This window comes from Myxocyprinus asiaticus, chromosome 17 (genome assembly GCF_019703515.2).
Source record: "Myxocyprinus asiaticus isolate MX2 ecotype Aquarium Trade chromosome 17, UBuf_Myxa_2, whole genome shotgun sequence".
NCBI lineage: Eukaryota > Metazoa > Chordata > Actinopteri > Cypriniformes > Catostomidae > Myxocyprinus > Myxocyprinus asiaticus.
In genome coordinates this window covers 32,554,731-32,657,500 of record NC_059360.1, presented here as the reverse complement: position 1 = coordinate 32,657,500, position 102,770 = coordinate 32,554,731, and the positions used below count along the sequence as shown (strand labels likewise).

The following is a 102,770-nucleotide window of genomic DNA, read 5'->3' as shown; positions in this document are numbered from 1 at the left end:
TTTTTTTTTTTTTATCTAAAAAGAATCGAAAATATGAGTCTGGAATCGACTCCAAAAACCAGGAATCGGAGTCGATTCCCAAATTTCTGGAATCGAACAGCCCTAGCTGACTGACAACACGACAAAGAGCGCGAGCGCCAAGCGCATGACCTCATCGCCATGGTAACCACCAGATATATTTAAGCTGATTTGTTGACTTTAATAAAGTATCGTCAAATCAAAGTGTGACCCAACGAAATCGCTTCTCTTCTCTGCAAACGATACCAGAGACAACTGACCTATTTCACACTCGGGGTTTTGGAACGCGGAAGTAAACATTTGCAGGGTAAACTTCGACAGCGGTCAGTGGGAGATCACAGCAAATATTATTTTCACTTACCCATTTGCTCCAAGATCAAAAGAAAAAATACACTGTTACGTTTGAATGACTTTCCAAAAGTGGAAAAAAATAGAGAGCGGTGGATTAAAATAGTCGGACGGGAGAGGATGTCAAATTTACTGTCACTCTCTCAACAGCTGTAATAGAAACCCCCTGGCAGCTGTGGTAATTCTTTTTTTTTTTTTTTTTTTTTTACTAATTCCAGGGTAATATAGCAATAAGCATAATGTTATAAATTTACACTTAATATTAAAAAAAAATTATAATATAATTATTTGCGAGATTTACGCTGCTAAATAAGGCGGAAACTTGTCATCACAGTCTGTAAAAAAGGGTCGTGTCTAGAAGGGATCCCTCTTTCGTCAGTCTCGCGAGATTCTACAGATTATACGCGACCTTTGAAGTCACACAGCAACGATGAGCGCTGGTAAAAGATTATTTTAAATTGTCTGTTTTGATAAATAGTCATTCTTGATTATCAATTCAAGCTCTAAAATAAATATTTCACATAATACATTTGATAACTTCATCTCTATGTATGTTACTGTCGGTCATGAGATATTGTAAGTGAGAAGTACATCAGTCAGCACGGGTAGTAAGAGTCTAGTGGTAACTAATTTGGCCCATGCATAAAAGGATTAGGGTTTTAATCCACTCTAATATAACTTTGTATTTTAATTAACAAAGATTGCATCCGCACCTCAGTGGATGTGTATCTTGAGTGGGGACACATTTGTTTGCATTTTTTCTATGGGATTCGACTGGAAAAGAGTGCAAACTGCAGAACTCCCAGCAACGAGGAGTGCTTGCCGCACATTCTCGATTCCTCAAGTACATCAGTGCAGCACCTATGCTGTTATCTTCTTAATACTGTATAATTAACGCTTATGTTGTTTAAAATTAAAAGCAGCTCATGAGCATGTCCTTGTTATTTTGCTAGCCATCTTGAACGGATCTTTAACTTTATATGTTGTTCTTTTGATAAACGTGGTTAAATGATGAACGTAGTTACGCATACTTTGACTAAACATAACAGACTGCGCATGTGCGAGAAGTTGTCGAAAGAGGGATTCCTTCTAGACACGACTGTGACTAAGGTCTATAGCGAGAATGACAGTGAGGATCAGTGGCGTCTCAGGGTCATTATTTAGTATTAGGCAGAAACAATCACTTAATCAATTATTTGACCAATCTTTGAAACATTGACAAATAATTCCAAATTCTGTCTGTCATTTTGTCAGCTAAAAAAGAAACAAGAAAAACATTTTAACCTAGTGCATCAGTTTTGACATCACTCTTTGTCCCTCACATTCCCGTTGTGCACGTGCCCTGTTTATTCCCTGGTATTAATATGCGTATTAGATGCGTATTAACTGGCACCATCATCATTTACACCTGGTATTGTGTGTCTCTTTTATGTTTAGATTTTGAGTAGAGGGTATCTGATTTCATGACTGCATACATCAATCATTACTTAAGTGTGTTGATGTATGATAATAAAGTGCAAACTGCAGTGCATAACAAAAAAGAAAACAAAAAAAGCAGTGCATCATTTCAGCCAATTATGCATGCATTTAATATAAGCACAAACATCATGTTTAGAGGACAATTGGCTGTTATTTTAGTGGAGTAACTGTGTTAACTGAGCTTCACAGATGTGCTTCTCATGTTACACATTATGTTCACATCAGGGACTATGAAGTTCTGTGAACTTGTGCATGTGTGTATGCGCTTTAATCAGCAAAGTTTAAAAACCTAGTTTTAGTGCAGCGGTTGATTGACAGGTAGAAGTTTCACACTAGAACTCATTGGTTTCACTAGACTCAAACAAGGGGAGTCAAAAAATCTGTCATAAAAGCCTATCTACTGTCATGTATGTGCCATTATAATAGATGCTACATCAATGTCCTAGTACTTATAAAATGAAAACAGATATGACTGATAAAAATAGACCATGACAGAAATTTTACAGAGAGTGACGAATAAAGAATTTTTTTGGCAACCTCTGAACATGATGCCACACAAACATCCTTAATAATTTAATCTCAGCACAAAACACCACTAAGAAGTGCACATCCATGTCAAAAAGATCAAGTGACTGTGAAAGTAAACCACAAATAGGCAAATCGTCAAAGGGTGTGCATATTATCGCACCAACTCAACAGCATAACAAAACTAATCAAAATGACATCATTGATATCAAAATTGATATCTAATACAAACCAATGCATCAGCAACACAACACCTCAAAGCAATGGCATACAATTCAATGAAATGATGAACGGTGCTTAACTAATCCAACCAACAGCACATAAGAAAAAAATTGCTTTTAAAACTTACCAATGAAGTTCACTATGCAGATCTGCAGTCAAAAGTGGTAACTTCCGATGCTCATGTCAGCAGCTTGACATAAATATGGTCAACGCTTTTGATTTGCCCCTGAGCCAAGGAAAACTAGTCACTCAGGCCATCGTTGAATGCTTGTTGCACATGCGCATGATGTTCTCCAGATCTCCGTTGATTAACACCGAGGATGAAGGGGCTAGCCCCACGCATAACAAGTGAGCATGATTAAATGGCTTTTATGCAACATACCTTAATAATAGAATTTCTCAAAAGAATATATACTTTTTTCTTGTGTAATGGACATAAAACACTTTTAAGTTGTGGAAAATATATTATTTCTTAAAACAAATTTATGATGGTGCCATGCAATTTGCACAACAGCGCCACCTCTGGTGGGGCTTAGCCCCACTTGCCCACTAATGTAGAGACGTGGCTGATGTCGATGAGGATATTTAATTTCATGAAGAACAACCTGTGAGCCTACCAGATGAAACCGGGACATAATTGACTTTTTAGAGAACTGTCGGGACACACCTCTTAAAATCGGGACTGTCCCGTGTAATCCGGGACATCTGGTCACCCTACCACAGACCTTATTTAACTCAGAAGTTGAAAACCCCCATTATAAAAACCCATAGGAAAATCCTGAGGGAACCCATGGTGAATTAGACTTCTGGGTTCGCCTACAAATTGATGTCACGGCTGAACAGCTCTGTTCATCTTATTCAGCCCTGCCCCTTTTCAGCACTCCGTCTCTTAACTTCCGATTTACATTAAAGCTACTGAGAAGAGTCGATCAAAAAGGATTGTGTGTGGGAACACAGAAAGTATTTTTCAGCAAGAGTTGATGGTATGGGTCTACACCACCCCTTTACTACGTGAAAATGCTATTGAGGTGTTTTACGGTCACTGTTCGTTTTTCTGTTTTATGGTAAATATTTTCTGAGAACCTCGGACCAGCTGGCAAATCACATTCAGACAGCTTTGACACACAGCACTTTGTGTGCAGTTACAGAAATACTCCAACCAGCCCATCTGACACTAACAATCATGCCACGGTCCAAATCACTGAGATCACATTTTTTCCCTATTCTGATGGTTGATGTGAACATTAACTGAATCTCCTGACCCATATCTGCATGATTTTATACACTGCATTGCTACCACACGATTGGCTGATTAGATAATTGCATGGATGATTGTTGGTGCCAGATGGGCTGGTTTAAGTATTTCTGTAACTGCTGATCTACTGGGATTTTCACGCACAACAGTCTCTAGAATTTACTCAGAATGGTGGCAAAAACAAAAAACATCCAGTGAGTGGCAGTTCTGTAGATGGAAACACCTTGTTGATGAGAGAGGTCAACAGAGAATGGCCAGACTGGTTCAAACTGACAAAGTCTATGGTAACTCAGATAACTGCTCTGCACAATTGTGGCGAAATATAGCATTTCAGATCTATTCTGATTGCGGGTTGGAGCTGTTTTTGCGGCCAGGTGGTTTTAACGTTGTGGTTGATCAGTGTATGAATGAAGTTCTCCTGTTTAAAATCTCCCCCCTCTGCTTCCAGTTGTTATGACATCCCCTGAACACTTTAAAATACTCCTAACTTTTGACAACTCTATAATCTGTAAATACACTTCGCTAGCAAATTACACTAATATCAACACCATAGAAATCTATATAGAATACGCAAAACTGGGAGTTCAGACATTTTCAAGACAGCTGAGCACTAGTTTCTCTGGCGCATAATGTGAATGGGGTGACATTAAAGGAATATTCTGGTTTCAATACAAGTTCAGCTCAATCGACAGCATTTGTGGCATAATGTTGATTATCACAAAAATAATTTTGTCTCAACCCTCCATTTAATAACAAATAAATAACTTAATGAATTGGAGTTTACTTAACTAAAATTGCAGTTTTATAAGAGAAAACACGAATAATTTTGTGACGGGTAAATTGCCAGTGTACAGCTCCTACCATTCATTTGTATGATGTCCGCAAACAGTGGCTGCAGCCGAAATCAGGAAAATGCTGCCTCCGGAGGCTGTATATGGAAGTTGGAAGGGATCAAGGCATGTCCGAATCCAATGTTTGCATCACATCCTGTCTACTGAGATACCTTCATTTGATTGAAGGCAGCATAAACCTAGTTTCCATCCACTTTTCACGCTGTTTTATTATCGACAAAGTGAAAATGCATAAAAAAATCTTTCCATTCAAATGACTGTTTATCGATAAAAATTGTGTGCATGTCATGCTTAAAAAAATAAAAAATAAAATAAAAAAAAAAAAACACTGTCACAAGTTTATCACAAAAGAAATTTGCCCTTAAGCCGTTTTCATACAGAAATGTGTGTATATCGTTAATTGTGTACCTTTTATCTCCCTAATCTTTTTCTTTAACTTAGTGTATACAGTATGTGTGTAAATATATGTGTATTTAATGTTACTATGCTTTGGCAATGTAAGTTTCTATTTTATCATGCCATTAAAGCTTCTTACATTTGAGAGAGAGAGAGAGAGAAGGCTTTTTGGTAAGCTACTGTTCGTTCCTAACACTGATCCCGTAGCGCCCCAGAGAACGCTGCTGTCCTAAGTGCCTACTCCACATGCATTACGCACGTTATTATAACATCATAGTAATGTTCAACACTAGTACTGTGAACACTTTTCTATTTGGTTTATTTGATCATCCAAAACCATTAAAGGTGATCTTTACACACTTTCCCAAAACAGCAAAAAAAAAAAAAAAAATTCATGTCTGTCAAATACTGTATGAGTTTACATACTTTAGCAAATAAACATTCACACGTTAGAATCAAGACTGGTGAAACCACCCAAGCTGCTTAACTGTAATAATGGGCATTTTTAAACACATTCAGCAAAATCAAAAAAAAAAATATTCTTCAAGTGCTGATCGTTTAAATAACAGGATGGACACAGAGAACTAATGAACATGAAAATCTATAACATTAATGATGTCATAAAGAACAGTTTCCATAAATAAAACTAGGAAAAAATAAAAATAAAAAAAGTTTTCAATAACTTCTTTATAATCTCTAGTATAAGGCATTGTCAGATTCAGAGTCGGGGTAGTTTCAAACAGGCAGTAGACTGAATCAGTGTAAGATACCAAATGGAGGAAGAGGAACACAAACCCAGCAACACAAAGTTCACCCTGGGAGTTATTTGGCAACCCAATCTTACACTTCAAAATAAGTGAATTTAAATGGTCTGGTGGAAACGTAACCATTTAGACCATCAACTCTACACATGCAAAAAAGCACATTATGTTCATTGCGAGGAGATCTCAATAAAGCAGACCCCAGAGGCACCAGGTGAATATGGGATTTCATGCCTGTCCATTCATCAGGGATCTCAAGGCCTGCATCTCATCTCATGCCCTCGAGAATTGTGCATCCTCTCCGAACCCGTAGCTGGCAGTAACCGTCTCGGTCTTTAACTAGTATATTGTCTTCCTTGCCCAAAGCCCGCCTGGTTATATTGTTGCCCACCTTGCTGAAAGAACTGCTCAAACTGCCCTCCTTGGTTAAAATTCTGCCCCCCTCTTCCACCCCATCCCCCTCCCTCCCCGCCTCCTCTTCCTCCCCCTCTCCCTCTACCTCCACGACCCCCCCTGCCACCTCTCTCCTGGTGTCGCCCTCCATCCTGATAATATCCTTCGTTCTGGTAACCCCCACCTCCACCCTGATACCCTCCACCACCTTGGTATCCTAATCCCTGTTGTCCTCCGTGGTAGCCGCCACTTCCTCCACCTCCTCGATATCCGCCATCCTGGTAATGACCCTGGTATACGCCTCCACCAGAGCTGTCCTGCCAGCCCCCCTGAACTTTACCCCCACGTTGGTCTCCTCTCCCACCCCTCCCTCCACCTCTCTCATAGCCTCCCCGGCTACCCTGCTGCTGATCGTAGCCACCCCGTCCTCCACCTCTTCCCCCACCACTACCACCAGAGTAGTGCTGCCCTCCGCTGCCCCCTTGTGGAACATCTTGACGTTTCTGCCACGTGGGCATCTCTGGAGGTGGGGGTTCAATCTCATTTGGTCTGCCTCCTCGATCAGGCACACGACCCATCAAGACCTAATAAAAAAAAAAACAATTTGACTGTGTTTACTGAATCTAGTGTCATGGCTAACTTTAACTTTTAAGTTAAAGATACATATTCACAGTTTTGTCATACAAATGGTACTTTCAAAAAAAGAACTAGGGCTGGGTAAAAATATAGATTTTCAGATTACTTGCGATCTTTATTTGAATTTTTTTTCTCTCCCCAATTTGGCATGCCCAATGCGTTCTAGGTCCTCATGGTGGTGTATTGACTCTCCTCAATCCGGGTGGTGGTGGACAAATCTCAGTTGCCTCTGCATCTAAGACGGTCAATCCGTGCATTTTATCACGTGGCTCGAGTGCGTTACCGCGGAGACCTAGCGTGTGTGGAGGCTCACGCTATTTTCCACGGACAACTCACCACGTGCCCCACCGAGAGCGAGAACCACAGTATGGCGACCACGAGCAGGTTAACCCTACGTGACTCTACCCACCCTAGCAACTGGGCATTTTGGTTGCTTAGGAAGCCTGACTGGAGCCACTCTGCATGCCCTGGATTCGATCTCGCGACTCCAAGGGTTGCAGTCAGCGTCTTTACTCGCTGAGCGCCTGTCGCAATTACTCTGCACCTCAAATTCACGTCACATTTTACTGTCCAAATAAGGAAATTTTAAGTGAGTATATAAATGCCATGAACGGTGCTTTTGTGTCTCTCATAGAATGAAGAAACACAATCTTAAAGGTCTTAAAGGGCTCGTTTAATTTGAGCAGCAAAATAGCGCCCTCAACGGACAACTGTTATGAGCAACATGGTATAAAAATGGCATTAAGCCTCAATAATTCACTGATAGAATAGACCATTTTCACTGACCTGTTATGACACGTTTCTGCCTTCTTTAACAATGTAAATGTAGCAAACTTTTTTAATTTTACAATTTATAACATTGTACTTTGTATTATATTACCCTGGAATAAGTTTAAAAAAAATCAGTTGCCACAGCTGTGATGAGGCTTCTAACACAGCTGCTGAGGGAGTGACAGAAAAATTGACCTGTTTCTCTCTTCTTCTCTCAGAGCTGTATATTTTTATCTTCTTTTGCAAAGCTGTGAAAGCGTAATCATGGATATTTTATTTTGCTGCTGGAACAAATGGTTAAGCAAAAATTTAATTATCCAACTATGGCGACTTCCACTTTGCGAATGCGGACGCGTGAAAAGGGTCCTTAGCCTACTCTGAGAACACGCAAAATGATTGACAGGCAGAAAGCATCTGAGACTGCGTACACATTTTTGTTTGTCATTTACAGAATCTAGAGCAGAGTCCAGTGAGAGATCTCAGGACACATATTTCATTATCTTACAGGGAGTAGGACATGTTTTGCATACATTTACATGAAAATTTATATTTATATATATATATATATATATATATATATATATCGCTTCCAGCACCTTTAAGCTGACCAAAAAGAGAGACAGATATTTTAAGTTTTTGGAAATATTTATTATTTAAAATATTTTTCTTGTCATTCATACATTTTGAAAGTCTTAAAGTAAATGATAAGTCCCTATTTTATTATATGATTACAAGTTAAATGTGAATAAATAACTTCTTAAGGTGTATGAAGCACACACACACACACACCGTAAGAAGAATGCCAATTTGTATGCCAATGTATCGTGAAAGGCCTAAAACAGACAATTAATAGTCATAATCGCAATTTTTTTTTTTTTTTTTTAAAAGGCAACGAAATTTCATAATCGTGACAGCCCTATGAGTATCCAAAGACAAGATTTGTGCAATTTATCTGTAACTGAATAATGCATCTTTTAATACCCTTTCTGTTCCTTATTGTCAAAAAATAAAAATAAACTACATTCTAATCACACTAAACCCAGATGCGGTAAAGAAACCATTAGACTCCACTCCCGTTAAGTGCTCAACCAACACACTGAGCTGCTCGCTGACAGTACTTGTTCTACATATCAATGTAAATATTTGCAAGTAGTACAAATTATGCATATAAACGTATTATATATATATATATATATATATATATATATATATATATATATATATATATATATATATAAATACAGTATACAGTTGAAGTCAGAAGTTTACATACACCTTAGCCAAATGAATTTAAACTCACAATTTCTGACATTTTATTGTGGAAAACATTCCCCATCTTAGGTCAGATAGGATCACTACTTTATTTTAGGAATGTGAAATGTCAGAGTAATAGTAGAGATAATGATTTATTTCAGCTTTTATTTATTTCATCACAATCCCAGTGGGTCAGAAGTTTACATACACTTTGTTAGTATTTGGTAGCATTGCCTTAAATTGTTTAAATTGGGTCAAACTTTTGTGGGTAGCCTTCCACGAGCTTCTCACAATAAATTGTGGGAATTTTGCCCCATTCCTCCAGATAGAACTGGTGTTACCGAGTCAGGTTTGTAGGCCTCCTTGAATGCTTGCACACGCTTTCAGTTCTGCCCACAAATTTACTATCGGATTGAGGTCAGGGCTTTGTGATGGCCACTCCAATACCTTGACTTTGTTGTCCTTAAGTCATTTTGCCACAACTTTGGAGGTATGCTTGGGGTCATTGTCCATTTGGAAGACCCATTTGCAATTGAGCTTCAACTTTCTGGCTGATGTCTTGAGATGTTGTTTCAATGTATCCACATCATTTTCCTTCCTCATGACGCCATCTATTTGTGAAGTGCACCAGTCCCTCCTGCAGCAAAGCACCCCCACAACATGATGCTGCCACCCCCATGCTTCACAGTTGGGATGGTGTTCCTCAGCTTGCAAGCCTCACCCTTTTTCCTCCACACATAACAATGGTCATTATGGCCAAACAGTTCAATTTTTGTTTCATTAGACCAGAGGACATTTCTCCAAAAAGTAAGATCTTTGTCCCCATCTGCACTTGCAAACTGTAGTCTGGCTTTTCTATGGCAGTTTTGGAGCAGTGGCTTCTTACTTGCTGAGCAGCCTTTCAGGTTATGTCTATATAGGACTTGTTTTACTGTGGATATAGATACTCGTCTACCTGTTACCTCCAGCATCTTCACAAGGTCCTTTGCTGTTGTTCTGGGATTGATTTGCACTTTTCTCTCCAAACTACGTTCATCTCAAGGAGACGGAATGCGTCTCCTTCCTGAGCGGTATGATGGCTGCGTGGTCCCATGGTGTTTATACTTGCGTACTATTGTCTGTACTAGTGCCTGACCGATACATCGTTAGGTGGTGCGGAGTTGAGCGGTCTCCTCTCGGTAAGCTGCTAACTAGTTTGTGAAATACATACTGGAAAGTTATTAAACAATGACCCCATCATTTTCCCTTTTCAATATAACTAATATAACGTTAACCCTGTCCCTGACAACCATGTCACTCATATCTGTTTGCTGTTAGCCAGCTACAGTTTGTCAGTGCAGTCAGTAATGTAGCAGATTGAAAGGTAAACATCAGAGCATCTTTTTACAGCTCAGCAGACAACGGTGCGGTGGTGGATATTGTCTGTTGAGTGTTGATTTCACGCTACACTGTTACCTAGTTGGTGAGATGCAATGCTGGTCCATCTTTTACACTCCGTGACAACGAGCTTATAGCTAACTAGCCAACCAAGTAACTACTTTCATTGTTTGTCAACTGAGTAGAAGCTAATGTGTATACATGTATTCACCAAACTGTTTTGTTCAGGATTCACAGTTTGGTACCCCCTTCAACCGAACAATTCCAGTCGTTGCATTTATAAATTGTAATATTTACAAGTATGGTTTTCCACCATTGAAAGTTTCCCCTGAACTTGTATAACAGAATATGTTGTAACACCGCTGCTGCCGTTTATCTCTTGTCTCGGCAGGTGTAAATGCTTCTTGTTTTACAACCTGCCAATAATTGACTGGCAGTATTAAAATAGTCAGCATTTCATAATACTAAACAGTACTATTGTTTATTTAGCTATTTATTTTATTTGAATACATTTATTTTAATGGTCAGCAACAGACTGATACTAAACTGTACTGATGTTTATTTAGCTATTTATTTTATTTGAATTTATTCTTTATTTAAATGGTCAGCAACTGACTGATACTGAATATACATTACTGATGTTTTTTAAGCTATTTTTAGTATTTTTATTTATTTATTTTCTCAGTGTTCATTTCTATAATTTGTTATCAATGTATAATAATAAATGTCAAATATTCTTTGATAAAAATATTTAAGAAAGCAGCCTTCGGAGTACCTTTGCATAGTCATATCGGTGCAAAATCGGCGAACAATCCACACAGAAAAGGTCTGTTTTCATTCCAGCTCAAAAATTAACTATATCGGCCGCCATACCAGATAAACGTGGTACCTTCAGGTGTTTGGAAATTGCTTCCAAGGATGAACCAGACTTGTGGAGGTCCACAAATTATTTTTCTGAGGTCTTGGGTAATTTATTTTGATTTTCCCATGATGTCAAGCACAGAGGCACCGAGTTTGAAGGTAGGCCTTATTATTACATCCACATATACATCTCCAATTCAGTACACCTCCTATCAGAAGCTAATTGGCTAATTATCTAAAGGCTTGACATCATTTTCTGGAATTTTCCAAGCTGCTTAAAGGCACAGTTAACTTAGTGTATGTAAACATCTGACCCACTTAAATTGTGATATAGTCAATTATCACAAAGTGAATCAATCTGTCTGTAAACAATTGTTGGAAAATTACTCAGGTCATGCACAAAGTAGATGTCCTAAATGACTTGCCAAAACTATAGTTTGCTAATATTAAATCTGTGGAGTGGTTAAAAGATTTGTTTTAATGATTTCAACCTAAGTGTATGTAAACTTCTGACTTCAACTGTATATATATGAACACACACATACATACATACATACATACATACACACACACACACACACACAGTGGTGGGCCATGCATTTAGAGTCTAGGCCTTCAGTGTGATTCATGCCATTAAGAAAACACAGTTTCACATGCTTCCTGACTCCTCCACGTGACACGTGACCTTACCAACGAGCTTACGTCATCCCTCTCATGAGCGCACGTCACAGAGATGTACAGAAGTGAACATTTGTAGTTAAAAAGTATGTAAGTATTGTTTTGTTTCTCAAAATAATCAATTGTTTGCGTTCAGAAGAACTTTATTTGTCGACTGGAGTCGTGTGGATTATGCACCCTAAATATGCATTTTGGACCGTCAAAAAATGGAGTACATTCACTTGCTTTGTTTAGAGGAGGAGGCCTGAAATGAAATCCTAAAAGTCTTAAATTCTGTTTTGATGAAAGAAACTCAGATATATCTTGTATGGCCTGAGGGCGAGTAAATTATCAGCAAATTTTCATTTTTGGGTGAACTATTCCTTTAATGCTCAAGCAAGCCCAATTTTAACTGCAGCATGACTGTTTTGTGAAATGAATGTCTCCCGAACAGACATTCAAAAATCATAATTTTTCATATTAATCTACCAAGGAGGTCTATAATACCTGGAAAATCTAATAATATTTGCGATTTAAATGTTGCTTGCAATAAATTGTGTTTCGTCAGGGTACACGGTTATGCTGGGGTCCATTCAAGTTGGATGTGGGATATTCCTACTTGATATCTCGGACCATAAATGCATTCCATTCCCCGATATTCGGAACTGCAACGCTCCCGTTAGCTTAGCAGGGGTTCGACTCTCATTAGAGATGTCTCCTAGCAACCCAACTGATAAACAATGCTGCAGCACGAGCATTTGTGCTTCAGGTGTACGATTATCAAAAGAGATTATAATGTTTTATACACCTGTTTCTGCAGGCGTTGTTTAAACAAGCTTCAATATCATGTAATGTGGAAACGAACTCATTTATCGATATTACTTAATAAAGTGAAAGTTTATGACTTGCTTTGTATCTCCCTGAGTGTCGACATGTTTATGTGACATCATGCCCCTGCATCTTGGCGAAATCGGAGTTGAGAATTTCTGCATGAGCCTACAAGTTGTAATTCTGATTTAAAGATGCATTCCATTGCACTTTTCCTAGTAGCAAGTTGTAAAATCCGACTTTCCGAGTTGAATGGAACGCAGCACTGCTTTTCAAAACTTGATCCGACACTGAATGCTCCAGCAGCCTAATTTACACTTAGAAAACTCCTGATGTTGCTATAGCAATGCAAAAAGCACTTACCAATTTACTTAATGTAAAAATCAGTCCTCCTTTCCTGTTTAATAAATTAAGCAATCACATGGTCATGCAGAACATCTTTTGTTTTTAAATCCATAAGGATCTCTTTCTCAATGGCGATAGCGGCAGTGATGACAGCTGTCTCGTCAGCAAGATCTCACGCTCTTCGCTTTCAAATTACATACATCATTTAAAGTGTGATTGCTTACTGGAGTTAGTGTGTGTGTGTGTGTGCGTGAGAAAGTTAGCACGTGTGAGTTAGTGCATGTGTGTGAGTTTGTATTTGAGGGAAAGAGAGAAACTCAGAAAATTAGACACAGTTGCAATTGAAATTATTCAACCCCCCCAAGACAGTAAGGATTTACAAAAAGTAAGCTTTTCTGATGACCCAGAATTTTTCAACTTTACATCTATATCAGTTGAGTGACACATTCAAAGTCATAGTGTGAATATATAACCTAATATTTGTAAATAGAAGGATTTTTTTAAAAATACAGCCATGTCATAATTATTCAACCCCTATTGCATGTAGCTGTTTCTTAAATATGTAGGGTTACACAAGTAATTGTTTTAAAGCAAAATTAAGTCATCAATCTGCAATGGCACTTATTTAAGTTTTAAAATTTAAGTTTAGCGTTGTAAGCAAAAACGTATTTCTATGCAAAAAATGCAATTAAAAATAAGATGTCTCAAAAGCTAATAGAGGAGATGATTTCATTACACAAGAAAGGTCATGGCTAAAAGTACATTTCCAAGGCACTTCAATTTCCAATAGACAAAGTTGGCAGCACCATTCATACATTTTTTAAATGTGGTACAATAGCAACCTTCTTGGGGTGTGGAAGAAAGCAAAACTTCACCAAGGGAAATGTTGACTTGAATTTTCAAGTAATTAGGAAAGACCTGTGGAGTCCTGGAAGAAGGTTTTATAGACGTATGACACTAAACTGAAAATGAGATTTAGACCCATGGATCAGCAGTATGTCTGGAGTAAGATGACAAGGTGATGACAAGAATGACAGCATTCCCACAGTCAAGCATGGAGGTGGGTCAGTCCTGTTATGGGGGTGTTTTGCAGCTGCAGGAAACAGCTATCCTGACTATGTGACTGACACCATGGATTCTTTCAGGTATCAGGCCATTTTGGCTTGAAAAATGTGATGCCTTCAGTGTGTAAATTGAAGCTCGGTGATCACTGGACTTTCCAGCAAGACAATAACACCAAGGATACATTAAAGTTGTCCAAAATCTGGTTCAGGGATAGGTCGTGGAATGTCCTTAAATGGCCCTTTCAGTCCATCATTAAAATCCCATTGCAAACCTTTGTTGGGATTTCAAGGAAGCAGTGGCAGCACAGAAACCAAAGAATGTCAATGAGCTGGAAGCTTTTGCTCATGAGAAATGTGTAAAATTCTAATAGAGAGGTGTCTATCAACTCTTTGTTCTCAAAATCACTCAAATGTGTATTAAAAACTTACTTTGACTGTTTACTGAGGTTTTAGTTGATTTGTTTTAATTCACAACACCAGAATGTATTGCTGGTCAGGGGGGGGTTGAATAATTTTGATTGCAACTGTATCTCACTTCTGGGATTACCTTTTTTGTTACAGCTCTCGTCAGTAGTAACATTGCTTCAAAATCGCCAAGATGCGTGTCACCATATTCCCGTTGTAAACCTGAGTTGCTAAGCACCCTCAAACGAAATTTAGAGCACCCTCAATTGCAGACCAGCGCAAACTACTGCCCGCAGGTCGATTTATCTTGAACATTTTTAATTAGATCTTTCATTTATCTGGCTTTTGGACAAGATTTTAATATGCTCAGAGTTGCCAGATAATATATGCAACACCCCAATCAGAGATATATACTTGCACAAATTGGAAATATTTTGCCTTGTTATACTTAATTTATGCAATCTGGCAACCGTGCATGCGAGTACACGCGCTTTCTCTCCGCAAAAAACAAACAAACAACAACTTAGCGCTCAATAGTGCACGGAGGGGACACACGAGTAAAACTTAGTGAGAAAGGAATATATTTATTCTTTGTGTTATTTTTAAAATGCTGAAGTCCCTCACACATGTATGTGAATGTTACTCAATAGTCATTTATCAGTGTCATGCAGCTTGTTTTATTCAGTGTGTGCTGAATGGGGTGCCAAACATTGACGAGAGCCACATCATGACCCATTAGCATGTAAACAGGTTGATATTGTTTTGAGAATAAAACAATTAAACGGGTCCACTTTGCGGTCAACATTAAAATGAGCTTTTAGAATCTCTTTCCCGAATATTTTATTTTACTTTTAAACCAGACTCCTGATATTGAGTGTTCAATTGAATACTAAATGACCATTGCATTGAAGTATGGTAAAATAATCAATTAATAATTGTATTCAGCCTTTATTCAGTTTTACTAACACATCATAGAAAGTATTGCAGCAAAACTTAAAGCAATCGCAGAATGGTCCCTTCAGAATACACTTCAAAAAATTGTGCATCATTCATTGAGTACATGTCTGGGCTTAAAAGATAAAAGTATGCAGAACTTTTTATCTTCTCTGTTCCATGTTCTACTTAATGGCTGATGTGGCCCTAGTACCAAAATAATTGCACACCCCTGCTCAATTGAATATGTAAGACTAATACTGTAAATTGGCAAGCAGATTTTCTTGAATACTAGCAAAAACACAAAAATCCTTGGAGCATTTTGTGAATGCACAAAATGCTCCATCAAAACGTATAAATGTGTATGATTTTGCAAATCAGTATGTCCTAATCTGCAGGCGCAGAATTTTGCTGTCATTTTCAGCGTCGGATTATGGAGAAAAAAAAACCCCAGAAGCAATAAATGTTTTGTACATTAAAAAAACAAACTTTTCTTTACGTTGTTTAAGTAGCATTTAAACGTGATTTAATCGGTTAAAATATCTGTAATTATGACACATCTCCACTTTATACAGAGCACCCCCACTATTTTCAGAAGCACCCTCAGTAATTTTGATCTGGAACCGGGCCTGTGCAGGAGTGTGTACTCTCACGAGTATGTTTGGGCCTTAAGTGTGTGCGTTAGGTGTATAGTGTGTGTGTGGACGAGGGTGTTTCCCAAAGATATTTCAGATCATATAGAAACTGTTGCATTTATCAAGTGTATCTAGCTTCGATACAGCTCAAGTCTTTGTTGCTAGTTTGAAAATGTCACGTTAGAACTAACAACGGAGGATGCGCTGCACAGGAGTAAAAAGGTTTTGTGTGTGTGTGTGTGTGTGTGTGTGTGTGTGTGAGCGTGTGTAAGTGCGGGGGAGACGAGGGAGTGCGAGGGCTCTTTTTAACCAAAATTTTAATAAATGTAGGATATTTAGACATTGTTTTGACGTTCTTAACCGATTTACTTTAACCAATGACTTTGTTTTAATTTGTTATTTTGTTGTGGTAGCCTGTAGGCCTCTTTGAAATAACTGATAATTTGGCGAAGTGATATGGAACTGTTATGCGGACAAGACCTAGAACTACTTTATAGCAGTGCATTTCCCTGAAAAATAATTGCACACTTAGAACGTCCATGAACCAATCAGAATCAAACATTCAACAGACCCGTAGTATAAAAAATATTATATGCAATTTAAAGACACAGAGTGCATGGAATTTGCACAAATTTTCTCCCCAATTTGGAATGCCCAATTCCCAATGCGCTCCAAGTCCTCGTGGTAGTGTAGTGACTTGCCTTGATCCAGGTGGCGGAGGACGAATCTCAGTTGCCTCCGTGTCTGAGACCACCAACCTGCACATCTTATCACATGGATTGAGTGCGTTACCATGGTGTGATGAAGTAGATATCCCCGCTGGGTACAGCGCACGCGCACACATACTTACCACACCCACATACTCACACATTGATTTCCCCTCCTCTCCGTTTGGTTATCGGCGGAGCGGGTGCACACGCAGCCCCGATAGCCCATGGATAGTTTCACAAACTACAATCCCCTGCTGCAGTCATATCCTGATCATACATAGTACACCACACTCATTTTGTCACGTTTATGTCGTGTATTCTGTGATTTGTTTGTCGTGTGTCACAAGTGTTTTAGTGTAGTCGGACTGGCTGGTGGCGCCGGCAAAACTAATCGATTGAGCGGCGCACTCTTATGACGTCACTGTTGGCGCCGGCGCACTACGCTTGAAGTCCGGCAAAACCATTTGTGTTGTTTGTAGGGGGGACTGACAAATAAGGAAGAAAGTGTCAGTCGTGTGTTATTGTGTTTTTGTTTTGTGTTTTATTATGTTTATATGAGGATTTGTGTTTAAGCCTATGTCTATTGTATATAGGTGAAGTTTGATGGAATATTGATGATACGTCCATAGAAAGGGCGGAGTCTGGCCTATAAAAGGGGAGGCCAGACTCAAATGTTTTTTTTTCTTTGTTAACCAAGTCAAATGCGAGTGTGCAATTATGGTGCCGTGAGCAATCTACCGAAGCGAGTATATTGAAGATACACTTTGTGTATATTTTTGTATATATAGGTTTTTTTTTTTCATCTTTATTTTCCAGTTTGTTGTTTCTTTGACACTTTGTATTTTTGGGTTTTGAAGTTAACACTGTATATATCTTCACACCATCACTCATGGACTTTTGTATATATCTTCGGTGCTGTGAATAAATTACACCTTGCACGACAGTGCTGTTGTGGGTAGAGCCATCTTTTTTTTTCTTCTCACAAACGAACCCTCATGCTATCCTGAGCAGATATCCAGGGGTTGCTTTGTGACATCTGGTGGCAGCGTTGGGATGGCTACCCGCAAGAAGGCGCAGAAATGCAAAAGAACCCAAGGTGGATTACGCTTACAGGTGAAAGCGGTCGCAGGGGAGGATCAGAGGATGAAGAGGGGGCGGAGGCATTTCCTAGAACTTCAGAGTCCCACACACCGCAGATTAAAGCCGACGCGATGGGTTCAACATCCAACGAGGGATTGCTGAGCCTGATGCGTCAGTTCCTTGATGCACAGCAGCATCGGGAGGAGCAACATCGTCTAGAACTCCGGGGGCTACGAGAGGTGATTCTGCAGTCTGTTAGACCTGCTGAGACCCCTAGAGATGTCGAAAGCTTGCGGATGGATCTCCTGACACCGGCTGCTTCTAGAACTGCACCCGCTCGCCGCACAGACACCCCAGAAAGTCAAGCTCCAAGCCAGCCAAGGCTAATGAGTGAACCGCCAAGGATACATACCTTTCAGCAGGGGGAGGACATTGAGAGTTATCTTTGACGTTTCGAACACCTAGCCAAGACTTGGGGATGGCCCGAGGAAGAATGGAGCTAACGTCTGGTTCCATTGCTGACTGGGCAGGCTTTAGAGGCATACTTGGCAATGTATGAGGAGCAAGCAGGAGTGTACGTTGACCTGAAGGAGGCTCTATTGGAGAAATTTAACATCTCACCAGAGACCTACTGACAGCGATTCCAGGCGTCCACGAGTCCTGCTGGAGAGACCCCGACGGAGACTTACAACCGTCTGAGGACCCTTTACTGCCGTTGGGCGAGACCTGATCTTCACTCCAAGGAGGAGATCGGGGAGACCATCATCTTGGAGTAGCTGCTTCATGTGCTTCCTTATGACAGCCGAACCTGGGTATGGGAACAAGAACCGACAACAGGACTGGCAGCAGCGAAGCTGGCTTTTCAGTATGTGAATGCTCACCACGGGAGTCCACGCTCTCAACCACTCAAAGGTACTATGCATATGAGACCAGATACTGCTGGAGTTGGAACTGTACGAGGTCCAGCTGAAAGCATTAACAGTGTACAAAAACCAAAATCTACAGTGAGACAAGAACTGGTGTGTTTCTACTGTCAACAGCAGGGGCACAAAGCATCTGTGTGTCCTATGCAAAAGGCAAAGTTGACAGGATTGTGTTATGTCCCTCGGGAAGAGGACGAAGATAGACTCTAGAGGGGAGAGTCAAGTTTTGTTTGATGTAACTGTTGATGGACATTTTCTGAAAGCACTGTTGGACACTGGTAGTTCCCTGTCTCTCCTAAAGCCATACTTTGTTTCAAATGTTGACTATGCAACCACCACAACTGTCCAGTGTGTGCATGGGGATGTAAGGCAGTACCGCCGCATGGAGGTAGTTGTGTGTGTACAAGAACAGTCATATCTGATGAATGTTGTTATATTTGATGATTTGTCTGCTGATATGATTTTAGGCAGAGACTTACCCATACTCTATGAACTGCTACAAGCCACCATGAACTCTGAGACTGTTGTTACTTCTGCCACTGTATATAAATCTTGTCCTGCTGTTACCCGGGCTCAAGCCAGAGCAGGTCTGCAGCCACTGCCAGACTTGCACAGTAGTCTGCTGCAAGGCAGGACCAAGGGCCCAAGAAAACCACGCCGACAATGTCGGCTTGAAAAGTATCTGGGTACTCCAGTCCCTGAGACCTCAGTGGAGGGCCTCAAAGTTGATGGCTGGAGGATCCCAGAAAACATTGGGGAATTACAAAGGAGAGATGAGTCAAAGTCACTGTTTGAAAAAGCTGCCAGTGAAAAATCTAATTTGTTTGATGAAAAGTATGTGACACTGAATGATGTGTTGTACTTGCAAGTCAATGATGTTACTCATTTAATTGTCCCTAAATGTTGTAGACCCCTTGTCTTGCACCTTGCACACACCGTTCCATGGGCTGGTCACTTAGGACAGCAGAAAACATGCACTCGCATCAGTTCACGTTTTCATTGGCCTGCACTTTACACTGATGTACAGACATACTGCAACACATGTGCAACGTCAGAAGACCAGTGCTGTGTCCCAGCGGGGCAAAGCACCCTTGTACCCTCTCCCTGTTATCTCTACTCCCTTCAGGTGCATCGCCATGGATATTGTGGGGCCACTTGAGAGGAGCACTGCGGGACACCAATACATCCTGGTGATATGTGACTACGTGACCAGATATCCTGAGGCCTTCCCACTCCATTCCATTACCACTCCAAAGATCATCCAAGCCCTTGTGCAGCTGTTCTCCAGGGTGGGAATCTCTGAAGAGATTCTAACAGACCAAGGTACAAACTTCACGTCGCGGCTAATGAGGCAGCTTCACCGCCAGTTGGGCATTACAGCCATCAGAACCAGTGCATACCATCCACAAACGGAAGGCTTGGTGGAGTGGTTCAACCAGACACTGAAGAATATGCTTCAGAAGTTTGCGTCAGACCCGGGACCTGACTGGGACAAATGGCTCCCATTTCTGCTGTTTGCTTACCGAGAAGTACCTCAAGCTTCAACCGGATTTTCCCCTTTTGAACTCCTATACGGCTGGCAAGTTCAAGGACCCCTGGACCTGATACGGAAAAGCTGGGAAGATCCTGCTTGCAGAGAAGAGAAGGGCATCGTTCAGTATGTACTGGAGATGAGGGGCCGGCTTGAACGTTATCAAGAACAGGCGAGAGAGAACCTGAAAGCAGCACAGACAGCCCAGAAAACCTGGTACGACCAGAACGCAAGACAGAGACAGCTACAGCCGGGGCGAAAGGTACTACTACTACTGCCAACATCGACCAACAAGCTGCTGGCCAAGTGGCAAGGGCCTTACATCGTAGGGAGGAAGATGGGACCAGTGACCTATGAGATCCACCATCCAGATAAGGGCAAAGCCAGGCAGACATATCACATCAACCTGCTCAAAGAATGGAAAGAGCCACCTGTGAAGCAAAGGATGACGATGATGGTGAGGGAAGTGACGGAGGTGACAGATGAGGAACCAGAAGCAAAGGCACAGCGAGAACCAGCTGAGGTGAACCTGGAGCACCTGAAGGACCCCAACAGGGTTCAGCTGCAAAGCCTTACGGTACAGTTCCCTGCTTTGTTCCGCCAGCGACTGGAGAGGATAGAGTTAATCCACCACACAATCCACCTCACTGACCCAACGCCATCAAGATAGCGACCTTACAGAGTGCCAGAAAGGTTGGTGGAAACCTTGAAACAGGAAGTGAAAACGATGTTGGAAATGGGAGTGATTGAGCCATCCAGAAGCGAGTGGAGCAGTCCCGTAGTCATTGTCCCGAAGAAAGATGGAACGCTACATGTCTGCATAGACTTCCGCAAGCTAAACGCACAGTCTCGTTTTGATGCTTACCCCATGCTGCGAATAGAAGACTTGCTGGAGAGAATTGGACAGGCCCGATACATTAACACCCTGGACCTGTGCAAGGGGTACTGGCAGGTGCCCCTCGATAACAACTCCAGACAGTACACAGCATTCAGAACACCGATGGGGTTATACCAGTTTACGGCTCTTCCCTTTGGCCTACACGGGGCACCTGCCACATTTCAAAGACTGATGGACCAAGATCTTCAGGGATGTGAGGGATGGGCATCTGCTTATTTGGATGACATGGTGATCTTCAGTAACTCCTGGGAGGAACATCTGGAAGATAACCTGAGACAAATCCAAGAGGCAGGACTCACCCTCAAATGTCAAGAAATGTGAGTGGGCAAGGCAGGAGACCAGTTACCTTGGGTATCACCTGGGCAACAGCAAGCTGAGACCCCAAGTGGACAAAGTGGAAGCTGTCCGAAGGAGCCCAAGGCCTAGGACGAAGGAGATGAGATCCTTTCTAGGCCTGGTGGGCTGGTATAGGAGGTTCATCCCTGACTTTGCCACCATCGCTACACCACTTACTAACCTACTGGCGAAAGCAGCAAGGAGTCCGATTGAGTGGACCGAGGAATGTGAGGCAGCCTTCAGAACTCTCAAAGAGAACATGTGCTCCAGCCTGGTCCTACAAAGCCCTGACTTCAACAAGAGATTCCTGGTCCACGTAGATGCCTCAGCCACAGGAGTTGGGGCTGTCCTGGCCCAGGGGGAGGTGGGAGCAGAAAATCCAGTGGTCTACATCAGCAGGAGGCTGTTGCCAAGGGAAACCAGGTACTCGACTGTGGAGAAGGAGTGCCTCGCCATCAAGCGGTCCCTCGAAAGTTTAAGATATTATCTCCTGGGGAGAGAGTTTGATCTGGAGACAGACCATAGAGCACTAACGTGGATCCAGACAATGAAGGACCATAACTTCGGAGTAATGAGATGGTACCTAAGCCTCCAACCCTATAAGTTCAAGGTGCGGCACAGACCAGGATGACAGAATGTGGTAGCCGACTACCTGTCACGGTACCCGGAGAGTACGCGGCCAAGAGAAGGGGGAGGTGATGTGATGAAGTAGATATCCCTGCTGGGTACAGCGCACGCACACACACACTTACCGCACCACACTCACATACACACCACACTGATTTCCCCTCCTCTCCGTTTGGTTATCGGCGGAGCGGGTGCACACGCAGCCCCGATAGCCCATGGACAGTTTCACACACTACAATCCCCTGCTGCAGTCATATCCCGATCATACATAGTACACCACACTCATTTTGTCACGTTTGTGTTGTGTATTCTGTGATTTGTTTTTTGTGGGTCACGAGTGTTTTGGTGTAGTCGGACTGGCTGGTGGCGCCGGCGAAACCAATCGATTGAGCAGCGCATGCTTATGACGTCACTGTTGGCACCGCGCTGGCACACTACGCTCGAAGTCCGGCAAAACCATTTGTGTTGTTTGTAGGGGGTACTGACAAATAAGGAAGAAAGTGTCAGTCATACGTGATTGTGTTTTTGTTTTGTTTTGTGTTTTATTATGTTTATATGAGGATTTGTGTTTAAGCCTGTGTCTATTGTATATAGGTGAAGTTTGATGGAATATTGATTATTTAAATTACCCAAGAAATGGTACATCCATAGAAGGGGCGGTGTCTGGCCTATAAAAGGGGAGGCCAGACTCATTTTTTTTCTTTAACCAATCAAATGCGAGCGTGCAATTGTGGTGCCGTGAGCAATCTACCGAAGCGAGTATACTGAAGATACCCTGTGTGTATATTTTTGTATGTATATATATATATATATTTTTTTTTTTTCATCTTTATTTTCCAGTTTGTTGTTTCTTTGACACTTTGTATTTTTGGGTTTTGAAGTTAACACTGTATATATCTTCACGCCATCACTCATGGACTTTTGTATATATATATATATATATATATATATATATATACAGTGGTGTGAAAAAGTGTTTGCCCCCTTCCTGATTTCTTATTTTTTTGCATGTTTGTCACACTTAAATGTTTCAGATCATCAAACAAGTTTAAATATTAGTCAAAGATAACACAAGTAAACACAAAATGCAGTTTTTAAATGAAGGTTGTTATTATTAAGGGAAAACAAAATCCAAACCTACATGGCCCTGTGTGAAAAAGTGTTTGCCCCACCTGTTAAAACATAACTTAACTGTGGTTTATCACACCTGAGTTCAATTTCTCTAGCCACACCCAGGCCTGATTACTGCCACACCTGTTCTCAATCAAGAAATCACTTAAATAGGACCTGCCTGACAAAGTGAAGTAGACCAAAAGATCTTCAAAAGCTAGACATCTTCAACAGATCCAAAGAAATTCAGGAACAAATGAGAAAGAAAGTAACTGAGATCTGTCAGTCTGTAAAAGGTTATAAAGCCATTTCTAAAGCTTTGGGACTCCAGAGAACCACAGTGAGAGCCATTATCCACAAATGGTGAAAACATGGAACAGTGGTGAACCTTCCCAGGAGTGGCTGGCCGACCAAAATTACCCCAAGAGCGCAGCGACTACTCATCCAAGAGGTCACAAAAGACCTCACAACAACATCCAAAGAACTGCAGGCCTCACTTGCCTCAGTTTAGGTCAGTGTTCATGACTCCACCATAAGAAAGAGACTGGGCAAAAATGGCCTTCATGGCAGAGTTCCAAGACGAAAACCACTGCTGAGCAAAAAGAACATTAAGGCTCGTCTCATTTTTGCCAGAAAACATCTTGATGATCCCCAAGACTTTTGGGAAAATACTCTGTGGACTGACGAGACAAAAGTTGAACTTTTTGGAAGGTGTGTGTCCCATTACATCTGGCGTAAAAGTAACACCGCATTTCAGAAAAAGAACACCATACCAACAGTAAAATATGGTGGTGGTAGTGTGATGGTCTGGGGCTGTTTTGCTGCTTCAGGACCTGGAAGACTTGTTGTGATAAATGGAACCATGAATTTTGCTGTCTACCAAAAAATCCTGAAGGAGAATGTCTGGCCATCTGTTCATGACCTCAAGCTGAAGCGAACTTGGGTTCTGCAGCAGGACAATGATCCAAAACACACCAGCAAGTCCACCTCTGAATGGCTGAAGAAAAACAAAATGAAGACTTTGGAGTGGCCTAGTCAAAGTCCTGACCTGAATTCTATTGAGATGCTGTGGCATGACCTTAAAAAGGCAGTTCATGCTCGAAAACCCTCCAATGTGGCTGAATTACAACAATTCTGCAAAGATGAGTGGGCCAAAATTCCTCCACAGCGCTGTAAAAGACTCATTGCAAGTTATAGCAAAGCTTGATTGCAGTTGTTGCTGCTAAGGGTGGCCCAACCAGTTATTAGGTTTAGGGGGCAATCACTTTTTCACACAGGGCCATGTAGGTTTGGATTTTGTTTTCCCTTAATAATAACAACCTTCATTTAAAAACTGCATTTTGTGTTTACTTGTGTTATCTTTGACTAATATTTAAACTTGTTTGATGATCTGAAACATTTAAGTGTGACAAACATGCAAAAAAATAAGAAATCAGGAAGGGGCAAACACTTTTTCACACCACTGTATATATATATATATTTGGTGCTGTAAATAAATTACACCTTGCACGACAGTGCTATTGTGGGTAGAGCCATCATTTTTTTTTTTTGCCCCTCACAAACGAACCCTCACGCTATCCAGAGCAGATCTCCAGGGGTTGCTTTGTGACACGCGGAGACATAGCGTGTGGTGGGGCTTCACGCCATCCACACACAACTCACCACAAGCGAACCACATTATAGCGACCACGAGGAGGTTACCCCATGTGACTCTACCCTCCCAGCAACCGGGCCAATTTGGTTGCTTAGGAGACCTGGCTGGAGTCACTCAGCATGCCCTGGGATTCTAACTCGCGAATTCCAGGGGTGGTGGTCAGCGTCTTTACTCACTGAGCTACCCAGGCCCCCCAGAATTTGCACATTTAAAAAAAGTGACCAAAATTCTGAAAAATTATTGATGAAATAAAATTTGCAATGTACCAATTTAGAAGGTCCCATGTATAATAATTAACAGCATTAACATAGAGAATTTCTTTCATATGCAAGCAAAATGGATATTATAACTGAAATATACAAATGAATCAGACTAATTAAATCAGGAATATGAATCAATACTCAGCCCAAAAAACTGCATTAAAAATATGTTACCAAAAAACAGTATTGTTTTTGTTTAGTATTATGGTAAAGCATATGTTTAGGACCAGTTATCCATCTAATACTGAACCAGTACTACAGTAACTCCTTACAATCGATCGCAACAGCACCTGCCCACTTTTTCATCTGTCTGGGTTCCGGAAGTATCTTCCCCATTCATTTCTTCCATTGACTTTTGTAAAGTTGTAAGCCATGAACCAAACCAACCAGCTCAACATCACAAACTTTGTTTTGAGGCAAAAAAGTATTTGAAAATCGGACATGATGACAAAGGTACAAGGCTGTGTACTTATCCTTCATGAGGGCATGGACTACAATCCCTTGAAGAATTGCGATGTCATTGGATAAAAAACGATGGGAATATATAAAATTATTGATTTTAGGTTGTTGATTATAAGTATAGAAACAATATATTTTACGTTCATTGAAAAATATTCCGATATGTACATATATTAGTTTAAAGGTGAAGGGAGACCAACTCAATTATGTCATTCACAGTGCGTCATGGGAGCACACGGTCGCTCCGAGGCACTTTTCACGGGTTTCATTGGACGTGGTTCTCTGGTGGACCTTTATCTGCTGTACCATGGTTATTGTTGTTGTTTACCATGAATTCCGCTATCAAACACGATTCTTAAACAATGAAATTGAAATAATGCAGACGGATGTCTTCAACGGATGCATATACCATCGACGAACAACCTCGTAGCTCACAGTAGGTCTGTCTTTAAAGGTTTATAAGTTAACGTTGAAAGTCAATTAGTCTATGGGATAAATTATTGGGATTTTTACTTCCGGAACCAGACTTTTGCGCTTTTTTCCCATCCCTAGTAATAAAGAGATGGTTGTATATTCCACTCTTGTAGCAGAAACTCATCGATACTCATACTCACTGGTACCTTTCGACAAAAGAAAAAAAATTAGAAAACATATGAACTGATAAAAAGTTTAAGTAACCAACCTTGTTAATAGCACAGGATGTTTTCTCTCTGATGTGACCACTGCTGGTTCGCAGAATCTTTGATAAATCATGTCTAGCAGCAAACAGGTGAGCCACAGACACCCTCGTCTTAGTGGCTAGTACCATACGAAGAGGCTGGTACACTTTAGTAAGCCTCTCAGCATGTATCTGTACATAAATATTTCATAGCTTATTTTTCAGCTTAAACTTTTCTTCATGTGTATCAAATAAAAAGAGAGATTCTGGTACCTTTGCTCTTTCTGACCAGCCAAAAGACTGCACTGTCACATCCAGACGTTTCAACAACATTTTCCTTCTGACTTCATACTCATTCACAAGTGCTTGGTTTATTGCTTCGATTTTCTCCTGCAGAGGAGAAAGACACAAATCTGAACTTAAATGCAAATACAAAATTACATTTAAATAAAACAATCAAATACAAGATTTTTTTTTTTCTCCCCAATATGGAATGCCCAATTTCCAATGCGCTTTAAGTCCTTCTGGTGGCATAGTGACTCGCCTCAATCCAGGTGGCGGAGGACGAATCTCAGTTGCCTCCGCATCTGAGACCATCAATCCGCGCATCTTATCACGTGGCTTGTAACGTAGCACGTGTGGAGGCTTCACGCTATTCTCCACGGCATCCAAGCACAACTCACCACGTGCCCCACCGAGAGCGAGAACCACACATTATAGCGACCACTAGGAGGTTACCCCATGTGACTCTACCCTCCCTAGCAACCGGTCTAATTTGGTTGCTTAGGAGACCTGGCTGGAGTCACTCAGCACACCCTGGATTCGAACTCACGACTCCAGGGGTGGTAGTCAGCATCAATACTCGCTGAGCTACTCAGGCCCCAAATACAAGATATTTTTTAAACTGTTTAACACACAAGTAAAAACTTACACAATGAACAGGGCCCAGTGGTTTCTTCAGTAAAGGCTCCCCTATATAAGACGGAGGGACCTTGGACAAAGCTTCCTTCAGCTGAAGTAAAAATTTCATTTCAGTGGAACATAATATAGTGAGCTTGATTTTTAAACACTGATAATTTTCCTGACTCTGTGTGAGTACACTCACCAATTCACAGTACTGACCTTTTTCTCAATGCCACTAAAGAACTGGAACATGGTTATGTTAGCAGGAGGTTTTGACATTCCCAGAGCCATACAGATGCCCTTCAGCTCCATGAAGACTTTACTGCCTCCCATCTCCTGCACCTTCTTCTGGGGATGGTTTACCAGGATCATCCTGGAGGCCTCCAGCTCGGAGATCAGAAAGCCTGGAAAAATTGAACAATACTTATGCTTGGCAACAAAAGGCTCCTGGGCCATGACTTGAGTTGAGCCGTATTTTAAATAGCTTCAAAGGATTTAAAGGAATGAGCAGATATTGCGGTTTCCACACCTAGCAGTAAGAGACAGTTGTTTGCATTTAGCAGACGCTTGGTGACGTCTCCAGTGATGAGCACAGGATATGGACAGGATAGCTCGGCTAAAAGACCACTCATCTCCAGCTGAAACCCCTCAGCCTCGCTCGGACCTACACGACATACACAAATCAATATCAGCCAAATCCCATTAATCAGAGTCCACTCCAAAATGAAAATTCTGTCATTGTTTACTAACCTTCTTGTTGTCCCAAACCCATACATCTTTTTCCCATACAATGAAAGTGAATGGCAAGTCATACAGATTTGGAACAATATGATCTATCTCAATATAATATCTACTATGTAAATTATTTCTCAGTGGTACACAATTCACAGTATGATTTTCAATTTAGGATTGCTTTGCAGAAACAGAATTCACTCTTTGATGTTATTTGTGCCGAATACTTTCTCGTCACACTCACAGTTGGTTGCATGAACGTTCTCCTCTAGTTTGCAATAGAGCTTCAACTCAGACACAATCCAGGCGCACAGTTTAGTGAACTCTGGAGATGCAGCCCCACCACTCACAGCCGTCTCAAAAGTGCCATCCTCTAGGAGTGGACCCTGGTATCTGCAAACACGCACACACACACTTTTCTGAGCTGCTATTTATTTGACTGTGTTTGCATCTTTAAACATTCCTGAGTCATGCTGTACTCCCTGTACTATTTGGGAGATTGTTACCTGACCTAATGATGCCACAGTGCAGTATCTAGCTAAGTCTAAGTCTAAAAAACTAATCAAACTGGTAAGACAAAATTTGATTTAACTTAACCGAAATGAGACAAGTCACAGGTGCAGAGGGTCTTTACATTCTAAAGCAATAACAACAGCAGATTACAGATAGTTCAGTTATGCTTCAATGCAGGAAAGAACTTGTGCAGATCAGGTCAGAAAGACCATCAAATTACATCCATCTACACACACACACACACACACAAAAGATTTTGTGATGAAGTAAATATAGCAGAAAAGATTAAGTACTTTCTACACTGAATAAGTTAGTTTAAGTGTGAACTTGAAAATATTAAATACATTTTACATTTGCACTTAGTTCAAACATGTAAAAATGAATGCTCTAGCTTATAAGTAAATATTATTTATGATTGTTTGTTATCTTGCATCAATACTAAAGTAGAAAACATTGTCTTATTTATTTGCTAATTTAATAAATTTCACTCACTGGTAAAACATTTAAATTAAAATTAAGTAAATTTTACTTAACTTTTTATAGCTTATGTTCACAGCATGCACCAGGCTTGAATAATTAAGAAGCTTGCGAGGTTACACTGTTTGCAAGTTTATTTACACAGTTTTTATCATTGATTTTGTTATGTTTGGTAACTTCTTGTTTTATGAAGTTCATTTTGTACTCATTATTACCCATTCTTGATGATAAAATTATCTGTTGATTGTTACCGTCATTGTGTGTTTTGTGCCAATTTTTTTGGTCTGTGTGCGCAGCTCTGTATTTTGTTTCATAGCATGCATTAAGCTTCCCTGTAGAAGGCTTTTGTATGTTATGTGGTATGTGATTACTCGTGCTTTTATAAGGAAAGTTAAACATTTTAATTGTTCTAATAAAATATTCATTTAAATTGTATTGCTTAAGTTCCATGTACATCCAATTTGTAAGTAATAGTTACTCTTAACTTTTTAAGTTATATTTATTCACTTTAATCAATAATGTTGTGAAATAGATTTGACTAAAATTTACTTTTTAAATTTTCACAAAAGCAAAACAAGTCATTTTTTTTTTTTTAATCCATCCATCCTTAACAGTTCTAAACTGATTCTAGAACAATCCATGAACTTGATCTTGTACAAAGATATTTGATCTTGTAAAAGGGTCGTTATCAAAATATGGTGGCAAACATGTCCCTTGACATTTCAGGCATGAAAAAGGTTTCAAATGACAGGAAACCCCATTTAAAAAAGGCATTAACCTTTTATTAAATATGAAATTGTTTGACTCTAGCCTATACTGTTTTAGACACTTTTTAGACAACTTTTTGAATTGGTCAGTTGCCTGAAACATCCCTTGTCCCCTTCATCTGGTACACCACTTGTAGGACATTTACAGTTATTTGTGTGTTTATTTTTCACTCATTTTGTTTTCTCAGGTCAAGCATTAGTGCAAGGCCTATCAAGTGTGCAAAAAAGCAAAACAAAACAAGTAATAACAATTTTAAAAAGAATGTTGTCCCTTGATTTCATGTCTTTGGTGTTATCAATGTTAAAAACTTGCATTTTGAAAATACAAAAGGTTTTGGAAAAGAACATCCAAGGTCAAAGTTCAGAGGAAGAAGAGGCTGCTCAAACGTGCATATAATTGTTCCCTTACGACTCAGTACACTTGACATTGGGTTTATTAACGCATGTGGGGAGCGCCTTCTTACATGAACTAGTTGAAACCTCTCTACAATAACGGCAATATTCTAATATTGGCTATGGTGTTTGAGCCCCGCCTGTTTTGGCGCGATGCTGTCCGCTATAAAAGCAGGTGCACAAACACCATTTCCTCAGAATTTCTTCAAGACAGCGATCCTCTCTTGTCTAGAAGCCCTCTACCCTTCGCCGTCAATATACACGAGTCAGTGGGTGGAATCTTCACGGCAACAAGAAGACTCTCGGCACCCCTGCAGTGCTCCAGCGAACATCACTCCGCTTCGCTGGTGAATGGGCTTCAGCATCCTGATTCCCCGCAGCACTTCGGCAGGTGTTGTGTATCCTTACAAAGCAATTGCATATTGTGCATTGTATATTGTGTGAAATATAAATATATATTTATTTATATATCTAAAGGAGTCGCTTATGTGTTCGTGTGGTTCCTTAAGTGTTCCTTGTGTGAGAGGCACATCCTGCAGTCAGATCAGCATGAGAGCTGCATTTACTGTCTGGGCTGTGCCCAGTAACGAGAGGACATGAGTCTCCAGACGCTTCGCTCATGAATCACCCTCGTTCTGAGGAACGATTCAGCCTCACGCGCCCTCCCACAAGCCTCTTCTGTGATACCCGAGGATTCACACGAGGAGGCACGGTGGGGCCGCGAGGTCGAGCATGATGAATTTGAGGTGGTCCTCGTGCCGGCACACGCCCCTCAATCTCCACGAGGCGCATCTTTGCTGATACGCTATGTGCAAGACGAGCTCTGGCCCTCTGAAAGAGCACACAGCCTCGTCTCATTCAGCGGTTCTGACGCTGGGGATGATAATGATGTCATGTCTCTCGCTGCATCAGGCGAGTGGTCAGTGAATGATGCTGCCGCCCCTTTCCCCAGTGAGGGCGAGGAGCGTGCACGCACCACTGACAGTGAGATGCTCCACGTCCTTACAAGAGCTGTTGAAGAGCTTAACTACGAGTGATCACACCCAGAGGAACCTGAACAGTCTCGCCTCGATGAATGGTTCTTGCAGTCTGGATGCCGTCAAGCGACAGCGTTCCGCAAATCTGCCCCATTTTTCCCAGAGTTCATAACGAACTGTCTAAGCCCTGTGCGCGCCCTTCTCAGCACGCTTGCGCAGTGACGCCATCCTCTCCAGTGTGGAGTGCCGTGAAGTGTGGCGTGATACTGTTCCCAAGTGATGTCAAGTGTACCGAGTTGTTAAGGAACGTCTCGGTTCCCTGAGACGAAGGGAATGAGACAATGTTAACGCTAGCCTAGCCACACTACAAGACTCTGGCCAGTATTGAGGCACGAGCGATGCGCTCCTTGTCCTCAGTCAGAAATTCTGAGGAAATGGTGTTTGTGCACCTGCTTTTATAGCTAACAGCTTCACGCCAAAACAGGTGGGGCTCAAACACCATAGCCAACATAGAATATTGGCGTTATTGTAGAGAGGTGTCAACTAGGCCATGTAAGAAGGCACTCCCCATATGCGTTAATAAACGCAATGTCTCGTTCCCTGCGTCTCAGGGAACCCAGGTTACGTACGTAACAAAGACGTTTTCCCACCATGTTGAAAAAGTTATTCATTTACATTTAAAATGTAATTAAAATTTTTTTCCCACATGGTTCATTTAAACATTTAATTGTTTAATGTCCATGTGAAAAAAAAAAATAAAAATATGTTAAACATTTTAATGTAAATTGTTTTGAAAAGGTTAAACGTTTTTTACACTCAGCTTTAACGGGCGAAAACTTTGAAAATTATTTGAGAATGACCCAAAAACTGTGATCTTGACTGGGCACATTGAGAACTGGGAAAGTGGTGACAGTGGTCTGTTCATGTAGGCCATGATGATACAGGCCGGATATTTATGGCAGTGGAGATATTTGAGATATTTGAGTACTGCTGACGTGGCACGGCCCAATCAAATAAATAATTTCAGAAATCAAGCTGTCAAAATCATACAATATACAAATAATAACCCCAGCTCTGGTATAAACCATTAGACAACAAAACAAGGATGTAATTGCTACTAAGGAAGACAAAATAAATTAAAGCAATAGCGGATTCAATCAGGAAACAGTTCCGATAATCAGATCCAACCGGTCCTATGTCAGACAATCCAGAACCGGTGTTGTGGATCAGCTCAGATATATGCGGTTAAAATGAGTAACAAACCGGCTGATAAAGCAAACATGCAGAATCAAAGATGGCTTGCAACACCGTGACGATTAATTAACTTACCCCAGGTCCTCCAGAGAATCAAGAATACTAGTAAACTCCATGATAAATGTGTTGATTACAGACTGCAGCCGTGATAACTGCAATGCTGGGTTGGCATAACGGGGTCCTTACTATGCTTTTAAGTGACCAACAATATGCCGGAATATATTTCCAACAGCCTGACCCATGGAGATATACAATATAGACAGAAGGAGTGGGTTTTCACAGTTTTCCTATTAAAATAATAAGTCAAATGTATGTACAATTTATACTCATAGTAAAAAATAAAAAAATCCAAAAAGGCTTGCTCTAATTAAATTTACAGTTTTGTATGAAATATTTAGCCAAAAGTAAAACAAGATTAATCAAATAAAAGACGGACCACTATTCTTATTTATTTTATATTGGAATCAATTCGAATATATATATATATATATATATATATATATATATATATATATATATATATATATATATATATATATATATATAATTTTATGTTTCATTCCAGAAGGTCTGCATCAAATTGCAGATAAATAACCCAGTACACTGTAAAAGTCAACACTTTTTAAACAGGCATATTGGTTTAGAGCAATAGCTTGTGATTACTGTTTTGGTTCCAGTACTGCAGGGGGCGCTGCAGTTCCGCACAGACTCAAATAAAACCACATAAGCGGTTGATAAAGCGAATGGACAAATACATTCTTTTCATGTACATATGTACTGATCAGAAATTCATTCACAAAAATGTACCGAGGCCCGTCAAACCCGGACTATCACCGGGCACCGGTACCCCCGTCTGCGTTCGGACTCCCCGCAGCCCAATCTTTTGGTCCTCCGATGTTCTGCTCTCCTTTTGGGGGTCCGCCGGGGCCTGGATACGGTGCTCCGCCGCCCGGTCTCCCTCCTCCACATCCGCCGGGATATCTGCAGGCCGCTCAGTACTGCACCATGAATAAAAGCTACAGAGAAACATTTTACGATGTGCGTCAGTTTACTGTCTAAATGGGCGTTTTCTCATCACAACACCAGATCCACATGGAAATACATGATGTACTCTGGGATTAATGTCTAGAATATAAAATATATTTTAATTTCACGCCAATGATTTGCACTGCATGAAATTATAGTAAATTAGACCATGTTTTCTGGATTGCTCTCATGAAATGTGGGTAGTTGACATACATTTCAAGCTGTGACAACAGCGTGACTTGGAATTCTTCCTCTAAAACCTTTTTATTTTTGCATGCTTCTCGTGTATGCATTTTTTAAAAAAAACATCATATCATTTAAAGACCACATGAAATATTAGTGCTGGAACTGTAAAGAAGCTAAAAGGTGATTTAAAAATGGTGGAAAACTGAAAAGAAATGGTGTCTAAAATATATACCTTTATATGAGTATGATATACATTTTAGCCTAAACACATTGCTTGATGTTTAAAAACAGGTTCATAGGCATGTTATTTGTCAATTCCCAATTATATTTGTATTGCTTTTTTCATTCTCTTTTCCCTTTACAGAACCCTCACTTCACCAGCTTCAATACCGACCAGAGTGGTTCCAAACTTGTCAGCTCTCAGGTCACACCTTCACCCTCTTCGCAAAGCTGGTCTACTCAAAAGTTGGATGAGCAAAACCAAGAAGTCAAGTATGAGGAGAACCTTAAAGGAAATAACGATTCTGTCATCATTTACTCATCCTCATATTGTTCCAACCTTTATGATTAGCTGCCTGAGTCATTATTTACTTTAATCTTTTTTCAATAGTGACTCAGGCTGTGATCCTGCCTAACATTTCATTTTGTGTTCCACAGACGAAAGTCATATGGGTTTGGAACAACATGAGGGTGATTGAATGATCAATACTTTGAGGATCACTTATAATCTGTTGAATAATTCTTGAATACCTTTTGTATTTATATAAATGTGTTTTGAAGGAAAAAAGCAGAGGAGTTCCTTCGATTCCTGGAGGCTAGTGAACAGATTGAGCTGAAAGGAGATAAAAGTGAAACTGGAGATCGCACTGCAGAAAAGCATCCAAGCCGAGCAAGGAGTCGGAGCAGAGGGAAGAGCCAGCCACGCAGTCGCAGCAGGAGTTGTGGAAGGAGCCAGGGCCGTAGCCGAGCACGTAGTCGTGGAAAGAGTCGGCCTCGCAGCAGATCCCGCAGCGGTAGACGCAGTCAAGCTAAAAGTTGCACGAGGGCCAAAAGTCGTCCAAGGAGTCGTAGTCGCAGTCGTGGGAAGAGTACTCGGAGCAAGAGTCAGGCACGCCTGAGCCCAAGCCAGAGTAAACAGTCTCACAGGGGAAACGCAGAAAGCAATCACAGCTCTAGCAACGCCAGCAGTGGACCGAGCTTTGGAGCTTTTGGCCTACAGAGTAAAGATCTGGAGAAACACCTGCCTTTGGTGAAGAGTGCCCTCCTCAGAAATCAGGTATACAGGTCAATGTTCTAGTGTGTTATGGGTAATTTATACAGGGTTCCCACAGTCATGGAAGACATGGAAGAGAAATATCAGGATATATTAAAGAAATATTCCGGGTTCAATACAAGTTAATCTCAATCGACAGCATTTGTGGCATGATGCCGATTACCACAAAAAATAATTTTCAACTCGTCCATCCTTTTCTTTAAAAAAAAAAGAGCAAAAATCTGGGTTACAGTGAGGCACTTACAATGGAAGTGAATGGGGCCAATTTTTGGAAGGTAAAAAGGCAGAAATGTGAAGCTTATTATTTTATAAAAGCAGTTACATTAATCATTTTGTTAAAACTCATGTATTATTTAAGCAGTAAAGTTGTTTAAATCGTCTTTTTTCAGTAGTTTGTTTTCATTTACATTGTCATGGCAACAAAGTTGTAAAATTGGATATAACATTACACAAAAACATTAGTAAGCGATTTTATCACACTAAAATAATGTTAACACACATTGTTTATGTCTTTTGGCTATACTTTTGAAAAAATTAGTATTTTAATGTTTACGGATTGGCCACATTAACTTCCAGTGTAAAGGCCTGTTCACACCAAATCCTTGACAGTTTTGCGAGAGGAGCCTCTGACATACCGAGTCCATAAAAACATGAAATGAAAAACTATTTTACCCCTGTACAGTAGGTGGCGCTGTTGTCATACCAGTCTCCTGTCCGAACTGTTCTGAACCCTTCAGCTGTTAGAGATTAATATACTGAACACATTTATTTACCTAATCGGCATAACGGTTTCATTAAGTTTTTTCCACGGTGTTGATGCATTTTGAGGAGAATATAATCTGTTTTTATTTTTTTATTTTATTATTATTATTATTATTTTTTTCCCCTTTTTCACCCAATTTGGAATGCCCAATTCCCAGTGCGCTTTTAAGTCCTCGTGGTCGCGTAGTGATTCGCATCTCTCCGGGTGGCGGAGGATGAATCCCAGTTGCCTCCGCGTCTGAGACCATCAATCCGCGCATCTTATCACGTGGCTTGTTGAGCGCGTTGCCACGGAGACATAGCGCGTGTGGAGGCTTCACGCCATCCACCGCGGCATCCGTGCTCAACTCACCACGCGCTCCACTGTGAGCGAACCACATTATAGCGACCACAAGGAAGTTACCCCGTGTGACTCTACCCTCCCTAGCAACCGGGCCAATTTGGTTGCTTAGGAGACCTGGCTGGAGTCACTCAGCATGCCCTGGGATTCGAACTAGCGAGCTAGCGAACTCCAGGGGTGGTAGCCAATAATCTGTGTTTTTTATGCGAGTGAGATGAGTAAAGAGTGCTGTTGCGTAAATCTATGTCCTATTAATATTTGCACATGACATGGATTTATCTACGAGTATCTTCCAAACGGACTCCAGAACCAAACTTCTCTTTTTACAGTGCCTGGATAATATAACACAGGGTTAAGTGATATAAATACATGTGGAATAATGTGCATTAAGAATAACAGTTTAGTATAAAATAGAATGCATATGTTAAAAATAATATAAAAGAAAACGTCTCCGGTTACTTTAGGCGTGCATTTGCCCAGGTGCTCAAACATTTCTTCAGAGTTTCTGACTGAGGGACAAGAACGCGTCACTCGTTCCTCTAAACTCTGACGGAGTAATGCGGCCAAGTTTTGCAATGTGTCGTTCCCTTCATCCCAAGCAACCGAGGTTATGTGAGTAACCGGAGACGTTCCCTATCGATTCAGTTCACTCGACATTGCATTTGAACGCTATGGGGGATGGAGTCCCATCACGCAGTAGCGTAGCATCATACCCTAGATGTACCAGGGTAGAAACACTTAGAAGAATGTGTATATGAGGTCACGGCCCTTCGGGCGGTGACTTATATGTCTTCCAGTGTGTATGAAAATGAATAACCCCACATGGTGAAAACCAGATGGAAGGGTAATCTTAATCTGAGGATCTATATGTCATATAATACACACAGAATAATTAACCCTTTCATAACCAGAGGTAGTGATGGAGGTTTTATTCTATTGGAAGTGCTTGTGACTTTTAGTGGGCGTAAATTGGATAGCGGCCTACCCAGACGGCTGTATTAAAATTAACAGGTAGCCCGCCCAAATAAGGAGCTTGGGCTCACCCACTGGGTGAAGGAATAGTAGCTCTCTAGACCGAGAGGACTCGTGAAGCGATGGACGCCACGTCTAGGTTATGCCACGTCTAGGTTATAAAACCTCGCGAATGTGTTCTGTGAAGACCATCCTGCTGCAAAGCATATATCCTGAGAGAGCCTTTGTTTGGAGACGGACATGTCTGTTGTGCATCCTCCATAACAAATGAAGAGCTGATCTGACAGTCTGGTGAGTGCGCTCCACATACGTGTTCAATGCCCGCACGGGCCATAATAAATGCGCTAACTGCTCCTCATCTGATGGTGGAGAAGAGAAAGCTTGAAGGGTTTGGAAAGCACCTTAGGCACATAGCCTTTTTTGGGTTTGATGGTGGCTTTTGAAAGCCCCGGACCAAATTCCAGACATGAACTGTCAACTGACAGTACCTGTATATCACGAACCCATTTACTGAGGCCAGAGCCAACAGCAGTGCAGTCTTAAAAGAGAGCACACGCAACTCAACGGATTCCAATAGTTTGAACGGGGGGCTCATGAGTGTCCTCAGTACCAGATTTAAGTCCTATGTTGGAACCGTAGCAGGGCAAGGGGGGTTCAAGCGCCTCGCTCCCCATTATGATCAGATCATGTCTGCCTATAGAGGAACCAGCCTCTGGGCATGAAATGCAGATATAGTCACTACATAGACCTTAAGCATTGACGTAGTAAGACCTGCATCCAACTGCTCATGAAGGAATGTAAGGATATACTTTATGGAGCAATTCACTTGGTCTTTGTTGTGTGAAGAGCACCAATCCGCAAACGCACACCATTTTAGTGCATAGAGGCGCCGCATAGATGGCGCTCTAGCTTGCAAAATGGTGTTCCTTATAGACTGAGCCAATTCCGCCTCGTGCACTGTGCTCCGTTCATGGACCATACATGTAGGTTCCACAGCTCCGGCTGGGGATGCCAAATCGTGCCCTGTGCTTGAGAGAGCAGATCCCTCCTCAGCGGTATTATCCATGGAAGGCCACCTAATCTCTCTATTTCCAGAAACTATGGTGCCAAAATGGCCCAAACAACAGAACTGTTTCCTTGTCCTCTCTGACTTTGCTGATGACAGTGTGCATATTTGCATTTCATCGGCCACTTGTGGGCCAAGGCATCCACTCCCAGCGGGGCTTGGGACATGGAGTACCAAAGAGGGCAGTGGGCTGTCTCTGCGGAGGCAAATATGTCGACTTCCGCTTTGCCAAACATTTCCCAAATCCTCAGAACCGTCTGAGGATGAAGTCTCCATTTCCCCGCCATCTGTTCCTGGCATGACAGCATGTCCGCTCTGCAGTTCAGGCGACCTCGAATATATGTCACGTGCAGGGAGAGGAAATGGCGTGCGCTCCACACGAGGAGGCGTTGCGCCAGGCTCATTATTGGTAGCGATCGAGTGCCGCCCTGGCAATTTATGTACCCTACCACTGACATTGTCTGACAGAATCAGAACATGATGATTCACTATGTCGGAATGGAAAGCTTTCACTGCTAAGACGACGGCTAGCATTTCCAAGCAGTTGATGTGTCACGCCCGTTTTGCACCTGTCCAAGTGCCAAAAGCCGGGCGTCCATCGCACAGCGCGCCCCAACCCGTGTTGGACGCATCCGTGGTCACCACTTTTCATCTGAAAACCTGACCCAGCATCACAATAAATGTTTGGAGCAGTCCATGGTGCTAGAGCAGCCAGGCAGCGACGAGTCATGGTGAAGTGCACGCGCCCCCGACGCCAGGCGTGACTCAGTACACAGTGTTTGAGTCAAGACTGGAGAGGTCTCGTGTGTAAAAGACCTAATGGTAAAACCCAGCATTTTCTGAAAAGACTTTAGTGGAAATGCTTTCCCCAGTCTGAACTGAGACAGACACTGGTGAATGGTCTGGACGCGCTTGCTCGTGAGGTGCGCATGCATGCTCATGAAGTCGAGTTGAACCCCCAAAAAGGAGATTTGTTGGCTGGGAGAAAGTGTGCTTTTGCCCAGTTGACATTGAGACCCAGGCTGTTCAAATGTGAAGTATCAAGTTCCTGTGCTCGCATAGCAGAGCCTCTAATCAGGTCAGTATCAATCCGAAGGGAAGGACTTTGAATTTATATGTCATCCCTTCGAACGCAAATCTCAAGAACAGCCTGTGGTGTGGTACAATTCGGATATGAAAGTACACATCCTTTAGATCTATTGATGCAAACCAGTCCTGTGGGCAGATGTGCGATAAGATCTGTTTCTGAGTTAACATCTGAATGGGCGTTTTGCAAGCACGCTGTTCAAGTGTCTCAGATCTAAAATCGGCCGAAGCCCGCCGCCTTTCTTCAGAAAGAAAAGGTAGCAGCTGTAAAACCCTTTGTGGGCGTGGCAGCTCGGAACAATCTCTATCGCATCTTTTGCGAGATTGTGAATTTTTGCACGTAATACGGGCACGTCCCATGACGGAACCGTCAAAGACAAACCGCTGTTGAAGCAAGGCGGTCTGCGTGCGATTTGGATCGAATACCCGTGTTCGATCATTCTTAGCACCCAATCTGACATGCCCATGAGTGCCCACCATGCGTTCACGTAACGGGATAGCGGGGGCTTTATATTTGACACTAATTGTGATAGCGCACCACTCACCATTGGGAAGCGGTTGTGCACAGAATGGCCTGAGCCAAAGTTAATAAGCACACTAAGGTACGGTTTATGAGCATGCAAACATAAGAGAGAGAATTGTTTGTATGTGATCATTATGAACAGAACCCAAAGAGGGCTCAATTCAAATGTCACAGATGCAGATAGGCCAGAGGCCACCGTCTTTCTGCGTTTTGATGAGAAAATAATGGCTGTGACATTCTCTCTGTGCACCGTATGGGGAACGACACCTATTGCGTCTCTCACAAGGAGATTTACTACCTTAGAGTGCAGAATGGGTGTGTCCTGCACTGTAATGTGGAGGATAGAACGCTGTTGAAGCAAGGCGGCACACTACCGTTTTTTTAACACATTGAGAAATGCTCAGTAACGTGTGCCACGTGACCACATAATGCACGGGTGGGCGCCGAGTTTCGCGTGTTGAGGGGAGCTGCCGTTTATAAGATGGGAGCATTTTGTGTGGAGTGTGGGTTGAGTTTTCTCAGATGCCCGGAAGTGCGCCAAGCGATCATGAAATGCACGAGTGGGTGCAGATAATGCAACAGATAGCTGCCGCTTATCAGATGGCAGCTTCTCACTCAGAGCGCATCACGCATCAGTGCACAGCACTAATAGTGTAAAGGCTCGAGCGAGCTAACAATAAACATCAATCACCTGTGGTTATCACGGTGAGTGGGTTTGGTTGGAGAGGAAGAAAAAGCTTTTTCAGCCTTCAGCGCGCGTCGAGCAGCCACTACGAGGTACGTGCGCTATTCAAGCAATGCAAGGAAGCGTTGCAATAAAAACTGACTCGTTCCCGGTGAGAATAGCAGGGAAGGGCGAGTCGAAACATAATAGAAAAAGGCTGGAGCTCTAGATTCCTATTAACACTATACTTCCAGGGGTATTCTTCCCACTGGGGACTGACAGCGTTATTTGTGTCACAGTACAAAGATGCTAAAAGATGCCTGAGGACAGCAGCCCCTCTGATTTGGACACGTGCCAGGTCTCAGTAAGCTCCGTGTGAACCTCAGAGAAGAATGACTTTGCTTTCCGAACCACTGTCTTTTGACGGCGGACAGTGTGCAGGAATCATTCATTCAGATGAGAATTTTCTGGCTCGACAGGAGGCAACCACTCAAGGCCGAGCTCCTCGACCTCCCGCACAATGACGTGGAGTAACTCGTATCAATGGCCAGTGTGCACACCCCACCCTCGCTGGGGGGAGGGGCTGCAACATCCTCCATGGACCATTCTCCGATGCTGCGAGGGACATGGCATCATTATCGTCAGACCCACCAAATATGACAACGCTGTGCTCATTCATAGAGGGCCGGAAGTCATCACGTGCGTACTGCACTGGTGAAGATGCTGCGTGAGAAGTGGGACTTGCACTGGCACGAGATCCTCCTTGGGTTCTTCCATTTCTACCTCACAACCCCGCCGTGCTTCCTTATGTGGATCCCTCGAGACTTAACACAGAGGAAGTGGTCGGGAGGGCGTGGGAGGCAGAATCATCTCTCAGAACGAGGGAGTCCCTAGAGCGGAGCGTCTTGAGGCTCATGTCCTCACAGTGAGGGCAGTCTGTCCACAAGCGAACGCAGCTCTCATGTTGGTCTGACAGAGCGATGTGTCGTTCACAGGAACACTTGTGATACGACATCTTTAAAAAGACACTTACACACTAATGGCTCTTTTATGTGTGTTTTATGTTACTTGGACGGAATTATATTATATATATTGAAAGTATACAATTCCTGTCTGGATGCTGTGGGAAGCGGGTAGATGTCTCGCTGAGCGAAGAACCCAATCCGGTGGTGAGCCGGAGAGACTTCTTTGCCGGAACACTAGAGGGGGATAGGTGAATCTTCGCTGCAGGCGCTGGACTCAGGCGAAGAACGTCATGATGCATCTGCAGGGAATCCCCTATGCTGAAGGGTGTCCATCAGCAAAAAGTGGGCTGATCAAGATAAGATGAGGATAACAGTCTTGAGGATAGGAAGAAATTCTGAAGAAATTATGTTTGAGCGCCCGCTTATATAGGGCAAATGTGCGCCTAGAGGGGCGGAGCTCAAACATCATTGCCAATCACAAGATTTGCATTATGATACAAGGGCTTCAACGAGGTCGTGGAAAAGGGATTTTCCCATAGCGTTCAAATGCAGTGTCGAGTGAACTAAATCGCTAGGGAACACGGACTCACTGCCTTTAATTTATTTTAATTATTGCAATGCTTTGTTCTATTATCCTTGCAATAAAAATAGCAGTGTGGTTCTGCAATTTGTTTGTCTAAAACATTGCATGTAACAAATCTTTTTATGGGATATATATATTAAATAAAGTACATTAAGACAAAACACCATAAGCAGACTTTCATAAACAGAATGGGTTAATGTTTGTAGTATCAAGGGTTCATGAACTGCAACTATTTATTTTTAAGTAAATAATTTTTGGGTGTGTATCATGGAGCTATAAAATACCTGGAGAGAGCTATCCGTTAGCATCTTGTTAAAATCTTTATCCTGTAATCACTGGATAAGTCAAGGAAATTCATGCAGTCTGTATACGATTGCTGCCTTTTTTTTTTCTTTTTTTTTGTGCTTGTTTTGACTTTCAGACCATGTCTACATAAACTGCACTAGAAGTAAAATGTGGATTCTCTTGCTTTTTTATAAACAGAGTGCTGACGAAACAAGTGGAACCTTTCTGGGAAATCAACCTGCAGTAAGAAACTTCCAGAACCCCGAACTGAGGTCAGAACCTGAAACCTCTTTTGGACCCCTTCTCCCACACGAGAGCAGCAGCTTTTCCAATATCTTATCCTGGAACACACCCAACCAGCAGCCTGAAACCAAGCCAGTGTTTCAGAGTGTTGAAGATGAGGAAAAATTCCTTTATGGAGAGGACGAGGAGCGGGCCAAACCTCAGGCCGTAACTGTTCCATTGGCCCAAACCAGATCTGTGAGATCTCCAGTTCATCCTATTAGTAAAGAACACCAGACTCACATTGTCCAGGAAACCATAGCTCATGACCCACCAGGTGTGCAGCCCGCTGATTCAGGCACTGCAAAAGTTACTCCAGAACAATGTGAGAAGTTGAAAAATCTCCTGAGGACCTTCGGACTGAATTCAAGCATGGCTGACATCTGTAAAATTGCTGCCAGACTAAAGGAGAAAAAGGAAGAGCAAGGAGTTGCCTCCTCGCTCGCACTGCTCAAACCAGCACTGGAGGTGCTTCAAGCAATGTCCAAAGGTCAGAGCCAGCATTTATTAGTATGTTGTATACAATGACTAATTTATTTGTATTTGTCATGTAGCTTGACACTCAAGGGCACATGGAATATCCCTTGTGGGGTTTGAACCTACAACCTTTCGGTTAGCAGCCCATATTTTCAACCACTAGAATTCACTTTATATATGGCAAAATAAAACTTACATTTGATTTACATTTCATTAAGGAAGTACCAGTGCTTGCAAAGAAGCAGAAAGCAGAATTTAAAATTTTAGCAAAATAATAGCTTGAGAAGTTAGGTTTAAATGCATATTTATTGGGGGATAGAGAGATTGATACCCCTCAATTATAACAGATATTTGATAAAGGTAGAATTAGAAAATAATCTAAATTCATTATGCCATGGCAAACTTCAAAGTCAAACTGAATGCCTTCTTGTGCTAAAACATTTAGACGCAGCGCAACCAATATAACAGAATGCAGGTGTCTCAAGATGCAGTTTTAAAAGTTGAAGTTCTTTTTAACTTGACATGGCATCTAAAAAAATGTTGCGTTACTGCACGGGACGCTAGAAAAACAGAGTCATGGCACAACGGTCAAAGACCTGCATCTAGCATGTTTACATAGAAAACTAATAAAAAACAGTGCAGACCGGTGCATTAACACTTTCGGTGTGAACGGCCCCTTACAATTGCGTCATCACCGTCAGTTAGATTTGCCTACATTGTATATTATTGGTAATACCAAATTTGTATCTTAAATTTCTTAAAGAATAAAGTTTATGAAAACCAAAAATACATAGCACATGTATAGGCTGAAATTATCTACTAAAAGTTTGAATGTAATCTGTACATGTAGCATTTGGTGAATTCTTTTCAGTAATTTGTGTAACTTTTATGTATATATTAGGGGCAGTGGTAGCTAAGCGGTTAAGGCTCTGGGTTACTGATCAGAAGGTTGGGGGTTCAAGCCCCAGCACTGCCAAGATACCACTGTTGGGCTCTTGAGCAAGGCCCTTGACCCTATCTGCTCCAGGGGCGCCGTATCATGGCTGACCCTGCACTCTGACCCCAGCCTAGCTGGGATATGTGAAAAAGAAGAATTTCACTGTATATGTGCAAATGTATAATGTGTGATAAATAAAGAAAATTAATTAAAAAATTAATTAATTAATTAATTAAATATATATATAATATTTAATAAAGTAGCAGGGTTGTGTAAGTTGTTCAGATTTTTTTAAAGTGGTTTCATTGCTTTATGGTTCTTTTGTATTTTTGAAGCTACAGAATCACTTCAGAGTAAATGGTCCACATCACAAAACCACAAAGAGACACAACAGCCTTATGCTTGTAATTTATTAATACAGTAATTCCTGTTTTTAGCATCCAAAACTGATGACAGTAGGAGTAATCGCTCTGATAGCAGCCATTCTCGAGAGTCAAAACGTGAGGAGAAGGTACAAGGAGTCTGTATGAGAACTATGTGTCAAGCCCTTTGTCTTTCTCAAACCAGAACACATTGTTTTTATAAGCACTCTCACCTCACAATTAAAGATCCATCACTTATGACACTCCCCCAAGAGTCTAATGTGACCCCTGTGACTGTTCTAGAAAGTGGATGAGAAGGAGAGAGAGAGACGAGAGAAACAGATTCAGAAGAAAAGGAAAGAGTACCTGGTAAAGGAACTGGAGGGCCTGATGAAACAGGAAGGTATTGAATGAGCCCTTTAACTTTATTGAGACTCTATGGATCGTAAGTTTTATATACAACATTATTCCTCAGATGATTGTGTGCAGTTTAATGTTCTGTTCTTTAGAGTTGTTTTATTGATGAGCTTTATGATTGTATTATGAGAGAGTTTCTGTTTTTATTCATTACAGGAATATTTTAACTAGAAATAAAAATTCTATCATCATTAACTCGCCCTAATGTTTATCCAAACACGCTTGACTTTCTTCTGTGCAACACAAAAGGAGATTTTATACAGAATGTTAGCCTAATGTTAGAATGTCGGCATCTGTTGTTACTGCAGTAAGAGTGAATGGTGACTAAAGCTAACATTTCTGCCTAACCATCTCCTGTTGTGTTCCACTGAGGAAAGTGAGTCAAAAGTGTTTGTAACAACAGTATAAAACAGATTGTTTTGTTTTTTGGATGAACTATCCCTTTTAATGTGTAAACACATCGAAACACTCTCTAACTGTACCGACATTAAAGGGATAGTTCACCCAAAAAATAAAATTCTCTGATCATTTACTCACCCTCATGCCATCCCAGATGTGTAAGACTTTCTTTTTTCTGCAGAACACAAAGATTTTTAGAAGAATGCCTAAGCTCTGTAGGTCCTCACAATGAAAGTGAATGGGTTCTAACATTTTGAAGCTCTAAAAAGCACATAAAGGCAGAATAAAAGTAATCCATACAACTCCAGTGGTTAAATCAACATCTTTGAAGCAATATGGACTCAGAAGCAATATGATAGGTGTGGGTGAGAAACAGAAAGTGTTTACTATAAATTATCCTCCCTGCCCAGTAGGTGGCAATATGCACAAAGAATGCAAATCACCAAAACAAAAGAAGAATGTGAAAGAGAAAGTGGAGATTGATAGAAAGAAATTATTTAATTGATCTGTTTCTCTCCCACATATCGCTTCAGAAGATATGGATTAAACCACTGGAGTCTTATGGATTATTTCTATGCTGTCTTTATATGCTTTTTTGGACCCTCAAAATTTTGGTACCCATTCACTTGCATTTAGAAGAGATATTCTTCTAAAAATCTTTGTTTGTGTTCAGCAGAAGAAAGTCAGTCCTACACATCTGGGATACCATGAGGGAATTGATGAGAGAATTTTCATTTTTGGGTGAACTATCCCTTTAACCTGTAAATGTTTTCTACAATATTTTTAAGAAGCATCTTTATTGTTATATCATTGGGGGGAAGGGACTTTTGTATACCCAATGTGCAAATTAAAGAAAAAAGTTTTTTTTTGTTATTAGTATCTTATACAACTGGGCAAATTTGCTGATTTTGAAAGTATTTGCATCTAAATTTATCATAGTATTCGCACACTTTAATGCACCATAATGTTCTTCATATTATGGTTCTGTACTCTATATTGTGTTTCTTTATTTTAGGTAGTGGTGATTTGATCCCAGTGATGGGTTTCTTCTGTCAGCGTTGTGAGGAGTTCTTTGGGGATCTGAACAGCGCAGAGAGACATATCGCATCTCACAAACCTCATGAAAAGAACAAGGTGACATTTTAAATTACATGCCATTTATCTTGGATCACTAGCACTCAGACTGTACCAGCATTACATTGCAGGTGTTAAACATTTCAGCAAAGACCATGTCAACTTAATTCACAGAGTGCCAACAGTCATCGAAAACCTGGAAATATCAGGGAATTGTGATTTCCAGGCCTGGAAAAGTTATGGAGGTTTATACAATCTGAAAAGTCATGGAAATTTCTAGAATAAAGATAATTTTTTTGTACATAATCCTCAGATTTAAAAAAATGTATTGACTAGAAAATAGGGCTGAAATGATTAGTCGAAGTTGTCGACAATCAAAAAAGTTGTCAACAAAAATGTTAGTTGTCGAATAGTCGTTTGATCTCATTTAACGTAATATGAAACTCTAATGATGGTGTGCGAGAGCAACACTGCAGCTCTCGTCTGACTGAGGAGAGGAAGAATTACACAGCTCACAGTCCAGATGCACTCTAAACTTTCCAAACAGCTTCAGGTGATGTAGATAGCAAAGTATGAGGGAATTATAATGCAAAAATACAAAATAAGTAAATACAGAAGCACTGTCATCGTGAAATAAAGCAGAGCCAGATCTGGCATTCCGCTTAAGCAAAACTTGCATGTCAGAGCATCTAAAAAGGAAACAACCTGGCGTTATATCTTTAATGCATCCTTTATTAAAGTTCAAATAATAAGGAAGTGGGTCATAAACAAACTCCGAAAATGGCATTTCTCTGTGCGGTCAGCGCCGCTTCTACGAGTCGCATGAAGGGGAGAGACTGAAACTGCACCCGACTGATGCACACTCTAGCACGGGGACGTTTTAAAACAACGTACATTTACTTTAGGAACTATACTGCAGAAGAAAAATTGTTGCAGGAGAATGTTTAATACAATATTTAATATTTTAAAATATCTAAAAATAGCCTACTTAAAATAAGATACATTTACCTGAGAAGCAATCTATAATTTATTTAGACTTGCTTTTAGTGAATATACAGGTGCATCCCAATAAATTAGAATGTCGTGGAAAAGTTCATTTATTTCAGTAATTCAACTCAAATTGTGAAACTCATGTATTAAATAAATTCAATGCACACAGACTGAAGTAGTTTAAGTCTTTTGTTCTTTTAATTGTGATGATTTTGGTTCACATTTAACAAAAACCCACCAATTCACTGTCTCAAAAAATTAGCATATGGTGACATGCCAATCAGCTAATCAACTCAAAACACCTGCAAAAGTTTCCTGAGCCTTCAAAATGGTCTCTCAGTTTGGTTCACTAGGCTACACAATCATGGGGAAGACTGCTGATCTGACAGTTGTCCAGAAGACAATCGTTGACACCCTTCACAAGGAGGGTAAGCCACAAACATTCATTGCCAAATAAGCTGGCTGTTCACAGAGTGCTGTATCCAAGCATGTTAACGGAAAGTTGAGTGGAAGGAAAAAGTGTGGAAGAAAAAGATGCACAACCAACCGAGAGAACCGCAGCCTTATGATTGTCAAGCAAAATCGATTCAAGAATTTGGGTGAACTTCACAAGGAATGGACTGAGGCTGGGGTCAAGGCATCAAGAGCCACCACACACAGACATGTCAAGGAATTTGGCTACAGTTGTCGTATTCCTCTTGTTAAGCCACTCCTGAACCACAGACAACGTCAGAGGCGTCTTACCTGAGCTAAGGAGAAGAAGAACTGGACTGTTGCCCAGTGTTCCAAAGTCCTCTTTTCAGATGAGAGCAAGTTTTGTATTTCATTTGGAAACCAAGGTCCTAGAGTCTGGAGGAAGGGTGGAGAAGCTCATAGCCCAAGTTGCTTGAAGTCCAGTGTTAAGTTTCCACAGTCTGTGATGATTTGGGGTGCAATGTCATCTGCTGGTGTTGGTCCATTGTGTTTTTTGAAAACCAAAGTCACTGCACCCGTTTACCAAGAAATTTTGGAGCACTTCATGCTTCCTTCTGCTGACCAGCTTTTTAAAGATGCTGATTTCATTTTCCAGCAGGATTTGGCACCAGCCCACACTGCCAAAAGCACCAAAAGTTGGTTAAATGACCATGGTGTTGGTGTGCTTGACTGGCCAGCAAACTCACCAGACCTGAACCCCATAGAGAATCTATGGGGTATTGTCAAGAGGAAAATAAGAAACAAGAGACCAAAAAATGCAGATGAGCTGAAGGCCACTGTCAAAGAAACCTGGGCTTCCATACCACCTCAGCAGTGCCACAAACTGATCACCTCCATGCCACGCCGAATTGAGGCAGTAATTAAAGCAAAAGGACCAAGTACTGAGTACATATACAGTAAATGAACATACTTTCCAGAAGGCCAACAATTCACTAAAAATGTTTTTTTTATTGGTCTTATGATGTATTCTAATTTTTTGAGATAGTGAATTGGTGGGTTTTTGTTAAATGTGAGCCAAAATCATCACAATTAAAAGAACCAAAGACTTAAACTACTTCAGTCTGTGTGCATTGAATTTATTTAATACACGAGTTTCACAATTTGAGTTGAGTTACTGAAATAAATGAACTTTTCCACGACATTCTAATTTATTGAGATGCACCTGTATCTTGTATATGAGTATATTTTTTCTTCACTGCACTGGCAGAAGTATGAACAAGTGAAAAAATAGTCTCATATACAAAATACTAAAGTCTAAATGCCTAATATGTTGCTCTCAAGTAAATGTATCTTGTTTTAAGGATTTTTAGAAATTTTAAATGGAAAACAAGACAAAAACTCTTGATTACAATAGGATTTTTTTTACAGTGAATTTTTGACTAAAACTTAAAAAAAAAAAAGAATATTTTTTTCCTTGTAATTCAGTGAATATCATTTAGAGGTATTTTTAAAAGATGATTTTGGCGGGGAGTCGTGTGGCGCCATGCGAGGGTCGGACGTGTAAACTGCGAGCTCTGTGCACTTTGTTAGTTTTTAATTATTTTTATGTCATATCATGAGATTCGATACACCGTGCTATATAATTGTTCTAGGAAGTCAACATGGCAAAGAATTCAAAATCCTTGGGCTCTGGAGATATTAAAAGACACTTATGTGCTCAAGCTGATACCTCTGACAAGCCCGCAGACCAGGGACTCAGTTTGGACGGTGCGGCGGGAGAAATCCAGCGGCAACTGGCGAGCATGTCTGTGATGCTGAGAAAGTTGTAGTGGAGGATTTTGCTGTAATACGTTGATCGATTACGGCGATGGAGGCAAAATTCTCTGAGTTGGTTACAAGATTGTCAGACGTCGAGAGGCGGATTGATTATCTGGATCCGCAGCTCTTCTGATAATATTAGGCATTTCATCAATATCATGTGGTCAGTGGCGAATGATCAGACTCCGGTCGCTGCCATCTCACTTGACGCTGAAAAGGCTTTTGAAATGGTAGAATGGGATTATCTTTTTAAGACTTTGGAAATGTGTGTGTTTGGGAGTATGTTTATTGGATGGATTAAGTTACTTTATAGACAACCTGTAGCGGCGGTACAAACAAATGGATTAATTTCAGATTATTTTACTCTGGATAGGGGCACCTGGCAGGGTCTTGGCCTGGAACCATTAGCAGCTGCGATAAGAAAGGAGTATGATTTTCCAGGGGTGGTTGCGGGAGGTATGGCTCATAAGCTTTTGCTTTACGCAGATGATATTTTATTATTTGTCTCCAACCCCACTAGATCTATGCCTTGCCTCCACAGAATTATTAATTCCTTTTCTAGCTCTCAGGATACAAAGTCAAATGGTCTAAATCCGAAGCTTTGGCTTTGACTTCCCAGTAATGGCTTTCCAGCCGGGTGCCTTCCAGTGGCCCAAACATGGCATTAAGTATTTGGGTATTTTCGAGTGATGTGGGCTTCATTACATTTATCGATGATTGGGAAGATTAATGTTATTAAAATTAACTGTATTCCAAAATTAAACTAGCTGCTACAATCACTCCCTATAGATGTCTCCCTCTCTTATTTCAAGCAATTTGATAGCATAGTGAAGTCTTTAATTTGGAATGGTAAATGTCCCAGATTACATTTCAGTAAGCTGCATAGGCCGATTGACAAAGGTGGGCTAGGCTTTCCTAAGATTTGTTTATTATTATGCGTTCGGTCTCAGACATTTGGCTCATTGGTCGCTTCCACCTGAAAGAGCCCCTCCCTGGTTTTGTATTTAACAGGAAGTTCTTGCCTCTATTTTGCCCTATCATGCGGAGAAGTTAAGTTACACCCCATTATCTCGCATTTGCACTCGGTATGGACAAAAGTGTCCAGAGTGTTTAATTCAGATATTTATCTAAATGTTGCCTCGAGCTTATGGCTGAACCCCAAACTACGTATTAATAAGTCCCCTTTCTGCTGGTCGGAGTGGATTGTGAGGGGGGTTACTACGCTCGGTGACCTATATAAGAGTAGTGGGTTGAGATCCTTTCAAAATTTTGTTCAACATTTTGGGATCCCCAGATCTCAGTTTTTTTAGGTATCTACAGCTGCGCCACTTGCTCTGTACTATTTTTGGGAATAGCATACCCTCCCTCTAAAGCGGCAGATACTATGAGAGTGGCGATTACTGCTTTTGGAAAAGGTCATGAGGCATCAGTGTATTACTCCCTGTTAATTCAGAGTCTGGGGGACGGAGCCTCAACCACTCTCAAGAGATTATGGGAGAAAGATTTATATTTAGAATTGGAGGAAGGAGAGTGGGCTAGGATTCTAAAAATGTCAAGTCTGCATCTAGAGACGCAAGGGTGCACCTTAAGCAATTCAAGATTTTACATTGGTTCTATTGGACCCCCTCTAGATTGTATTGGCTTGGTCTTAAAGACCCACCCACCTGCTGGTGATGCCAGTCAGAGGATGGAGACATAACCCATGTCTTTTGGGATCCAGGAGTTTTGGTTGAAGGTTCAGAGTCTGGTGTGCGATGTATTAGGCACTCGGGTATCATTTTGCCCCAGACTCTGTATTTTGGGCGATGGGGTGGTCATTGACATTGAAAATAGACACAAAGAGTTGGGTCTTAACCAGTCAGTTGGGTCAGTGTCATGATCGCCAGGCAGATCATTTTAAGGGGCTAGAGGTCGGCTGGAGCGCCCTCTTTTCAGGAGTGGTGCTCGGAGATGGGAAGGGTGAACGCCTTTGAGGAGGGGTCATTTAGAAGAATGGGGAAGTACAGTGTGTTCGTGGAGAAATGGGGCATGTATATGTCATTTATGGATGGGTGATTATTATAATATTTTGTATTTGTTTATTTATTTTTTATTATTATTATTTTTTTATGCGTGTGTGTGTCTATATCATTTGCGACCACTGGGATGTTGTTGGGGCCAGGGTGGGATTGGGGATTGGGGGCGGTGCATAATAGTGGGGGTTAAGATTGATTCTGTGTATGTATGTATGTTTTGTTTTTCTGTGTTCATTTATGTGAAACATTAAAAAAAATAGTTAATCTGAAAAAGATGATTTTGTCCTCTTTATTGTTAGTAAGCACATTTAATACAACCTTTTAAGTCGAGGCACAAGCTGAATAGTCGGTTAAGAGCAAATGATTAATCGTTGCAATAATCGTCCGAATGGTCGAATAATCGTTCTAATAATCGTTAGATTAGTCGATTATCAAAATAATCGTTAGTTGCAGCCCTTCTAGAAAATGTTCTTTCTGTGAGTACAATCACTATAAAATGATTTGCTAACACTACAATAAGGTTGTATATGCTAACATTAACACAATAGTTAATACAACTAACAATGAACAATACAGTACTTTGATACAGCACTTATTACAACACTACAGCATCTTGGTTGATACAAAATTCTACAATAAATATTTATAAATGAACTTTAACCAAGAATAATTAGTGCTGTGAAAACATATTGGGCATTGTATGTCCATGATACCAAATGCATTAACAAATGTTAACGAATAGAATCTTACTGTGATGTGTTACCAATTTTTTACATTTTTTTTTAATCCCTTAAAGCTGCTGTAAGCAATTTTACCCATTCTGGAACTTCCACGAGACTGAGCCTTTGAATTAGACACACCCTCTCTTTCCAAAACACTGCCCTCCAAAGATAGCATTGAGACCGTCAACGAACAGTGGAGCAACAGTGCTTCTTCTCACAGTTGTCAAACACAACAGTAGCAAAATGGCACCCTCAGCTGACAAGAGTTATGAATCTGAATATGGCATTAAACCTGAATGTTCTGCTTTAACTACTACACTATAAGAATATGCAAAATGATTGACAGACAGAAGGGCCTGCGGTCACTTTTTTGTTTGTAGTTTAGACAGTCTAGTGCTGTCACACAGTGATGGCCGCTTTCGAAACACTGCTTCATGAAGCTTCGAAACCTTTATGAACAATTTGTTTTGAACCAGTGCTTCGGAGTGCGTATCAAACTGGCCAAGTCTTTCCAATTTCAGCAATCGAGGCTTCGTTACATCATACTGTTTCAAAATGTTTCGCGGTTGGACTACAGGGGGCACTGATCCCACAGTAAACGCGATGGGAGAAAGGTGCCTCTGGTTGTTCCTTGCAGTGTACTCAGCCTTACAGGCTCCATATGGTTAAGATTAGGATGGGGGTGGGATTAGGGCATCTGCTGCCTCCCAGGAACAAACTGAGTCACCTTTGTACAACAGGCCACAGTAAAACCCTAAATCAGTGATAAATGCAGGCTGTAACTGATCTCAAGTCAGTTTAGCAATAAATTGGGTCCATTAAATTTAGACTGATTCAAACAAGAGTTGCTGATTTTAATTCAGTCGTTTTAAATTACCTTGATTACCTTTATAAAAATCAAAATGTTGTGTTAATGAGAAAGACAAATAGATATTTTGTGATATTTAGAGAGATCTATTTGATTTACAAATTGAGAATCTGGAATTCGAACTATTGTACATGATAATGCCTACACACACTTTAATCTATCATGCAAACCCAATTTCGTGCTGTTTCAAATGCTGTATAGTATAATGTTTAATGCAGTGGTTCACAACATTTTGTGAACCCCCCTACTTCATTCCCTTACCCTGGTGAAAAGACCAATAATATTACATATATTGTCCCAATGAAATGCTCATTCTACATTACAGCATTGATTTTAAGTTGGATGCAGATGTAAATTTACTGGTATCAACAACAGTAAGGTTATCTAAAACATCTAAAAAAAAAAAAAAAAGTTAACACTTAATTTATGTGACTAAATTATTCTAACAGTGTGACTGAGTTGGAACTGCTTTCATCAGGGTTTATTGATTCAAATGAGTCATCTCTTGGAATTTTTGAAGGCAAACAAAATCAGTTATATTTTCTTACTAAAATTTTTCAAACTAAAATATTTTAGCATATATATATATTTATATATATATATATATATATATATTTAGGATGTACGCATTTCTATTTCTTAAAAAAAAAATAAAAAAAAAATGTAAAGTGTATTTTGCATTTTCCCTTTACCTATTTGTAACAAGACCATAGTAAGCACATGGAAGCATGAATCTTCTTCACTTTGGATGTTAGATGTAGTAACAAATTATGACATTTTTGTAATTACAAATAGTAGACCTACTTTAAACACATAAAAACAATCAATACAAAATATAAACATTTAAAAGTTGTAATAAAAATGTATTATATTCCCTCACTCCCCCTTTTTTTTTCATATGAGCTTAACATGCAGAAATTACATAGTTATATTGTCACAGTAAGGTGCCTCAGCCAGTCACGGCTGGCATCATCCAAATCGGTGAAGCTGCCGCGGCACCTGAAGCGGGAGCAGGAATATAGAATGTGGTCGGCCGTCTGCTCCTTGCCGTCGCCGCATTCGCAGATTGGGTCATCAGTGAGACCCCACTTGTGTAGGGTGGCCCGGAAACAGCCATGTCCAGTTCTTAGTCGGTTCAGCTTGACCCAGGCTTGTCTGGGTAGGTCATTTCCAGTGGGTTTGTTAGATACTTTGTCGATAAACTGTTTCAGTCTGTGGTTGTTATTATTCCACGTGTCTTGCCACTTTTTCCCTCACTCCTGTAATGTAGCCTATGAAAAATTTAATAGAGCTGAAGTAGTGATATGATAATATGTATTATAAATCTATTTCTGCCTAAAGTACCGTTAGTGTTACTATAGTAAATACAAGGGTGGTGATGTAGAATTCTGTGTCAAATTCAAATAGTTTCCGCGTCTCGCTCCATGCTTCTCACTGGTTCTCGCAGCGGTGTGCGTTTAAGAGCTCGAGACAAGTCTGTGCATAAAAACGCACCTGCTTTGCGCTTGTGCTGCTCTGTCCAGTAAGCCGTATCCACCTACAGAGCTATACAGGTGCATTAGCAGAGGTTGTGACTTCACTTGTCTATTTTGACGCTGCTAAACCAGATACTTCAGATGCGTCGCTAGATTTCAGAACCAGATGAACCGTGGTACAAATGCATACCAACCTGTATAATGGAGTCTAGATAAATATTTTAATGCAAACAGGAACTTGATGATAGATTTGATTAACATGACTGATAAATGCCCCCCATTTGTAACATAACGCCCCCCTCTCTACTCATTTACTCTCAGCGCCCCCTGGCATCCTTTGAACGCCCACTGGGGGGCAGTACCGCAGTACCACAGTATACAAAACAAGTGATTTTTTTAGAATGAAGAAAACAATTAGTATTGTTTAGTATTTTAAATCATTTTAAAACAGTAATCATAAAATAGACCAACTTATATATGAAGGTCTACATTTTCTGCAAAGATTTTGATCTGTTTATTCCAGGATATTGTAGATTACCATGAAAAATATATGACAAATACAGGGGAGTAAATAATTTCCAAAACATTGTGTCATTGTAGCTGCTTTTGACTCGAGTCTTACCATTGCATTTACACACCTGTGAACAGCAGATGTCCTCAGTGTGCGGTGTTTCGAGTGCTTCGAAACAGTGAATCGTTTTGCGAAGCAATTAGTTCAGTTGATTCGAAGTTTCGGAAAGCTTCGTTTCTCCCATCACTAGTCACAGATACTGGTGAAATATATCAGTTTTTATATCAAAATTTTCTGCATACCATTCCATAAACAAATCGCTTATAGCACCTTTAATCATGAATGACTGGAAAATCATGGAAATTCATTGGTCAAAAGGTGTGGGAACTTCTATGCTGAAAATTTTTTTTTTTTACCATTTCTCTTGTAAATTGCAGATGGGGTCACAGGAGCAGCACAGGGATGCTAAAAGACATGGAGACCACCATCAAACTCCATCTCACAGAAAAGAGAGCCCCCCCAGGAAGGCTGAGAGGTTACCATCCTCGCAGGTCCCCCAGGACCACAGGGAACGCATCAGAGACGTTAAAAGCCCTCACTCTACAAACAAACTGAAAAGCAAGCCAGAGGGCAAAGTTAGTAAGGATGAGAGTAAGGACAAATCCAAAGAGAAAAACGAGAAACTGGATTATGATGATGCAGAATCAACAAAGAGTGAGAAAAAGAAAAAGAAGAAAGAGAAGAAACTAAAGAAGAAAGAGAAAAAGAAGAAAGACAAGAAAAAGGAGACTGATAAGGATTTACCTTAGCTTCCTTGCGTGGTTCATTTCTTTAAGGGCAGCAGCAGCCACATGTTTGAGTTTTGTTATTAGATTAAACACCAGCTGGACATACTGAATTCTTTGGCTGATTCTCCTATGATTATTGTTAATGCGTCCTGTAGGCGACACTACAATTGCTTCACGTGCAGTTACGTGAAATGTGAAAGACTATGATGTCAAACTAAAACAAAGGCAAACATTTTGGTAACACCTCACAATAAAGTTATATATGTTAACATTAGTTCACACAATAGTTAACATGAACAATACTTTTACAGCATTTATTAATTTTGGTTATTGTTCATTTCTACATATAATAATACACATTTCACATAAATGTTACATTTAACATTAGTTAATGCATCATGAACTAACAAAGAAGAATAGTATATTTATAAATTACCATTATACAAGATTAATAAATGCTGTGAAAAATGTTAATGTGAAATGTTAATTGTTTGTTCATTATATCTATAGTAACATATACAACCTTAATGTGAAGTGTTACTGAAATTTCAGTAATGTGCAGAAAACTGAGACATTGTGTCGTCTTTGAGTAAAGAATGTTCTGCTTAACTAGCCAAGAATGTCCAATCCCACTTGTTACTGTTCTCCAAACCATTGACATTGTACATTTCGGACCTTTCTTACACCATTTAAAATGTTCAAAAAGAAATGTATTTGATTTTGAGGTTTGTGGTAAGTACAAGTTCTGTTATCTTTATAACCCTTGTGTGTACAGTTGATAAAATTGTGCTTTCAGTCTATTTTCTCGGTTCATTCGTTCTCTGTACAGGTGAACATACCCTTTTGTGTCCTTTTATTAAAGTTGAAAACATAATAGCTTTATGTAGAATACCATTTTGATGATTTCAGTGAGCCTCAAACAATAGCACCATCCTATAGCGCCATTTAGCGCTCTGCGCATGCGTCAAGCACTAGGAAGTGTAATTGATCTTGAAATTATGATCGTGCCTAGAGACTTCAAAGGCAAGATGTACAGTAATAAATGAGTTATATTTTGGTCTCCTCACCCAAAATCAACTGGATTGCTTCAGAAGACATTGATTAAACCACTGGAGTCTGATGGATTACTTTTATGCTGACTTTATCTGCATTTTGGAGTGTAAAAGGCCTGATTCACTTGCATTGTATGGACCTATAGACAGGGTTTGGGAGTAACAGGATTACGTATTTAAAATACAAAATATTAGTAAGTTTATTCCACTACAGTTACAATTTAAATCATTAGCAATCAGAACATTACATTCAAAAAGTATTTTGATTACTGAAGAGATTACTTTGCATTTTATTGTAATTTGATCCATTTAATATTTAGTCTATTCAGTTGGAAAACATTTATCCATATAAATGATACAATCCAAAGAGCATTTGAACAGCGGTGAAACACTCACTTATTATGTTACATGCATACAAGCAGACAGAGAAGTAAGTTTGAAGCGAGTTTGGAGCAACAGAAATAGAAATAAACCTTGTGTAATTGTCATGTGAACATTTAGCTTTATGCTAAGCTAAAATGCTATTTCTACACCCATAGGAGCACTGTCTCTCGCCAGAGAGAAGAACAGAGGGCCCTGAACGTTTTTGTGCGATGCGAAGAGATCTATGGCAGCTCGCCCATATCTCTCCCATAGCTGACTCACCACCTGAGGGTGAAGCTTCCACTCTCCATACAGAGGATTTCCCCTGACAGGAGACCCGCCCCCATATTCATCACTCCCGTAACGTGCGTCGCCCGCAATGAGAGAAAGCGCGCATCGCTCCACACAGTCAGCTTTTGTGCCAAGCTGTGAAGTCGCTGTGAAGGCGTGGCCCCTTGTCTGTTTATGTATGCCACTGTTGTCATATTGTCCGATCAGACTTGGACATCGTGGCTTTGAAGGAACAGTGCAAAGTGCTTCAATGCTAGAAACACTGTCAGTAACTCCAGAACCTTTATGTGCACATTGCCTAGTGATGCGGGACAAACCCCATTCACTATTCTGTCTTCGCACACCGCGCCCCAACCTGTGAGTGACGCATCTGTCGTCACCACTTTCCTCAGAGAGACCATCCTCACAGGGATTCCCCCGTGAAGGAAAGCAGGGATTCTTCAGTGACGGAGAGCGAACATCCCCTCTGATGTCACTGTCACCCTGCGTTTTAAAGGGGACATATTATGCCAAATCCACTTTTTCAATTTCTTTGAACATAATTATATGTCCCCAGTGTGTGTAGACAACCACAAAATATGGTAAAAGACCATCCCCTCGTTTCTTTCCCCATCAATAAAAAACAGTGTCTCCAAGCTGTTCAGGTTTGCAGCCCCTTATGACATCAAAAGGGGAAAGGTACTGCCCACGGCTGGCGAAGAGATCCGCCCAGTAGTTTAGATCCGCCCTCATTAAAACCTGAGCGAGCATCACACAGTCCACCATATTTATCTTCTCGCTAGAGCCGCTTGTGCTAACTCGGACTGCTTCATCAACGATGGTCAACACATGTCTGGATTTGCTTCAAAGCTAAGGATCAAGGATGGATTGATACCAACTCTCCATGACCCAACTTCAATTTGCAAGTCGTAAGTTTCGCACTTTATACTTTTTTGATGTTTGCAGTTTGGCTTTCTGAATTTGCTTGTTTGCAGTTGTGCGAAAAATGCTTGTTGTGAAAACACTGTGCTTTGTGTAATGTAGCAACTAGTCCCTAACTACCTTATTCCATAACAATGAAGCTGTAGCTCTGTTTCGGTTATGATATAAACTGATTGGCATCATCCACAGTCCTGCTTGAGTGGTCAATGAAGATTTTCCGTGTAATAAAACCGGTCATTATTTCAAAAACGATTATGAAACGATAGTGGTATTTTCGACAACTATAGCTGTTTTTCATATTTCATAACTCGACCTTTGTTTTGAGCAATACAGTAAGATGATAGACTTAGTGTGTTCTCCGTGTTATTTATAATTTTGTTGTCGCAGGGGTATCCATGGCACCAGCAGGAAAGGCACAGCCCACTTCCAGAAAGGGGTGTGGGGAGCAGCAGCTCCTTTGCATTAAAACTACAGACACAGGGGTATAAAGGCATGGTAGAATAAATGATCTGGGCTTTCGGTTCCACTGGGGCGTCCAGGAAGTCAGTCTTCTCTCTCTCAGACAAACCCAGCCAAAGAGCCTGTTTGTCCACTACGGTGAGGCCTATGCTGCGGCCGCAGTTCTGGGCAGCTCCTCTTGACATGCGCAGATTGAGATCAGCAATGACACAGATCTCCTCCCACAATGCCGCGTCCAGCGACCCGGTGTCAATATTCCACCCCATCTACTCCATCAACTTGGCCTGATACGCTGTGAGGAGCGTGGTGGCATTAAGAGCCCTTACGGCTCAGGCTGAAGATCGGTAGATCTTCTGATAAATGGAGGCCGACAATCTCTCCGTCTGTCCCGGCAATGAAGGGGGAGCAGACGAAAAGGCTGCCCAATGGTCGGGGTGGAGGTGATTCACCACTGATGCCTCAACTGGAGGGGGGCTGGACATCCCTAGATCATCCATCCCGTGCACATCCAGCCTAGAGAAACCTTTAACAGGCGCTCTGTGAGAAAACGGCTTGTCCCAAAAACGTTGCATCTCCATGATGCACACTGGGACAGCAGGAACCAATGTTTTACCGGGGCAGCAAGAGACGGCAGCAGTTTACCATCATACAGGTCTCTCTTTGCACCTTGACCTGCGGCCAGTGAATGGAAAGTTTGGCTGCCACCCATCTACACATTTCAACCAGGCCCAGCTCTCCCTGGACAGCAGAGGGGGATGCGTCCATCGCGCTGCCTGGCCAAGAATGAGCGGAGAGAATTGCATCATCCTCCTCGCCATCATCCTCCAAAAGACGATCATCATCATGATCCTCTTCCCTGTCCCCTGCCAAAGGGGCAGATTCAAAGAGGGGAGGCAGATCAGTGGAAACTTCGTCCATTAAATCGCCCCAGCTGCAGGAACAGCGCAGGTGGCAGAGAAAAACAGGGATCCCCATTATTCGACACCGCGACCCGCACCCTCCTTTCCAAAATTCACCGTACGAACTGGGAACAGTGCGGGCAACACTCGGGATTAGCAAGTGCAGCCTGCGCATGTCTGACCATGGGACAGATGATACAGAGTGGGTGGGAATCCTTGGGCGAGATCTTAGATCCACACGTGCATGGACGAGAGGGATCCTTCTCCTTTGCTCCGCCGATCGGTGAGCTCACAGTCACCATTACAAAAACCTGAGCTCAAGAACACAGAGCCAGTTCACCACAACGTACCACTCGATTCTGTGTTAATCCCTGGATCTCTCCTTAATGTGATAAGACCAGCTGATCTCCCACACCACCACGATGTGCAGGAGAGGGTAGAAGCTATAACTGATTTTAACTCTACCGAAAAAATACGTAAACCTGCCTTGACACTGGTTTACGCCCGGAGAAACAATATCAACACAGCAGAAAAGTATATTCACTTCGACAGTGAATATATTTGCAAAAGAAAAAAGCTGCACTCTGCGACGTACCTAAACGGCTCGTCTAACGAACTGTTTAGTGACCACTCCTTGCAAGCCCTGCTGAGGATAGCTTCCAATAATCTTCACGGGGAAGAGAACGAGAATGAAGAAGAGACCTGTGGCAGTGTCTTATGGCACTTTTCCACTGCACGTTACGGTTCAACTCGACTCGCTTTACTTTTCTGAGCTTGTTTTTCCACTGCAGTTTAATGCAGCCTCAACGTGTGTGGGATTATAGGCTGATCGTAATAGTTGTGCCGGCTCTACTGCCGTGACATCATCTTAAACGTGACACAAACACACAACAAAGGAGCAATGGAGGATATAACTAAATAAAGTGAAGCTTTCAAGCAGAATATAGAGTTAACGTAACAAAATGTACCATCCTCAATCGTGGACTCCATAAACAGTCCAGGGCACTCTCCCTCCCATTGCTTGCCGGACTGTTGCCATAGATAGCGTCCATCTGGTCGAACCACTTCCACTTTCTTCTGTTTGAACCACTCCGGCTGTTGTGGTCCTTGATGGTTCTGTAATCACTTTTAAGTTTTTTTTAAAAACTTTTCCCTACACTGTAGCCGTGTGCGGCCAACAGCTGCTGAGACACTTCCTGAAAGACTTTTTAGTTTCGTGTCGCCCCATCCAGCTCTCGTTGAATCCTCTCCTCGGCTACTAACGAGAGGAACATCTGCACCTTGTTTATTGACCACACCATGGTTTTGTGCACAGCCATTTCTTTTTACAATTCGAAAGTCACGTGAACAAATGATACTGCTATCGCTGTTGCTAACTTTAAAACTAGCGGGTTGATGTCCCGTGTCGCAAGTCCAGTAACGCAGGTAGTGACGATTCTCTCTGACCAATCAGTGACCTGCAGGGTTTTGACGTCACATTTAGTATCTGTTCGGCTGGCTTGGAACTCCGAGGTGGTACTAAAAAAAGTACCAGGTACTATCCACAGTGGAAAACCCCCAAAAAGCGAGCAGAGCAAAGTCGAGTCGAGCTGTACTGTGCAGTGGAAAAGCCCCATTATATAGGGAGGTGGGGCTCCTTTATCACTGCTGCGATTGGTCTGACAGCTTAAAGACATCATTGCTTCCGGTGTCCGATACGCCTGAGGCAAATTCCCATGGTGAAATACCGAAAGAATGTTAGAAAGAGAACTGACTTTTCTAGAACAGTTAACATGCTAAATGTCACAAATGAGCTTATTTGATTAGTGACCATGAAATAGTGCAGAATCTTTACTATTTCTTAACTTTAAAATTTTCAGAATACTAAAACTTTTTATCAAGGTTTAAATTTTCAATTCAATCCCAGATTTTTAGTGTACTTTTGAACCCCATTGTATTTTCCAATGATCTACAAATGGCACTCAAAAACATGCTGTCCTCATGTTTAGCACCTTCCAAATTAAAATGCTGCATAACATGTAATGTTTAATTCTCTCTCTAAAAAAAACAAAAAAACAAGTGTAAATGTAAGAAAATCTAACAAAAAGACAGGAAGACAAAGCAGGAGTCCAATACTGAGATTTCTTTTTTCACATCTACTCAAGAGCCCTCACGACAGAAATGTACATTACCAACTGTTATGTAAAAAAAAAAAACTGTACATCGAGGAAGATAAAAAAGAAAATATGCATAATTCTTAAATTAAAATAAACAAAGACTTTAACTAGAAAAAAAAAAATCTGGACATGTTCATTCATTTGGAGTGTAGTGGAAGATGCAACAGTTGAAAGCTGATCTCTTGTTTGCTGGCTGATTAGTGTGTACATGTGTGCAAACCATTTATTCAAAGGCATGTGGCTGATTATTTTGATAACTGAAGCATAAATTCTCAAAGTCTTGAGTGACTACACTGAAAAAAAAAAAAAGGTAAAATATCTAAACTTCAAAATGAGATAAATTTATTTCAGAAGCAAAATTGTATGACTGTTCTCAGAGAATACATCTGTCAGGGTTACAGAAATATCACCATAGGTGTCGATTGCTCTATGAAGAGAGAAAAAAAAAAAGCAAACAGGCTGAATTCATAACACATAAACGGACCAATTTGGTTTGTGCAAATGAAAGGCTACCACAGGTTTAGACTGTGTATGCGTTGCAGAGGGCCTACTGCTGGTTCACATCAGCTGGCATGGAGTATTCGTTTCATGTGGCTCTGGCCCCTGTGTATGTATGTGTAATTTGTTCTGAATAGTTTGTTTTCTTATAGTCACAACATTACAATAGTAACATTAACAAATTTGGCACATTATACGGTAACCTGACATTTAACTTATTCTCTCTCTCAAACTCATTCTATCACAAACGCGCACAAACACACTCGCAAGTGCAAGTGAATAAATGTCCGCTCCACAGGGGACAGGTCCATTATGAGATTCTTCAAACAGTCCAGTCAGCACATTGTCTCTGAGCCTGAGCTTTGTCCCTCAGACGTTCTGGTCCTCCTCAAGACACACTGCAGAGGCCAAAGTGCTGTGAGATGACTTCATCTTCTGTAAGTCTCAGAAACATCATCATAGAAACAATGGTGTCATCACCTCTTCTGAGAGAGTTAGCTGTAAGTTGTTAGGTTCTAAAGGCAGGGCTGCTGCTGATTTTGTCAGTTTCTTTGAGTCCATCTTTCATCAGAGCAGAGAAGACCTGCAGGAGAAAGGGAGAGGAACCCATGAGGAACTCTTTTATGAATCAGGGCTGGGCAACAATCTAGAATTTTCTGATTAATTCTCAGCTGAACAATCCAACATCTTTTTTTAAAGGGTCATGAAACCCCCAAACAAATACTTTGTTTTCAGTGATGTTAACATTTATATACACATTGCACATCTCAATGATAGCACTCATTATGTGTAATTCTAATGAGAAAGTGGTTAATGTTTTGTTTTTTTGAGACATTTTGTGCTTCTGGTTTAAAAACGAAAGACAAAGCATCATCACAAATGTGAGGTATATGCGTAAATTCTGAGATGTGATTCGTTAGAGAGTATGTGTCCACAATTCAAACTGGAGCGTTTCTCCACATTATTCATAAGAATGAACACCCCTCCAATCACTGCACTGCCTTATGCATGAGATCGCATTATAGCGGAGATTTAAAAAAATTGGACGTGACAGCAGTCCAAGCACAAGTTCAACAGCACTCATGGAACAGATCTGAGAGCGAACTTTAACCATACCGGAGCGAGAATGTTTCTTTGTCACTCCAACCATGAAGAAGCTGTTTGTTCAGACACACATATTCTATCGCGTCTTCTCTACGTCTGATCATGAACAGGACATGGAGGACGGCTTGTTCGAAAACAGAACAATGAAAACCAAAACTCAAAAGTCAGCTCTTTATTTGGTATCCTTTACATAGCGCAAAAGTTCCCGGGCTTCAGGCTTACAGGATTTACCACCATGCTGTCCATAGATTTAACTTGTATTAAACCCAAAACTTTCCTTGTTTGAATAAATATCTATGAAGTCTCAAAGCAGGTCTGGTTTTGATGTCAACGTCTGCTCTGAGTGCTGTTCTCACTTCATTCTAAAAAGTTTTAACATAATATCCAAATCTTTGATTTGCAAACTATCATCTTCACCCTTCACACTTTTTTCCCATGATATACAGCAAAGTGCCCCAAAACTCTTTTCTTTTTGTCTCCACTCAAATTTTGATCTATTTAAAGTGTGTTGTAAACCTGGAAGCGAGTTGCTGTCCTTGACCTCCTTTATTCACAATAGAAATTTCCATGGCTTTTAAGATTTTATTAAGATTTATTAAATTTAAAATGACTGTTCCAGGCCTGAAAATCACAATTTTAAAATGCTGTAATATTTCCAGGTTTTCCATGACCGCAGGAACCCTCTTAATATATGGCTATTTTAACTAGATGTGAGATTTTTTTCTTCACATTATTTTTACTTCCCGTCCTGTAGCTGCTGCCTTTCGCTGAGTTTCTGCTTTGTCAAACTCGTAATTACATGTTAAAAACATAGTTAAGGCAATAGTTAACATGAACTAATAATGAACAATACTTTTACCGCATTTAATAATCTTAGTTTAATGTACATTTCAACAAACAAATATTTAATTTTTTACATTTAAAGGAATATTCCAGTTTCAATACAAGTAAAGCTAATGTTGATTACCACAAAAAAATAATTTAGACTCGTCTGTTCTTTTCTTTAAAAAAAAAAGCAAAAATCAAAGTTACAGAGAGGCACTTACAATGGAAGTGAATTGGACCAATTTTTAGAGGGTTTAAAAGATTGAAATGTGAAGCTTATAATTTTACAAAAGCACTTACATTAATTCATCGTTTAAAACTAATGTATTATTTGAGCTGTTAAGGAGTTTAAATCATCATTTTTACAGTCATTTTGTTGACAAACAACAATCATTGCTTCCTGTTGCTGTTTGAAATTACTTTCGCATGACGTTCCTTCCTCTGTTGTATACAAAGCGCGCGCTTCCAACTTCTCGCGTGAACGTGCCATTGTGCTTACATCACTGATATGTCGACTGCTGGCAGGAAGCAATTTTTAAAGATAACAGTTTTAATTATCGATTTATTTTTTACACAAACCTATCGATTTGCTTCAGAAGACATTAATTGATCAACTAGAGTCAACTAGAGTCTAGAGTCGATTAAGATGGCGCCGAGTATGGCTGCTGCGTTGCGAGCTCCAAAACAACATTGCAGTTTTTTGTTTGTTTTGTTTACAGTTCTTCTGTTTTTTGTTGGATGTTGTCTGCCTTATTGTCTATGACAGACCAACACTTTTGGACATTGGTTCTGCAATTGCACACCGTAAACCAGACTTCAAATTCCTCAATGTCGACCCGCTGTTTACAAACACGGCAGCGGAGCCCTTTGTCTGGGCAGCCCGGCCACGGAAACGCAGAAGGAAATGGGGAAAGAGAGCCGGCGTTCTCATCAGAGTAAAACGTCATGCAAATCGACCCCCGCTACCCAGTATTCTACTGGCAAATGTTCAGTCTCTGGACAACAAGCTCTGCGAGCTGAGAGTGCAGATCTCTTTCCAATGAGAGACGAGGGACTGCTGCATTATCTGCCTTACGTAAACTTGGATGTCTGCTGAGATTCCAGATTCAGCCAACGAACCAGCGGGGTTCTCCGTGCACTGAGCGGACAGAGCAAAAGACCTCTCAGGTAAAAGCAGAGGTGGTGGTGTATGTTTTATGATCAACAATACTGGTGTGATCAGAGGAACGTACATTCTATCAAGTCTTGCTGCTCTCCTGATCTGGAATTTCTTATGCTTCTGTGTCAACCACTCTGGCTACCGAGGGAATTCACAGCGGTCATTGTCACAGCTGTGTACATCCAGCCACAAGCTGACACAGACCAGGCACTCAAGGAACTGTATGGGAGTATAAGTGAGCAGGAAACCGCACACCCTGAGGCCACGTTCATTGTGAACGGGGACTTTAACAAAGCCAATTTCAAATCAATCGCACCAAAACACCACCACCACATCAGTTTCAACACACAAGGGGACCGGGTTTTGGACCATTGCTACTCTCCTTTCCGGGATGGCTACAAATCCCTCCCCCACCCACCATTTGGCAAATCGGACCACTCTTCCATTCTGCTTCTGCCGGCTTACAGGCAGAAACTGAAACAGGAAGCACCCACCCTTAGAACGATCCAGTGCTGGTCAGACCAATCAGATTCTACGCTACAGGACTGTTTTGATCACGTGGACAGGGAGATGTTCTGGTCTGCCTCTGATGATGACATCGAGATTTACATTGATAGCGTAACGTGTTTCATCAGAAAGTGCGTAGAGGATGTTGTTCCGACCAAAACAATACGGATCTACCCCAACCAGAAGCCATGGATAAACAGCGATGTTTGCACGGCACTTGGTTCGCAGACCTCCGCTTTTAATTGCGGGAACGCGGAGGAGCATAAACAAGCCAGTTATGCCCTCCGCAAAACTATCAGAGCAGCCAAACGCCAGTACAGGGACAAGATTGAAGGACAGTTTAACACCACCAACTCTAGAAGCATGTGGCAGGGAATTAATATCATCATGGACTTTAAAGGGAATAAAAACTCCGCCATGAACACCGCTTCCTCTCTCCCAGTGAGCTAAATACTTTTTATGCTAGTTTCAAGGGAAATAACACCGCCCTCGCGGAGAGAGCTCTCACGGCCGAAGCTACAGAGGTTAGTTCACTCTCCGTCTCTGTAGCGGATGTAACCCGATCCTTCCGACGGGTGAATATCCGTAAAGCCGCGGGTCCAGACGGCATTCCGGGCTGCGTCATCAGAGTGTGCGTGAACCAACTGGCTTGTGTTTTTACGGACATTTTCAACCTTTCCCTCTCCTTGTCTGTGGTCCCCGCATGCTTCAAAACGTCCACCACTGTGCCTGTACCAAAGCAATCCAAAATCACTTGCTTAAATGACTGGCGTCCTGTTGCTCTGACCCCCATCATCAGCAAATGCTTTGAGAGACTAATCAGAGATTACATCTGCTCTGTGCTGCCTCCCTCACTGGACCCATTTCAGTTTGCTTACTGCAACAACCGCTCCACTGATGATGCCATTGCATCTGCACTACACACTGCTCTCTCCCACCTGGAAAAAAGGAACACTTATGTCAGAATGATGTTTGTAGACTACAGCTCAGCATTCAACACCATAGTGCCCTCCAAGCTTGATGTGAAACTCCGGGCTCTTGGCTTAAACAGCTCGCTGTGCAGCTGGATCCTGGACTTCCTGTCAAGCAGACGCCAGGTGGTTAGAATTGGCAGCAACATCTCCTCATCACTGACCCTCAACACTGGAGTCCCACAGGGCTGTGTTCTCAGCTCACTCCTGTATTCCCTGTACACACATGACTGTGTGGCAACACATAGCTCCAATGCCATCATTAAGTTTGCTGATGATACGATGGTGGAAGGTCTGATCACTGACAATGATGAAACAGCCTACAGAGAGGAAGTGCACATTCTGACACGCTGGTGTCAGGAGCACAACCTCTCCCTCAATGTCAGCAAGACAATGGAGCTTGTGGTGGACTTCAGGAGAAAAGACAGAGAACACAGCCCCATCACCAACAATGGAGCACCGGTGGAGAGTGTCAGCAGCTTCAAGTTCCTCAGTGTCCACATCACTGAGGAATTCACATGGTCCGTCCACACTGAGGCCATTGTGAAGAAGGCTCACCAGCGCCTCTTCTTCCTGAGACGGCTGAGGAAGTTTGGAATGAACCGCCACATCCTCAAACGGTTCTACACCAGCACTGTAGAGAGCATCCTGACTGGCTGCATCGCTGCCTGGTATGGCAATAGCACCGCCCACAACCGCAAAGCCCTGCAAAGTGTGGTGCGAGCTGCCAGACACATCATCGGAGGTGAGCTTCCCTCCCTCCAGGACATATATACCAGGCGGTGTGTGAAAAAAGCTCGGAGGATCATCAGAGACTCCAGCCACCCGAGCCATGGGCTACTCTCACTGCTACCATCAGGCAGGTGGCATCGCAACATCAGGACACGCACCAGCCGACTTCATGACAGCTTCTTCGCCCAAGCAATCAGACATTTGAACTCTTGATCGCTCACAATCAATATACATCAGCACTGCACTTTATTAATCTTATATCTCACACTGCACTGTCATAAATTATATTCTCTCTTAACAACACACTGGCAACTGACTATCAACCGACAGCCTGAATGTCAATACAGTACAATACAACCTACTGTATATTTTATATATACTATTTATATTGTATAATTTATATTGTTATAATGTGTATTCTATATTGCGTGTATGTGTATTCTATATTGTGTGTATTGTATACTGTACATTATATATTATTATTTGTATATTGTGTTGTGTGTAATTTTGTGTATATTAGATATGTAAATTGTGTTGTGTAAATCTGATGTTTAATGTAAATTGGTATATGTCTCATCACTGTCATGACTGCTATGTTGCTCGGAACTGCACCCAAGACTTTCACCCACTGTTGCACTTGTGTATATGGTTGTGTGACAATAAAAGTGATTTGATTTGATTACTTTTGCTGCCTAAATATGCCTTTTGGACCGTCAAATAGCAAGCAGACTTATGGCACCTGTATACTTCCACTGTATGGACAAAAAGAGCTGAAATATGCTTATAAAAATCTTCAGTTCGGTTCTACTGAAGAAGGAAAGTCATACCCATCTGGGATGGCTTAAAGGTAAGTAAATCATGAGAGGATTTTCACTTTTGGGTCAACTAATACTTTAATGTTGTTGATTGAGCTTAACTTGTATTGACCCCTGAATATTCCTTTACATTGTATGTTAATAATGAACACACAATTAACAATAGTATTTTGATAACTTTATCTAAGATTAAAATAGATGCAGTAAAAACATTGTTTATTGTTAGTTCATTAAGATTGCACTGCCTTATGTTAACAAACAGAACCTTATCGTAAAGTGTTACCCAGAAACTAATTTTACCAGATTACATATTCTCGTCAAATCAATGAGCAGAAATTAAAAAGCAGAAGCTGACCACATGAAGCCAGCTCCATCAAGCCATGACGTATGGAACTAATATTCTTACTTAATATCAAATCTTATTAAGACCTCATGAATCAGAAAAATCAGTTTACAATCAATGTTGTCTCTTTATAAGTTTGAGTGTTTGTGCGTTTATCTCACCTGGTTCCACCGACGGTTGTTACTGACCATCTGTGTGTTTGCTATGCAGGAAAAGAGTGTGTGTGCAGGTGTGTTTTCAGGCAGTCGGGAAAGAAACTGTGCACTATGGATGAAATCCATTTGTAGTAGAACTTCCTGGTACAGCCTCAAAATTCCTAGTCCTGTCCGGAATAATGCCTCCTCTCCATCTCGGCAAAACACATCCCAAACGCGACACGCCACATCCAATGGTAATGACTTACTGTACAGGGTGAAGATCCTGAGAGCATGAAAGAGATTTAAGGGGTAAGAGAGAATTCTGTCTGCAAAAGTATTACAAATCATGCTAGTAACAAGAAACACATAATCAACCACCCTAACCTGGCTTTTCTTTATAACAGGTAAAATAAAAGAATTTCCACTCATATAACAGAATAGAGCTTTTTAAGTCATGATGTCAATTTGTAGGCTAAATTAGAAGACTAATTCGCCATGGGATCCATCAGGAATTTCGAATGGGGTCTTAGAGCAGTGGTTTTCAATTTATGAGATAACGGTGCTGTAAGCGATTTTTTTCATGGAAATGTATGCAAAAAAATTTAACAATCCCTGGAAGATATTAATGAAATAAGCGTTATCTCATCTGTCTTTGTAACAGCTCTAGACTTGTAAACAGCAAATGTGTCTGTGGTCAATGAAGCTTCCTACCTGTCAATCACTTTGCACATTCTCATAGTGCTGTAGTTACAGTGAATTATTGAAGCTTAAAGCCATTTTTATGCCATGTTGTTCATAACAGTTGTCATTTGAGGGCACTAGTTTTCTGCTGTTGTTTTTGGCAGTGTTGGCACTATTTCATTATTAACATTCTTACTAGCACATGTATTCACATGCCACAGACTTTCAGCAAAAAAAAACAAAAAATAATATTAGAAATGATAAAAATCGAAAATGTAAATTTACTTCTGGTTTTTAGGACTACAAACTAAACAGCTCAATATGAAAGGATTAGAGCTATAAGAATTGAGGAAGACAGAATTGCCATTACCAACCGATAGGGGGCGATTAAGAGTTACTGCTGTAAAAAGATTACTCTTGTAGACTACCTTTCCTCTCCGATTTCAAAACAAGGAAAATAAATATTAAGAGGGGAGAGGAACAAACAGAGCAGAGCAAGAGCAGAAATTTAAAGTACAGAATTACCAGTCTATGAGGTAAAAGTCAGGTGTCAAGCTGTTGTTCTGAAAGTGCTGAAACAGTTTGGGAAGATTCTCCTCAAAAAACACCTCAAACGCTGCAAAATACTTCAGCATCTTGGAAAAACAAAACATCACACAAGTAGATATAAGCATGACTCCGTCTTAAAAACTTGATGAAAAGGACAACATCTAGTGTGTAAGATAAAGTGATTTTTTTGTCAGCAGTTTTGCAAACACTACAACTTTTGGGAGTTCTTGGCTCAGAGTTTTTTTGGCAAAAGAAATCACTATAAATGGGTCAACAGATGGTGGGAATTAATGCTGACTGGTGTTGTAGCAGGTCTTCCACAAATAGGTTTGATGAAGAGAGAGAGAGTGTGTGTACCAGGTCATGGTCCACTCTGAAGAAGGCCATCTGGCATGGTTTGTTAAGGAGGTTGGCAAAGGCAATGAAGGCATCGGCTTCCTCCAAATTCAGAATGAGAACAGCAGCAATGAAGGACATCCCCTGCACCTAAAGCACACACCACACATATCAAACTATTGGTAGGATGGATTTTCTGATAGCCAATGCAGATACTGATTTTTAGAGAGCAAAATGGTTAATTTCTGATGTTATGCTAATAACATAAAAAAAAAAAAAAAAAGTATTTTGACACTTAAGCCATTCTTAAAAATGTATGAATATCACTGAGTTTGATAACAAAATATCAAATGAAGTGCCATTTATTTTAAATAACAATAGCACAAGTACACTTTTCAAGTAAAACACTTTACAAAAATAAGTTTGTTTGCTTTGAAATGATAAAGATATTCTGTTCAAAATGAGGACAAAATGCATTTGGACACTTTCTGGTTGTCAAACATTAGTGGAACATGTCCATAGTTAATATTATGAACTAAACCTGTGGCTAGTGTGAATTTGAGGGGAACAGACTTCATACCCACTAAAAGTCACCTTTGATCAGTCAAAAATGAATTACAAAATAGATTAAGGAAAGTGAAGTTAGTCCTGAGATTGGCAGATGCTACCTGGTTTGATTTTATGTTATCTAATACAATTAAACTGTTATATTTTTAAAAGTGACTTAAATTTCCAAATATTTTTAGGTCCACTGCATCTAATACAATTTAATGATTGCAAATAAGATGTACACAAAGTTGTTTAAATGAAACGAACAAACTGGACACAAATATTTACTCAGAATTAAGGCTGCGTGATTAATCACAATAAAAAGGCATTATTAAAAGTAAAATATGTGAATAAAGAAAAACATCTGTCAAAATTGGAAATTGCAATAGGGATGGGTATTGATACAAATTTCCCGATTCGATTCCGATTAATAAGCTCTTGATTCGATTCAGATTTTATATTAAATATTGATTCATATGGGTATTTCAGTTATAATGTCCATTTTGCTTACATATGAAAGAAATTATCTCCCAGCTAATGATGTTAATTATACAGGGGACATTCTAACTAGGCAAATTACAATTTATTAATTTACACCATTTACAAGAAATTACATTGATTTGTAAAATGTGATAAAAATCGGTACTGTCTCGTTAAGAAAATCGGTAGTTCTGTAAGAGCGTCTGTAAATAAACGCATATTAATGAGAAAGAACTTGAATGGCTCCTATTCACATCTGTGCTATTCGTGATTAGAATTAAAAGTTTATTTATTTATTTTTTTTGGTCAACAAATGACTAAAGGAACAGAAAGGGTATTTAAAGAGACATTATTCAAGGACAAATGGATTGCATGGATCATCTTTGGATGCAGATTTCACAAAACCAAACCAAACTTTAACTCTCAACACGCAGTTAAGGGATGCTGAACTTCATTACAGACATTTTTAGTTGCCTAGCGCGAAATTTGGTATCATATGCGAGTAATTTACTCATATTGAACAGATTTGCACAGAGCAAAAGATCAATCTTTTGATTTAAAAAATCAATATAATTCAAATGAAGATTGCGATGCATCGAAAAACCTATATTTTTACCCAGATTTACATCGCAATATTTATCTATACAAAAAAAGCTACATCTGCAAATTGACCAATTAGAGACAGTCATCATCCGATAATCTCAAACAGGCCAAATCCCAGATGATTCATCTGCCTTTTCCGATATACACTGATCAGCCACAACATTATAACCACTGACAGGTGAAGTGAATAACATTGATTATATCGTTATAATGGCACTTGTCAAGGGGTGGGATATATTAGGCAGCAAGTGAACAGTCAGTTCTTGAATTTCATGTGTTGGAAGCAGGACAAATGGGCAAGCGTAAGGATCTGAGCGACTTTGACAAGGGCCAAATTGTGATGGCTAGATGATTGGGTCAAAGCATCTCCAAAATGGCAGGTCTTGTGGGGTGTTCCCAGTATGCAGTGGTTAGTACTTACCAAAAGTGGTTCAAGGAGGGACAACCGGTGACAGGGTCATCGGCGCCCAAGGCTCATTGATGCGCGTGGGGAGTGAAGACTAGCCCATCTGGTCCGATCCCACAGAAGAGCTACTGTAGCACAAATTGCTGAAAAACTTAATGCTGGCCATGATAGGTGTCAGAATACACAGTGCATCCCAGCTTGCTGCATATAGGGCTGCATAGCAGCAGACCAGTTAGAGTGCCCATGCTGACCCCTGTCCACCTCCTCCGAAAGCACCCGTAAGCGTCAGAACTGGACCATGGAGCAATGGAAGTTGGCCTGGTCTGATGAATCACATTTTCTTTCAGATTATTTGGACAGCCGAGTGCGTGTGCGTCGTTTATCTGGGGAAGAGATGGCAGCAGGATGAACTATGGGAAGGCGGCAGGCAGGCGGAGGCAGTGTGATGCTCTGGGCAATGTTCTGCTGGGAAACTTTGGGTCCTGGCATTCATGTGGATGTTACTTTGACACGTACCACCTACCTAAAGATTGTTGCAGACAACTCTCCTTCATGACAATGGTATTCCCTGATGGCAGTGGCCTCTTTCAGCAGGATCATGTGCCCTGCCACACTGCAAAAATTGTTCTGGGATGGTTTGAGGAACATGACAAAGAGTTCAAGGTGTTCACTTGGCCTCCAAATTCCCCAGATCTCAATCCGATTGAGCATCTATGGGATGTGCTGGACCAACAAGTCAGATCCACAGAGGCCCCACCTCGCAACTTATAGGACATAAAGGATCTGCTGCTAATGTCTTGGTGCCAGATACCACAGGACGCCTTCAGAGGTCTTGTGGAGTCCATGCCTCAATGGGTCAGAACTGTTTTGGCGGCACAAGGGGGAGCTACATGATATTAGGCAGGTGGTTTTAATGTTGTGCGCTGATCGGTGTATATCTGTTTATTACCATGTCAAACTCTCGATGAAGGACACCCCCAATCCAAAAACACACATCAAACCCATGCTAAAGCACAAAACAAATTTGTCAAAAGACAGACACGCACACACACTACAAACTCAATTTTCAAAAGAGCCATTTGTATATGCAGCAGGTCTTTGCCTTGGACAAAACATGTGACTATGCTTATGTGAACTGCATGACCTACTAAGTGTACCAAGAACCGTCCTAAGCTTTCACTATGACACAAACACCTATTCTATCATAGCAACCAGCATGATACTTACATAGCCTACATCAGGTCTATAACAGGTGTATGCCCCCAACACACTGTGTAATATATCATGATATGGTCCACCCTATTAAGAGAGAGAGGCACAAATAAGTCATGATGAAAAAAACAAAAAAAGACAAACCAACAACAGCAACGACATGAACTGCAATGCCAAGACATCTGTTCTCACCTTCTGGAATATGTAGAGAGAGGGGAAAGTTCTGGAGATATCCAGCTTGATTAAATCCAGACTAGACTCTCTGTCCGCCAGCGACACACCACAGTCTAGTCAATTAAAACCAGATGAAGTCATCAGTCAGAGTAGATAAGACAAGTCATTGTTTGTGTGGATGTTCATTTCTTGTGACGTAATTAAGGAAGTTGTTAATGGAAACCATGATTTAGACAGCATCAACACAGTGCAAACAAACAATTATTCACCCCCTTCTGACTTTCATGGATGAGATTTCAATATGAAATCACAACTAGCCTATTTACTTTGAATGTATGTTTCTAGTCTTATTGTGAACAATTCATCGGTGCCTGTTATTCCAAATAAATGTTTTGTCTTCACAATCTATCATCAAAAAGTAATAACTAGCTATTCTTCTTTTTAACAACTGAAACAATTGGATAATTTTAACCAACAGTCAAAACGCTATTGTGACATTGTTTTTTGCAAACTCTAAATTCAGACTCCTTTCTGGTATGGAACGCCCACTTTTTTACAATTCAATCAATTCCCAATGGGTAAATCAAGCCCTGCATTTTTGAATATCCTGTTTCACTCAGAAATATGTCACACTAAAAGTCAAATAGGTTGCGAACGGGTTTTCACATTTACTTTAAGCTATTATTTGATGCAACTATATTTACAGACAGGTTAAAAAAAAAGAGAAATATGGCTCTCAGTATGTGAACAAAAACAAACCTTCATTTTCGTTTACTGAACTTGTCTCACTGAAGCTCCGCCATTTCTCTTTGGCTCTGGACAGGAAGATCTCATACAGTTCTAAAGCACACAAAAGCACAATTACTGTGACATAAACAACAGCTGCTTCCTTGTGAGCACAATATATCTGGACACAACCTGTGTTTGTGGAAGTCCTGCCACTGCTGCTGCCAGACAGATATTATGAAGACCCAGGGTGTCAAAAGGTCATCAGACTTGTAAGACCGTTCAACTTTAAAGAGTGGCACAGTTGCCATAATTACCTGGGGTAATGTTGAGCTCATTGCCTACAGCGAGACTCCAGACTTTACCACGAACGCTGGGTGGGACACCCTGCCACCAGAGTTCACGCACACGTCGGGTGTTATGCCTGCATCATGACACAGAACGCATTACAATATTTCAGATCCTGGGTTACTAATGACATGCAAAGTTAAACTATTAGTAATTTAGCCCAAAATGGGATAAAATGAAAGTATAATTAATTATACTCTATTTTGTATGCCAATAACTTCCAAGTAAATATTCAAAAAGGTGGATGTATGGGACACTAACATGCTTTCCCAGTTAGGCAGGACCTCCGTGTTCCAGATCACCATGGCGTTGGCAATGTTCTCTTCCTGTCGGTACCTCTCCTTCATTTGTCGTTTTTTCTTCTGTGCCTCTTTCAACTCTAGGTGAAAGAAGAGAAATTATTCATGTGGACATGTAAAAGCTGTAATGCAACAACAATTTGTCAGAGGAGCAACTGTGTGTGTGCGTGCAAAGTTAAAGTACAGGTGCGCATGACCAACAGATCAAGCATCAAACATCATTACCATTGCAAACACATACACCATGAGTGCATGCACAAGGACACGTTGTTACTCACCCCTTCTCTTGGCCCCTGCGACCATCTCACTGTATTCCTGCCTGTGTCTCTGAGATTCCTCTTCTGATTTAGCTGGCAAGTTCCTAAAACAACACAAAGAAGTCTTTGAAATTGCATAAACATTAAAAACCTCCAGCCAAAAAAACGAAATCTCAAATTATATCTTTAAAACACAAAAATATTCACAAATGACCTTTATGACCTTTAATTCCACAAATAGCAAACATTCACATCTGTAAATGTAACACATAAGCTGTAAATCAATTGCCAACTGGAGTTTAAGGGATAGTTCCCAAAAATAAAAACTGTCATAATTTAATACCCTCATATTGTTTCAAAGTTGTAGAACTTACTTTCTTCCTTGGAACACTAAAGGAAACATCAGGCAAAATGTTAGGGACTGACAGCATCAGTCACCATTCACTTTAATTAGAAAAATGACATAATGAATGTAACTGGTGATCTTCGGAAGTTATACAGGTTTGGAACAACATGAGGATGAGTAAATGATTCAAGAATTTAAATTTTTGGGTGAACCGCCCCTTTAACCAGATCAAAAAATTCTGGATGCATGATGTCAAAAACAGGAGATGTTTTAAAAAAATCCCTGCTTTACACAGAAAGCTGATGGAAGAAACTGTCCATCCGTTACAAATGAGCAAAACTGAAAATATAATACTACGCTTCCAAGATTTTAGAAAGGACATGTCCAAGTTTTCATTGGTACAACTATTGGTACAACACAGTATTTCATATTTGTTTTCGTTTTAAATTTAGGCCAAATCTGTAAGTCTTTTCCATATTATGTTCCTAAAAGAATCATGGGATATATCAACAACTATTTTAAAGTTGCACTCTAAAGTAATTTTTTCCTCATTGAAATACAAAGTTTAACTCCTAAAGACATGAATTGTAATTTTGCAATATATGTAGGAAATCATGTCCACTCACATTAAAATGAAGACTCCAGTCATATCAGTAACCTTATAAAAGCTGTTTTATTCTACATGGAGAGGGTCCGCACATGGGGGCTGCCATGTTAGAATCACATGACCAGCCGAATACTACTTGCTTAATCTCAGTAACCGTCCTGTTATTTGACACTTTCACTCATTGCTGACTGTTTATACAAAATTTCTACAAAACCATTGATTTTAAATGATGCTGCATCCAAGTCGCTAAGTGTCAGTGTAAGTCCAAGATGACAAAGACAAAAGTTACTGAATGCACCGTTAAAAGCTTTAAAATGAATGACTGTTTCGTCAAACACGACAAAAAATTAAAATAAAAAATAAAAATAAATCACAAATCTGAAATGTGCTCTGAGTATATTGGAGCTATGGAATCTTTCAAAGACTGACTTAAAGACCAAAAGAGACATGGTTTATGAGCAAAGTATATACCTCCTAAAATTTTATTTACCGGAAAAAATGCAAAGCAATCTCATTCAGGCATGAACGTAGCATGAAATCTGACTGGTTGTGGCCAACCCAAGAGGTTGAGTAACATAATAAACATGCTTCACACTAACTATTACTCCATAAATAATAAATCTGTACCTATAGAAGTGTGATACAAAGCACATTTTTAATGATTAACCCATGCAAAACCATAGACAGACACACAACAAATACTGTTCTGTAACATATCATAAAGGCTACAATTGCCCCTTTCCTTTCCTGTAAAACAAAAAAAAACAAAAAAGGTTTATATGCACTCATTTGTTGTGATAGCTTAAGTTTTGCCAGCAGTTCACAGTGAAAGCGTAAATATCTGATTCAATAGAAGCATGTATTTGAAGAAGCCGTGCATTACGGGAGCTGTAGTTTACTTGTCAGACTTACGCAGGTCTGTCTTCCAAAATGAGAGCAGTGGTGGACAAAGGCTCAAATTCCAGATTCTTCCGTCTCATTGGCTGAGGTTGAGAGGGTGGTCCTGAGGCTGGCCCTGCCCTGGACTCATACTCCTTTATAAAAAAGAAAAAAGAAAAAGAAAACTAAGGAAAGATGAGCAACTATTAAGAGATTACAACAGATCCACGTCTGCAATTTCACACCACGTGAATCTGGAGGAAATGTGACTAGAAGAATTCCAGCTTTAGATCCCCACATGCTAACAGTACAAAAGTTTAGGCCTAAAGGCAAAGGCCCAAATGTTAGGCCCCTATTATTACCAAAGCATGTGCGTTTAGGCATTTATGAGACTGGTTGTGTGCCTCAAGCACAAGTAGGCAACAGCTGACCAGCTGTGACTCCAACATTTGTTCAATCAGAGAAAGAATGATGTGGAGGAAATGATGATACTGCGATTGAGAGTACAACACTGTTAGCACAAAGGTGTGATTTAACAAGACATTTCAACCCTCAATTGAATTTAACAGGCACTCTTTAAAACGAAGCTGAAGCTTTAGGCCTGTTTAAACATGCAGGCTCTCACACGACCATAAACTCCAGACAAGAGACAGAGGTGTGTATTAGGGTCTGATTTCACCAAATTCATCAAGAATTAATAGTTTCACATTGTGGAAAGGTATTTCATTTTCTCATGTGGAACATTCTCATTCTACCATATAAGTGTCTCATGTCATATACTTTTATTAGGGCCTAAGCACTGAAAGTGTGGAGGCCCTATTGTTCTTCTAAGGATTATTATTATTATTATTAGGACCCGAGCACCGATGGTGTGAGGACCCTATAGTTCTTTTAGGCGTTTATTATTATTATTTGTGTTTTTCCCAAATGAATCACATTTTTGAGGGCCTAAACATACTCGAAAACTCATGAAACTTTGTACACGCATCAGAAGTGGCGAAAATGTACATCTGATATGGGTTTCAGAATTAGGTGTGGCAAAATGGCTCGATAGCGTCACCTACAAACTTTCAACGAAGTGCGCTTAACGCTACATTTCACCTACACATATGAAAATCGGTACACATATGTAACATGCCAATACCTACCAAAAAAGTCCCTTGGACTTATGCCCTAAACTCAACAGGAAGTCAGCCATTTTGATTTTTCTCTTCAGTTTTTGCTCAGTTTTTGCCATTTCCAGGCCTCGTACTTTAACAAACTCCTCCTAGAGATTTCATCAGATCTACTTCACATTTGTTTATTCTAATCTAAAGGCCTTGGTGATGCTAAATTGCAAAGCTTTTGAGTTTTCACTGCATGGCGTGGCCGTGATGGTCTGACAAAGTTTGATGTTTCGCCATGAAACAGTAAGTTGTTATAACTCATACATACAATGTCCAATCTGCCCCAAACTTCACATGTTTGATAATAGTCCCAGCCTGAATACATCTACGTGCCAATATTCAGTTATAGTCATAGCGCCACCTACTGGCAACAGCCAATTCCAGGTCTTGTACTTTAACAAATTCCTCCCAGAGATTTAAACAGATCAACATTATATTTAGTCAGTCTTAATCTAAAGGCCTTGGTGATGTTAAATTGTGAAGCTTTTGAGTTTTCGTTGAAGGGCGTGTCCGTGGCAGCCTGACAATATTCGATATGAAACGAGTCACATTTTTGAGGCCAAAACATGCTCGAAAACTCATGAAACTTTGCACACATCTCAAAAGTGGGGAAAAATTACATCTGATACTGGTTTTAGAATTAATTGTGGCAAAATGGCTCGATAGCGCCACCTACAAATTTTCAATGAAGCAGCCCTCATGCCACGTTTCACCTACACGTAAGAAAATCGGTAAGCATATGTAACATGTCAACATGTACAAAAAAGTCTCATAGAACCATATCCTAATCCCAACAGGAAGTCAGCCACTGTGATTTTTCTCGTCAATTTTTGCTCAGTTTTTGCCATTTCCAGGCCTCGTACATTAACGAACTCCTCCTAGAGATTAAATCAGATCAACATCATATACGGTTAGTCTAATATAAAGGCCTTGGCGATGCAAATTGCGAAGATTGAGTTTTCTTTGAACGGCGTGTCCGTGGCGTCCTGACAAAGTTCGATGTTTCACAATGAAACAGGCTCTGTAGCGCCACCTTGAAAATGAGCATGTACGGGGGGCTCTGTAGCACATGCCTTTTGAGCTACCATCACCAAACTTTGAACACATATAGATCTCATCAAGCGGGACAACTTTCGTGATGACAGTCATAAGCTATGCCCAACAGGAAGTCTGCCGTTTTAGATTGTTTGAAAAATGCATGCTCTGGAATTTGAAATACTCTACCCAGGAATTTCATGTTACAGGTACCAAATGTGGCTGATATCATGGCAAGACATTGACGATGCTAAATTGCAAATGGATTTTTGATATATCGAATGGTGTTGCGATGGCGACGCGATAAAATAACGCCCCCCCCCCAAAAAAAGGGAAAAAGGAAGTCTCATATCTTCTGCGTGCATTGTGTGATTTACATCAAAATTAAGCCAAATGTTTGGCCTTGCGGGCTGATCACATTGATGTGGCTATTGTGGGTCATGGTCGTAACGCCACCAACTGGCGGAAGTGTAGCACTTTTAACAGACTTTGAAATATCCCTCTTATGTTTAACTGAATTGCTTCCAAAAAAAATTTGAATAATGTCAAGACAGTGCAGATTTAAAATTCTGAAGGGATTCTTGCTATCTTAAATACTGTTGCCATGGCAATGCATTAAATGTCATCATTCCTATTTATGTATATTCACATGTTTTTGAGGTACTTGGCATGCTTGAATTTTCACAATATTTTGCACACACATCAGAGTTGTCGGCCATTAGGCCTGAGCAAAAGATAACACATTGGGGCGTGTCTGGGGAGCTCTGTAGCGCCACCATTTGACAAAAGTGGTGGGGCCAGTTTCTTCAACGGTCATCAAACTACATGCTACATATATTGTTCTCATCAATCTGGACAACTTTCAAAATTACAGTCATTAGCTCCACCCAACAGGAAGCCATTTTGGATTGACTGTGCATTTTTTGAAAATTGCAGGCCCTGCACTTTTGAATAAGCAGGAAGTGTGGCACTTACAACAGACTCTGAAATAATCCTTTTACATTTACCCAAATCGCTTCAAAATTGTTTAATGTCAGAACACCGCTGATTAAAATTTTTGAAGGGATTCCAGATATGTTAAATAGTGTTGCCATGGCAACACATTACATATAATTCTTTGTATATTCTGGCACTTGCCTTGCTTAACCCTTGTATTCTCTTTGTTTGTGTTTTACTTTAAAGGTATTGGGGGTCAATTTTGACCCCACACACTAACAGTGTGATTGTACCGAAATGAGGATTTTTTTTCTCTCTCACAAATATTATATCACTTTCTTCAATTATTTAAAAACTCTAAATTTGTGCTTTTTTTTTTTTTTTTACCTATTATTAATTTGCATATAAAATAAGAAATTTACTTATGTAAAAAAAAATTTTATTCACTTCAATGAACATATATATTACTTAAGTATATATATGGAGATTATGCCATGTGTTAGGGGCAGATTGCTGCCATCTCCTGATAAGAAAAAAAACTTAAGTAAAATTAAGTGAAATTACAACATATAACCAGCAGGAGGCTGCAGAGGACATTCATATGTCTGGTTGTGGCAAACCGATTTTTTTTTATTTTTATATATTGTCCCCTTTTCACCCCAATTTGGAATGCCCAATTCCCAATGCATGATAAGTCATTGTGGTGGCGTAGTGACTCGGAGGATGAATCTCAGTTGCCTTTGCATCTGAGAGCGTCAATCCACGCATCTTATCATGTGGCTTGTTGAACACATTATCATGGAGACATAGCGCGTGTGGAGGCTTCACGCTATTCTCCGCAGCATCCATGCACAACTCACCACGTGCCCCACCAAGAGGGAGAACCACATTATAGCGACCATGAGGAGGTTACCCCATGTGACACTACCCTCCCTAGCAACCGGGCCAACTGATTGCTTAGGAGACCTGGCTGGAGTCACTCAGCACTCATGACTCGAGGGGTGGTAGTCAGTGTCTTTACTTGCTGAGCTAGCCAGGCCCCCTTGATTTGTTTTTATCTTATCTTACCTCTTACCTAAGTAATGCATTTGGATGTATATTTAGCTGTATATTTATATGCTTTAATAATATAAATATATTATTAAAACATATAAAAATATATTTTTAGTAATGTATATTTAGTATATTTAGCATATATAGTTCTAGCCAAGCCGGACAACTTTCAAAATTATTAGCTCCGCCCAATAGTAAGTCAGAAATTTTGGATTTTCCAAGTTCTGAACTTTTAAATACTCCTCCTAGGGGATTCATGTGACTGGCACCAAATTTAGGCAACATTATGCCAAGACATTGAAGATGCTAAATTGCGAACAGTCTTTTTAATATATTGAACAGTGTTGCCATGGCAAGGCAATAAATTAATGACAAAAAATGGGAAACAAGAAGTGTCTCATACCTTCTGCATGCATTGTGTAATTTAGTTAAAAATTGAGCTGTATGTTTGGTAATGGGGGCTGATCAGATGGATGTAGCTATTGTGGGTCACGGTCATAGCACCACCACCTGGCAGCAGGAAGTGTGGCACTTACAACATGCTTTGAAATAATCCTCTTACATTTACCCCAAATTAAAATTGTTTAGAATAATGTCAAGATACAGCTGATGTAAAATTGTGAAGGGTTACATGATATCTTAAATCCTGTTGCCATTGCAACGCATTAAATATTATTATTCTTTTCTTGGTATATTCATGTGTTTTTGAGGCACTTGTCTTGCTTTCCTCGACAAAATGCATGCGTCCATCATGCATTGTTTTCCGAAAGCCACCGGGTGGAAATGGACCCATGGTGCTTGTTGGTCCAGCACATCTCACAGATGCTCAGTTGAATTGTGATCTGTGGAACTTGGAGGCCAGGGCAACACCGTGTGTGCTGTGTGGCAAGGTGCAATATCAGAACATTGCCCAGAGCATCACACTCCCTCCACCAGCTTGTTGTCTTCCCACAGTGCATCCTAGTGCCATCACTTCCCCAGGTAAACGTTGCACACGTACACGGCCATCCAAGTGATGTAAAAGAAAACGGGACTCATCAGATCAGGTGACCTTAAACCACTGCTCCAACGTCCAGTTCCAACGCTCTCGTGCCCTTTGTAGTCACTTTTGATGGTGGACAGGGGTCATCATGGGCATTCTGACCGATCTGTAGCTACGCAGCCCCATACACAGCAGGATGTGATGCACTGTGTGTTGTGACACATTCCTCCTGTAACCACATCATTAAAAGTTTCTTTGACTTGTGCCACAGTAGACCTTCTGTCGGTTCAGACCAGACGGGATAGCCTTTGTTGCCCTCGCGCATCGATGAGCCTTTGGAGCCCAACACCCTGTCGCTGGTTTGTAGATTGTCCATCCTCGGACCACTGTCGGTAGGTACTCACCACTGCTGACCGTGAGCACACCACAAGCCTTGCCATTTCAGAGATGCTCTGACCCAGTTGTCTGGCCATAACAATTTGGTGCTTGTCAAAGTTGCTCAGGTCTTTACTCCTGCCCATTTCTCCAGCATTCAACACGTTGACTACGAGAACTGATTGTTTCCTTACCATCTAATCTACCAAAGATGATCAAAGTTATTCGCTTCAACTGTGATTGGTCATAATGTTTTGGCTCAACAGTGTATATTGCAAGTTCCTTACTATAACCGCGATTTTTGCTTGATTGTTTTTTTAATAAACGAGGGACGTCTAAATAATTTTTATGGAAAACATTATGCAAAAGGCTGTCGACTGAGCTTAACTTGTACTCAACCTAGAACACTGCGTTAAGGAGAGGAGGACCTGAACCAAAGGAGGTTTGACCATCTTCATAATGAAGTAATCCAAAAACCATGGTCAGTTTTTACATTTTGTTTGCATTTTTAAGGTAAGACACAAGCCACGGTGTGTGTGTGTGTGTGTGTGTGTGTGTGTGTTTTTTTTGGTGGTCTTTTTCACAGGAGTATAGAAGGACACCTGTGGCGTGCGTGGAGTGAATCTCAAAATGAGCAGCAAACCAGAAATGGAGAGCTAAAAACAACAGAGGCTCAGTCACCCCTTTACAGAAGGGGAAGAGTAAAGACAGCTGCAACCCACACCTACCCCACACACACTTGTCTCTCCTGGCTGATACACAAAATGACGCACGGTTTCCAGCAATCTCAATCGCTCTTTATTTCTCTGTCTCTCACTCGCTTTTGGTTTGTAATGAATTTTGTCAGTGTTTCTAGAGATGGAAACTGAGGTAGTGTTTCTTGATTTACATATTCTTAAAGGAAGACTATGGAAGAGAATGTTAGCCTCAGTGACCATTCACTTTATTGTATGAAAAAAATATGCACTGAAAGTAAACAATGACTGCAGAGGCTAACATCTCCTTTTGTGTTCCACAGAAGGGAAAAAATCATACTGGTTTGGAATTACATTAGGGTGCAAAAATGAAAACAGAATTTTAATTTCTATTGTGAACTATTCCTTTAAAGCAGTGTACCACTATTACTACACATTTTGGATGTATCCTTTATCCAACACACCTGATTCTACTGATTAGCTCATTAGTATGCTCCTTGATCTGCACTGTGTATGTCAAATAAGGGAGAATCCTAAATGTGTAGTGTTAGTGACACTCCAGGACAGGATTGAGAAACAATGCTTTAAAGTCTTCTTTCTTACCTGTTGGATGGTTCTTGAGTCTTTGGGAGGATCGTCCCACATTTGAATTTTCCCAAACAGCTTCCATGCCGGAGCACTCTGGGAAGCTGTGGCACTTGACTCTTTGGGCTTCCAGGAAAACAAACTCCTTTGAAAACAGACAGAGAGGAAAAGGAAGCAAACTTTTCATCAATGTGTTGTCCAAAAGGTCTGATATACACTGGTGGCCAAAAGTTTGTAACAATGTACAGATTTAGCTGTTTCAGAAGGAAATTGGTACTTCAATTCACCAAAGTGGCATTCAACTGATCACAAAGTATAGTCAGGACATTACTGATGTAAAAAACAGCACCATCACTATTTGAAAAATGTAATTTTTTATCAAATCTAGACAGGCCCCATTCCAGCAACCATCACTCCAATACCTTATCCTTGAGTAATCATGCTAAATTGCTAATTTGGTACAAGAAAATCACTTGCCATTATATCAAACACAGATGAAAGCTATTTGGTTTGTTAAATGAAGCTTAACATTGTCCTTGTGTTTGTTTTTGAGTTGCCACAGTGTGCAATAGACTGGCATGTCTTAAGGTCAATATTAGGTCAAAAATGGCAACAACAAAAAAGAAACAGCTTTCTCTAGAAACTCATCAGTCAATCATTGTTTTGAGGAATGAAGGCTATACAATGTTTGAAATTGCCAAAAAACTAAAGATTTCATACAAAGGTGTACACTACAGTCTTCAAAGACAAAGGACAACTGTCTCTAACAAGGACAGAAAGAGATGTGGAAGGCTAGATATACAACTAAACAAGAGGATAAGAACATCAGAGACTCTAGTTTGAGAAATAGATGCCTCACATGTACTCAGCTGACAGCTTCATTGAATTCTACCCACTCAATACCAGTTTCATGTACAACAGTAAAGAGAAGACTCAGGGGTGCAGGCCTTATGGGAAGAATTGCAAAGAAAACGCCACTTTTGAAACAGAAAAACAAAAAGAAAAGGTTAGAGTGGGCAAAGAAACACAGACATTGGACAACAAATAATTGGAAAGAGTGTTATGGATCTTAACCCCATTGAGATTTTGTGGGATCAGCTAGACTGTAAGGTGCATGAGAAGTGCCCGACAAGACAGCCACATCAATGGCAAGTGCTACAGGAAGCGTGGGGTGAAATATCACCTGAGTATCTGGACAAACTGACAGCTAGAATAACAAGGATCTGCAAAGCTGTCATTGCCGTACGTGGAGGATTTTTTGATGAGAACTCGTTGAAGTAGTTTAAGAAGTTCTGAAAAAAAAAAAATCAAATTGTAATTCACATTATTAATGTCCTGACTATAAATTGTGATCAGTTGAATGCCACTTTGGTGAATAAAAGTACCAATTTCTTTCCATAAGAGCAAAATCTGTACATTATTCCAAACTTTTGGCCGCCAGTGTATATAGGTGGGTCCAAAATATACAAACCATTAAACTCATTAAGTTCAGACTATGACTATAGGGAGCTCAGCAGAGCAGGCCTCAAGATTTAATGCGCTTAACAGTGTGCTCATGTTGATAAAGCATTCCCAGCATCCTGCAAATAAAGCCTTGAGTCACAGTCACAGGTGCCCTTTACACAAACACTCAGATAATGAGCAGCCCCTGCTGTGTAGTTAAGCTCATTAAATCTCTGAACATGCTTTTTTGATGGGACAATCAATCTAATGCTGTCTTAATTACATAATAAAGCCAGTGAGCCAGGTCAATACTGTCCTGTGAGAGAGAGATAGAATGACAGAAAAGAGAGAAAGACAGAGAGTAGAGGAGAAAATCAAGAGGTAGATGGACAGTCGGTCACATTTGACCCTATTCTACACCATTTACAGTATAAGCAATGTGAGTGTGTTTACACTGAAAAACTTGGACGCTGATGTTGGACACTTTATCCACCCAACAGTTGCAGCTTTCCCTATGTATTGCTAAGGCAATGCTAGCCTGAAAAAAAAATTATTAAAGGGGTCATGAATTAGAAAATCAAACTTACCATAATATCTTGACATATAAGAGTTCATAGCACTATAAAAACATACTGTAAATTTCAGAACCGAAAACTTCTTCGTTAGTCCAAAAAAAGGCTTTATTGAAACCAAGGTGCCAAAATGACTTGTTCTCTACTTCCTCCTCACTAATACATCATAGTGAGGTATTACATCAGCACAGGCCAGCCTCTGCATAAACAGATCAACGCCTACTTTATCGTCGACACTGCTTAGGCCCGCCCACAGGTCTTGCGGTTAGAGTAGAGCGGTGAGATTATTTTTGGAGCAACAGGAGGCATCACGATGGCCATGAAGATGTCAAGACGTTGTGCAGTGTCAGGTTGTGGGAAACTAGATTTCTTGCATTTGCTTTGCAAGGATCCCAACATTAAGAAAGAGTGGCTGACGTTTATTTTTAATGAATTCCCAGATCGCGTCGGTAAGAAAGTGTTTGTTTGATCGCTTCGTTTTACCGTAAGTGCGCAGTGTGTATAGTACATAATTTGAAAGACAACTTCAGGGAATGTTCACCCAAAAATTACAATTCTCTCATCATTTACTCACCCTCATGCCATCCCAGATGTGTATGACTTACTTTCTTCTGCAAAACACAAAGATTTTTAGAACAATATCTCAGCTCTGTAGGTCCTTTCAATGCAAGTAAATGGTGGCCAAAAATCTAAAGGTCCAAAAAGATGATAAAAGCAGCATAAACGTAATCCATATGACTCCAGTGGTTAAATCCATATCTTCAATCTCCACTTTCACATCTGAAAGTCACATGTGGTGCTTTTTTAGTTTCACTTTCACATCTGAAAGTGAAAGTAAAAGTGGAGATTTAGAGTAAAAAAGGACTTAAATATTGATCTGTTTCTCACCCACACCTATCATATCACTTCAAAAGATATGGATTTAACCACTGGAGTCTTATGGATTACTTTTATGCTGCTTTTATCTTCTTTTTGGACCTTTAGATTTTTGGCCACCATTCACTTGCATTGTGAGGACCTACAAAGCTGCAATATTCTTCTAAAAATCTTCATTTATGTTCAGCAGAAGAAAGAAAGTCAAACATCTGGGATGGCATGAAGGTGAGTAAATGACAACATTTACATGCACTTAAGAAAGCGGGTTATTCCAGGGTTTTTGCTGAAAGCGGCATTCTGAAATGTCATGTAAACGAGAACAGCGATTTCCTTACGATATTTAAGAAATTAAGAGAAAGCAGTTTAACACACCTAGGTTTCTCCTGGGGAGAAAGTTGCTTATGTGGCCATGTAAACACATACATAGTGTTCTAACAGGTTTTTGAATAGTGTGCATGTGCATGGAACAGACCAGATAACAAACGTCATAGGATGGAGCCCAGAGTACAGTGGGAAAAGCACATATACTATAAACTATACCCATTTATAAACACCACAGTAAAATATCAACGGTCCCTCAAGTTTGTGTATATACGCTTGTATATTGAGGGAATCCCGAAGTTTTATGTAAAGGGGAACCCCACTATTGAAGCGCAATTCCGCTGCAGGTCGCAATAAAAAGGTAAGGAAACAGACACAGCAACAACTCTGGAATATCTGGAAATAAAGTAAAGCAACAGATTAAAAAATAGTGAAGTCTTCCTCGGATACTATATTTGTTGTAATTACATTAAGCTGCCTACTGACCGAGACACATGTATCCACAGTTTCACTGAGCAACCACTGGGCGGCGCCATGATGATTCTAATTGCCTGTTTTGTATTTCTGGTCTCGAGACGCCAAGTAAAAACTGCCAAAACGAGCGATTCAGAGAACAAAAACAACCATTTAAGTGTTACTTGGTGTAAAAATTTATTTCAGGCTCAACTTGATTAATTAATTATATCAACGTAACTAACCTCGCACCATCGCTTCGTGTCATCTACACACTCAGGTGAGGCACTGTCAATAAAAAAACGATCATCTCAACTCTGTGAAGTATCGGCATGCTTTTTGAAAATTTTTACAAAGGTAATACCTTAAACATTAAGAATATTTTGTTTATTTTAACAAAATTACCTGCTTAGAATATACACAGATGCGAGAGAAAACACTGGAGACCGGAAATTGAAAACAGTTGAATTGTGGAACACTTCTGCGTTCAGGAAAAAGATTGATAAGGGAGGAAAGAGTACGCCGCTTATACAGTGCATGTAAACAAGAACGCTGCTTTCTTGCAATACTCCGCTTTCTCGCAATACGCCACTTTCTGGTGTCCATGTAAACGTAGTCAATGATGAGAGAATTTTCATTTTTGGGTGAACTATCCCTTTAAGTGAATGTGTGAGGAAAAAATGATAAGGAACATGGTATTTATGCAGAAAGGAGAAGCGTGCCAGTAAAACAAGGAACTGAAGACACTGAAAGTGCAAAAACATCACTGAAAGCTAGAAAAACAAGCCCTCAGAGCAGCAAAGCACCATGAAGCTCAACTTATAAAAGCTGACATTAAAATTCCTCAGCGTGTGTGTGTGTGTATGTATTTTTTCCAGACTAAAAGACAAAGTCTATGAAGTTCTTTGTAAAGACCAAAGCTCCTGGGTAGAGGACTCCCTCTGAACTTTGGTATTGCATTACTGCCGCAGAACAGAGCTTTAAACTTCTCACCCAAACAGAACCGAAACAAAGCAGATGTGAGTCAAGTATGTAGGCTGATTAATGAAATTCAGTTCTGATAATGTGTTTCGACTCCCTCCTACCATGTACAGACCATGCAATAAAGAGCAAGCGTTTGCACTTTTCAGGGAAAATCAACCCACAAATGGCTTGCTTGAAAGTTGTCTCTACATGTTAATCTGGGATAAATGTATTTCAACACCATAAAAATGACACACTTCAGCTTTAACTGTGATTTGACTTTGATAGAGCAAAGCGACTCATCTCGATCAAACATCTGAAAATATGACATGCCCAAAGGGTGTTCAAAGTAAAGAGCAGACCTCAACCCTCCTCCTGTCATGCATGTCTTTGTTTGCACCTAACACCTTTCAGCAAAGGCAAAGTGAAGAATACAAGAGCCACAGGTGAGTGACTGTCAAAGCACCTGTCACTCATTACCAGATCATGCGTATAATAATGTGTGACTTCTGCTCTGAAACAATAAAGAGCTTCCCCCCACTCACACCTCAACGTCTGCTACTTCAGCAAAAAGCCTTTTTTTTTTTCAAATAAAAGAAAGCTTTAGAGAAATATAAAATTATATCATAATTTATTCACCCCTATGTCAGTCCAATCCCTTATAACTTTCTTCCATTGAACAAAAAGAAGTAATTTATAGCAGTGTTCACACTGCTCTTCTACATAAAATAAAAGTGAATGGTGGCTATGTCTGTCAAGCAAGATTTTCAGTAAATAACAAATTAAATGAAGGTCTCATCTTCACAAAAAGCTATCGCAAGAGTTGAAATATAGTGCATGAGGTGTATTTTAGGGGACATTCACACCAAATACACAAACACATTTTTGCATTTGTCTGAGATGTTTTTCTATGCAAACGTGCTTGACGGACGGTTTTGACCATTGCGCTGTTTCGCTGTTTTTTTCAGCATCTCACGCAGGAGCGCCACGTTTTTTAGATGTAGTGAAAGTAAAAAAAAAAAACTTTAACTGTTAAAACGGGTCTCGAAACACCTGCTTTTTGTTTTATTCATGGCTCTGCGTCTAGCTATTTTAAGCGCAAAGAAGCATTCAGTGTGAATGGCCCCTTATGATGCTTCTTCATATCTCTCATTGTATGGAAGAGAGCAGCTCGTGAAATGGGCCCCATTTATAAAATTTCATATAACTCCAAAGTAAAATATAGCAGGTAGGGCTGGACGATATGATGATATACAGGTGCATCTCAATAAATTAGAATGTCGTGGAAAAGTTCATTTATTTCAGTAATTCAACTCAAATTGTGAAACTCGTGTATTAAAGAGATTCAATGCACACAGACTGAAGTAGTTTAAGTCTTTGGTTCTTTTAATTGTGATGATTTTGGCTCACATTTAACAAAAACCCACCAATTCACTATCTCAAAAAATTAGAATATGGTGACATGCCAATCAGCTAATCAACTCAAAACACCTGCAAAGGTTTCCTGAGCCTTCAAAATGGTCTCTTAGTTTGGTTCACTAGGCTACACAATCATGGTGCTGACTGCTGATCTGACAGTTGTCCAGAAGACAATCATTGACACCCTTCACAAGGAGGGTAAGCCACAAACATTAATTGCCAAAGAAGCTGGCTGTTCACAGAGTGCTGTATCCAAGCATGTTAACAGAAAGTTGAGTGGAAGGAAAAAGTGTGGAAGAAAAAGATGCACAACCAACCGAGAGAACCGCAGCCTTATGATTGTCAAGCAAAATCGATTCAAGAATTTGGGTGAACTTCACAAGGAATGGACTGAGGCTGGGGTCAAGGCATCAAGAGCCACCACACACAGACATGTCAAGGAATTTGGCTACAGTTGTCGTATTCCTCTTGTTAAGCCACTCCTGAACCACAGACAACGTCAGAGGCGTCTTACCTGGGCTAAGGAGAAGAAGAACTGGACTGTTGCCCAGTGTTCCAAAGTCCTCTTTTCAGATGAGAGCAAGTTTTGTATTTCATTTGGAAACCAAGGTCCTAGAGTCTGGAGGAAGGGTGGAGAAACTCATAGCCCAAGTTGCTTGAAGTCCAGTGTTAAGTTTCCACAGTCTGTGATGATTTGGGGTGCAATGTCATCTGCTGGTGTTGGTCCATTGTGTTTTTTGAAAACCAAAGTCACTGCACCCATTTACCAAGACATTTTGGAGCACTTCATGCTTCCTTCTGCTGACCAGCTTTTTAAAGATGCTGATTTCATTTTCCAGCAGGATTTGGCACCTGCCCACACTGCCAAAAGCACCAAAAGTTGCTTAAATGACCATGGTGTTGGTGTGCTTGACTGGCCAGCAAACTCACCAGACCTGAACCCCATAGAGAATCTATGGGGTATTGTCAAGAGGAAAATGAGAAACAAGAGACCAAAAAATGCAGATGAGCTGAAGGCCACTGTCAAAGAAACCTGGGCTTCCATACCACCTCAGCAGTGCCACAAACTGATCACCTCCATGCCACGCCAAATTGAGGCAGTAATTAAAGCAAAAGGAGCCCCTACCAAGCATTGAGTACATATACAGTAAATGAACATACTTTCCAGAAGGCCAACAATTCACTAAAAATGTTTTTTTTATTGGTCTTATGATGTATTCTAATTTTTTGAGATAGTGAATTGGTGGGTTTTTGTTAAATGTGAGCCAAAATCATCACAATTAAAAGAACCAAAGACTTAAACTACTTCAGTCTGTATGCATTGAATTTATTTAATACAAGAGTTTCACAATTTGAGTTGAATTACTGAAATAAATGAACTTTTCCACGACATTCTAATTTATTGAGATGCACCTGTATATTGTGGCGACAATACAAAGTGTCAATCGATGAAGATTTTGCTATATCGTGTATATTGCGATATGTAAATTTCCATATGCACGGCGTGGGCTTATCTGTCAGTGGGCAGAGCTTCACGTCAGATTGAGAGAACTGAAGAAACATGGGTTTTTCCGACAATTTTTCTGCAGCTGCCCAAGAAAATTCAATGACATTCAAAAGTGCTAAATATGCTTCTCATCTGATGCTCGCATATGTATTTCACGTGTATGTGGTGTGTGTTATCTCTGGAGCTCGCAAGTGTGCGCGACTCCAGCAGGCTTCTCGATATTTGTGCTCCACAGACAGGAGAGCGCAGAGCCGAATCACTCTTGTTACCAATTATTTTTGACCCAGGAAAACCACTAAAGGAAAAAGACAACTCCACAGAACGGGATGACTACCAAACAAGTCATGAAAATGAAGAGAAGCACGTTATTAAAACATCTGTGACATCTGTGATGCGAGTTCACAAAAGCAGACACAGAGCAGAAAGATGTAATCTGCTTACTGTGTAGCACGACGACAATAATAATTCGTAATACAAGCAATCTGTTTTAGCACCTCAAAATGAAGCTCGCAAAAGAATATTATGAAAACCAAAAGATGCACTCCGCATTAATTCGGTCTAAAAATTTGTTTGGGTTTTTTATGTACTTATTTTCTTTGTTCACCTGTGTAGTTTTGCTTACAAATTCTCAACTACTGTACATAAATAAATAAATGTGTGCAGGAATTCCCAGTGTTATGAACGTGGAACTTGCTGGAATTATTTAAATTGTGCACAATACCTGCGCCAAATTTCATGCCCTGTGGACTCATGCATACCAACGGACAAAGATCTGTTTTTATGGTGGAAAGGAAATGCAAAGCAGTACGAGAAATTCTGAAGCTCATCAGACCAGTATAAAATATGATGTCTTTATGTAGACTCAGAGTTTATATCTGTGCATCACCCTAATGCCATCAGTATTGTTTTTTTATGTAAGCTCTGGGTGAGTTCAAATGTTTTTTACTGTTATTATAAAATCTTAAAATTTGTGTTTATTTTTAATTCATAATGTTCATTTCATTTTTTTCCAAATAGAAAAGCATAGTTTGTTGAAGTTAGCTTATTTTGAAACTGTTCTCGGTTAGCTTGTGAATAAACCAAAACATATATTTCATGTACGTGGCATACTTGTTATTTGTAATTTACGAGTAACTGATTACTCGATTTAAAAAAAAAAAATGTTTTTATTAGAGTACTCAACAATAAAATAACTCTAAAATGTCCATCCCTAATAAAGAGCAGTTGATTGCGGTAGTTATCTTTCCTTTAACAGCTCTATTAGAAACCCCCCCCATCGCAGCTATGGTAAAACATTTTTATTTTTTTATTAATGCTAGGATAATATAACACAAATTTTAAAATGGTTAGTTCTGGTCCTCAATGCTGATCTGTCAACAGCCGTGCTTTATTCATGATAAAACAGCTCTGACCTCTTTATGGAACTTATATTTGAATCACTTCACAGCACCCATAGCTGACAGTTATTCTTTTGCCTAGCAACGTTATGTTTACTCTGTACTGTCAGGGACTATTTCATCTAGCAGAAGGATGGCATTTAATGATTTTAATTAAAACATTTTGTTTTAATGAACATTTGTGTCCTTAATATTTTTATGGTGTGGTAACCGTTTTATAAAAGCAATGAGGCACTCAAGGCTGTGCCATATTGTGAATATAGTCACGGTTGCAGGCACTCCGTTTCATGTCATGCCTAACAACGTCCTTCAGCTGTGACATTATTCACAATATAGCACGGCCTCTCATACCTTATTGTTTAAGCATAATAATAATGGATTATTGTTAGCCACTGCATTAATAAGCACAATTCTCCCAATGTCTAGTTGATTAAAACTACCCCTGAATTTGAAAACGTAAATTATTAACACTCTTTAATTACATATAAAGGATTATTTGCTCATAGGGCTCAAGAAAAAAACTGGAGCATTACACAAGCTATTCTGCACCACATTACTGCAGAAAACAGAATATTTCAATATGCAGTAACATGTTTTTTCTTTTGAATAAAAAGGATTCCTTCAGTGAATAGAGAGGAAATTTCAAACCGATTTTTTTCCCCCCCAGAGGCTTAGAGATGCAACATGACATTCAGCCACAGTCTCTATGACAGAGTACTCCTCTGCAGCTTTTCAGACTTGTCAAAACAATATTGTTCCACCTATAACTGCTGCATTAAGTTTTTATTGCACTACTGCAAATGATTTTGCACTACATGTTATAGGCTATGCATAGATAATATGGGCCTATAGGGTAGACCAGGGCTAGTTGTCACAAGGGCTGTATCTCTAACTATAAGGTTTTGAGTCAAAATATAACAGGCTATTTAATGGCAGGTTCCCATTGTGACAACTTACCCTATATACTGTTGCTATAACCCCATTGTCATAAAAGGTCATCATGTGTTCAAACTATAAAGTTTGCTAGATTTACACCTCTAAATTACGCAGAAACATCACAGTCTGTGAAAAGGGTCCATGTTGCTAAACTTTAGTATCCACGGAAAAAGGTTTGGAACAACATCAGGGTGAGTAAATGATGCCAGAATTGAGGGTTTACATTTTGGGAGGTGAACTATTCCTTTGGAAACAGAACGTTGGAAAGTTTGTGGTTATCTAGCATAAGATTGATGACACTACAAAACCTCTCAATATAACCAGCAGGTTTAATGGCTGCAATGTAATGGTCATCTACCTGCTCAGAAACTCAGCGATGCCTTGTCTCTTAGCGACAACCGTCTGGTCAGATGAGGCCTCGGATTCATCGCCAATTGTGTCTGGGGCGCTCTGCCGACGACTGACCTGAAATGTATTCACATAGCCAAGACACTCATCCACGCCGCCCTCCGCTCCAAAATACCCATCATCGCCGGGGCTCAGAGGAGTGGCATCACAGCTGAGAGAGACCGTGTGGCCGGGGTGAGTCCGGAGATTCTGGGGCCGAAGTGGAGGGCCCGTCTCGCTGTACTCCTCCTCCGGGCTCGGGTCGGTCTCGGTGTAATCGCTGGTGTTCTCTGCAAGGGGAGACAATGACAGCTTGGCACTGAGGTCTGACAGTGTATCTCCCGGATCGGGGTCACAGCTTGCCGCCTCCGAGCTCTCCGCTCTGGCACGGCTTATCCTTTCATATGACCTCTCCGAAGGGAGGACTGTACCACTTTGATGAACAAAGACAGGGCTCTCTGGAGCAGGAAGGCCACCCAAGGTTCCGAAGGGGACTGGAGACAGGGTGTCATAACTGTTCACAATCAAAAAACCCCCATTCCCCACTTTCATGCCTCGGTCTAAAGCAGCCACCTTCCTGTTGAATCCTTCTGAAAGAGTGTGTCCATAATCCAAACACTTTAATTGACTCCGATCATGATCCATATGCTCATAGGTCGCATCCCCATTCGGCATCTTCATATCTGGTGAGTTTTTGCCCACAAATAACACTGCAGACCTCAGCTGTGCATTTAAATAACCCTTGACGGGTTTATCCAAGCTCTCCCTCGCACATTCGGAAGTCCCGGTAACCCGATCCGTGTCTGACATTCCGTCTGCCCACACAGCTGCGGTTCCCCCTCCTTCTCCACCATCATCCGGACAGACCACAGCCACCTCCTGCCGTTCGGGAAAGCCATTTAATATTCCGTCCCTGCATTCCACCACCAGAGAGAGAGAGTCCGCAATCGAATCAAGCACAATGTGGCTCTCCCTCGTTGAAGCAACGCCCGGGTTTGAAACCCTATGCTTTATAACCGGAATGTAAACAGAACTATCTCCGGACCGTGCACACTCAGGGTAAGAAACGCAAAAGTGTGCTTTGCGTGTTTCCCTGTTGTCGTTGACATCGATAGACGAAGCGAGACCCTGCTCATCCGCATCCTCCACTCTTTCCATCTCACTGGAATTGTCGGTGGTGCTTCAGAACCGCAGATGAAACCTTGATGCTGCTGCAACTGCAGCGGCGGCGGCGCCCCGGTTCGGCTGGGCTGTCTGCAAAACAAGATTTCATCTTACATACCCCACCGGTTCTACCAATGCAGTATACTCATGACATCGTTCTCCAATGCCTTTAACGTTAAGGATGGAGAGTAAAGCCATGGGTAGGTATTGCTCATGCACATTTTGGTCCACGTCCATCGCAACCTCTGACAGAGGCCATCTTGAATGTGGTGTCGGCGTGTCTCTCCCAGCAAAAGCCTGGAAGTGGGATTTCCAGGAGTTACAGCGACACACATCGGTCAGCCGGAGAAACTGCAGGACGCTCAGAAATCTAACACACAGGGTTGGGAGGGTTACTTTTGAAATGTATTCCACTACAGATTACAGAATACATGCTGTAAAATGTAATTTGTAACGTATTCCGTTAGATTACTCAAGGTCAGTAACATATTCTAAATACTTTGGATTACTTCTTTAGCACTGGTAAATTTTTTCACTTGTTTTGACTATAAAAACTGTGCCAGTACAGTAAGACAAAATCCATGTTAAAAATACATTCTCTGAAAAACCTAAATATCTTATGTAGTGTTGTTTCTAAAACAACATAAATCTAACTGATCTTGTTTTAAGGATTTTTAGATATTTTTACAGGAAAACAATAAAAAAATTATCAAGAATACGATTTTTGCCCTAATATCAAAGGTCTTACTAGAAAAAAAGAAATTATGATCCAGCGTGAATTTTCTTGATAAAAAAATATGATCGTGCCTGGTAACGTGCATGTAAAATGGTTAGAAATAGCATTTTATCTTAGCATAAAGCTGACAATTTACACAAGGTTTATTTCTATTTCTTCTGCTCCAAACTTACTTCAAACTTACTTCTCTGTCTGCTCGTATGAATGTAAAACTTCATAAAGTGTTTCACTACTGTTCAAATGCACTTTGGATCGCATCATTTATATGTATAAATGTTTTCCATCTGAAAGGATTAAATATTAAATGAAACAAATGACAATAAAATGCAAAGTAATCTCTTCAGTAATCAAAATACTTTTTGAATGTAACTGTTTTCTAATTACCAATTATTTAAATTGTAACTGTAGTGGAATACAGTTACGTATTGATACGTAATTACGTAATCCTGTTACATGTATTCCATTACTCCACAACCCTGCACACACATACCTGTACATTTAAAGTATGTTCCTTATCTATCTATCTATCTATCTGTCTATCTATCTGTCTGTCTGTCTGTCTGTCTGTCTGTCTATTCAAAGTGTTTTATTTCTATTTAGGTGTATATGTATTTAAGTTCAGGGGCATTATCATGCATACCATGGTTAGAAGAATATCTCAGCTCTGTTGGTCCTTTTAAATGCAAGCACATAATGGCAGCATAAAAGTAATCCATAAGACTCCAGTGGTTAAATCCATGTCTTCAGAAGCAATATGATAGATGTGGGTGAGAAACAGATCAATATTTAAGTCCTTTTTTTACTATAAATCTCCATTTTTACTTTTACATCTGAAAGTCACATGTGGTGCCTGTTTAGTTTAACTTTCACATCTGGAAGTGAAAGTGGAGATTTATGGTAAAGAATGACTTAAATATTGATCTGTTTCTCACCCACACTAATCATGTCGCTTCTGAAGATATGGATTTAAACACAGGAGTCGTATGGATTACTTTTATGCTGCCTTTATTTGCTTTTTGGACCTTCAGATTTCTAGCCACCATTCACTTGCATTGTATGGACCTACAGAGCTGAGATATTCTTCTAAAAATCTTTGTTTGTGTTCTGCTGAAGAAAGAAAACTATACACACCTGGGATAGCATGAGGGTGAGTAAATGGTGGGAGAATTTTTATTTTGGGGGGAACTATCCCTTTAACATGGGTGGAAACACACAAGTCATTCAGTGTAGAAGTCAAAAGGACCACTAGAGGGCGTCAAGACCCAAGGCTTGTGTGATAGACTTGTTCAAGCATGTAACAGGGATAAAAAGAACACTTAACATTTGCAGTGTTTTAGGTTTTATAACTTTCTGATAACTTTATGTTTGGTTGTGCGTGAGGCTATCAAGGTATCAAAATATTGTTTGAGATGCAGTAGTTGACAGTTTGTCAGACTGTTGGATTTCCCCTAAATTTACGACAGGATGCAATATGACACCGGTCTATAGTACATTATTATTTCAGTTCCATAAAAGCTTTCTTGAAAGCTTTTTTGTGTGCTTGTGTAAGCTTTCTCTCACAAGGATATATTACACCTGCTTGACCTTTCATATATAACAGCAGTCATCATTTAAAAACGTGTGCTGTGTTATTTCCAGAGTAAAACATGAAGCCCGGATGACATTCATTAAACTGGATTATTCTTAGCCATTGCATTAATATCAGTAAGCACAATTTCCCAATGTATATTTGATTAAATCTACCCCTGAATTTGAAAATGTAAACTATTAACACTCTTTAATTACATATAAAGGATTATTTGCTCATAGGGCTCAAGAAAAAAACTGGAGCATTACACAAGCTATTCTGCACCACATTACTGCAAAAAACAGAATATTTCAATATGCAGTAACATGTTTTTTCTTTTGAATAAAAAGGATTCCTTCAGTGAATAGAGAGGAAATTTCAAACCGATTTTTTTTTCCCCAGAGGCTTAGAGATGCAACATGACATTCAGCCACAGTCTCTATGACAGAGTACTCCTCTGCAGCTTTTCAGACTTGTCAAAACAATATTGTTCCACCTATAACTGCTGCATTAAGTTTTTATTGCACTACTGCAAATGATTTTGCACTACATGTTATAGGCTATGCATAGATAATATGGGCCTATAGGGTAGACCAGGGCAAGTTGTCACAAGGGCTGTATCTCTAACTATAAGGTTTTGAGTCAAAAGTGTAGGCTACTTAACAGTGAAAATGTTCAATTGTTTTTTTTTTTTTTTTGTTGTTGTTTTTTTTTTTTTTTTGGTAATGAAGATTTTAGGGCATATACTGAAGTCGTCTTTCAAAACTAAACCTAACTAGTCTCCGTACAATGTTAATAGACTCCATTCAAAAATATAATTTGACATGTCTGAATCAACCTCACTATATATATATATATATATATATATATATATATATATATATATATATATATATATATATATATATATATACTATACTATACTATACTATACTTTGTGATCAGTTGAATGCCACTTTGGTGAATTAAATTACCAATTTCCTTCCAAAACAGCAAAATCTGTACATTATTCCAAACTTTTGGCCACCAGTATATATATACACTACCAGTCAAAAGTTTTGAAACACTTGACCGAAATGTTTCTCATGATCTTAAAAATCTTTTGATCTGAAGGCGTATGCTTAAATGTTTGAAATTAGTTTTGTAGACAAAAATATAATTGTGCCACCATATTAATTTATTTCATTACAAAACTAAAATTTAATTACAAAAAAAAAAAAAAAAAAAAAAATGTTTTTGAAATTGATGATTTGGACCAAATAATAAAGAAAAGCAGCCAATAAGCGCCCAACATATAGATGGGAACTCCTTCAATACTGTTTAAAAAGCATCCCAGGGTGATACCTCAAGAAGTTGGTTGAGAAAATGTCAAGAGTACATTTCTGCAAATTCTAGGTAAAGGGTGAGTACTTTGAAGATGCTAAAATATAACATAGTTTTGATTTATTTTGGATTTTGTTTAGTCACAACATAATTCCCATAGTTCCGTTTATGTTATTCCATAGTTTTGATGACTTTACTATTATTCTAAAATGTGAAAAAAAACAAAAAAACAAAACAAAAAAAAATTATAATAAAGAGTAAGTGTTTCACACCTTTTGACAGGTAGTGTATATACACGTATATACAAACACACACACACACAATATATATAAAATAAACTAATTTTAAAGGAATTTTCCGGGTTCAATACAAGTTAAGCACAATCAACAGCATTTGTGGCATGATATTAATTACCACAAAATTAATTTAGACTTGCCCCATCTTTTCTTTAAAAAAGCAAAAAATCTTGGCTACAGTGAGGCACTTACAATGGAAGTGAATGGAGCCAATTCATAAAGGTTATATGGTACAGAATGACTTCGTACTCACTGTTTTAAAAGTATAGCCACAAGACATAAACAACATGCGTGTTAACATGATTTCAGTTTGATAAAATCGCTTACTAACTGTGAGAAATAGACCTCAGATGGAACAATGTGACCTTGATCCTTGCTTATCTGCTTTGTATGTTTTCGGCACTGTCTTGATCACAAAATGTACTTTATAAGAATGTACTTCTGTAAGCGAGAGGAAACAACCCCATATATGGAGGAATGAGAAAGTTCGAGGTAAATGGTGTAACCAGCCTTGTGTGACAAGAAACATACAAGCCCGTTGCTTGCTTTTAATAAATCGAAGAACTGCTTGTGACATTCTGTGTCCATGTATTTCTTCCCACCGGTGAATTCATCTCCTGATCGAAGAGTGACTGCGAGGAAGGCAGAATAAAGCATACGAATCGTATTTTACTAACACTAACCTTTTCTGTGTAAAGTTATTGCCAGTTTTACAACTTCGTTGCAATGACTATGTTATGTCAACAAACCCTCAATCCTTAAAATGTCTGTAAAAATTACGATTTAAACAACTTTACAGCTCAAATAATACATGTTTTAACAGAAGAATGAATATAAGTGCTTTTTATACAATTATAAGCTTCACTTTTCTGCAGATTACCACTTTTATTATTGCCGTTGTTGTATTATTGTATGGTTGCACTTAGTCACCTGTCACCTGCCAGTCGTTATTTGGCAAAGTGCGTATTGTTTGTATTTATTGGTATTTGTTTATTTTTCGTTTACAGTTTATTCTTTGTTCAGTCCGTAATGTGCACTGAAGACCATGGTGAAACGACACTGTACACAAAAGTTAAACATCATGACCGAGAAGGTTAATTGGCAAGTCATTCGGTGGAGAATGAATGCTGGTATGGATCATACAGGCTCAGCGGTGTGAACATAAACCAATCACAAAGCGAGGATTTTCCGAGTGAGACGCACCAGCGCGTGAATATGGGTCATTCCGTGCGCTCAGCACCAGGAACGGACGCACTTTCCAACATGGAAAATCTGGATACATGAAAAAGCTTGTTATGGATCAACTTTGACAGGCCACTAGAAGAAGGAATCGTCAGAAACCTCACAGTACCCTAAAATAACATAACTTATGATGAAGTGCGTTTGTGAGCGCACCGGCAGAGCGCGCGAACAGCTGGAGATATCAAATTAACGGATGAAGAAACATGTTAAATACTGCGCAAACTTCCTAGAGATGGAGAACGGTACGAACCACACGCAGGACCGCGCGCACGGAGCGCAGGAGGAAGAGGATGGAGACGGGCAGAACAGCGTGCGCGCGCTGCTGGGGTTCGTGCTCTTCCTCCTGATCGTCTCCACGCTGCTCGGGAACACGCTGGTGTGCGTCGCCGTGGTCAAATTCAGGCACCTGCGCTCTAAAGTGACCAACTTTTTCGTAATTTCTCTAGCCGTGTCCGATCTCTTCGTGGCTGTCCTGGTAATGCCGTGGGAGGCGATATCCGCGGTGGCGGGCACGTGGCTCTTCGGTCGCTTTTGCGCCATCTGGATCGCCTTTGACATCATGTGCTCCACAGCGTCCATCCTTAACCTGTGCATCATCAGCGTGGACCGGTACTGGGCCATCGCGAGCCCGTTCCGGTACGAGCGCAAGATGACCCACCGGGTGGCTTTCATGATGATCGGGGTGGCATGGACCCTGTCCATCCTCATCTCCTTCATCCCGGTTCAGCTCAACTGGCACATGGCAGAGGATGAGGAGGAGGGAGCAGCGCGCAACGGCACCAACTACACCGACAACTGCAAAGCCAACCTGAACAGGACGTATGCAATCTCCTCTTCTCTGATAAGTTTCTATATTCCTGTTATCATCATGATCGCCACTTACACGAGGATATTCCGTATTGCGCAAACACAGATCCGCAGGATCTCTTCTTTGGAGAGGGCAGTGGAGCAGGCGCAAAACCACCACCAGTCCAACGATTGCGCCAACGAGAACTCTCTTAAAACCACCTTCAAGAAAGAGACCAAAGTTTTAAAAACACTCTCCATCATCATGGGAGTATTTGTGTTTTGCTGGCTGCCGTTTTTCGTGCTCAACTGTATGGTGCCCTTCTGTCAGTGCGTCAGTGACACTACCTTCACCATCTTCGTGTGGTTCGGATGGGCCAATTCCTCCCTCAATCCCGTAATTTACGCGTTTAACGCAGACTTCAGGAAGGCCTTCTCTTCTATTTTGGGTTGTAATAAAATTTTCCCCAGCACCACGGTTGAAACGGTGAATTTTAGTAACGAACTGGTGTCATATCACCACGACACGACGCTTCAGAAGGAAGCGCAGCCGCTGGCCGTTCAGCTGCCGCACACAGTGTCGAACCCTCGAGAGGAGCCGAGCCTCACGTACGATAAGGATTCGGTCACTTCTAACGTGTCCCGGAATCATAAAAACATGCTTTTGCCCAGCATTGGGCATTTTGAGTGCGACGGGGAGATTTCCCTTGACACTATCACACCGTTTACCTCAACGGGACTTATGGAGTGCGAGGGCATCCCCGGTCAAATCATTCATGAATGACATGCTTAAGAGACTCATTTCGATGTTGCTTTAGCTGATCAGTGAACTGATTCACTGGTGGAATGATACAATAATGATCAAACACAGATTCAGCTTTAGATTTCACATTCATAATTCATTCAGGTTAAGGTTACTCATTCTGGGTCCCACAGCACGTCCATAAAAGTGCATTTAGCTTTTGAATTCTGAATTAATATAATTTTGATCACTTTCGCAACAAATAGCGGCATTCAAAGATTATATGAGGTCACGTAATACGATATGATATACTTGTTGAATGCGATATGACGAACAGATCGTTCTCCCAGAGTTTCTTTAGAAGGGTTTATGTCTCAACTCCTCCCTGTTTCTAACCTACTTTAATACAGGATTTTATAATGGGATCCTGGACTAACGAATAGGTAGGTACAGTGTTTCTCATATTAAATGCAGACTGCAAACAAGAATTTGAGTATTAGGACACTGGCAGCTGAAATCTGATCTTTAGGCCCCTGTTGTCTAAAATGGATCATGTTGTAGTAACATTGCATG

At 40.4% G+C, this 102,770-nt stretch overlaps 4 protein-coding genes across 4 annotated transcripts; 2 read left to right on the top strand and 2 right to left on the bottom strand.

Annotated features, from left to right (window-relative positions):
• Positions 1 to 3,253: 3,253 nt before the first annotated feature.
• Positions 3,254 to 32,481, bottom strand: LOC127455552 (protein FAM98A-like). Its single transcript, XM_051723546.1, has 8 exons — positions 32,352 to 32,481; positions 28,140 to 28,288; positions 27,693 to 27,827; positions 27,383 to 27,567; positions 27,192 to 27,272; positions 26,534 to 26,650; positions 26,285 to 26,452; positions 3,254 to 6,832 (listed from the first exon to the last, which is right to left on the bottom strand). The coding sequence occupies exons 1-8, from the start codon at positions 32,390 to 32,392 to the stop codon at positions 6,191 to 6,193; spliced, it is 1,518 nt and encodes a 505-aa protein (XP_051579506.1). The 5' UTR covers positions 32,393 to 32,481; the 3' UTR covers positions 3,254 to 6,190.
• A 503-nt stretch (positions 32,482 to 32,984) lies between these two features.
• Positions 32,985 to 56,434, top strand: LOC127455551 (zinc finger protein 318-like). Its single transcript, XM_051723545.1, has 8 exons — positions 32,985 to 33,314; positions 33,853 to 33,980; positions 34,269 to 34,764; positions 42,206 to 42,779; positions 44,141 to 44,214; positions 44,369 to 44,468; positions 45,897 to 46,015; positions 55,206 to 56,434. Exons 1-8 carry the CDS (start codon positions 33,078 to 33,080, stop codon positions 55,575 to 55,577), a joined length of 2,100 nt encoding a protein of 699 aa, XP_051579505.1. The 5' UTR covers positions 32,985 to 33,077; the 3' UTR covers positions 55,578 to 56,434.
• A 1,331-nt stretch (positions 56,435 to 57,765) lies between these two features.
• On the bottom strand, positions 57,766 to 96,506 carry LOC127455549 (TBC1 domain family member 12-like). Its single transcript, XM_051723540.1, has 13 exons — positions 94,313 to 96,506; positions 84,086 to 84,212; positions 77,274 to 77,395; positions 75,430 to 75,512; positions 75,114 to 75,231; positions 74,822 to 74,928; positions 74,538 to 74,618; positions 73,797 to 73,891; positions 73,620 to 73,691; positions 70,376 to 70,504; positions 69,995 to 70,104; positions 68,813 to 69,071; positions 57,766 to 62,778 (listed from the first exon to the last, which is right to left on the bottom strand). The coding sequence occupies exons 1-13, from the start codon at positions 95,497 to 95,499 to the stop codon at positions 62,704 to 62,706; spliced, it is 2,565 nt and encodes an 854-aa protein (XP_051579500.1). The 5' UTR covers positions 95,500 to 96,506; the 3' UTR covers positions 57,766 to 62,703.
• A 4,395-nt stretch (positions 96,507 to 100,901) lies between these two features.
• LOC127455558 (D(1C) dopamine receptor-like) lies at positions 100,902 to 102,333 on the top strand. Its single transcript, XM_051723555.1, has one exon. The coding sequence runs from the start codon at positions 100,902 to 100,904 to the stop codon at positions 102,237 to 102,239; it is 1,338 nt and encodes a 445-aa protein (XP_051579515.1). The 3' UTR covers positions 102,240 to 102,333.
• The last annotated feature ends 437 nt before the right edge of the window (positions 102,334 to 102,770 follow it).

Excerpts from the sequence above, each read along its gene's own strand:
- LOC127455558 (XM_051723555.1), top strand. The coding sequence starts at position 100,902 with ATGGAGAACGGTACGAACCACACGCAGGACCGCGCGCACGGAGCGCAG.
- LOC127455549 (XM_051723540.1), bottom strand. The coding sequence starts at position 95,499 with ATGGAAAGAGTGGAGGATGCGGATGAGCAGGGTCTCGCTTCGTCTATC. Across the intron at positions 84,213-94,312 it reads ATCGCTGAGTTTCTGAGCAG|GAGTTTGTTTTCCTGGAAGC; the intron begins GTAGATGACCAT and ends CTGTTTTCAAAG. Across the intron at positions 73,892-74,537 it reads TTCAGTAAACGAAAATGAAG|ACTGTGGTGTGTCGCTGGCG; the intron begins GTTTGTTTTTGT and ends TTAATTGACTAG.
- LOC127455552 (XM_051723546.1), bottom strand. The coding sequence starts at position 32,392 with ATGGAGTTTACTAGTATTCTTGATTCTCTGGAGGACCTGGG. Across the intron at positions 27,568-27,692 it reads CAACTGTCTCTTACTGCTAG|GCTTTCTGATCTCCGAGCTG; the intron begins GTGTGGAAACCG and ends CAATTTTTCCAG. Across the intron at positions 6,833-26,284 it reads CATCCTGTGCTATTAACAAG|GTCTTGATGGGTCGTGTGCC; the intron begins GTTGGTTACTTA and ends TTTTTTTATTAG.
- LOC127455551 (XM_051723545.1), top strand. The coding sequence starts at position 33,078 with ATGTACCGAGGCCCGTCAAACCCGGACTATCACCGGGCACCGGTACCC. Across the intron at positions 33,315-33,852 it reads ACAGAGAAACATTTTACGAT|AACCCTCACTTCACCAGCTT; the intron begins GTGCGTCAGTTT and ends TTCCCTTTACAG. Across the intron at positions 33,981-34,268 it reads GAGCAAAACCAAGAAGTCAA|GAAAAAAGCAGAGGAGTTCC; the intron begins GTATGAGGAGAA and ends TGTGTTTTGAAG.